Genomic DNA, 124400 nt, shown 5'->3' on the forward strand with positions numbered 1-124400 from the left:
TGAAGACTTGTTTTATAGGGGTATAATAATCACACTCTGAATTTTGGGGTCAAAACAATATGGTTTGACCCGTTTCGGCTAGTTTATGTAAACTAGTTACATAAGCCGAACCGTGTGCGCAAAAGGTGTAACGGGTAACCGTAAAAGTCCTACACTGTTTTCCTAAGTTAATATACTTTAAAGAGGTTGTGGTATCAATAGGATACCTTCCATAATGCCCGTAACGAGTTTAAGTTCATATTATGCCCCGTAGGGGTATTTCGGTCTTTTTAAAGATTTTAAAAGAGGTTTCTGAGTTCTACCGGAAATCTGAGTTTCCCGGACAGTTTATAAAGTCTAAAATACTTTATTTATTATTTAAAATCAGTAGCAACTGGAATCGGGTCAAAAGACCTTGTAGAACTCAAGTTATGGCCGAAAAGGGTATATTCGGTAATTACCGAACCGATGCCATAACCGCAGGTTATGAGCAGGTTAAAAATAATTAAAAATCTTTAAAAATCCCAAAATATTATTTTACATCAGTGAGTAAAAGGTTTGGTGTCGAAATCTGGGTTTAGATAGGCGTTATGCTAATTGCGCTATTAAATTACTAAAGTTTCCGTAATTTGCGCTATTTAGCATAATTCCTATCCTGGACCTTGAATTGACGTGAAATTTTAGGGACATGCTTAGAAATCAGTAACTAAGGTTATGATTCTTTCACATGTCCGAATTTCTCGTTTTAAATTAAAAAGGGCGTTACGGTCAACTTTTAAGCATTTAACGGAAATGTGTAAAAGACTCGGACAAACAACGAACCGGCCACAGAGGGTTATACCATCATGTAACCTGGTCCTTAGAGAGTCCTAAGGCATATCTAAATCGAACTTTAACGGGTCAGAACTGAAGTCAAAGCAAAAGTCAAAGCTTTTGCGACTTTCGGCTCCGAACCGGGTCAAAACAGTAAATGGTCGGATCAAACAAGCTTAGACTAGTTAATATACTTATTATCATGTTCTATGAGTGTTTAAACAGGTTACATATCATCTACATTACCGATTATGCAAGAAATCGCAAAATAGCATTTCTGTTGACTTTTTCTAAGCACATTTGACTCGACATTTGGACTAGTTAGAGTGGGAATCAGAGGGTGCCCTTTTAGGGGTTTAAAGCCCACATGATTACCAACATATAACTATCTTTGATTCGACAAACCACTGGACCATTTGTGATTTATCGCAAAGTCAATCGTTAATTACGACGATTGACTTTTAAGCTAAACTAAGCAAAAACTAAGCCACAAAAGGGTAGACACACTTACAGAAGCTTGGTGCACGACTAAGGATGTTAGAGGAGTGCTTTGAAGCTCCAGAAGTGAATTAGAATGCAGGTTTGAGGTGTGATTCAATTGTGTGCAATGTAGTGCCTTTTATAGTGAAAAATTAGGCTCAAGATCCTTACAACTCACCCTACAAGGGATCATGGATGTTCAGCAGGTGGCCCTGGGTGCTAGGGGTCATGTAGAGGGTGCCCATGCTTCATTAATTGCCTCAATGATCGTTCACAAGCTCAAACAGCAAGTCTGTCCAAAGTTTCTGCATCTGGGGTCCTTACGCGGCCCGCATTAGGATTCAGGCTACATGCACGCGGGCCGCCTGAATCTTCATGTCAGGAAACGTATCCACAGGTGGCTCGCGGCCCGCATTAATTTGCTTGTTTCACTCAGGCGGGCCGCCTGAGGCCTGAATTTCAAGATTTTCAAATCTTTTGTAATGATTAACTTGACCTTTCGGTTTCGAAGGGGTAACTTTGCGATTTGGCCCTCGATTATTTACAATTAAGGGCCTCGTGACTTTTACCAGCATTGTTAAGTCCCCGGTTAGTTTAATTACTATCCGAAAAGCCTTAACTTTTATTGTTGACGCTTCTAACCCCTCTCGTACGAATTTGATCATAACTTTCTCGTTTTAAAACGGAACTTCGCGAAATTTATATAGTATATTCTAGTGAGTGTATTTTACTGTTACAAAGCCTCGGGTTCGTCAAAGGGTCACTCAGAGGTATAAATTAAACATGTTGACACAATTAACCCCTGTAGCTTGTGATCTCTCACTTTCTCCCACGTTTCGCTCCGTACGATCCAGGATTTATTCGTTTGAAGGTACGAGCATCATTTAGGGTTACTATACAGTATATTTACCCTTCGTTGACATTTATAACCCTCGAATTTACATACTTTCAAGGTTTGTCAACTTTAGTCCTTTATTTAATATTTAATGCCACGTGTAAACTCATGATACGTGTTAACACATTATTGGACACAAAATTTCGAGGTGTTACAATTCCACCTTTGACTGGTGATAACTTTGCTGAATGGAAGGATGCCCTCATGCTTACACTAGGATTGCTAGATTTCGATTATGCTCTTAGAGAGAATAAGCCAGCGGACCTTACCACTCAAAGTACTGCTGCTAAGCAGATAATTCTTGAAAAATGGACTAGGTGTAACCGCATGTCTCTCATGTTCATGAAGCAATCCATTCACAATGCAATTAGAGGCACTATTCCTGATTCTGAGGATGCTAAAACTTACCTGGCTTCTGTGGAGGCTCAATTCAAAGGAACATCAAAAGCACACGCTAGCACTCTTATCCTCAAGCTGGTGACGACTAAGTATGATGGGAGGAGCGGCATTCGCGAACACATCATGATGATGCATGACATGGCCAATAAGCTGAAAGGGCTAGAGATGGAAATCAGTGATGGTTTTCTTGTTCACTTCATCATCCCTTCGCTTCCTTCGTCCTATGAAGCATTCAAGATCAATTACAACAATCAGAAGGACAAATGGACGATGAGTGAGCTGGTCGCTATGTGCGTACAGGAGGAAGAGCGTATGAAGATGGATCGCACCATTGATGTTGCTAACTTCACCACCTCCAACTCTAAGAAGAGGAAGAACAATCATCATAGAAAGGATGCTTCCAAAGTCCAAAAGCCAAATCCTAATACAAGTGCACCTTCCAGCTCTAAGAGCTCCTTAGGCAAACCCTATTGCAAGTTCTGTAAGAAAACAGGACATAAGTAAAAGGAATGCCCTGACTTCAAGGAGTGGCTGGCTAAGAAAGGTAACGATTTTTTCATGATACTTGAGTCCTTTAATTTAAATGTTCCTGCTAATTCTTGGTGGTTTGATTCTGGTTCTATGGTTCATGTAACTAACTCTACTCAGGGATTCCTTTCAATCCGGAAGCTGGGAAGAAACCAAAGAACACTTAAAGTTGGGGATGATCGGGAATTAGAAGTGAAGGCCATAGGAACATTACAATTATTTTTGAAAACTGGTTTATGTATTAAACTTTATGATACCTTATATGTTCCTGAGGTAACTCGGAGCCTTGTATCAGGACCAAAGTTAGACATGGACGGTTTTTTGTTTCCCATAGTCATCGCAAACTCTCTATTCTCTATGATTCCGTTGTTTATGGTACTGGCATTCTGGATGGTGGTCTCTAAAGATTAGAACTAGATGATAATTTTTCCAAATATTTGTTGTCATATAATATTAATGAATCACTCACAAAGATGGAAAAGAAACGAGACTTAGAGACTTCATCCATGTTGTGGCATCAACTTTTAGGCCACATCTCAAGAGAACGATTAAATCGTCTCGTAAAGGATGAAGTCTTACCTCATCTCGATTTCACTGATTTTGGAACATGTGTCAAATGTCTTAAAGGCAAAATGACATTAGCGAATAAGAAAGGTGCCACTAGGAGCTCTAATTTATTAGAACTCATTCGTACTAACATTAGTGGTCCCTACCAAATCGCTGGCATAACAGGACATACTTCATTTATCGCTTTCATTGATGATTATTCTCGTTACATGTACTTGTATCTTATTAAGGAAAAGTCTGAATCTCTTACAACTTTTAAAGATTATAAAGCTGAAGTTGAAAAGCAATTAGATCGTTAGATTAAAGTTGTGAGATCAGATAGAGGCGGCGAATATTATGGAAGACATACTGATGTGGGTTAAGCTCCTGGTCCATTTTATGAGTTTTGTAAGGGCCAGGGGATTGTAAACCAATACACCATGCCTGGTACACCTCAGCAGAACAGTGTCGCTGAACGAAGAAATCGTACCCTTATGAACATGGTGCGCAGTATGTTAGCCAACACTAATTTACCATTATTCCTCTGGACTGAAGCGTTAAAAGCAGCTGTTCATATACTCAATAAAGTTCCTTCTAAGTCTGTCCCTAAAACTCCTTATGAACTTTGGACAGGAAGGAAACCGAGTCTTAAATATATGAAAGTATGGGGCTGCATTGCTGAAGCAAAACTCTATAATCCTTTCCTAAGGAAACTTGACCCTAAAACAGTTACCTGTTTCTTTATTACGTATCCTGATCATTCGAAGGGTTATCGCTTCTATTGTCTCTCCCATGTCACCCGTATTGTTGAAACCAAGCGTGCTGCGTTCCTGGAGGATTTCAAGGTCAGTGGGAGCAGTACAACCCTTACGAAGAATTGCAAGAAGTACAAGACGCGGGAGGGAGAGACTCGTCGCTTACCATTACTCCGTTTACTCCTCTTGTACCCAATGCAACAACTGCACCTGAAGCCACTGCACAAACTCCATCTCCATAATCAGAACCAATTATACCTCATAACGAAGGCACATCAAACGCTCAAAACCAAGACAACGCTGAACCCGATAATCAACTCAGGAGGTCATCTAGGCAAAGAAGGCCTACTAATTGGGATGATTATGTTACCTACCTGACTGAAATGGATGCTGGAAAGCTCAATGATCCTACCTCTTGTAATGAAGCCATTAGCAGTGATCAGTCTTCTGAATGGAATAAAACAATGATTGATGAGCTTGAATCCATGAAGAAAAATGACGTTTGGGATTTGGTAGAATTACCCAACGGTGTCAAACCTGTAGGATGTAAATGGGTGTTCAAAACAAAACTGGATCCGAATGGGAACGTTGAATGCTATAAAGCGAGATTGGTTGCAAAGGGCTACACGCAGAAAGAGGGAATTGACTATCAAGAGACGTTTTCACCTGTCTCTCGTAAAGATTCATTAAGGATCGTTATGGCCCTAGTAGCTCATTTTGATTTGGAGTTGCATCAGATGGACGTCAAAACTGCTTTCCTTAACGGAGACTTAGACGAAGATGTTTACATGAAACAACCCGAAGGCTTTAAACCTGAAGGTCAGGAGCATTTAGACTGTAAGTTAAAGAAATCCATTTATGGGTTAAAACAAGCATCACGTCAATGGTACCTTAAGTTTGATGTAGTCATGAAGAGACGATGTTTTATGAAGAATCAAGTGGATCAATGCACCTACCTCAAGATGAGTGGGAGTAACTTTACTATACTTGTCCTTTATGTAGACGATATTCTATTGGCAAGTAATAGTTTAGACATGTTGCATGAGTCGAAGCGGTTACTCTCGCATAACTTCGACATGAAGGATCTTGGAGATGCTTCTTACGTCATTGGCATCGAAATTCACCAAGATAGACATAAAGGGATCTTAGGATTGTCTCAAAAGACTTACATAGATCGTATCCTTACAGGTTACAACATGCAACAGTGCAAACCCTCAGTCGCTCCAGTAGTTAAGGGAGATGTTTTCGGTTCATTCCAGTGTCCGACAACAGAGGTTAAAAAGGAGCAAATGAGCCAGATACCTTACGCGTCAGTAGTCGGGAGCCTGATGTATGCTCAAGTCTGTACTCGCCCAGATATCGCTTATATTGCTGGAATGCTAGGCCGTTATCAGACTAATCCTGGTCTAGATCACTGGAAAGCAGCTAAGAAGGTCCTTAGATATCTGCAAGGGACGAAAGACTATAAACTGACTTATAGAAGAAGTGATCACTTAGAAGTGGTAGGTTATTCTGATTCTGACTTTGCCAAATGCAAAGATGAAAAGAAATCCACTTCGGGCTACATGTGACAACTGTAAAAAATCCAGGTATCCGTACAATTTAATTAACCATGATTAGGGCTTAATGACTGTGCTGAATCACAAATGATTGCTTTCTGATTACTGTATCATACTTACATGTGCATCACATTTCATACTGTCACATCATTTTTACACACAAACTTTAGTGACATAAACGATGCACAAAGCACAGCTAGCACAGTTAGCGGATAACTCAGAAAAATGCTGACGATGTCAGTACATAGACAAACAGTGTTTTGAGACCCCGTGTGGGCCAGGGACAAGGTACTACACTAGTATAGTGTGTAGGAAAGTGAGGATCACAAAACTGCTTCACTAGGTGATAGTTTAAGTGCCGGAAAGTGCCTAAAACTCACTTAAAGTGCTGAATTCAGCATTTTTCAGCAAAATTCAGCATTTTAACAAGCTAGTAATATGCAAAAATTTGACTAAATGGTCCTGAATGCTTTCCTAAGTGTCGGGAATTAAAAGTGTCACAAAAAGGTACTTAAAGATCACTAAACGGAATAGTTTGACACTTTAACAAACCAGTATCTAACCAAACAACCGGACACTACCCAAAACACCAAAATCATACTAGAAGCATTGTTTTAATGTTTCTGAGCTAGTTATGATCCCCGGACACCCTAACACACTATATATCATATAGTACACATGAACACTAACTAATACACTTAAGATCTAACCATCTAATCTAACTATCCATCACAAACCAAACCAAGACCCCCCCCCCCCATGGTGGACGGTCACCTAAGTAGCCCCACCTTTGATCTTGTGAGATCTTACTTTATCTCCTTAATCTCCTAAGATTTGATTAAGATTATGTATGTACTATTACAAACACAAGACCCATTGGACAAAACAATTAGATGGTTATAAGAAGTCATGATCCTCTCATTCTCACACACACTACACATACCAACTCACCTCCTCTCCCTCTCTTGGTTTCGGCCGAGATCAAGCACCACCACCACCATCATTTCCATCTCAATCCCATCCATTCCAAGACCATCCTAAGGTGTAAGAAGGTGTTTAAGGAAGTGTGGAGTTTGTGGATCTTGAAGGACCTCATCCAATTGCTTTTATCCAACACTTTTATCATCATCAACTTCTTGTGTTCTTCCCTAGCCTTGTGCTAGTAGTAAGGCCCCCATAACCCTTTGTTACTTCATATTTTGATGATTAAAAAATGTTATGCATTGATAATCATGATGAACACTAAAGAACATAATCATGAAACTTTAAACATAAGCTTATTAACATATGAATACATGTTGATTAGTGTTTGTTTGCTTCTTGATGATTGATGATTTGTGTTAGTGATGTTAGACATCATAAGAAACCTACTAGATTGTGATTAAACACATGATCTAGTAAGTTAAGGTGATGATCTTGTGAAAGACCAAGATCATCATGCTTTATGTTTTCATAAACTTGAAAAATGAAAATGATTTTGTCAATGATGTAGTATGTAACATGTTTACTAGACATAAACTTGAATGATTTCAAAAATAGTTTTCCAAAAAAAAAAAAATCAAGTTAAATCACAAGATTTACATGAACATTGTTTATAAAGAAACTAACCATGTTTCTATTGGTAAAACAAGTATAAGAATACATTGTTTACAAGAAAAATTCAAGAGAATGATTTTTGGAAAAATCATCTAGTAAGTTGTAAACACCTAAATCTACCAAGAATGAGATTTTTAAAGAAGTAAACACACTTTAAAGGGTAACTAAACCTACTAAACACACTACCAAGTTACTACAAGTTTTTATGAAAGTTCAAGTTCATGATTATTATGTAAATAGCAATATTTTGGCACTTGGTAAGTATAAGTTGTTTAAGATTGATTGTCGGTTGTTTGTGATGGTTTTGAAAAGAAAACGATATGCTTTGATAGCATGGACACCTCCATTTTTAGGAGAAACTATGACAAAATTTTCTAAAAATACAAACACTTAGAAAATATTTTCTAGACAAATATATACAAGTATGTTTAAACTATGGTTTTCAATATAAACTTTGACATAAAAAATTGTTACAAAAATACAAGTATTGGAGGTTGGTTTTTATAAATAAAAATGGATAAATATGTATTTATTATATATATTTACATTAAAGACACATTGTGTGTGATTATTTGTATACTTTGTGTATTAGTTATATTATTTTAGGATTTAAAGTAATATAACTTAACAAAATACCAAGAAATTACAATCCGAAATAATAACAAAAATCACAAGGAATAAATATATATAAGTTACACGCTTAATATTGTGAAACCGAACGCAAGAACGTAACTTACAAATATTCAGGAAAATACCGTTATAAATATATTTTTGGTAAATATTATTTTGGATACAAGAAATGAAAATATGATTTTTGTAAATATTACAAAAGTAATATTGTATTTTCGACAAAGAGAAAATATATTATTTTTGGAAGTAAGAATATATTTTCTTGAATATTTGGAAAATCTATGATTTTTGGGAAAAATATATATATTTTCTCGAAATACATTATTTTTTTGACAAAATAAGTTTATATATACGTATTTTCTAAAGTAAGACTTGAAAATATACTATTTTGGAACTACAAATACAAGAATACAAATATGCATGTATGAAATACCCCCATCCTTGGGAAGGAAATACGAAAATAAATACTTGAGAAGTATTAGTACAAAATATTGTTTAAACAATTATTCCAAAATTAAAAAGTTAAAATAATTATTATTTTAACAAGTAATTATAACTTGGAATAATATTAGGGACATAAAAGAAACGTAACTCAAAAACGTAAATACTAAGGCAAGGCACGACCCGTTCGTCTAATAGACCCTAGTACATTGTAGGGAGTCGTGTTTGCTGAGGAGATTTGGGTTACGAGCACAGAAGACGCAAAACAGTGAGTTCATGTCCCCCTTTTCTTTTAACTGTTTTCAGTTTTACAACTTCGGGGGTGAAATACATGTTACAATTATTTACAAACGTTTTATACATGGTATGGTTAGCTAAGGAGGGTTACTGCTTGATCATGTGAAAGGTGGGTACAACACTTAAGGCCATTAATACTCGTCGTAGGACCGAGGGACATGAGTGATAGATCTATTTGGGTGTAGCGAGCCCACACCCATGAGGACCAGGGTGGCCCATGCGGTGACTATGTCCACATACTAATGCCGTGGCAAAATTCCGCTAGGTTTGAGTTTTCCTGCACCATTTCACACATACCATTGGCCTTGCAAACCATTGGTGATCTGTTATTGATGTACACAAAATGCAACATATAAATTACATCAATTGTGGCATAAAACTAACACTTTTTTAGTACTAATATTGGAAAAGTGTGCTTTTGTCTTTCTTTTGTATTTTCAGGATTAAATGAGCTCGAATAAACAAAAGAAGCAAAAAGGCAGCTAAATCTAACATAAATACAAGAAAAGGAACAAACGTGGCATGCCCGACCTCCCGACAGCATCTTCCCAAGCAAAACAAGAAGACAGAAGACTGAACACGCCCCGTGCTCAGTGAGCACGGGGGCATGCCCAAGTGTCAGCAGAAAAGACAAAGTTGTAGAAGCTTCCATCGCCCACCACGGGGCTGTGCTCAGCGGACACGGGGCCGTGGTCAACTATAAGATTCGCGGAATCCAGGCAAATCTTGATAGTACAGATATGCTTCTGCACACGGGGTCGTGCTCAGCGGACACGGGGGTGTGGTCAACTAATGCAGACAAACTGCATTTAATGAAGAAAGAGAGAAGGATGGATACGTGGTCGTGCCCAATGGACACGGGGCCGTACCCGAGCTTCTGTTCAGCCTATAAATAGGAGTGCTTGGAGCTCTTGCAACTCATCCCTTGGCACACCACCTCTCTCACACTTCACCCACCACCCACCACCATCACAACACCATCATCCACCACCATCATCCATTGTCCATCATAGAGTGTGTGAGTCGTCTCGGGATCCAAGATTGATCGTAAGAGTTCTTGACAATCAAAGGCCATGTTTGCCTAAGTCTCTTACATCACTTGGTGAAGACAAGTGTTTAGTGTAATACTTTTTATTTTTAATCTTTTGCACTTTTTAATTGGTTATGTATTAATGACTTTAATAACTAGTTTCTTATGTTGAAGGTGATTCTTCCTTATCGTTTGTCCGTGGTGTCTTGGCATTATTTTACTATCTATATAAAATAAAAGATTTTCACCATTCATATCTCCATGGTCTATATGGAGGTATGTTGGCTACCTGGTCGGGGGTTAAGGGAACGGTTTGGTAAGAGTCTTGCCATTGTTCATTGTATAGATCCTGCAAAGGAACTGGGTCAAATTTAGTAGGACCTCCTTTAATACCCAACGGTATTGGATGGCGGGGGTCCAACTCTTTGACCTCCTCATAAGTTAAACTACTATTAAAACTTTAACCTGGCTACTTAGGACTGTATCCTTGCTGACTCAGACTACTTAGCCGAGGGTAACATCGCCTTCAAAAGAGGGGCCTACCACATTATGCATTAATAACTTAATTAATTATCTTTCAATAATCCAACCCTTTAGGATTGTATCCTTGCTGACTCAAACTACTGGGTTGAGGGAAACGTCACCTTCAAAAGAGTGGCCTACTACAATAACTAAGATAATCTCTTAAACAAGTGCAAAAGTGCGAAAATAATCAAAGGTTACACTACACACGAGTCGGATCCAAGTGATTCATCTTGTCTATCTGTTTTATTTTTATTTTTATTTTCAGCATTTTAGTTAGTTTTATTTTTCTAGTTTAAAACCTTTTTCTAACATTTTGATTTGATTAGACGTTGAGGATAAACCAGTACTAAAAGCTCTTGTGTCCTTGGACGACCTCGGTATCTTACCAACACTATACTACGTCCACGATGGGTGCACTTGCCCATATGTGTGTTTAGTGTTAGTGAATATCGTGTTTATAAATTTAAAACTTGGCTAAAAAGTGTAAAAAGGGCTTAAAATATACACCTAAAACATATACACACTGACACGCATCAGTTATTCCTTATTGCTACATACCAGGGACATACATACATACAGACATACTTTAAAGGTTTATTCATACACAAACACATGAAATCGCTCAACTTTTGTTGATGTTTTCAAATTACATGTATTTCAGGGAATTAAGTGAATCTGGCAGGTGTTTGCATGTTCAAGCTGCGTCATAAATAAAAGATGTCATCCAAGTCTTTAGGGTTTAGGAGATGTATCTTACTCCTAGACGAGATACATGCCCTAAGCTCGGGTTTGTTTAAGATATTTTGTCAAGTCTTTGTGAACTCATTAAAACATGTTGTGGTTTGTAATCTTAAATTTGGTGTCAACGTTTCAGACAATTATGTTGTGTTATTTTCTAACTTAATTTATGGATGAACATCTTATGGTTTTTATCATATAGCGTTGTTATGATTGAATGCTATGGAATTAAGAAAGTCACACCAATAACCACGCTTCCGCAAAAGTCAGGGTGTGACAGCTTGGTATCAGAGCTTCGATCGTAGCGAACTAGGATTCCTTCTCGAGTCTAGACTACGATCATTAGGGCTCTCACGAAAATGTTTTCAAACATGTTTACATTGCATACACAAAACGTCCAGATCCAGGGAAACAAACATTTTTACAAATAAAGGGCACGAAACACATTTCAAGGTTATGTTTATGGTTCAGTCTAAGAGACTGGGGAAATTGAGTCTAAGAGACTGGGGAAGTTTAGTCTGAGAGACTGGGTAGTTCAGTCTGAGAAACTGGGGAGGTTTAGTCTAAGAGACTAGGTAGTTCAGTCTGAGAGGCTGGGTGGGATAGTCTGGGAAGACTAGGATGAATACATGCTTACATTGTTACTGCCTACATGCTTATTTGATGATTGTTGATATATGTGCATATGTTGTGATTGTTTGTTACAGACACCATGTCCTCATCTGAGAGTGAGCTGTCAGATACTATAGACCCTATGGCCATAGTTTCGGATGATTGTCCCAGACCCTGAGGTCTTCACATCTGACACTGAGAGTAGCGATGATGATGACTTTCAGCCTTTTGCTTTGCCGGATTTTGGCGATGATATACCGCTAGCTGATGGTTTTCCTGACGAGGATCTACTTCTTGTTCCGATCCCCGCTCCTCTCCCTCTTGCTGCATTTTCCTCTCGAGGATCTGCCTCTTGATGCCATGTCTGACGATGATATCGATCTTTTTATTGAGGGCCTCCCTAAAGGTGCCTAGGGTGATGGAGCTCCAGTCGATGATGTCGTTGTTGTTCCGCTTGTCGAGATTCCGATCATTGAGATTTCATCTGACCATTCTGGTCCCGATTCATTTGAGTCTGTGTCATCTACTACTTTGCACGCACTATTATTGCAGCGTTATCCCACTGATTTTGATTCTGACATAGCTATGTCTGCCGCACCTGTTCAGGACTTCGAGTTTGATGATGAGTTTGATCCTGACATTGATCCTGAGCATGAGGTCGATTTCGTCCCTGATGATCAGCTTTTTGATGTACCCGCTGATCTTGAGGTGGCTCCAGCCGACCCTGAGCCTATGATTGCACCTGAGCCTATACCTGCTCACGATCCTCTGCCTGAGCATGACCCTGTACCCGTTGACATTCCAGTTGTTGCACCACCTTTACTTGACCCGATCCCTGCACCTGTTGACCATGCTCCTTTTGCAGACCAGATTGACCCCAGATATGCACTCACCTGCAATGGGTGGATAGAGGACGATGATGACTTGCCTCCTTTCGTTAGGCCTGTTACTCCCCCACCTACACCCACCCATGCACCTGTTGATATCGCCCCGTTTCATCGACATGTGTATGACACACACCGCACCGATCTGCCGATCACATTCTTACAGGATATCCCTCCACCCCGTCCAGGGGAAGGTCCATCGAGTCAGCAGCCCAGTCATATTCCTCCTGTGTCAGCAGCTTTTCCCTTCATGCCACAGTTTACACATGCTGCTCCTTCTGCTTCTGCACCATCGGGCGAGCCACTTATTTGGTTTCCGCCCAACACGATTCCTGTTTCTGATCCATATCATCCTTCACATTACATTGGTTACACGAGAAATGATCTGCTTTTGTCGCTACAGCTCCAGCAGGAGTTGTTATGCCGTAGAGTCATGGAGTTAGAGGGGATTCCACGTCCTCCACCTTTTCCTTGTCAGTCACCGTTCGCGACTCCACCCGCTCCTCTTCTGCCATACCCAGATTTTGACGTTCGTTTTCTTACTATGGAGTAGCAGATTAGTTATCTGTTGCGTACCATTCATGCTCTTGAGGAGGAGTTAGCACACGTGCGCAGTTTATTGTTCGTTCCTCCACCTCCTCCTCCTCCACCACCAGCATAACAGTTTTTGGTTTTATGCAGGTAGCATACTTTTGATGAGAATGTAGCTATTGAGCCCAGATTGCACAGCCTTTTTGAAGACCACTTTTCGACTTTAAACTGTTGTAGAACATGTAAAACTGTATTTGTGGTCATTGATATATGAAAGCTCAATCGCAACATTCTCATTACATACATTGTTAAATTACTTGTTTACGTTATGATTGGGATGTTATGTGTTTACTTGCGTTGATAGACATTATTACGTGTGCATGCCATGTACTTACTATACTTATTATGAGCTAACCGACGCAATCTTCTTATAGAAGATGCCTCGGCGAAGAGAAACTCGATTGCCTATGACAGAGGCTGAGTTACAAGAACATATTTCATGAGCGACAGCACAGCACAACACGAGGCCCTGCGCTCTGAACATAGCGGGGGTGCTTCTGGAAACAACCCACCTCATGGTAATGTTTAAGTCTCTAAAGACACATTACGTTACATTTGGATATTCCATGTGCGTTCGCTAATGCTTGCTGTGAATGATATTGCTTGTACAGGCTGTACCTATAAGCAGTTCTTAGACTGTAAGCCTCTGAATTTCGACGGCACCGGGGGTGCTGTAGCCTTTGTCAGATGGACGGAGAAGACTGATTCTGTGCTAAGAATGAGCAAATGTGCGCCAGAATACCAGGTCACCTACATCTCGGGACTGTTTCTAGATGGAGCGTTATCTTGGTGGAATCTCCAAGTTCAGACCTTGGGAGAAGAAGCTGCATATGCCATGTCATGGGATGAAATGAAGGAACTCATGCGAAAGAAGTACTGCTCAAGGGCCAAAATTCAAAAGTTGGAAACTGAATTCTGGAACCTCAAGATGGATGGTCCGAAGATTGCTGAATATGTGCAGAGATTTCACGACTTGTCTCGCGTCATTCCTTATATGGTTGATCCTGAATTCAAGCGCATTGAACGTTTTATTTGGGGATTGGCACCCCAAATCATGAGTATGGTGACAACATCGTAGCCTGCCACAATCACCGAGGCTATTGATCTAAGTGTGGCACTAACTGAAGAGACGATCAGGTTGAACAAGTTTTCGATATCTGACCAAAAGAAGACGGAGACTCACGTTGAGTCATCCAGTGAAAACAAAAGGAAGTTCTCAAACTTCAAGAAAGGCACCAGCAGTGCTAACAAAAAAAAGGAAGTAAACCCACCAGCTGAGGTCAAAACTGGTGCTGAAAACAAAGGGAAAGGGTATATGGGCACTCTGCCCAAATGTGATGTGTGCCAGGACCATCATGCCGGCCAGTGCAGAGTTAGGAAATGTGAGTCTTGTGGGAAGGTTGGCCATTCGAAGGAGACATGTTAGGTTGGTACTGGTCGTGATGGTCAAAAAGGTTATAGTAATGGAAACCATAACCGTGGTGGTAATGGGTATGGAAACCACCCTCAAGGAGGAAATGGCGGTAATGGTAATCGTGGTAATTTTGGGAATCAAGCCGGTAATGGAAACTGTGGAGCAAACAAAAATCAAGGTGGTAACGAAAATGGTAATGGTCGGGGACCAGGTTGTTTAACTGTGGAGATGAGGGGCATTTCAAGCGAGAATGTCCAAAGCTCAATCAAGCTCAAGGAAGGGTTTTCAACATCGGAGCTAGGGAAGCTCGCCAGGATCCGAACATAGTTACTGGTACGTTCCCTATTAACCAACGCTTTGCATCTGTACTATTTGATATTGGTGCCGATTATAGTTTTGTATCCCTAGAATTTAAGAATATGCTTGGGTTAGTAGCTAGTAAGCTAGATATTCCGTACTCGATATAACTAGCTAATGGGAAGCTAGTAGAAGCGAATGAAGTCATTAGAGGTTGCGTGATAGAATTGGGAGAGCACGAGTTTTCGCTTGATCTTCTGCCCGTTGAGTTGGGAAGCTTTGACGTGGTAGTTGGAATGGATTGGTTGTCAAGCAACCAAGCAGAGATCGTATGTCACGAGAAGATCATTCGCATTCCGATGGCGAATGGAGAGACAATTGTGGTGCATTGAGAAAAGCGCGATACGACTCTAAGGATCATCAGTTGTTTGAAGGCTCGAAGATGTCTACAGAAAGGATGTTTTGCATTCCTGGCACACGTAGTGGACAAGGAAGCCGTTGAGCCAAAATTGGAAGATATCCCAGTTGTTAGGGAATATCCTGAAGTCTTCCCCGAAGACTTGCCAGGATTGCCGCCGCAGCGACAAGTCGAATTCCATATTGACTTAGTTCCAGGCGTTGCGCCTGTAGCTAAGGCACCATATCGACTTGCACCTTCAGAAATGCAGGAGTTGTCGACACAACTTCAGAAGCTTTTGGACAAGGGATTTATCAGACCAAGCTTCTCGCCTTGGGGAGCTCCAGTGCTGTTTGTTAAGAAGAAGGACGGTAGTTTCCGCATGTGTATCGACTACCGAGAGCTGAACAAGTTGACCATTAAGAATCGGTATCCTTTGCCAAGGATTGATGACCTGTTCGATCAACTACAAGGTTCGAGTGTTTACTCCAAGATCGATCTTCGATCAGGATATCACCAGTTGAGAATTCAAGAGGAGAGTGTTCCGAAGACTGCCTTCAGAACTCGATATGGACATTACGAGTTCCTGGTTATGCCGTTTGGTTTGACCAACGCGCCAGCAGTATTTATGGATTTGATGAACAGAGTCTGCAAGCCATATCTCGATAAATTTGTGATTGTGTTTATCGACGATATTTTGATTTATTCGAAGACGAAGGAAGAACATGAGCAACATCTAAGAGCTATTTTAGAGCTGCTTAAGAAAGAGAAATTATACGCGAAGTTTGACGTGATGTCGTGGGTCACGCAAATTTAATCCCTAAACAACTGTAGTTAGCGGTAGTAGGGTATCGAACTCAGGGAGTATGTGGAAAATGTGTTGACTGTATAGCTTTGTATTTAAACTAGAATTAAACTAACTTGCAGAAAATTAAAACTCAAGATTGTGGGTTGTTGTTTTAGAAAACTAAATTAAGAACTAATTCAAATCAAAGTAGGTTGTAAACAATTAGGAGAGAACAATGATCACCCTAGGTTTCAGTTTCTTTAAACAATTGTGTGCAATTTCACTAGAAAGAGTTACATAGACATAACTCGTGTATGTGTGATTGAAGTGATAAAAGGGAACAAAGTACTCGGATTAGATAATGCGAGGTTGTTTCCCGATGACCTATTAACCAATAACCAACCCTAACCCTTCCCGTGATATCTCGGTTGCCAACGGCACCAAGAACGTACGATCAAGACTAGAAATTGTGATATAGATTAACGCACTACAAACAATCAAACATACACCATGACATTCAAGCAACGCAAGATATCATTCTAGAAATGCAGAAATTAACACACAAAAGTCTTAGAAACATTCACCTAGGATGATCACCGAAGAGTTTAGCCGGACATGGCTCGGTGAATCATCATCAACATCAATCTAATGTTCATACAAATTAAAAACACAAACCGAATGTTTGGAAATGTTCACAAAGCAAGCTCCCGCTCCAAAATCGCCCCCAAAGTGTCTAAGAACTGTCAATGATGAGAATAATCCAAAAGACACACCAAAAACGAGTATATTGTGGCAGTTACACTTTTCACGTTCAGGCTCCACCGTAAATTACGGCTCCACCGTAATTTACGGTGGACATCAAATTGTTACGGTGAGGTGAGACTGAGTTACGGTGCAACATAAATGAGAAAATGGGCCACCGTAAATTACGGTAGTACCGTAATTTACGGTACCAAGCTGCCTTCACTTCTTTGTTTTGTCTTGTGTTCTTCTCTCGACCCGTTTTCACCAAAGCATCCATAAGCTGCCTTTTATCCATCTCTTATCTCCTAATTTGCACCTGAAACATAAGCATCGTAGTTATCTAATTCAAGATAATTACACGGCTAAATGGAGGATTATTTCATGTTTTAACACACTTAAGGGTTGTCCAAAGGACCACCCGTCACATCCCCACACTTAACCGTTGCTTGTCCCAAGCAACTCATCAACATAGTTCCGAAACAAGTGATCAAATCAAGCCAAACAAATCCTGCAATTTCTTTACCAACCCCTTTTTAATGCCCAAGCAATACACCCCTCACAAATTCTCTCCTCTCGGCTACAAGTGGAAACTAGCAAAGATAAGCTAGACACACACTAGGCAAACGGGTGGTTGCGCAATCATAAGCTTGTACCTGAATCAACTATCCTCCTATAACGGGTCAAACATGAATGCAAATCAAAGGGGCTTAAAGGTTGTAACGTGGCTAGGTGTATGGGTAAGAAATGGAATATATATGAGTAGCGAAAATTCGACCCGGTCTTTTTATTACAAACATCAAAAACCAACTAACAAATACGCATTACTATATACAAGACAAAGAAACCTTCTCTTTTTTTTTTCTTTTTCGTTGCTTTTCCTTTTTTTTTTTCTGCTTTTTTTTTTTCAAGGCATCATACAATAACACACTAAACAAACTACTTCAAACTCACAAAACTACTAATTCTATCACTAATACTACAAGACCGGGTCAAATTTGGGTGAATTTTCAAGTAAGTAGCTAGGGGAAGCAAACGATAAGCTTTTAAGGCACAAAATGGGCAACTAAATGACCAAACCCCCGCCCCTCTCACTACCATGCTCATATGTATAACTTATGAGGTCCAACCCCCCAAATCCCACACTCACTCACACCAACGACGAGGCTACCTAATGCCCTTATCCTTTCTACATTCATGTCTAACTAAGGATTCAAATCGCATTCAAGCACAAGTTCTAACGCACCCCCACCCGTAGCCACTCTCATCAAAGATTATTTATATACACGTGTGGCTACAACTCTTACCAAGAATGAAAAGGGTAATAAGGGTTGCCGGTGTATTGACTTGGGGATAAATTGGGGAGACAAGATTTCACATTGTTTTGCTCGGCTTAAAATTTTTTCAAAAATCTTCAAAAAATTCCCCCCATCCCCACACTTGGGATACATTGTCCCCAATGTATGGCTTGGGAGGTTTTGATCACTACTTCAATCAACATCCGCAAAAAGCTTTTATCTCAAATCCCAAATTTCTTTTTGTATTTTTTTATTTTATATTTTTTTTTATGTTTTTCATTTTAAACACAACACCACCAACCAACCAAACCCAATAATCAATCATATGATCAATCACCACCCATCCTCCCACCATAATCAACATAAACCAACAAATATATACAAACTATACAAGAGAGAGAATACCACCTGATCAATAATAACGCGGTCCTGGGGGCCCAAAGATGGACGACATCATATCGTTCCATTCTCCAAACCCGAACGAGCCGCTACTGCTTCCCTCTTGTTGTTGTTGTCCCTCTTGCTGACATGGATCGAGCCACTGGGAATGGTGGAGCTGTGGGGTCGCATACGAAACGCTGCCATCATATGGTGGCAATGAGGCATAATCCACATGTTGTGGATCCTCAACCACCGGCCTCCCAGCATGCCAGTCCGCATGCATCCGCCTCATCTGATCATCGTGATATCGGTTATTCATTTCCACCTCCTGCGAATATGCGTGGGTCCGGTGCCATGATTCATTGCGGTCGAAGCTATGTTTAAGCGCCCGCTCAATACTAGCGCTATTCCGCGTGCCTTGATCAAATAACGACCTCTCCGGACCCGACCAAGTATCAAAGATGGCCGCCGGCGGGCGTTGGCTCTCGATCACCTCCTGCATTGAACCACTATAAGCCCACCCCGGTTCATATGGTTGCTGCGCATAGTCGTAAAATGTGCCACCATGACCACCATGAAAAGCCCCAAAACCAACATTTGCACCACCCGGTGGCTCGTCTGCGTAATCATCATCCCCACTTGGAATTAACTCTTCATCGCTTTCAGGTTCATCCGGTTCTCCCGGTAACAACTCCCTTGCACCTAATTTCAACGCCCTCCACCGTTGACCCGCCGATTTCAGCTTGTGATAACGTTCAGACGAAGTGTATGTCCAAACGTTTCCCAACCTATCCAAAGTAAAAGGCAAGTGCCTTTTCGTTAAACCGCGGTCTTCAGATGTGAGTGCCTTCTGCTGTTTCATTAAGCCCGTTATGATGCGACAGTACGGGACAATGTCTCTCCCGTATTTGTTCCGGCATATCCACAAATGGTGCATAATCAGGTAGCGTATTGGAAAGCGTGGGGAGCCATGCATCAATGAATACAGAACAGGTATCTCTGGAAACCTCACCTGCTCTTTATCCCCTCTCCTTGGGATGACATAAAGTAAACAGATCGTATGCAAGAGCTTGGCTTCTATCTTCAGATTTTTTCGGTATAACACGCCACCATACCTACCGGGCAAAAACAAATCCGCCAACATACTGTTCCATGTCACGTGCTTCTCGGGTTTGAGCAATAAATCATCAAGCGTGGGAATCATGTACTCCCTAGTTGGAAGGCTATCATATTTTCCCAACTTCTTCAACGTATCGAATGACATTTCAACTGGTACCCCATGTACCATCCCGACCAACTTCATTTGTGATGGCCTGTGGAAGTTGTGACATTTAAGCGTTGCCATCCACTCCTGAATCTCAGTCAAAAACAAATTGCTCTTATCCTTATCCCAACACTTGAGTGCTCTTTCCCAACCCAAAGCACGGAACTTGTCATACACCCCGAACTGGCCCAACTGAGGCTCATCAACCTCTCTTTCACAGATGAATGCGGCTGCTTTATTCTTTAACTTGTTCATGCAGTCGTTATACAGGGTTGGTTGCCAGATTTCGGGTTGATCATCCAACGACCCCGAATTCCACACCGGTTTATCACTTGGGTCTAACTGCATCTCTTCTTCTTCCTCGCTTTCGCTAACCCTACCCAGATATTGCCTCTTCTTCGAGGGCTGCTCCTTTTCCTTGCCCTTGCCTCTTGATGAGGATGAACTTGACCCCGGCTTTTCCTTTGTCTTTGCCATTTCCTACACACATGAAGAAACAACAAAACAACACAAAAATTAACATTCTCTTCACAAATCATCCCCACACTTGCTTATTGCCATGGTTGTAGATGTTAGTGAACCCAAAGTGTATCAAGGATTTTTCAAAAATTGGGCATGGTGTCTCTACAATGTAGAACATCCCAAAAGTTCACTACTTTAACCATAATTCCTACATCTACAACCATCAACCATGTTCAATAACAATTCCATACTCATATCCTAGCAACAAGCAAGTGGGCAAGAACATATAACCTAAATCACCTTGTTTTTCACAATGCATCTCCATAATATAGTAAAATAAGTGTTCATACCTTGTTTCAAGATGAGAGGATGCTTGTGAAACTAAAAATCCCAAAACCCCCAAATTATCTCAACCTAGGGTTTCAAACTTCGACCCCAAAACCGCGTTTTCTCTGGAATTCCTCCTCACAATCACGAAGCTTGGGAAAAATTAGTCGATTTAGACCAAAATCTCACTTGATTTGGACAAAGATCGAGGGTTTTATGAAGAAAAGAAGGTGGAAGAAGAAGAAGGAGGATGTGGGTTCTTGGAGAAGAAGAAGTTGGTGGAAAGTGAAGAATGAATGAGTGGTTAGGGGTTAATGCACGTGAAAGCCTGTTTGTTTTCGTTTTTTATTGTTTTTTTTTTATATGTACAACGGAACCGAACCGACAGAAACCATTTCATCGCGTACCGTAATTTACGGTCTCACCGTAAATTACGGTGAGACCTGGATGTCAAATGTGTACCGTAAACCAGGAGAGAGATACCGTAAAACCCAAAACATTTCAGTCTTCACCGTAAATTACGGTAATACCGTAATTTACGGTAATCTCTCAACTTCAATTCTCACCGTAATCCAGTAGGTTTGTACCATAAAACTCCACATTTCTTTAACAACCACCGTAAATTACGGCTCCACCGTAATTTACGGTGGACACTGGGCATCTACATTTTTCTAAAACGTGAGGTTTGTGTGACCAAAATTTTTTAGATTTTTTAAATTTTTCGATTTTTTTTTTTTATTATTATTATTTCAAAAACTTAGAAAAATCACCCTACCCCCTCAAAAATCCCGTGTTGTCCTCAACACGATGTAAGAGCAATTCGCAACCCGAACTTCCCCACACTTGTTTCGAACACGGACTTCGAAGAGCTATGGCAATTGTACAAAAATGCAAAACAAAACAAAATGAAACTACTATGTACACTACCACCAAACCTGGGCCTCTTAAGGTTGTTCCTCCTCGACCGGGCGTAAGATGTAGCCCGCTTTGTCAAGCTCCAAATTATTGATGTCATTTCCTTCCAAGTACGGCTTCAAGCGGTGACCGTTCACCGTTTGTTGCTTCAACGTTTGCTCATCTTGGATGTCCACATCACCAAATCGCCCAACTCTTCGAATAACATACGGACCCATCCATTTACTTTTAAGCTTGCCCGCAAACATTTTCAACCGTGAGTTGTACAACCAAACCTTCTGACCCACTTCGAACGTTTTCTTGCGTAACTTCGCATCATGTACTTTCTTTAGCTTATCCTTATAAGCCGATGCGCATTCGTACGCCTCATCTCGAATTTCTTCTATCTCACTCAATTGCAATTTCCGCAACTTACCCGCCTCGTCGTAATCCGCATTAACTGTCTTGATCGCCCAATGCGCCCGATGCGCCAACTCCATAGGCAAATGACAACCCTTACCATACACCATCCGGTAAGGTGTTGTGCCAATCGGAGTCTTGTAGGCCGTACGGTACGCCCACAAAGCATCATCCAACTTGCTCGACCAATCCTTTCGGTCCGTTCTTACCGTTTTCATGAGGATCTCCTTGATTTGCCGATTGGACACTTCGACTTGTCCACTCGTTTGCGGATGGTAAGGTGTTGCGACTCGATGATTCACGCTATACCTCTTCAACAATTTTCCGAAGTTAAAGTTTTTGAAATGTGAACCACCATCGCTTATAATGACCCGCGGAATTCCGAAGCGCGAGAAGATGTTAGATTGAACAAATTTACAAACAACCGAATGGTCGTTTGTGCGCGTTGCAATAGCCTCAATCCACTTCGAGACATAATCCACCGCCACAAGAATATAAAGCAAGCCATTCGAATTTGGAAACGGACCCATAAAATCTATTCCCCATACATCAAATATCTCTACAACCAAGATTGGTTGTAGTGGCATCTCATCCCTCTTCGATATGCTACCCATCTTTTGGCAGTTTACACAATTCCGGGCGAACTTAATTGCATCCTTGAAAATAGTGGGCCAATAAAACCCACAAGATAGTACCCGATAACCCGTTTTATGTCCACTAAAATGACCCCCGCAAGCGGACGAATGGGCGTGCGTTAAAATTTCCAACACTTCCGTCTCGGGCACACACCTCCGAATAACTTGATCCGGTCCGATCTTGAAGAGATCCGGCTCATCCCAAATATATTGCCTCACTTGGACCATGAATTGTTGACGACGCTTTTTGGTCCAATGGGTCGGAATGGCACCCGTGGCTAAGTAGTTAACATAGTGAGCGTACCACGGGGCAACAAAAGTGGACACGGCTAACAGTTGCTCGTCGGGGAAACTTTCGTTGATTTCACTTACATCATCGGTCCCCTCTACCGGAATCCTAGACAAATGATCCGCGACTACATTCTCGCTTCCTTTCTTGTCTCGGATCTCTAGATCAAATTCTTGCAACAATAAAACCCACCGAATCAAACGCGGCTTCGCATCCTTTTTCTCCATTAAATACCGAACCGCACTATGATCGGAATAAACTACTACCTTGCTTCCCCAAATATACGAGCGAAACTTATCCAAAGCGTACACCACCGCTAGTAATTCCTTCTCGGTTGTGGTGTAGTTAAGTTGCGCTTCGGATAAAGTTTTGCTTGCATAGTAGATAACCACCGGCTTCTTGTCAACCCGTTGACCCAAAACTGCACCAATAGTGGTATCGCTGGCATCACACATTATCTCGAACGGTTTTGACCAATCAGGTGGTTGCAAGATAGGCGCCTTGACCAAATGTTCCTTCAAAACAGTAAACGCTTGCATACATTCATTAGTAAAGTCAAACGGGACATCTTTTAATAACAAATTGCATAAGGGTTTGGTGATAACACTAAAACCCTTAATGAAACGTCGATAAAAACCCGCGTGTCCCAAGAATGACCGTACACCCTTAACATTTTTAGGAGGTGGCAATGATGAAATTACCCGTATCTTTGCCTTATCCACCTCCATCCCCCTTTCCGAAATCACGTGTCCCAACACAATGCCCTCTTGCACCATGAAGTGACTTTTCTCCCAACTTAGCACCAAATTTTTCTCAACGCACCTTTTTAAAACCTTTTGCAATTCGTTGAGACAAGCATCAAAAGTGGTGCCAAAAATGGAAAAATCATCCATGAACACTTCGAGCGACTCTCCAACCATGTCCGAGAAAATACTCATCATACATCGTTGAAAAGTTGCCGGAGCATTACACAACCCAAACGGCATTCGCCTAAAGGCAAAAGTGCCGTATGGGCATGTGAAGGTGGTCTTGTGTTGGTCATCCGGGTGTATGGCAATTTGATTATAACCCGAATACCCATCTAAGAAGCAATAATATTTTTGACCCGACAATTTTTCAATAATTTGGTCAATAAAAGGTAGCGGGAAATGGTCCTTAGAAGTGGCGGCATTCAGTTTTCGGTAGTCAATACACACCCGCCATCCGGTAACCGGTCGGGTGGCAATTTGTTCACCACTTTCGTCCTTGACTACTTGAATGCCGGCCTTCTTAGGCACAACTTGGGTGGGACTCACCCAAGCACTATCCGAAATCGGATAGATGATTCCCGCATCCAACCATTTAATTACCTCCTTTTTTACTACCTCCCTTAGGTTCGGGTTCAACCGCCTTTGAGCTTCTCGTGTCGGTTTGGCATCTTCGGTTGTGATAATTTTGTGCATGACAATAGATGGACTAATTCCTTTAAGATCGGCAATCGTCCATCCAATAGCACCCTTGTTTGCTTTTAACACCTCCATCAAGGCTTGCTCTTGTGCCACTTCCAAATTAGAGGCAATAATGACCGGCAAAGTGTCATTATCCCCTAAAAATACATACTTCAAGTGGCCGGGCAAGTCCTTGAGCTCTAACTTTGGTGGTTCCTCCAACGATGGTTTTGTACCCGAATCGATTTCCACCGGTAGACCCTCGAATTGATGGGTCCATGGTGGTCTACCTTCTTTCATCGCCATAACATCTTGTGCCTCCTCTTCAACCCGTAGTGCATAAGCATGTACCTGTTCAGAAAAGTCACACAGGCAGATATCCAAACCATCCTCCTCATACTCATGCGGGTTGCATCCATCTACTATGTCTGCCATAAAACACTCATCAACACCGTTAGCATTAGAATTGTTAGTGAAAACATTCAAACGCATTTTTCGATTTCCGAATGCCATATCAACCGTACCAAATCTACAATCGATAATAGCATGTGCGGTGCTTAAAAATGGCCGACCCAAAATTATGTTTTGTTGTTGTTTAGGGTCCGCCGATGAGTAGTCCAAAACCAAAAAGTCCACCGGGTAGTAAAACTCATCAATTTTAACAATAACATTTTGAACCATACCCCGGGGCAACTTATGAGACAAATCGGCCAAAACAACCGTCGTCTCCACCCGTGCTAATGGACCAAAGTCATATTGGTCGTATAATCCCCCCGGTAAAATGCTAACTCCGACTCCAAGATCTAGCAACGCCTTAGCCATTTGAAAATTACCAACTTGTACATTAATCAATGGCGTGCCTGGATCTTGGAGCTTAGGAGGAAGCTCCCCATTCAACACCGCACTCACTTGCCCGGTCAAATCTACCCGCTTAGGCACTTTTTTCTTGTTTTGCCTCTTTTGTGTGCATAATTCTTTTAAAAATTTTGCATAAGCGGGAACTTGTTTTATTGCATCAAGGAGTGGGAGATTTATTTTAACTTGTTTGAACATATCCCACATTTCCTCTTTTTGAGGACCCCTTGACACAATAAAACTTTTCTTTCCCGGGTCAAGTAAAGCCGATGGGAATGGCACTTGACTCGGTTCACCCTCAATCTTTTCACTTTCATTCTTTTCACTTTCATTCTTTTCACTTTCACCCAACCCCGGTTTTTTAATAGTTATTTCTTTTGGTTTAACCGGTGAAGGTTCATCATCACTTTCCATTCCCGTGATGTCCTCAACCACCCCCTCGACCAATTCGGGTGACAAATTGGCCTTAAACTCTTTACCACTTCTTAACACACTAACATGGTTAATATTAACATTACCTCGTGACGAACCATGTGAAGGGTTTACCTTTGTGTCGCTTGGAAGTTGACCCTTACCTTTCTTCAATTCCGCCACCTCGGTCGCTAATTGACCCATTTGGGTTGTTAGTGAATGGATGCTTTTATCGCGAACCTCATCTTTTTGCATTCTCACTTCATCAAGTTGATTCCGCTTTTGCATCTCCAATTGCATGCTTTTAAGCATCTCCATCACCTCATTTCCACCCGAAGATCCCCCTTGATCTTGACCCGTTTGGTATTGTTTTTGATACCCTTGGTTATTTCCGCCCCGGTACCCACCTTGGTTATTATAAGATGGCCGTGAACCAAAATTACCTTGGCTACCTTGAAAATTTGGGTTCGCTTGATTTGACGGGTTCCCATATCTAAAATTCGGGTGATTCCTCAACCCGGGGTGGTAGGTATTAGAATTCATGTTGTTGTAGTTCCTACCACCTCCTCCTTGGCCTTGACCTTGGACTGCGTGAACTTCCTCATATTGCCCTTCCAACATTCCTTGGCAATTTTCAGCCGCGTGACCTATTTCATTACACAAAGCACACACATCATAAATTTGATTAGTAGTTTGAACATTACCTTCATCTATGGCATGCACTTGTGGTCGGTTAGTTGTCGGTCGGGCTCTCCTCGAAGCTTGGGCTTTCCTTTTTGATGTAGTTGCCATACTCTCCAAAAACTCCCAATCTGCATTCTCATAATTCGTTCCAAATGTCCCTCCGGTGATAGACATTAAATCCCGTGCATCTTCGGCACTTAACCCCTCATGAAAAGCGTTCATTAACCCCCATAACTCAATCCCATGATGAGGGCAGTTTTTAATCATCATGTTAAAACGCTCAAACGCCTCATGGAACATCTCACCGTGTTGTTGTTGAAAGCTTCTCAACCCCTTCCGCGCATCATTAGTCTTTTGGGCGGTGTAGAATTCATCCAAAAAGGTTTGTTGCATCTCCCCCCATGTATAAATTGATGCTGAAGGTAATGTATAGAACCATTTCTTAGCTTTCTCTTCCAACGAAAATTGGAACAACACTAATTTGATGTCGTCAGCTGAAAACCCTTGACTCCCAAGAGTATTGCATATAGAGTCATAAGCCTCCAAATGGAAATAAGGTTCTTCATTTGCCAACCCCTTATATTTTGGTAAACTTTGTAGCGAGTTGGTTCTTACTTCGAATGTGCGCCCTTGGTCATTATGAGGAATGACTACCGGTGAAGGGTTTTGTGTGATTACCGGCCGAAAATGTGCTTCTATGCCCCTCACATTTTCTCTAAGATGTCTTCGTGGCACACCATACCTACCTCTCGGAATAATCGGCCCATTCGGTCTTGGTACTTGCCCTTGTGGTGCGATCGGTTGTTGAAACTGTTGTGGTCGCATCGGTGGGCGCTGAGGCGGTCTTTGAAATGGTTGTTGGTGTACATGTTGTGGTCGGACCTGTTGTAATGGAATCGGTTGTGGCATTGGTGGCCCTTGTGGTCTTGGCCGAATATGTTGTGGTATAAGTTGTTGATGTTGCATTCCACCAACACTCGCCATCCCTTGCGATTGACTCTGAACGTACCCAAAATCTCCTTGATCACCATAATCTCCATAACCGTACCCATCATCTTCATACCCCTCAAAGTCTTCGAATCCCTCATCATAACCACCCCCTTGAATTCCTGAAGTTTGCCCAAATGGAATGGTCGAATACTGAAAACCCGACTGTTGTTGTTGTGGTCTAAAAGATGAAGTAGTATGCACAACAGTTGAATTGGGTGCAATTGTGAAGGTAGAAGATGATTGACCCGTAGTTGGGGGAAAGAAGTGAGATAATGGTGGGATTGTGGTGGATGGATCGTAAGTGATGGTAGGCTCATTTTGAGTGGTGATTGGTTGAGTGGAATTGGTTGGTGTAAATCCAACAGTGGTATTAGGTAATGTAGTGTTTGGTGATGGTTGGGTGGAAGTAGGTATAAAGGATGAGGTTGTTTGACTGGTTGTAAGTGGAATCTGAGAATCAGCCATGATGTTTCTCGGTGTAATGGGTGAAGTGGGTGAACCAATGATTTTGTTTTCTCTCACTAAAACTCGGTTTTGTCGTAACGTTCTTTCAATTTCCGGATCAAACGATAGCGGTGATGACCTGTGAGAGCCTCTAGTATGCATACACCTGAAGTACCTGCACACTAAACACAACCAGCGTAAACCTGAAAATAACAAACAAAACTATTAAACTAACACACGTTGCGCACTACTCCCCGGCAACGGCGCCAAAATTTGACGTGATGTCGTGGGTCACGCAAATTTAATCCCTAAACAACTGTAGTTAGCGGTAGTAGGGTATCGAACTCAGGGAGTATGTGGAAAATGTGTTGACTGTATAGCTTTGTATTTAAACTAGAATTAAACTAACTTGCAGAAAATTAAAACTCAAGATTGTGGGTTGTTGTTTTAGAAAACTAAATTAAGAACTAATTCAAATCAAAGTAGGTTGTAAACAATTAGGAGAGAACAATGATCACCCTAGGTTTCAGTTTCTTTAAACAATTGTGTGCAATTTCACTAGAAAGAGTTACATAGACATAACTCGTGTATGTGTGATTGAAGTGATAAAAGGGAACAAAGTACTCGGATTAGATAATGCGAGGTTGTTTCCCGATGACCTATTAACCAATAACCAACCCTAACCCTTCCCGTGATATCTCGGTTGCCAACGGCACCAAGAACGTACGATCAAGACTAGAAATTGTGATATAGATTAACGCACTACAAACAATCAAACATACACCATGACATTCAAGCAACGCAAGATATCATTCTAGAAATGCAGAAATTAACACACAAAAGTCTTAGAAACATTCACCTAGGATGATCACCGAAGAGTTTAGCCGGACATGGCTCGGTGAATCATCATCAACATCAATCTAATGTTCATACAAATTAAAAACACAAACCGAATGTTTGGAAATGTTCACAAAGCAAGCTCCCGCTCCAAAATCGCCCCCAAAGTGTCTAAGAACTGTCAATGATGAGAATAATCCAAAAGACACACCAAAAACGAGTATATTGTGGCAGTTACACTTTTCACGTTCAGGCTCCACCGTAAATTACGGCTCCACCGTAATTTACGGTGGACATCAAATTGTTACGGTGAGGTGAGACTGAGTTACGGTGCAACATAAATGAGAAAATGGGCCACCGTAAATTACGGTAGTACCGTAATTTACGGTACCAAGCTGCCTTCACTTCTTTGTTTTGTCTTGTGTTCTTCTCTCGACCCGTTTTCACCAAAGCATCCATAAGCTGCCTTTTATCCATCTCTTATCTCCTAATTTGCACCTGAAACATAAGCATCGTAGTTATCTAATTCAAGATAATTACACGGCTAAATGGAGGATTATTTCATGTTTTAACACACTTAAGGGTTGTCCAAAGGACCACCCGTCAAAGTTCTCGAAGTGCGAGTTCTGGTTGCGCGAGGTCCAGTTCCTTGGTCACATGGTAAACAAAGATGGAATTCATGTGGATCCCACAAAGATCGAGGCGATCAAGAATTAGGAGACTCCGAAGACGCCAACCGAGATCCGTCAGTTCCTAGGTTTGGCTGGTTATTACCGCAGATTCATTGAGGATTTTTCGAAAATCGCTCAACCTTTGACCTCCCTCACTCAAAAGGACAAGAAGTACGAATGGGGAGATAAGTAAGAAGAAGCTTTTCAGTTGTTGAAGAACAAGCTTTGCGATGCACCAATCTTATCCCTACCCGAAGGCACTGATGACTTTGTGGTATATTGCGACGCCTCGCGTCAAGGTTTAGGCTGCGTGCTGATGCAGCGACAGAAGGTAATAGCCTATGCTTCGCGCTAATTAAAGGTTCACGAGAAAAATTACACCACGCATGATTTGGAATTAGGCGCGGTGGTGTTTGCACTGAAGATCTGGCGACATTACTTGTATGGTACCCGCTGTACGATCTTTACAGATCACAAGAGTTTACAGCATATATTCCATCAGAAAGAGCTTAATATGAGACAGCACCGATGGGTGGAGCTGTTGAACGATTATGATTGCGAGATCAAGTATCACCCAGGAAAGGCGAATGTGGTAGCAGACGCCTTGAGTCGGAAGGAAAGGATTAAGCCCATAAGGGTTAAGGCTTTGGAAATGATCATTCAGACAGACCTCTCATTGCGCATTCGTGCTGCGCAGAGAGAAGCTCTCAAAAAGGAGAACCTCATGAATGAATATCTCCGTGGGATGGAGAAACAGTTAGTACCCAACCAGGAAGGAACATTGTGTTTCATGGGAAGAATTTGGGTACCCCTCTTTGGTGGTCTCAGAGAAGTAATTTTCGATGAAGCTCACAAGTCACGGTACTCGATCCATCCAGGATCGGATAAGATGTACCAAGATTTAAAGGATTTCTACTGGTGGCCGAGATTGAAAGGTGATGTTGCAACGTATGTTGGCAAATGTTTGACTTGTGCCAAGGTAAAGGCCGAATATCAGAAGCCTTCAGGTCTTCTGCAACAACCCGAAATACCCATGTGGAAATGGGAGCAGATTTCAATGGACTTTATAATGAAATTACCAAAGACACCCAGAGGTCATGATACGATTTCGGTAATCGTAGACTGCCTGATGAAATCTGCACAATTTTTGCCAATCAAGGAGAAAGATAACACTGGTAAGCTGGCCGAGCTGTACCTCAGAGAGATAGTCGTACGACATGGAGTGCCTCTCTCGATTATCTCCGATAGAGATGGAAGATTTGTGTCAAGGATTTGGCAATCCTTTCAAGAAGCCTTTGGTTCTCAGTTAAATCTGAGTACTGCTTTTCACCCACAGACAAACGGCCAGAGCGAACGAACGACTCAAACGTTGGAAGATATGTTACGAGCTTGCGTAATGGATTTGGGTGGCAGTTGGGACACACACCTACCTTTGGTAGAGTTCTCATACAACAATAGTTACCATGCAAGCATTCAAGCTGCACCGTTTGAAGCTCTCTAGGGACGCAAGTGTCGATCACCGTTATGCTGGGCAGATGCGGGTGATAGACAGCTTGTTGGTCCCGAATTGTTTCAAGAGATGACAAATAAGATTATTCAGATCCGAGAGCGTATCAAGGCGGCTCGTGATCGACAAAAGAGCTACGCGGGCCAAAGGAGGAAACCTTTGGAGTTTCAAGTAGGAGATATGGTTTTGTTAAAGGTTTCACCCTGGAAGGGTGTAGCACGCTTTGGGAAGCGTGGGAAGTTGAACCCGAGATACATTAGACCGTTCAAAATCCTGGAAAGGATTGGTCTTGTAGCTTACAAGTTGGATCTACCCGCAGAACTGAATGGAGTTCATGATACATTTCATGTATCTAATCTGAAAAAAGAGTCCAACTCAAGAAACAGTTGCCATTCCTGCCGATGAAGTTCACATTGACGACACACTCCACTTTACCGAAGAACCTGTTGAGGTTACTGATTGGAAGGTTAACAAGACACGCAGGAGTAGTGTTAAACTCGTCAAGGTTCGTTGGAATGCGCGTCACGACCCAGAGATTACTTGGGAGCGTGAGAATCGCATGAAAGCAAAATACCCACATTTGTTCCCCAACTCCCCTGCAGCTAGTAGCAGAGCCTAAAATTTCGGGACGAAATTTTCTTAACAGGGGGAGAATGTGACAACTGTCAAAAATCCAGGTATCCGTGCAATTTAATTAACCATGATTAGTGCTTAATGACTGTGCTGAATTACAAATGATTGCTTTCTTATTACTGTATCATACTTACATGTGCATCACATTTCATACTGTCACATCATTTTTACACACAAACTTTAGTGACATAAACGATGCACAAAGCACAGCTAGCACAGTTAGCGGATAACTCAGAAAAATGCTGACGATGTCAGTACATAGACAAACAGTGTTTTGAGACCCCGTATGGGCCAGGGACAAGGTACTACACTAGTATAGTGTGTAGGAAAGTAAGGATCACAAAACTGCTTCACTAGGTGATAGTTTAAGTGCCGGAAAGTGCCTAAAACTCACTTAAAGTGCTGAATTCAGCATTTTTCAGCAAAATTCACCATTTTAACAAGCTAGTAATATGCAAAAATTTGACTAAATGGTCCTGAATGCTTTCCTAAGTGTCGGGAATTAAAAGTGTCACAAAAGGGTACTTAAAGATCACTAAACGGAATAGTTTGACACTTTAACGAACCAGTATCTAACCAAACAACCGGACACTACCCAAAACACCAAAATCATACTAGAAGCATTGTTTTAATGTTTCTGAGCTAGTTATGATCCCCGAACACCCTAACACACTATATATCATATAATACACATGAACACTAACTAATACACTTAAGATCTAACCATCTAATCTAACTATCCATCACAAACCAAACCAAGACACCCCCCCCTATGGTGGACGGTCACCTAAGTAGCCCCACCTTTGATCTTGTGAGATCTTACTTGATCTCCTTAATCTCCTAAGATTTGATTAAGATTATGTATGTACCATTACACACACAAGACCCATTGGACAAAACAATTTGATGGTTATAAGAAGTCATGATCCTCTCATTCTCACACCCACTACACACACCAACTCACCTCCTCTACCTCTCTTGGTTTCGGCCGAGATCAAGCACCACCACCACCATCATTTCCATCTCAATCCCATCCATTCCAAGACCATCCTAAGGTGTAAAAAGATGTTTAGTACAAAATATTGTTAAACAATTATTCCAAAATTAAAAAAAAAGTTAAAATAATTATTATTTTAACAAGTAATTATAACTTGGAATAATATTAGGGACATAAAAGAAACGTAACTCAAAAACGTAAATACTAAGGCAAGGCACGACCCGTTCGTCTAATAGACCCTAGTACATTGTAGGGAGTCGTGTTTGCTGAAGAGATTTGGGTTACGAGCACAGAAGACGCAAAACAGTGAGTTCATGTCCCCCTTTTCTTTCAACTGTTTTCAGTTTTACAACTTCGGGGGTGAAAACATGTTACAATTATTTACAAACGTTTTATACATGGTATGGTTAGCTAAGGAGGGTTACTGCTTGATCATGTGAAAGGTGGGTACAACACTTAAGGCCATTAATACTCGTCGTAGGACCGAGGGACATGAGTGATAGATCTATTTGGGTGTAGCGAGCCCACACCCATGAGGACCAGGGTGGCCCATGCGGTGACTATGTCCACATACTAATGCCGTGGCAAAATTCCGCTAGGTTTGAGTTTTCCTGCACCATTTCACACATACCATTGGCCTTGCAAACCATTGGTGATCTGTTATTCCTTATTGCTATATACCAGGGACATACATACATACAAACATACTTTAAAGGTTTATTCGTACACAAACACATGAACTCGCTCAACTTTTGTTGATGTTTTCAAATTACATGTATTTCAGGGAACTAAGTGGATCTGGCAGGTGTTTGCATGTTCAAGCTGCGTCATAAATAAAAGATGCCATCCAAGTCTTTAGGGTTTAGGAGATGCATCTTACTCCTAGACGAGATACATGGTCCTAAGCTCGGGTTTATTTAAGATATTTTGTCGAGTCTTTGTGAACTCATTAAAACATGTTGTGGTTTGTAATCTTAAATTTGGTGTCGACGTTTCAGACAATTATGTTGTGTTATTTTCTAACTTAATTTATGGATGAACATCTTATGGTTTTTATCATATAGCGTTGTTATGATTGAATGCTACGGTATTAAGAAAGTCACACTAATAACCACGCTTCCGCAAAAGTCAGGGTGTATTTTTGCATTTTTTGGTTGGGCGTATAAATTAAAATGCCGTATTTTGAAAATGATTCAACTTCAACCAATAATAAATTTCCAACTCATTTATTTTTTTTATTTATTTTTGTAACAAATTTCCAATAACAAACTTTGAGCACTACACCCCTTTCTAACAAACGTCACTTTGCTGACTAGCGACCACGTGTCGCTTCATGTCCAAAGGTGGGACATTTGTTTCACTCACCACTACACATGGTCTAAGGATAGAGGTCACTCGCCTTAAAACAATAAGTTATAGTTTTTTTCATCGTCGTTTATGGTTTACTTTACAATTTGTTCCGGACCCCATAACCAACAAAAATGAAAAAAAGAAAGAAATCAAAGACTTCATATCCATTTTTTTTTAAAGAATTGGTTTTATAAGATAGTGAATACTCTTGATCCTATCGTATTATACTTGGAGGGTAAAGTTATTTTACAAAGGCTTCTAACTGTAAGAAGTGTAAGAAGGATTTATAGAGTGACAAGTGTCTAATAACCTAAAATTAAACCCACTTCGGGGGTGGGGATTTAGGTTTTAGGTGGTGGTGGATGTTTAAGGTTTTTTTTTTTTTTTTTGTGTAGTGGGTTTTTTTAGGTTATTGGACACTTGTCACTTTATAAATCCTTTTTACATTTCTTACAATTAGGATCCTTTGTATTTGATCCTAATCCTATACTTGGATATATAGATAACGTTTATAGATAGTGAATACATATCTTTTTGATATTAACATTCTAAATAAGTTTTATAAGTGTCATTTATATTACAAACTTACTTAAAACACAAAGTCGGTGGCATAGGCCACCGACATGCATGTGATATTTCCTTTTTTCACCCCTAATTTAAGTAAAATACATTTTGACCCCTTTCTTTTAGTTTTGTTAAATTGCGTTTTGAGTCCATTTCGACATTTCCTCTTTTTACTCATACTTTGAGTAAAATACATTTTGGCCCCTTGCTTTTAGTTTTTTGACCACATTTTTGTTTTATAGCTAGTCTCTTCTGTTTCATATATACTAGGATTTTGTCCGTCGCGCGTTGCGGCAACGCGCGACGGGTGGAAACATATAATAAGACAAAACACGATTCGTAAAACGCAGTGCGTAAAAGACAATTACAAAAAAAAAAAAGTGTAAATCACAAAGGTAGACACAAAGTGTACAACACAATGCCAAAGACATTTCGAAAAACACAATGCATTGGCATTTGCAAAAGTAGGAGTTGTAGTTTAGGGGTTACAATTGCAAATTTTTTAAAGTTTGGCGGGTGTAAAAATGGAGTAATAGTGCAAAGGGTAAAAAAGCAAAGTCTACAAGTATAGGGGTGGTGGCGGAACGTGTAAAAGATGAGGGGTGTTGGTGGAAATGTAAAAGAAGAGGGTTGGTGTCGTAATTGTGTAAGAGCTAATGGGGTGATGGTGGAAAACCAAAGTAGAGGGTTGGTGCTGGCAAAGTTTGAAAGGTGAGGTTGAGGTTTTGGAAATCCAAAGTAGAAGGTTTAGGGACTAAATTTGTCATTTTATGAAACTTTGAAGATACCAAAGTCAAGGGGCTAAAATTGCAACATCGTGAAAGTACGGGGGCAGGGAGGCAAAGCCGGTGGGAAACCCGCGCGCGTTGTGGCGCAAGTACATTGCAAACATCGAATAGATTAGTCGAAGCGTTATCTAATGTGTTAAACATATGAAAACGCACATTTTGACGTATCCAATTTAACTCAATAACATTGTAGCTGGATAAAAATGTAAAATGTATCGTATTTATATGTGACCCGACTCATACATAGGAAACGTACAAAAAGCATAAAATGTGTATCAAGGGAAAACTAACACGTGTAATCAAAAAGTGATATTCATATCAACGGAAAAAATTATACTCTTAGCGTGTTGCGGTAGGGTCGAAACGTAGAATTGGAAACGTACATAAAACAATAAAAAAACAAAATATATTTAACCTGACTTGTTCCCCAAAAAAGTTCACATCGAAACGTATACCAACTCGAATTTATACCGACACATAAATTTTAATATTCATAATACAACCCGCGGGCGATGCGTCGTAGGCACTTCGCAAACAGATTCGTCCAAGCGCTATGTCATGCGCAAACCATATGAAAGTGCATGTCTTGACGTATTCAGTTCAACTCAATGTATGGTTGAATCCAAACGTTTAGTTTTAAAAAAAAAATTAGCGAATGAAAATAATTAAAGAAAGCAATAAGTTAAAAATGTATATTATATATGGTACAACGATAAAGTTGAAACATTATAAACTTTTAAGATTAAACCTCAATGGTCTAATATTGCAATGTAATTGAAGTTTAACTTGGAAAGGAAATGGACTCAAAACACAATTTAACAAAACTAAAAGTAAAGGGACAAAATGTATTTTACATCTTCTTCAACCTCACTTCAACACACACTCTCTTCTTCATTGTTCAAAGTGTTAGAGATTCTCTTCTTCATTCTTTTTCTCTGTGACTAGATTGCATTCAACATGGTAAGTGTCTTAATTCTCTTAATTAATACACATGATTAGTGAATTTAACATATTTTGCCTAAGTAATTCTTTCATCAATGTATGTATATCAATGTGTGTCTATATTCTACAAACACATGCAGTGGCGGAGCTTGACCAAAAGTTTCGAGGGGGCGTAAAGTGGTAGGACCCAAATTTTTTTCCTATCGTTATGTTTCGGGTCGGGTCGGCTATCGATTCAGGTCAAGTCAAATAATAATAGTTCCAAATAAAACTAAAAGATTTCATTCATTCAAAGGACCCGTTCTTAAACATAAAAATTTGTGATTAAGGTTATTGTGTGGTGGGTAACCTAGGGTTAAACAAATAAGAGTTAAAATATATTTACAAAACTACATATCACTTATATACAAAGTGGTAACAAACTTTACTTTAATTTATATATTGTATAAATATTTAGGAAAAAATAATTGAGGGGAGGCGATCCTATATAATTTTTATAATTTTCGGACGAAAAACCGGAACATATACACTTCTAACCGAAATATTGGGGTAGGCGGGTGCACCCCCGGGCACCAACAAACCTTCGCCCCTGAACAAATGTATTTTTTCTTTTGGTTAAAGGGGACGGCACCCCAGTTAAATTTGATTGATACGACCTCCCCAATCCCCCCCCCCCAAGCATTGTGAGATTTTAAGTGGTCTAACTCGGATCGTTTGTCAATAGTTTGTATGCTACGACCTTCCCAATCACCCCCCAAGCATTGTGTGATTTTAAGTGGTCTAACTTGGACCGTTTGTCGGATATTTTCGGATACTTTGGATATTTTCGGATATTCGGATATCCGAAAAAAAAATTTAAAATCACTATCTGAATCCGAAAAATCGGATATCTGAATTTCGGATATCCGAATTTTTGGATATTTCGGATTCTGATATCGGATAATTCGGATCGGATTTTCGGATACGGATAGTTTTGAACACCCCTAACTTTAAATTTTGGTATATTTCTTGTATGATATTGGTTTTGGTATATTTCTTGTATGATATTGGTACGGTACCGACAGGGTTGGTCTAGAGAGGTCGGGGTGGGCGACAGCTCAAGGCTCAAATCTCATTATCTTTTGATTTAGTTGAGTTTTGTTTTTCTTATTGCATTAATTGCCTAATTTTATCAAGTTATATTAAATGTAAATAGGAATTAGTGTCTAGTTTTTCCAAGTTTACATCTTTCCATTTAGATAATTCCTACATTTAGTTTACAAATGATTATTTAGATTAATTCTTAAATTATTGTTTAATAATTAAATAAATTTTTGTTGAAAGAGGCTTGCCATGACATGTAGGTGATTCTCATAAGTTTTTAATTCATTTTCATATATTTTAAACATTTGTATATATTCTTTTAAAAGTTTGTATTTTAGGGGCTTGTATCTTCTATTTGCTCAGGGCCCGCAAATTTCGTAGATTTTCGGAGACGGCTCTGGGTACCAATCTCATTCATAATTGTCTAAAATATGGATCTCATATGTTCGTTTTTTTTTTTTTTTCAACACCACCATTATACATTGTAGCCTCATTTGTTCACGATTTCGGTAATCCTTGATTTCTAAACAGGATAGAACCTAATTAGGGTTTACGTTTTTCCAACAACTACCACCCAATGACTATTGTAAATATTTGAAGCGCTTAGAGAACCAAGCATTTAATCATAACGCATGCAACGAATATATGTGATATTAAAAAGCTTAGGGATTTTTTTTTGAAAAGTGAACATAAAAACGAAATAGGGATGAGCTCGGTACCGTCCGGTACTGAAAGAACCGGTACCGAAAATCCTTAAAAGTGGGTACGGGCACCGAATATACCCGGTTTGGTATGGTACGGTACCAGTATGGTTCGGTACCGGTATTTGAGGGTAAAAACCGGTAAATACCGGTACCGTACCACGAAGCATGCTATATACCTCTCCTCTTCTTAAATTATTTCATTTTACACATGTTTCATTTCACAAATTCTAATATATTGAAATGAAATATTATATTAACTTTCAAAAATTTTGAATATAATTACAAATAAGAGAACAAGATACCATTGGTGTAAACAACTGTCGGTAATCCGTTGGTAAATTCTATGGGCAATTCAATCGTGGATAAAGGCTTTACAAACGGAACAACGATACCGACTGGATATAATCACTGGACCACTGATGGCCATATCAATGATGGATTAGCGACGGAACGTGGAATGTTAACGGAGAAATTGCCGACAACTTCGTTTTGGGTTTTTGTATGATCCTTGGCATTTACATATAAACAATAAGGGAACAAAAAGTATCAACAATAATCAACAATAATCAACAATCAAATTCAAGGATCAATCCTATGAACAAAAATGAACCAAATATAATCTTGATAATTGTAATAAAAAAAGGTGAAATTGTTCTACTTCATTCATCCATTGTTGATTGAATAAGTATAGGAACAAACTTACAACTTTTATGTATAGTATGCAACATGTCTATAAATTCATCCTATCTAAATCCCAAATATTCATATTATTTTTACTGGTTTTCTGTCTTTAACCCCCTTGAAGGTCGCCTGTCCAGATAAAATACAACAACTGTCGTTTTACCTGATCCCATTGGTTAGCAGGGTATCGGTTTACTTCTCAGGGTGAAAAAGAAATTTAAAAAAAAAAATCAAATATTTGTTGCAAGTGGAATACACATAAATCAAACTCTCAATGATATATGCAACTTTTACAAGATTGAAGTTCCAGCATGATTATGGTGCAAAAGATTATGTGCCATTGTGTCTCTAGCCTTGCTAGCAAACTCAGACCTCAATGCAACTTCAGGAACCACCATTTCAACATCATCATCATCCACAACCTCATTAACCAAATCGGGTTCGACCGGTTCATCCCTAAGTTCACATATATTATGCAAAACACAACACGCGCCGAGAACAACTGGCAAATCTTGAAGCTTCATTTCGGTTCTTTTCTGCAAACAAGACCACCTTCCTTTCAATCTCGAAAATGCATCTTTAGAAACCTTCAAAATCTCATCAATCTTTTCGTTAAACGCGTGTTGAGTCCACGTTAAATGCGGTTGTGTGTACGGCACCAACACCCAATCCGTCAACGGGTACCCAGACCCGCCCACGATCCACACGCCTTTCAACAGCCCACTGTCTGCGCGTTGAGAAAGAGCGGATTTTTCCAACACTTGGTCATCCGGCATTGACCCGGGCCACCCGATACACACGTCCGTAAACACCCCGTTCGCGTTAACAACGCCTTGGATAGTTACGGAATAACATGTCTTTTGCTTTTTGTCCGTCAGGCGTTTGTTGAAATACGCTGCGACGTTAACTTTTGGAGCGATGATTGGTATGTGAGTTGTGTGCATTGATCCAACAACGTTGGGTATACCCGAAAGTGTTTGGAATTCGTCGCTGATTACGCTCATTGACTCGTGATTTGGCCATTGGAGATACTTGGGCATCAAGACATCTTTTATAGCAGAACAAACTTCAAGAACAAGTTTGTGACATGTGGAGATTCCCAATCCAAATTTCTTTGAAACAAGTCTTAAAGATTCACCAGTGGCTAATCTGTATATACAAACAGCAACTCTTTGTTTTACAGGGACTGCATCTCTCAACATAGTGTTCTCTTTAGCGACAGAAGCATTAAGCTCGTCGCAAATCGTGTCGAATGTTTGTTTCCCCATTTGAAATGCTTTTCTAAACTCATCATCTGGACAATCTGCACTGTTGTATTTATCCCACCAATCTTTTGATCTGTCCTTCACCCACAACCGTCTTTGCGGCCCATCGCCGCCTTTCTCCGCCGTTTCGCCACCGCTACTGGTTGCAAGATTCAAATCATAGCCTAAAGCATCCGCCTTTCTCTTTCTTTGTTGCATAAGCTTGCTGCTATTGGTGATATTGGTGTTGTTAGGTGTTATTTCTTTCATTCCATCCAATTCTTTAATCAACAATCTGCTATAAAAGTAAAGATTTTGGAATGTTATAAAATGCAGTTCAAGTGTTTGATGAAATGACTAAAAGAGATGTGAACACAAATAGACGCATTGACTTGTTGTAGTTGCTGTTAATAATGATCTATTTCATTCTATACGATTCTAAAACCAACAACCTGCTAAAGAAGTACAAGTTTCGGAAAGTTAAAGAATGCAGTACAAGTGTTTGACAAAATGCCTGAGACAACAGATGTGAACAGAACAAGAAAAATGGCGGATGTTTGATACTTGATTGACCAATAGAACATGTGAAATTGTGAAAGAAACAAGACCCATATGAGGATTTGATGAAGATAATATAAAAAAATGTTGAAATATGAAATTGAAAAAGGGATTAAAGAGAGATGTGGGGGACAAATACGGTGTGAATGCGGTTTTGTGAGTCGTTTTTTAAGAGAGGGAAAGTTCCAGGAAAGTAGTACAGGTTTGTTGCGTGGGTCGGTGACCTTTTGAAAGATGAAAGATGACTGGTTGGCACTTAAGGATTGGTGACAATTTTTATAAAATTTACTTTATCATAAGTTTGCTTTGTCTTCTTTTTGATTATTGTAACACTAAACACATGTCAAATAAGAAGTGTAGACATTAAGTAAGCAAGTAGATTAAGGTATTAAGTGTAGACACTAAGTAAGTAAGTAGATTCAGGCATTTAATATCTTAAAATTGTTACCTAAGTTGTAAGATTAGCATCAAGTTATTTTTATCTGAGTTAATTGCATAGTTAGTCCTAGTGGTTTGTACAAAGTAATATATTTAGGTACTAATAGTTTAAAATCATCTTTTAAGATATTAACTTTTCATTTTGTAACGTTTGAATGTATTAACATTATTTGTATGTTTAAAATCACATTCTATTAGTATCTAAATATGTTATTTTGTGCAAACCACAGGGACTAACTATGTTAATACCCTAGAAGTTAATATCTCCAAACGTTACAAAATCAAAGGTTAATACCCTAGAATGTGATTTTAAACTATTAGTGCCTAAGTATGTTATTTTGTGCAAACTATGGGGACTAACTATGTAATTAAATCTTTTTATCTCCTGAACTTCGTATGTTTTAGAAACTCTGCAAGAAGTAACTATGTTTAAAAACATTTAATACGAACTTAGATTATTTGGTGTAGAAGGGCTTGAAGAAGGGGTATGAGGCGACACATGGCAACCACGTTAGCAAGGAGGCGTTTTAAAAAAAGCACGGGGTGAAAGAGGCTTGAGGGGGGCACTTAAAAAATAGATAAATACACAATTAAAATCTAAAGAACCAATCAAAACAAAACCAAACAGCAACAACCAACCAGACACCCCCCCCCCCGGCGCACACCATTGAAGATTTCCACGCCATTAGCCCCACGGCACCCACAGTGTGGTGTGCCAGCGTGGAGGGGGCTTTCACGTCAATTTCAAGCCCCACATTGTATGGTCGGTGTTAGTGATTTTTTATGCGTGTTTCTTTGAAATAAGTTTTTTGCTTAATTTTTTTAGCATTTGGAAGTTTGCAAGATAGAGGAAAATTGGCTTAACATAATCTGGCGAGATTCGGGATTATTTAGTAAGACATGAAAATATTTTAGTAAAGAGTGAATTGCAAGTTTTGTCCTTTATCTTTAGGCCATTTTGCAAGTTTTGTCCTTTATGTTTAAATTTGACGAGTTTTGTCCTTTATGTTTGAAAATCAAGCACGTTTTATCCTTTGGGGCAAAACGTGCTTGATTTTTAAGGACAAAACGTGCTTGATTTTTTAAACATAAAGGACAAAACGTGCTTCATTTTTAAACATAAAGGACAAAACGTGCTTGATTTTTAAGGCCCAAAGGGTAAAACGTGCTTGATTTTCAAACATAAACGACAAAACTCGTCAAATTTAAACATAAAGGACAAAACTTGCAAAATGGCCTAAAGATAAAGGACAAAACTTGCAATTCACTCTTTAGTAAAAAACATAAAAGAGTTCGTGGGTTTGAATAAACTATGATTATCTCCTTTGAAAAGTTTATATTTGATTAACCTTTTTTAAGAAGAAATTATACTTTTTCTTCCATAGTTTTTCAACATATATTTAGTTGCGTGTTTTATAATTTGATCTTGCATTATATTGATTTGTTCTTTGAGCGACCACCTAAAAAGTATTACGGTTTGACTTTAGAAAGTGATTAAAAAGTCAAAGAATGCGATAGCGCCTCCTTTAGATACTAAACCACCTTTATCCATACTTTTATTCATACTAGCATAAGTTGATTTGTTTCAATATTTTTTTTTTTTTTTTTTGAAAATTAAACTTTATTAAACAACCTCCGACCCAAACGGGCAAAAGGCCAAACAAACAACAGCACCCCCGACCCAAACAGGCAAAGGGCAAGGAAATTACAACATATACAACGGGTATTTACACCATTTTGTCCAACTAATATAATTACAAGAAGATCTATTTTTTAACCAAGCGAAACATTTAGACTTTATTTCCCCTCTGATCTCTTGCAGGCTACATCTTTTTTGTTTAAAAACCACCTCGTTTTTTTCTTTCCATATCCACCAACAAACAATCAAGGCCAGCCCGTAAATGATCTTCTCTTCCTTCTTACACCGCTTACTCAACTTGTGGATTTCTAAAAATGTCTTTAAACTCAAAAAGATAAAGCGGAGTAATGTTACACCAAACACTGAAAGTCGACCACACCCTCAAAGCAACCGAGCATGCAGTGAACAAATGCTCAACCGATTCCTCAACCTCGTCACAAAAAGGGCACATTACCGATGGTATGTCCACATCTCTTCTTTTTAAGTCTAATCTAGTAGGAAGCCTATCCAGATTGCCCCTCCAATTCATAATGTTGCACTTAATGGGAACCCACTTGCACCAAACAAAATTTGGAGGGTGCCTACTACCTCTATCATTGATCATAGCCGCTTTGACCTCCTTCACCGAGAAACCGTTCTGACTATCATCCTTCCAAAACCAAACATCCTTACCGTTGGAAATTCTCACACCATTGAGCACCTCACAGCATTCCTTCCATTCCTTAAGTTCCTCTTCTGATTCAGGCTGTCAGTGCCAATTGAAAGGGCCATTTCCACTCCTAGATTCCATTCTCTCTACGACCCTGCATGATTTAAACATCTCCAAACCAAATAAATGGGGCCACCTTTCCAAGAAGGGAAGGTCACCCGCCCACTTGTCAATCCAGAACTGAATGTCAACTCCATTCCCCACTTTACCCATGATATGATTATTTACGCCCTTCCCGTGTATTTTTATTTTCGAGATCAATTTCACAATGTTTTTCCAACGCCCCGCCATACTTTCCTTAAGCAGAAGGAAGTTCCTTTGGTTATATTTACTATGGCACGCGTCCACCAGTTTACACCAAAGATTAAGATTTTCAGCCCTATATCTCCATCCCCATTTAACGAGGAGGGCCTCATTGACCTCTTTAAGCCTGCTAATACCCAACCCACCTTTTGCCTTCGGCCAAGTAACCCCGTCCCACGATACCCAGTTCATTTTAGAATTGTTACCATTTCCGGCCCATAAGAATTTTCTCATCTTGGCTTCAAGAGACTTTAAAACCCCAGCAGGGGCCTTATATAAAGAGAAATAATAAATAGGCAGGCTTTCCAACACATAATTTATTAACGTAAGCCTCCCCTGTCGATAACGTTTTAGCTTTCCACATAGACAATCTTTTATCAAAAATCTCGATAATAGGATTTCAATTGTTAATTCTGTTCATATTCGACCCCACCGTAATACCCAAATATTTAAGCAGAACAAAGTCCGATTTGCACCCAATCACTTTAGCCATATCAGAAACTGCCTCATTATCCACACCCAACCCGTATATGTTTGATTTTTTAAGATTAATTTTTAAGCCTGAGCATAAGTAGAAAATTCTCAAACATCTAGCCACATTCTTAACGGCATCCCTATCCCATTCCCCTATCACAAGAGCGTCATCAGCATAAAAGAGGTGGGAAATTATCGGACCATTATTGGGAGTTTAAATACCTTTGAAGAGACCTTCCGTCCTAGCTTTGCCCAGAATGCTAGACAGAGCTTCCATCACCAAGAGGAACAGAAACGGGGACAGAGGGTCGCCCTGTCTAACACCTTTGTAACAGTTGAATTCAAAAGTGGGGGACCCATTAACCAGAACCGCGGATCTGGCCGAAGCTAGGATCCCTTTGATCCATTTACACCATAAATCTGAAAAACCCATTTGTCCCATGATGTCCAGAAGAAAACTCCAACTGATGTTATCGTAAGCCTTTTCGAAATCAATTTTTAATAAAAAAGCCTTTTTATTATATTTTTTCATCCAAGCTATGAGCTCATTCAAAATTAACGGACTATCCAGAATATACATCCCCTTAAGAAAAGTTGTTTGATTTTCCGAAATAATAGTCCCAATCACCAATTTGAGGCGGTTAGCCAAAATTTTAGAAATCGTTTTGCTTATCACCCCAATCAAATTTATAGGTCTGTATTCTTTCATACCCACCGGGTCTTTGTTTTTCGGAATGAAAGTTATGAATGAAGAACTGCATCCCGTCGCTATAGTACCTTTGCTGTAAAAAGAAGCTAACAAGTTATAGAAATCAAGTTCAAATACATTCCAATACCTTTTGATGAATTTAAAGTTAAAACCATCCGGCCCAGGGGCTTTGTCCGAACCACACTCGAACACCGCTCGTTTAATCTCCTCTTTGTTAAAAGGACACGTCAAAAAAACCGCATCCGCTTCCGACAGGCACCTTACGTTCTGACCAATGAGTTTTGGTCTATCATCTTTTCCTCAAAGGCCCTTTTGAAGAAGCGCATAATCTCTTTTTTTATCATAGAAGGTTTAGTGGTCCATACATCATTAATCATAAGGCCCGGAATATTATTGTGTACCCTTCTACTCTTAATCTATCCATGAAAGAACAAGAATTCTCGTTGCCATCCAAATCCCATCTAGCTCTAGATCTTTGTTTGATGTCTTTCAATTTGTATCCTTCAAGTTCCTTTAGATCTTTAAGGCATTCCATTCCGGTCCACTCCTCCTCTTCTGTTAGCACTCTGCTTTCCGACACCTCTTCCAAATATTATAACTCTTCCTTAAGAGTCAACTCCGTACCCTCTTCCTTAGTTAAGACCTCTTTTTTCCATATTTTTATCGCCTCCCAATCTTCTTTAATTTTTGGGACAACACCTCGTTAGAATCCCCAACTCCGTTAAAACTAGAAATCGCCATAAGCACCACCTCATCGAAATCCTTTCTTTCCAACCAAGAGTTGAAAAATCTTAACGGTTTAGGACCGAAATTTTTATCCGAGCAAGTCAACACAAGAGGGCAATGATCCGAAAACATTTTCGGCATCGCCCTAAGGCAAGCCAATGGCCACCTCATAAAAAACTCTTGGCAAACCAGAACTCTATCAATTTTGCTAAGTTTATTATCATTTTCTTTTTGGTACGTAAATTTTCTACCTTTCATCTCATATTCTCTTAACCCATTTTTCGAAATAAAATCATTAAAAATTGAAGCACATTTTTTTATTAAAAATAGAATTCCTTCATTCCTCCTGAAAACGCACCGCATTAAAATCACCCAATAAAACCCACCAGCCCGGGTGACTACTCATCACCCCCCCCCCTAATATCATCCCAGAGGGCCCTTTTTTGAGGGACTTTATGAGGAGCATACACATTCACAATATAATAGCTTGATTGCTACCTTTTAAGTCCCCATAGTTAATAAAAAGTTAGGATGTTTGAGAGAATCGTGTACCTTGATGATGCTAGGATCCCACATGCTCACCACCCCTCCCGATCTGCCAACCGCCGTAACGTGATCCATCTCGAAATTGCCAGCTCCCCAAAATTTCTCGAACTCTATCTCAGACACGTCACTGAACTGAATCTCTTGTAAAGCGATGAAGTCAATACCATTCTCCCGTTTCAAATTTTTTATCTATCCCGCTTTATTATTTTTCCCATCTCCTAAACCTCTAATATTTATCGAGATAAAATTCATATTTCTCCTTTTTGAAAACCTTCATTCCAAATTGCTTCTTTAATTAAAGGCTCATGATTCTGGAGATCAACTCCTAATTTGCTCCCCACGACGGACGTGATACTTATCTTTAAATCAATGTTATCCACTTCCTCCACGTTTGGCTGTAAGTTTAAATCGTTTACCACCTTCTCCAAATTATCCTTTCCTAATCCGCTTGTTTCTTCTTGGTTGCTCTCCTCACCTGTAACTTTTTCCAAATTGATTTCTACGTTTTGTTCCTGATCTGCCGTGTTGGTACTATCCTCTTGAATTCCGATTATCTCGTTCAAGTCAAAAGGATCATTAGGTCTAATAAACTCTTCAACCTTCTCCACAATATTAATTTTATTTCTAGATTTTGGCTTCCTGTTAATCTTTTTACCTTTTCCAAGCCCAAAATCATTTAGGTTAACCAAGAACTCACATTTGTTAAAACAATTCACCTTGACACTGTCAGCCTTGTCTTTATTCACCCTATGAAGCAAGTTTGACTCCTGCAATACATTATCATTCCTAGAACTTTTCGATGCTGCCTCAAATCCCAATTGGCTATCATTCATTGTGAAATACCCATTACCTAATTCTTGGGAACCCTCTACAGTATATATTGAACCGATCGCCTTCACTACGACTTTCCAATTCTTCCGTCGGCAACATATCTCCGACGCCGGCGTCACCACTAAAAATCGAACCGCTAGCCATACCGTTAATTATGTTTACCGTTTCGCACCGATCATCTTCTCCGAGTTCTCCTATGCCGGCCTTCCAGCTCATCCTACCGTTGTTTCAATATGTATCTAATGAAAGTATATAACCTATGAGCTCTTAGGCTGGAGGGTGTGGGGGTGCCACCCAATCCAGATGGGCATCTTTAGCGCCCCACGGCGCTATCGGACCACACCCCCGACGCTATGTCGGGGCGTCATACAACCTTCGCCTGATAACGGGGTGGAAACGCGTTGAACGAGGAAGAATGGTCAAAATGACCGTTGTCAAACGGTCCATTATTAAAAAAAAAGCTTTTCTATTTTATTATATATATTAACCTATCCTAAACTAGAAAACTCATCAATCACAACCAAAACACACACCAATCACAACTAAAACACACACCAATCACAACTAAAAAATGTCTTCTTCGAGCTCCTCATTCGACGGTGTTCTTGACGATATGGTTATCGCCATGACGCAGGAGGCGATTAATTATTTTCGAGAAGAAGCCGAATCCTCTGCATCGCGTACCAGACAACCGCCTATTGAACGGAATCAGTTAGCTGCTCATGAACGTCTAGTGCAAGATTATTTTTGTGAAACTCCTTTGTAAGATGTTGTTCAGTTTAAGCGTAGGTTTCGTATGAGCCGACGACTATTCGTTAAAATTTTCAATGATCTTGCGGGCGAATCCCCTTTTTTCACGCAAAGGTTTCTCTGGACTACAAAAGTATACAGCAGCAATTAGGCAACTAGCATACGGCACATCGAGTGATGCGTGGGATGAGTATTTAAGGATGTCGTCAAAAATGTGTCGTGAGTCTCTTGAAAATTTTTGTGAAGGTAATTTTTATTAACACTAGTATTTATTATTTTTATTTACGTCGTTATTATTTTTTAATGAACAATAATTTATTAGGTGTAATCTCTCTGTATGGGAGACGATATTTGAGGATGCCAACCGCACCCGACGTTCCACTTCTATACGAGGCCCATCAGCGCTTACATGGGTTTCCTGGAATGTTGGGAAGTCTTGATTGCATTAACTGGGAATGGGGGGCATGTCCAACCGCTTGGAAAGGGCAACATCATCGTGGTGACCACAAGGGTCCTACCCTAATATTACAAGCGGTCGTTTCGCAAGATTTATGGATTTGGCATGCGTACTTTGGCATGGTTGGTACGAACAATGACATTGCAGTTTTAATGTCCTCGAATCTATTCGACGATGTCATAGACGGTGTTACACCAGATACTTCATTCTATGCAAACGATGTGCAGTATAAGTATGGCTACTATCTCACAGACGGTATTTATCTCGAATGGGCGACGTTGGTAAAAAGTCTTTCGTGTCCAAATGACGAAAAAAGATTGTATTTCAAGAAAAAACAAGAGTCAGCAAGAAAAGATATCGAGCGGGCTTTCGGTGTGTTAAAGAAAAGATGGTCTATTATCGCCCAGCCGTCGAGGATACTTGAAAAAAGTAAAATGAGAAACGTCATGTATACGTATATCATTTTGCATAACATGATATTGGAGGACTCGGGTAGAGCGTTTTGTGGAGAAAGCTATGATGAAAGTATCCAACCGACGAACCCAATACTAACATACGCTGAGAAAGAAGATATCCGAGCGAAGATACGGGCTAGGCACACACACCATAACCTTCGAGCCGATCTGACAGAGCACCTATGGTTTTATCGTGAACAAGGAGGAGTCGACACAGACGACGAGTAGTGTTTCTATTTTTTTAATGAAATTATGTAGTGTTTTTATTTTTTTTAATGAAATTATGTAGTGTTTTTATTTTTTTTAATGAAATTATGTTTTGTTTTTATTTTATAGTTAAAAAAATAGTTAAATATAAAAATAATTAGGTAATCATGGCATGGGACTCCATCCACACCCTGCAATTTAAAGGGGGGCATGATAAAGACTCTGTGTTGACATGGCGCTGACGTGAAGCTTAAGTGGACTGATAAAGCCCCATGGGGGCTCCAACCACACCCCATAGCCTTATAAGACTACGTGTAGTTTCTTGACGCCCACTATCAAGTCACCCACCAAGGGCATTAAACACCATGCCGGGTTGTTAAAATGGGCCGCGAAAGAGGAGGGCATGAGGGGGGTATAACGGGAGTAAAGGGTTAGAGTAATGGGGTCCACCAAGTTTTCACCAATCACAAGCAAACGCACTTTATTTTTTTTTTCTTTTATTTAATACACAAGTTAAACTACAAACGTTTGAGGGTTTCCTTAGTTAAAGCACTCAAAAGTGTATAATCCAAGGAGACGTGACAATAACTTTTACACTTTATAATTAAAGACATTAACCGGCTATTACGAGGGAAATGTTAACTACATTCATTTATGGTAAAAGTCACATATTTTGAAAAGGTTTTTAAACGAATATGATATTTTCTTTTAATCAAAACTTATAACATAATATACACCTCTATTTTATTTATTTATTTATTAATTATTATTATTATTATTATTATTTTTATTTTATTTATTTATTTATTTTTTGGGTGGGGGGGGGGGGGGAGGGTCAATAAAATGAAATATGAAGTTTGGCAGACGTTTAGCAAAATCATATTTATAAAGTAAGAGGGCGATAGTTGTTTTAACATTTTAGTATATTTTAGAAATGAATCAATATCTGATTCGTTATTTATTTATATTTCCGTTTTGTATACATATATCTTCTTTTGGGAAACCTAGTGATAATATGATTTTTAATGACTTTGGGTTTGCGTTCCATAAGATCTTCAGAACTATGGAAAATGTGTTTAAAATATAGCTAAGCTGAATGGAGTGTGGATTTTGTTGAGTTTGAAAGGAGGAAATATATATAAAAGTTGTCTCACGTAGCTAGGGAAATAAACTTTGGAGCAGGGAAGATAATGAGACGAGTTTGGTAATTCCATCGCCATACCCATATATAAAATCCGGCTCAAACTCCATTGGGTTTTCGTTGGGTATATCTGCAGGTTCCAGGTAAAGCGTTAGTGTCTTAAAATTACCGTTGCGTGTACCCAACCCAAAACCCATTGAGAATCTATTTGGTAAATATTAAACAATTACATTTTGCATAATCACTTTATAAATGCCTCAAATAAGTGAATAACTATAATGTATATCAAGGAAAGAGTAAATTCAGTTTTGAGTCCCTGTTCTTTAATGGTTTTAGCTGCATGAGTCTAAAATTACAATTTTTAACCCTCTAAGCACCTAGTTGGTAATTCTCTAATCCTTTGAGTCCAAATTTATAACGGCGTTAACCAAGATAGTTAAGTACATGGGTATTTCGGTCATCTTACACCTATGTAGAACCCTTTAATGCATAGATTATATGGAACAAGTCTTTAGTGCATAAAAGTTTTAATATTATATATAATATAATATAATATAATATACACACACAAACATCTCACACACATCTCCACTTTCTCTTTCTCATCTAGACCATCACACCACCACCGCCACACCTCAGTCACTACTGCACAACAATCACTCCACCATCGCCCTTGTACTTGGACCATCAACCTCCACCACCACCACAACCACCCCATCACCTCTCCACTACCACTCCTCCACCATTGCCCCTTCACCGTTAACCTCTGCCGCCACCATTGCCACAATCCCACCCACCTCCTCTCCATCTCTCTCTTCAAATCCCCGCTCAACTCTACCTCCACCACTCCATAACCATCACCGCTGCACAATCGAATGAACAAACAACAAACCCCTGCCACCATCTCAAATTTGCACCATCTCTCCCCACTCTCTCTACCTTTCTTTTAGATCGGTAATGTTGGGTTTAGGGTATTTGAGTGGTACAATGGTGAAAGTTGGTGCCTACGGTGATGGTTGTGGCTGTTGTCGGCGACGGTGCTGGGTATGACTGACAAGGGTGATGATGGTGGTTGCTGATGATGTTGCGGTGGTTACAGAGGAGGTTGATGGTGGTTTGTGAATGTCACGACTTGGGCATCGAGAGAGTGAGAGTGAGAGAGTGAGTGAGAGAGAGAGAGAGAGAGAGAGAGAAAGAGATAGTGTGAGAGAGAGAAAGATAGAGAGAAAGAGAGAGAGGGGATGAGCTTGGTTTACAAAAGGAGATGAAGGGCGGAGGATTAAAGTGGTGTATTTTGTTTTATTAAATTAATTAATGTATTTTGGTCATTTGACAAGAGTTAACAGAATAATTCTAACGGAGTAAAAAAATGGACTCAAATGGTTACAAATTTGCCAACTAGGTACTCAGGAGGTTAAAAATTTTAATTTTAAACTCAAATACTTAAAGCCATCAAAACACAAAGACTCAAAAGAAATACTTAATGTATATAAAAGAATACCCAAATACATAGATCACAACAACAATGTATACTAATTTTCTTACGATTGTTAGCAAAAGATTAAAATCTAGATATAAAATGATTACCCCAAAAGATTACACCAAAAAGCGTATGCTTTGGTTGATGATTCAATTGCCTTGATAATAAAAAAGGATTTACCTATCATATATACATATTTAAGAAAACATTTCGAGTATATAATAAAGTACATGGGTATACCATATCCAGTAATCAGATATATCAACAAATCTCAAACCCGTTCCAAACTCACCAAAAAATAAGAGATAAAGATATACCCGGTCTCATACATGATTACCTTTACCTGGCCCCACACCCATGCCAAATCTTCCTCGTTTACCCATTAGGTTCTGGTTCAATTCTCATCCCTACATAATTGTAAGGACCTGCGAAAATTGTCCCACAACGCTCCATAAGTAGAAACCCGGACCCCTAAAACCCTAATCCTTATAAAAAACCAAGAAATTCAATTTTTCTGGTCGCTCGCGGGCCGCGCAAGCCTTAAGCTAAGCTTACGCGGGGCGCGACAGCTTGTGGATGATCCAGATAACGATTAGGGCCACGTGTCAGACACGTGGCAAGCCTACGCGTGACACGCTAGCCCCAGTCGTAGTTAGGGTGGCCCTCGCGGGCCGCGTAAGACTCCCTTAAGGTTTACGCGGGCCGCGAGAGACTCAAAATTCTGCTATAAATAGGACGTGGATGGGCATTTCGTTTGTGCTCGTGAAAATCATCAAAATCACTATCTTTCTGCTTAGAATTTACGTTCGAAGTAGGGAAACGCTGCTACGATTACAGGGTATTAACTCGATCACTGCTACGATACAATGTCCGATCGATTGAAACCGATCCGATGGATGTTTAAGTGTTGCCCGAATTCGGGCTATACTTTGTCATTCGTCGTGAGGGTTTTGATTTCGTGAGTTTATCGTAAATGTTGTATTAAGTTACTGACCTAGTTTCGTGTGCATTGTTATTTAACTAGGTTACGAGGCTAAATCAGTAGGCAAAGTTTTGTCCAACTAAACTTGCAATGTGTGTCATTCTCTTTTATCAAAAGTATTTTACAATACCTCAAATTATTTTCAAGATATATTTTACAGGGGGTAAGTCTTTGTTATCTTAAATTACTTGCAGTAAGTGGGGTATTGTGCACATTACTACTGTTTTCTCACTTTTAGGTGGACGAACCTAAACAGTGATAATCATCACTATTGGGTGAAAGGACCCAATGGTGGTATGACCATAGTCACCAGGGTGTGACACTAGACCAGATAATTATAAGATAGTAGCAACTGTAATCGCTCTTAGTCCTGTAAATTATAACGTGTCATTTTGTGCAAATTGAATGACTCGCCAGTATTTCCCCGCTGATCAAAATCTTTTTAAACATGTTTCAGGTGATTTACTGTGAACTAGGAAAAAGTGCCGCGTAGCACTACCAGCTTGAAGAATGTGGCTCAATAAATAAATAAATATGTTTTTGTAAACAGGGAATTTCCCCGAGAAATTCCTTATTGTAAATTATGGGGTTTGTCCCAAAATGTAAAATAAAATAAATGAGCAATTTCAGCTTAAATGATCATGTTAAAATTTCCGCTGCCAAAATAAACACAAATACCACGGGTTTCTGTCCTGCGGCACCTGAAACGGGTAAAACCGGGTAGGGGGCCGTGACAATAATACATATAAAAGTTGGTAAAATATTGATACCGAACAAAAATACTGATCCCAAAAACGTCAAAAAGTGAGTACCAAATTAATACAAAAAATGATTCGATACAGTAAAACCAGTACCGGTTCAATAAGTTCGATTTAAGTATTTGATACCATTTGCTCATCGTTGCTTACCACCAAACACCAAACTATTATGCACGTTCCCGCCAAGAAGAAGCCCCAAAACCTTGTTGCCGACGAAGATGATACTCTCGCAACAATTTTCAGGTGAAATTACATCCACATTTCGTTAATTGTTTGCTTCTGGTGTTTAGTTTGCAGTTTTGTAACCTCTATGAAGATGATACTCTCGCTTACAATTTGATAATTTTAGTTGAGGTTGACTTTTTATATGCATGTTAAGATGTGTTTGACTTTTGAGAGTGATAATGTGATTGTTGGTATTTTATTTTATAGGAATAATGGAATTTAATAATCCCAACTTTCACCAATTGGCCGGCAACGGATCCAACTTCAAAAATAGCCATTGGCGGTCCCAACTTTTGACATTTTGTAAAATATTGGACCCTTGCTAACACCGTCCAAGGGATGTTAGTGGTGACCGCCAGTGGTCCACTGTTTGAAGTTGGACCACCCTCTCCTCCTCTCCCAGCAAGGGTCCAATGTTTTACAAAATATCAAAAGTTTGGACCGCCAGTAGCTATTTTTGAAGTTGGATCCGTTGTCGGGCAAATGATGAAAGTTGGGATTATTAAATTCCATTATTCCTATTTTATATGATCGATTAGTATCAGATGTACATATTTTGCAATGATAATTGCAAGAAGAGATAGTTAATTATGAGTTCGAAATTGCTTTGAATTCATGAAGTGAGGAGGGGATTTAGACTTAATCGACTTTTGGACTGAAGTGAACTACTGTATCTTCAGTCTCTTAACTTGTTCTTTTATATTAAACGCACATTAAAAGATAAAAATGTTTTTTTTCTTAATATTTATTCATATCCAAATACGGTATTTATTACTGACACCATCACCACCACCCACCAATCACCGTCACCATTGTAGTCGCCCCCTCCACCGACACCTCAGCCACCGTCACCACAGCCATCTACCAATAGTCATCACTGTGGTTGTCACCACCACTGCCACCACCTCTACATATGTACCACTATTGGTCAATGATGACATGACCATTGTCACCACCACAACCATCACTAGCACTTCTGTCACCATCAGGATCGCCATAACTTCAAAACAACCCTTTTTAACCTGTGTCCATTTTGGTTAAAACTCGTTTTGACATGAACTAAACTGATAAGTTTTAGAATGACCTGTTTTAACATGAACCTACTATATTAATGCTAGCTTACTCATATGGTGTTGTCTGTAACGCTTGTGTCATGATTACTCAAATGTGAAAAACGAAACACTAAATGAATTATTATTAAAAGAAGATATTTTATTTGATCTGAAGTATTTTAAATGCTGGGTGGTGTGATAGAGGTACCCCTCCCCCTTTCCAAGCCTTTAACGCCCCACCCTGAGGGCATCAAAGACGTTTCAAAAGGTGCTCCCATGAATAGAATGACAGACGTGAAAGGGAAAGAGAGGCACTGTGGACCCCATGTGTCAGCCCATAGGCCAATCAACACACTCCATCTGGAGTTAAAAGGGAGCGGGCGGCCAAAGGGCACCACCCAGCCTAAGACCATACGGTATGGGCGTGGAACTGTGGAAGCCCCTCCACTTCAGGAACACCACCCCGCGTATGGCGTGGAGGGCGGCGTTGTAGGTGGGGCTTGAGGATTTCCACCGGCGTAGGGTTAAATGTGTGAGTGAGGTGGAGGCTCTTGATTGGCAGGTGTAGTTTAGGTTTGTTTTGATTGATTGATGTTTTTTTTTTTATTTTTTTTTTCACGCCACTTTCTCACCTCGTACTTTTTTCTCCACACCACTATGCTGACATGGTTGCCACGTGTCGCTCCATGCCTCTCTTCAAGCTCCTTCAAGCCCCTCCATACATGTGGTCTAGTTACATGAAAGTTTGGGTGTAACTTTTGGTTCTCCGGTGCCTCTTAGGAATATATTTTATATCAAATATTAAATATTATTGTTGTTCAAAAAAAAAGTTATATATTTACTATCTAGAAATAAAAAAAAAACTTTATCGTTATGTATTGCAAGTTTTGTACTTAACAAAAGATTAATTGTGTAGAGAGAAAGGAATCGGAAAAAGAAGAATTATGTATCACTCAATTCCTCAATTTGCAAAAAGAAAAAAAGAGACTAAACCTAAAGCCATCATCTTGGTTGTTGATTTTGGAATCTCTATTTTTTTTTTTCAGGAAGACGAATTTATAAACTTTCTTTCATTTAAATAAACAATGTATATGAAAAACACGATATTAAACATATGATCTCAATCTCTTTTCAAAAAAAACATATGATCTCAACTCCTCAAAACAAGTTTAAAACTTAATTGGCTACACTTCTTATACTTCAATTAAAAATTTTAATAATTCAATCGTCAATACTTCAAATTTAGAATTTGAAAACAAATTAATTCTTGTTAATCATCATTTAATTTAATTCAATAAATATTTCCAATTAGACTATAGGGTGTGTACAAAACCCGTTACGGTGTGGGCTGATGTGGAAACAACCCCCACCCAATCGGCACGAACACAACGACAAGGATACATCGTTAAAAATGTTGGCCGTTGAAATTTGAACAGTGAACTTATAATAAAAAATAAATAAATTCTAATATAAATAACCCAGCTCAAATCAAATTTCTTTCAAACACTTCTCAACATTTCATCTATTTAAACACAACTCATTTTATAGAAATGGATACCCCAAATTCACCATCTCCGTCATCAACAAAAACGAGCTTGTAGCAACTATTGGTTTAAAAAAGAAGTCAGTGACGAAGAAAAATGTGAAATTAATTGGCAAATACGTAACCGCAAAACACATAATAATCTTCGGACGGATTTGGTTGAACATCCCGTCACATTTCGCGCCAACTATCTACACTAGTTATTTTTAAAATATTAGTAGTTCTTATTTAGTAATGTGATTTTAATTATTAATATATTTTTTGTTAATATTCTTATTTGTAAAAATATAAAAAAAAATAAAATAAAAAATACGTGACTGTGAAAATGGTACCAGGTCCGTGTCTAATATTCGGTTTAACCGGTATAATTAGTAAATAAGTTTTAAAGTGAAAGGTATATAAAGGGAGGTTGATCACGACTTCCTGAATTCTTACTCTTCCCATATATCTTAAACAAACTACAACAATCCATGCACATGGAACAACAACTCTTTTTCACAACCATCTTCATCCTCACCGGAATAACAGCAACTGCCGACGACCTCACAACTTCACTATGCAACACCTGCACCCCCATATGTTCATCTCCACCGTCCACCACCACCCCAACACTATCTTCACCTGCCGTCACACTCAAACCACCACAATCTCCTTCTTCTCCACCTGCCACCGTGTCAAAGCCACCGCCATCTCCAACTCCGGCCCACCACACTCCACCTCCACCCCGGTTTTACTACTTTGACTCGCCGGAATCTTTGGCTCCGCCGGCGGTGACATCATATCCACCGCCGGCTTACATCACATTGGGGGGTGGTGGTGGTGGTGGCGGCCCACCGTCTCCGAGGCTTGTGTATTTTCCAGCGACACCGGCAGGGGCGGTTGGTGGGTCCATCGGACAAAATGGTGGTGGTGGTGGCGACGGCGGCGATGGTGGTGGTGGTGGGTCCATTGGACAAAATGGTTTTCAGTATCCATACTATATGTATGATTCAAAGGGTGCTTCTTGTTGTTCTCATGTAGAGGTTTTGTGGGTTTTAATGTTGTTGGTTTGTTTGTCTTACATGGTACACTTGATCTAGTTATCATGTATGTTTTGGTAATTTGGAGAAAAAAAGGTTAAGAGTATTTGATTTTTGTTGTTAAAGGGAAAAGAGGATTAAATCATTTGTGGGTGATATAAGTTGGTATATTGTGAGTATAAGTGATAGAACAAATATTTGTTGTGTTATGAAATATTTTTTTTCCCTTTTAATTATATAAATTAGTTGAAGCTATAAGTTGATTTTGCTTGTGATTTTATATAAACTAGAATTGGGACTCGCGCGTTGCGGCAACCATCGCTTACATAGGTGATGCTACATGTAAAACTTTTCTCGGTTGTCTTGTATCCTAGGTAGAGGAATGTAACCGTCTGAAGAACATATGTAATACGTGCCTTGTCGGCATCAGAGGCTTTGTTGTCACGGATGACACTTCTTGAATTCATCATCAGTTGCATTGACGCGATGATTTTTTGATTTTAACCGGGATAACCGCCTTTGCGCCATAGATCTGGTCAAGGACGGTCTCGCCAGTGCTTATTTTCGGTGCGACGCGATGAGGCCATCGGTCACCTGTTCATCTGATCCTCTGGATCTTCTTTGTTTTCTTGTGCACGTTCTTCAAGAGGTGCTCCGACTTGCCACTCTTCAGAGTTTTCTCGATTTCTATAACAACCCTAAAATAAACCGACATCATCCTAAATATTTTTCGACACCCTAAAATATATTAATTAAAAACAAGAAAAATGTGGTCCTCGCGGGGCGCGTAGCCTTTGGCTACTGCCTACGCGGGCCGCGACAGCATAGGATTAGGGCGACACCCGGTACCGCCACGTGTCGGGTCACGTGTGGAGTCTACGGTCCGAATCAGCAACCCTAGGGCCTACCCTAAGGAGCCTCGCGGGCCGCGAAGGCCTTGGCCTGAGTTTACGCGGGGCGCGACGAACCCAAAGATCAGCCCTATAAATTGCACGCATCGGGCCTTCAGTCAGCTCGTTCATTTCTCGACTTTCTCTCTCAAATTTCTTATAGTAGGCACTATACTCGGGTATAATATTTCTGCTCCGTTGTAAGTATCATAACCCCTGTATACGTATTAGATATGCTGCCAGATTGATCTAGGGTTCCGTAACGACTGTCGTGGTTCTGCCCGACGTAGTCGTTGGAATGCCGTCTCGGTGAGGGTATTACTAATGTTAAAATGGGTTATTATACTAACACGTGTGCATTTTTGTAAATTATAGATAATTCCCAGGAAACCCTTACAAAAAACCTAAGACGACAATGTGAGTAATCTCCTTTTTGTAAACCTTTTTGTAAACAGTTTTTACAAAACCTTAAATATTTTCCAATGCAATTTAGCAGTGATTGAGTCTTTGCAATTCTACAATTACTACTGGTATGTTAGGGTTTTGTATACAAAATGTGGAACACGTTACCATTGGACAAAGAGTTAGTCAATGTGTAATATGACCCACCAGTCAGGATTGACAGTACTAAATGAGTAATTGGGTAGATGTAAACATTGTAATCGCTCTCAATACTGTTTCAATTAACAAAACTTTTCTTGATTAAACCGGGATTCACTCACCAGTATTTCATACTGACAAAATATTTTTTTTAAACGCGTTTCAGGTAACACAATGTGAAAGCCAACTAGAAGCCAGCTGGACAACACTGAAGGCTTGGAAAAGTGGCTATAAAAGTTACCTAAATAAAGAAGGCGTTTTATTTTAATAAAATGGGATTTATCCCTATAAATCAGTTTGTAATAAAAACTTGGGTTTTATCACAATATGTTTATTTATATAAAAGATGGTGTTTTACTCTGATAAAATATTTCCTAACTACGGTCCTGATGTTATTTCCGTTGTCAAATAAATAAACATCGATACCACCAACACTGTTGTTTGCGGCCGCTCGTTCCCGGGACAGATAGGGGGCGGGGGTTGCGACAATTTCCATGCGCAGGTGGATGCAATCATCGGTCAAGTGTCCGGTATCTTTGTGGAACTCAGAGAACAAACTAGGGTCTTGCCTTTCTTGTTGCGCATTGTTGGTGGATCCTTGAGATCCAACTTCTCCGTGTTAAGAACCTCTTGGGGTGTCTTAGTCAACGGAGTCCATTGTCTCTCTTGATCTCACCCTTGCTTGCCTTCGTGTACCCTATCTTGTCAATCGTAGCTCAGGCACCTTCACTATCAGTGGCAGAGCTTGACCAAAAGTTTCGAGGAGCGTAAAGTGATGGGACCCAAATGTTTTTTCCTATCGCTATGTTTCGGGTCGGGTTAGGTTGTCTATTCGATTCAAGTCGGGTCAAATAATAATAGTTCCAAATAAAACAAAGTGTATATTTACCAAACTACCCATCATTTATATACAAAGTTTATAAATATTTAGGATATACAATTTAGGAAAAATAATCGGGGTGATCCTATATAATTTTAATTTTTTTGGACAAAAAATCGGAACTTATACACTTCTAACTGAAACATTGGGGTGGGCGGGTGCACCCCTGGGCACCCACTATACTTCGCCAGTGTTCACTATGGTGGTGTCTTTCACCGTCATTGTACGACTGGTTTGCCCTCCAGTCGGAGTGTCTCTTCCTTTTGTCGCGTTTGCTGGATTCGCGCGAATAGTCTTTCGAGTATTGGTCTATTGAGTAGTGGTCTTTCAAGTAACGAACAGACATTAACCCAGTTAAACTTTCTTCTGTTTGTGCGACAATTTTTGCCGCTTCGATCAACTTGTCCCACACTTTTGGCATGCCATCTCTTCCAGTGATAGTCCTGATGTAACACCTCGGAAATTTACGTCCTATAATGTGTTGACACGTGTCATATGTTTAAAACGTGTGAAAGAATATTATAGAAGGACTAAAGTTGACAAACATGGAAAGTATGTGAATATACGTACTCTAAGTGTCAACTGTGAATAAATATAATGTACATTAACCCTACATAATGCTTATGCCATCAAACGAATAAATCATTGATCATACGAAGCTAAAAGTGAGAGATTACAAACTACAGGGGTTAAATGTGTCAACATGTTTAAAGTTATACCTCTGAGTGACCTTTTAACAAACCCGAAGCTTTGTAAAAGTAAATTATGCTCACTACAATGCACGATTCAAATTTCATAAAGTTTCGTTATCGTATGAGAAAGTTATGATCAAATTCGTATGCGAGGGGTTAAAAGCGTCAACGTCGAAAGTTATGACTTTTCGGGCAACAATAAAGTTAACCGAGGTCTTAACAAAGTGGGTATATATCTTGAAGCCCTTATGTGTTAAATTTGAGGGTTCATATTGCAAGAAATAAGTTGGTTGACCTTTCGGAAGGACCAGGAGCCAAGCTTACAATTAATGCAAATATGGAATCAGATCAGAAGAACCCACGCGGGCCGCTTTAGGCCTTACGCGGGCCGCCTGGCCCGCCCAGATGCAGAAAAATGTGGCAGTTGCCTTTTCAGCCTTCTAAACGTCAATTGATACCCTCAAACACTTCCAAGAGGCCCCTAAACAACCCCTAAACACTAGGGACACATGTTGGAAGGTTGTGGTCAGTTGGTAGACTTGTGTGTCAAAGATTTGTGGTGAAATTTTCACTAGAAAAGGACCATGAACTTGCAACAAGTCTTCACACCTTCATCTACATTTGTGGAGCACTTCTAAAGCTCAAGCTTCCTCCCAAGTGATCCCTGGTCGTTCATAGGACCCTTGTAAGTTTGCCTAACCCTTCCTAATTGAGCTTTAGCTTAGTTTTAGCTTAAAAGTCAAACCGTCGTAATTAACGGTCGACTTTAAGATTAATCACAAATGGTCCAGTGATTAGTCGAATCGAAAGTAGTTATAAGTTGGTATTTATGTGGGTAATAAACCCTTAAGAGGGTTCCCCCTAATCACCACTCTAACTAGGTCGAATGTCGGGTCAAAGTTGTTTGTAAAAAGTCAACAGAAGCTAGATTTACGATTTAACGCATAAGTAACAATGTAGAAGGCGTATAACCTATTTTGCCACTCATATAGCTTGGTAATAAGTTAAAGAACTGATCTAAGCTTGTTGGTCCGACAATTTATCGTTTAGACCCGGTTCGGAACCAAAAGTCGCAAAGCCTTGACTTTTGCTTTGACTTCAGTTCTGACCCGTTTTGGTATGATTTAGAAATACCTTAAAGCTTTAATTGGACCAGGTTACATGCTAGTATAACCCTCTGAGATTATACACTATGGTTCATTAGTTAACCAATTACTATGCATGATTCCGTTAATTGCTCATATGTTGACCATTATGCCCTTATTGCCTTAAAACGTGATTTTTGGAAATGTAAAAGAGTAGAAACTTTAATTACTGATATATAAACGTGTACACAAAGTTTGACATCAGTTTGAATTGTAGATTAAGAGTTATGCTCATTATCGCAAATGGATGCTTTATGTTAATAAAAAGGCGTAATTAGCGTATAGCCTACTTAAACATACTTTTTGATATCAAATCTCTTACCCACTGATGTAATATATTATTTTGGGAATTTTAAAGATTTTTAATTAATTTTAGGCTGAGTATAACTCATAGTCGTAGGCTTAATCCGGTACTTGTCGGTTTTGCCCTTACGGGCCATAAAATGAGTTTTACATATCAAAACGACTCCAAACCTTTTGCTACTGATCACACATGTTAAATAAATTATTTTAAACCTTCTGGAAATATAAAAATATCAGATTTAAGTATCAAACCTGGAAATGGCTTTAATCGCCTTTTTAAGCGTTTTAACGCATAGTATGTACTATAAGTATTTTAAACATACAAGGGTTGATACCTACTGATATTTGAGGCGAAGTATAATATTTTAACAGTAATCAAAGGTTGTTAAACTCAGACCTCAGTTTTGAGCTTTTCGGCTTATGTGAAATTACCAAAATACCCCTAAGGGGCATAGTTTGGTTATAATTAATAAATTTCACATATGCACTTTATCCTACTGTTATAACTCATTAATTTGAGTATGTTTACTGATTACTTCAGACCTGTAACTCAGTTAAACACTTAAACCTTTTTACAACCTTTAAAATGACCAAACTACCCCTACGAGGCATAGTTGTGTTTAAACTCGTTCCAGGCATAATGAAAGACATCTTACTGATGTCACAACATATTTGAGGCATAATTAACTTAGGAAACCTGTATATAGCTCTCATGAATACCCGACACGCTTATTACGCGTACGGTTCGGTTTATGTAACAAGTTTACATAAATTAGCCGAAACGGGTCAAACCTTAACAGTTTTATCTCAAAATCCAGAATGTGTATGAAATTCCCATATTAAACAAGTCTCTGAACTTGTCGGGTCTAAATCACATTCTATCCGTTCTTCGCTTAAATAGTGCGTATGAACCGTATCCTTGAAACTAACCGGTCTAAGCTTAAGCTTAACTAAAGACCCGTTAGGATTCTAATAGGTTATTATAAACCTCCATTCCAGATTAGGAGCCCAGTAAAAGCTATCTGTACTTGCTGATTTGATATACGGCTGGGATTGAATTTATATTTAGCTCAGGTAAATACTTTTAACTTTTTTCCCTATACGGGCTTGGGTTACGGTATATAGCATACCGCTTGATCGAGCATCAAATCTCCATCGTTGAATGGGTAGTTGAATAATTTGATCGGCTCGTTTAAACAGTCTTGTTTACTTAAAGTCTTTGGGGGGTTAATGACCATGTCTCGGATATCCTTGGCAGCATTTTACGAAATGGCACGACCTTGACATCCGAGTGTAGGCGTACACTCGGCATTATGTCTATAATTTTAAAGGTATAGCCGTTGGTTACCCGCTACGGTTTATGCTATGTGGTGTGTCTATTGATCTTTAACCCGGACTTGATCCGGGCTACTGAACGCACAAGTAACATGTAATTCGTTCACAAGATTATAATATTAAATAATTCTCCCAAGTTAAAAAGATTAATTTTGCCTCTGTGCATTTTAATCAAATGATAAAAGATATTTTGTGCCACGTGCATCCAAATAAATTTTCAGTCATTTTCAAAATGAGTCGGTTAATTGTATTTACCAGTTGAAGAGGTATGGTCCCAATTCCCTGCCTACATGGCAGGGACCACACCACTTTTATGCACACAAAGCATCCATGTCAGCGAAGCAATCCAGAAGCTTCCAGAAACTTCTGGAATGATTCACAGCTGGCACCAAAGATGCTCTATCCGACATAAAGGACAACACGTGTCACCACTCGCAGAATGCCACATAGGCCTGCGACAAATCAGGGAGCAGGGCTGACGGTACCAGTACGAGGTGTCCAGCGAAGACGAATGTAAGAACGCCACGTGTACCACTACACTTGCCATGACAGAGCAGACCAAGAGGATATTCCTCTTGGTCGGACAGCTGGCGCACACCCACAGCTGGCACGGCTGCTCCTTCCTTCTTCACCCTCCGGCTATAAATAGGACCCTTCATCGTTCAGGTTCAGGATCTTTTTACACTCCTTAGTCACTCTATACACACACTGTTTATTTCCTCTCAGAATAGTACTTATTCTCACGCCGGAGCCTGGTTAAGAGGGAAAACCCCCTGCTCCCCTCTTAACGAGACTAACGGTGTTTACTGTTTTGCAGATCTTGAGCCACCGATACGAGTAGAAGAAGAGGTTGAACCCCATAAGTGAAACAACCCTATTGATTATCCTTGTGTTAATCAGCGTTTCAACATTGGCGCCATCCGTGGGAAAAGAAAATACAGGGGAAGGAGATAACCGCCTCCTATTTATACCCATCGCATTTAATGCGATAGGTAGTGGAACGGCAGAGCACAGAAAAAGCATCCAATAGATGACTAACACGTCAGAAGAGAGAGAAGACGTCGGCTCTTTTCTCGGGAAACATGGACGACAAAGACCGCCTGACGTGACAGAAAGTCACTGAAAAGGCAACTGTTCATCTCCGAAAAGACAGGGACATCAGACAGTCATACCAAACACTTCCCCATGACCACCAAGCTTCCACCAGAAGGAAACATCAAGACGCCAAAAAACCCATGCGCCATGCGTCCATTTGGCTCACTTTTTTCAAAGGGCCAAAACCCATGCGCGATGCGTCCATTTGGCTCACTTTTTTCAAGGGGCCAAAACCCATGCGCGATGCGTTCATTTGGCTCACTTTTTTCAAAGGGCCAAAACCCATGCACCATGCGTCCATTTGGCTCACCTTTTTCAAAGGGCCAAAACCCATGTGCCATGCGTCCATTTGGCTCACCTATTTTCAAAGGGCCAAAACCCATGCGCGATGCGTCCATTTGGCTCACTTTTTTCAAAGGACCAAAACCCATGCGCCATGCGTCCATTTGGCTCACCTTTTCCAAAGGGCCAAAACCCATGCGCCATGCGTCCATTTGGCTCACTTTTTTCAAAGGACCAAAACCCATGCGTCCATTTGGCTCACCTTTTCCAAAGGGCCAAAACCCATGCGCCATGCGTCCATTTGGCTCACCTTTTTCAAAGGGCCAAAACCCATGCGCCATGCGTCCATTTGGCTCACCTTTTTTCAAAGGGCCAAAACCCATGCGCGATGCGTCCATTTGGCTCACTTTTTTCAAAGGGCCAAAACCCATGCGCCATGCGTCCATTTGGCTCACTTTTTTCAAAGGACCAAAACCCATGCGCCATGCGTCCATTTGGATCACTTTTTTCAAAGGACCAAAACCCATGCGCCATGCGTCCATTTGGCTCACCTTTTCCAAAGGGCCAAAACCCATGCGCCATGCGTCCATTTGGCTCACCTTTTCCAAAGGGCCAAAACCCATGCGCCATGCGTCCATTTGGCTCACCTTTTTCAAAGGGCCAAAACCCATGCGCCATGCGTCCATTTGGCTCACCTTTTCTCAAAGAGCCAAAACCCATGCGCGATGCGTCCATTTGGCTCACTTTTTTCAAAGGGCCAAAACCCATGCGCCATGCGTCCATTTGGCTCACTTTTTTTAAAGGACCAAAACCCATGCGCCATGCGTCCATTTGGCTCACCTTTTTCAAAAAGGCCAAAATCCACATGCACTGCGCCCATTTTGGTCCACTTTATATGTACCAAAGTCTACGCGATGCATAGAAATCACAAATCTCATAAGTCCAGAATCCCTCCTAGACGATCAACTCAACTAGAAGGCACACTGGACTGGGGGGACTTGAAGAGGTATGGTCCCAATTCCCTGCCTACATGGCAGGGACCACACCACTTTTATGCACACAAAGCATCCATGTCAGCGAAGCAATCCAGAAGCTTCCAGAAACTTCTTGAATGATTCACAGCTGGCACCAAAGATGCTCTATCCGACATAAAGGACAACACGTGTCACCACTCGCAGAATGCCACATAGGCCTGCGACAAATCAGGGAGTAGGGCTGACGGTACCAGTACGAGGTGTCCAGCGAGGGCGAATGTAAGAACGCCACGTGTACCACTACGCTTGCCATGACAGAGCAGACCAAGAGGATATTCCTCTTGGTCGGACAGCTGGCGCACACCCACAGCTGGCACGGCTGCTCCTTCCTTCTTCACCCTCCGGCTATAAATAGGACCCTTCATCGTTCAGGTTCAGGATCTTTTTACTCTCCTTACTCACTCTATACACACACTGTTTATTTCCTCTCAGAACAGTACTTATTCTCACGCCGGAGCCTGGTTAAGAGGGAAAACCCCCTTCTCCCCTCTTAACGAGATTAACGGTGTTTACTGTTTTGCAGATCTTGAGCCACCGATACGAGTAGAAGAAGAGGTTGAACCCCACAAGTGAAACAACCCTATTGATTATCCTTGTGTTAATCAGCGTTTCAACACCAGTGTAAACTGACGTATTTCCCAAAAAGGCTAAATGCAGGTACTATACGTAATTGGCTGGATATTTCTCCTTAGCATCAATAGAAGTCTCGCAAGCTTAAGATGCCTAAAAGTCTGTTGAACTATTGCTTCCATTTTATGTTTGATCCTTCTGTGGATAAACTTCCGAATATTGTGACAATTGATATTACAATAATAAATTCGGTTGTATTATATTTTCAATTGCTTCCGCTGTGCATTCATATATTGTGTGGTTTGACTATATTGTTGCCAACTACGTCACGGTAATCCCCCACCGGGCCCACCGGTGAGACACGTGGAAATCGGGGTGTGACACTTGAGTAGACTATCACAGCATATGACCTTCTTAAAGTGGGCGCGCATGAGGTGTTCGCTGATCCCACCAATCTCCAAACACTCTGTTGAAGCGAGTGATTGTTTATTTTTCTACTTGCATTCACTCGTTCATGCCAACCCTAACAGTTGAACTATTCTTTCATTTACTAAAACACTATGGTGTTTGTTTTTTCATAGGCAAAATGTTTGCAGTCTTCGGACCACATCTGCAGACATCTGTAGCATAAGAGGTGGACCAAACCTCTGCAGTCTGTAAGAAGAAGACTGTTTGTTTTTTAACTTCTGCAAACTGCTGAAATAACACCAAACAACATAAAAGGCTTCATAAACTGAAAATTAACATAAATATTCAGAAAAAACAAACAATATAAATTATGAAAACTAACACCAAAATTTAGAAAAACCACATTATAAATTTATTATAAATTTGAAAATTAACATCAAAATTCAGAAAAAAAACTAACAAGCACTAGTAAAGAGTTGATTTTACACTTATTCAAACCTCAAACACATTCAATTTCTCTACAATCACTCCCATCGTTTTGCCTTCTTTTTAGGCGATTAATAATAATATTCTTTAAACCCTTCTTCAATTCCATTTATACACATGTAAAAATGGAGCCAGATATCTTAAATCCTTTTTCAAGATACAGAGTTAACCGTACCATCATCACAAAACAGCAATCAAATAACAATTTATCCAAAATGGTAACCATTTCTGTCACTGATCGTGATGCAACCGATTCTTCAAGTGATGAAGATTGTTACATGGGTCACCGGAAAATATAGTCACAAAATGTTGTAGCGAGAAGAAAAAATAGAGTCGCCGGAAAATAGAACCGGTGGTGGGTGACCAGAAGTTTAGGGGGTGAGGCGGCGACAACGGGGGCGGTGGGCGGCGAAGACTCGCGATCCGCGGCGAGGGGTTATGGTGTGGTTGGGGACATATGATACCGTGGAGGACGGCGGAGGTGGTGGGAGGAGGAGGAGAGTGGTGGAGGAGAGGTGCTAGGGTTTTGTTATGTATGTGTGTTTTGTGACAAGAGGTTTGAAGTGTTTAGAAGTGAGGGGTCCACATCTATTTCGGGAAGATGATACACATACCTTTTTAAATGAAATCTCTTCTGAAAAACAAACAATATGCAAAACAAAAGGTCTGCGCGTGGTCTGCGTCGCGCATACAAAAGAGGTCAGAAAGCTCTTCTTGGAAAAAACAAACAAAACCTAACACAAACATATTTAATTCAAATAATTAGGTTACACAACATAGTTAAATTCAAACAATCTTGTAACACGATCAGACTCATTATCAAATGATTAAATCTAAAGTTAATTACATAGTTGGTCCCTGTGATTTTCACAAAGTAACATCTTAACGTATTAAAAGTTTAAAGTAACTTAATGGGGTATTAACTTTTCAATTTGTAATACACTTACATGTGGGTATTTTCGTCAATAACAACTTAACCTAAAAATTAACTACGCTTTTTACATCAGTTTCTTCAGTTTTCTCTGTGCTCCCCCAAATGTAAAAGCCTAGTTCCTGGTAACAAAAGCGTAATTGCAATTTATTTGAATAAAAGATGAAACGACCAAAGAAATCTGATATCGGAGAAATAAGATGAATGTTTGAAGAAATCGATTTCCAGAACTAATGTTTGATCTACTTTATGCCGGAAAAAGGCAACAACAAATCTCAACCCACATACCCCCATCGCCACCGTAAAGATCTCCACCGCCTCACCTCAACCATAACGATCCAACACCCACTTTCTCTTTCTCTCTGTATAACCTTTCTCTCTTCAACTTGCCAACAGTCGTTGTCATCATTGTAGTGGTGCGTGTGGCGGTGAAACCGACTGTGTTTTGGGGCATAGTTTTTGGATGAAGTTTTTGTCGACGGGGAATTTGTCGACGAAGAAAGCTTTCAACTGTGAAATTGATGGCAAATTTGATGAAGATATGACCCCAAACTCCAAAAGAGTCAAAAACTTTTTTACTTTTTAGAAGTATTTTCTCATTAAAATATACACCATTGTACCATCACGACAGGCCCCTTCAAAATTTGAGTATGTGATTGCCCTGTTAAATATGAACTTATCATATTATTTAGTGGAAAAGTTTATAAATGTCAACAATGAGGAATGTATACAAGAACACATATATAGCGACAAACGGTGACTAAAGATTTTATTAGAAAATTATAACCAACCCGAAAAGACCACCAAACCCTAGAAGTACTCATATGATTATGAGTTCTTCAACAATACAGATAATCGACTGATACATGATCAGTAGATGTTAACAAACATACAACGAATCAAGATGAAATAAAACAAACCAGGCGTTACTTAATCTGGAAACCTAAAACGATTCGGCAATGATCAAAGACGGGCGAGTATTTGAAGACTGATCAAAAGACATATACAAGAAAGATGATGATCATCTGATGTAGTGCGGCCTCGATGTCAATGTTAAAGGTTAAAAAACCCTAGAACACTTCTGGAACGAACATGATAAACTCTCTCACTTTAGAGTCTCTTTATATAGCGGTCCGGCTTTGACCCGTCTGCACATTTTGACCCGCCTTTAATCTAGCCCCTTAAAGCCCAACAACAAAGATTAGCCCAATTTCTTTATTTTTGTAAACCCATGCCATTTGTACATAACTCCAGCAACCCAAAGAGCATACAAAATAAAGAGCATATAATATTAATATCATTAATATGTTTGGTATAAAACTGGAACTAATATAGCATATTTTTAACACCCCTCCTCAGTTGTATTACCAAACACATCAAACAAACTCACGTTTTTACATACCTGGACATGTTGATTAACAAACCTTTTGTGAACATCCATCATAGTTATGCTTGTTAAGTCATTTAGAAAGTGTCAAAAACATTAGAAGATGATAAACAAAAAAAACCTTAGATATACAAACACTTCCATGTACTCTAGAAATAACAATTGTTGCAACTAGTATAACCACACCAACTATCATTCCAACTCATTTTGCATAGTCCTTTCAAATCCACAGTAGCAACAATTGGTGTACCATTTTATCCAACTAAAGAAAGAAGAGAGGATGCAATTCCTGTGAGAAGGTGATTATAGCACAACAATAAAGCATGTGCTAAGTGTTAAGTATGAATACACCAATTTGTTGGCAATCACAAACCAGCTACAAAACACCACTAGTAACCAGATCCAGCCTCTACCAAATAAACGCTTGCATATTACTAATACAATACAACAATTTAGACATTCCAACCAACAACACTAAATCCATTTTTCAGTTTGTATTAATTTAAGTTTAACCTGTAGAAGCACTTCACATTTAAGGAGCTTATATCTCAGAACGTTTTACATCTAAGTATATTTCAATTTGAAGTTTCAACAAGATTAGAAGTGTAAACAAATTTCTCGAAGAATAAAGCAATTAATTGTAATTCTTCTGTTCTTCAAACAACAGCTTCACTTAAAACAAGATTTAACGCTCATTGAAGTATACTAATAACTCCCAAAATTTCAAACAATTATACTAAATAGCACTTCATATGAGTTATTGATCAACAAAATAATAACTCGGTTATATTAACTTTTCACCACCAAAGGCACAAAACATTAAAGATTTAACAAGCTCTATATATCTTCTACCAATCAGACCAAAAACACGACGATCTGAACCCGTACACACAACTCAAACCCACAAGATCTACATGGCAACATAGACCGCACAAGGAACCCTATATCTACAAGAACTCTGGAGAGTTCTAGAGAGAGAAAAACCAGAGAAACAAACAGGGTTGTAACACATATTCGAGAATAATCTTCACAACATTACTGGTTAAGACACATGAACCACACGGTTCGACTAACCAAATAAGAAGATTTTAGACAATACAAAGAACAGGTAGAAACCAACACTACGATCTAATCGGGACGAGACTCAACAACACGAAGAATCTACAAACTACCCTAGACCAGCATGGAAGAAAAGAAACATCACCTAGACCAATGAACTAATATCACTACGATCGGCAATGAACAACAAAACACCTCACTATGGTCGGACTCAAAACATGAAAACCCCAAGACCAGTGAGATAAAGGCAAACACTGATGAAGAATACATCTTCAAGAAAGCATAACCTTTACAAGAAACACAATCACACAACGATTCCAATAACCAAAGGAATACATGACTGTCACAAAAGCCACACATATGATCACAACGAAAAGCCACACAACTTTAAGGCAAACAACATGTCACAAGACATATAAGTCTAACAACAGACTGAAAAAGACTTAACCACACCAGAACTAACAGATTTCCTAACTAAGAAAACCCTAGATCTACGATGCATAACACACACATTTTGAAAGTGGATATAAATCGTTGATTTGAATGCATGAAGTAACTGGAACCTTTTGTTATAATGGATTTCTATCCACAACAACAAAAAATTTGTTAATAAAAAACTTTTGAGACAACACAAATCAACTCTAACACACTTAGACCAACAACACGATGATCTACAAATCTAATCACTACGAACTAACAGATTCAATCTCAACAAACTCAAGATCGTAACAAACCCTAGAACAATGAAAAGATATTTTTTAGAGAAATTCGAAAGTGTTGAACTGAACATACAAAGAGTTTTAAACATGTCAAAGCTATGGTATGTTTACACGATCAAACAAAAATGAATAGTAAATAAGATCATATTTGATCAAAGCAATCCAAAACACTCAACAAATTACACAGCTCACACTTTCATCAACACGACAGTCTATTCTCACACATCATTCGAACTAACAGGAAAACGAATTAATATATGTTCAAACCCTAGATCGATATGAGAAAATGATTGCAAGACTTTGAACAGTGCAAATAATAACCTTGAACAGTGCAAGACTTTAATCACATTATTATTAACATATGTGAAACAACCATCACAACTAAAGAAACAACAAGAGACAGTAAGAAACACAAGACTTGTGAGGAACTTAAAGTCTATTTTGAGTTGATTAAAAACTATTTACAAGTTTACAATAAAATGTCATCAGACTACTTGTAAAGAACATAAAACTAGTTTGAATCAAGCAAAAAACTTTTACAATCTCACAACAATAATGAACCACACTCAGAAACATTTCTAATGAGGCAAAAGTCACATCACTTTTAGAAAAGAGGAAAGACCAGATTCAAGAAACAAATCTTAAAATAATACGACTTTCACAAAACTTTAAGATACAACCAAACAAATTCTGATTAAACACAAAACACACTATTTGCAACCAGAAAAGAATACATCTCACAAGACAAAACACACTCGGCTGTAGCACTTTACAAAATCTCTACGGAACAGATCATCATGATCTGATATGAAAACCTAAACGATCTAACAGTTTTTTATGTACATAAAATCCTAGATATAGACTTTCTCCAGAGACTTTAAAACACACAATGAAAGTGTAAAGAGATCTGACCTAATCAATGGCAGGTACTCATTAATATGACGAGAATAATACCAGACCAATAAACACAATTAGTTGGTCAATACAAAAACACAGTCCTAATTAAACTGAATAAAAACAAGACATGAACTGATTAGCGAGAGAATAAACAACCAAACAAAAACCACATTTTAAAAATACCTAAGCAATAATTTTGGTTGAACACATATTTACTTTGGATACAAACATGAAGTTATTCTTAGAGACTAACAATAAAAAAAATAGAACAATTTTCCATTTAATCAAATTTGTTTTTTATATAAAGCATTAATTAGAACTATAAAACTGATACAAACCCTAGATGTGAGGATGATCCCTCATAGCTAGCAGACAACCAGCTAATACACACAAACAATAATAACTAAATTACTTATCAAAAATCATGGATAAGACTGTATGTACATAAGAATGCAACACGTTGTTTTTTTACCAATTCCGGTCCCCCTAACCTGGTCCAGAATATACCTACTCATGTAACAACAAAATATAGAGTTAAGGTAGAAGGACTTACAAAGTACTTCGCAGCCAAAGAACAGTTAAAAAACCTTAGAGAGAATTCAGCGACAGAAGATAAGAAACTGCATCAGAACCTCGACGCAAGGCCATATGCAAAGAATCAACCATGCAGCAACAGGATGAGTAAAGCATCAAAAACCAGTGGACCACCACACTCAGCACAGATTATCTTCCATCATAGTCAACAAACCTCGAGAATCAAAGAACAAAAAGAGTAGCCATATCAAGAACCCCAAATCACGAACTGGACACTACCCTGACTCTCGAATAAGGGTTTATCTACACAGAAACCCTAGCTTCCAATTGAGTATTCGACCAAGAACGATCGTTAAATTCCTATAACTTTCTCAAATAGGATTTCAAACACTAGAGGACTAAAAATAACAACACTTATCTAATCGTTATACCACAGAACCCTAGAATTGAAAATCGATGGAATCTAACCAAAAACTAGTAATCGACAGAAGATAACAGAGCCATAAGCTCTGATACCATGTCAACAATTAGGAATGTATACAAGAATGCAGATATAGCGACAAAACGGTGACTAAAGATTTTATTAGAAAATTATAACCAACTCGAAAAGACCACCAAACCCTAGAAGTACTCATATGATTATGAGTTCTTCAACAATACAGATAATCGACTGATACATGATCAGTAGATGTTAACAAACATACAACGAATCAAGATGAAATAAAACAAACCAGGCGTTAATTAATATGGAAACCTAAAACGATTCGGCAATGATCAAAGACAGGCGAGTATTTGAAGACTGATCAAAAGACATATACAAGAAAGATGATGATCATCTGATGTAGTGCGGCCTCGATGTCGATGTTAAAGGTTAAAAAACCCTAGAACACTTCTGGAACGAACATGATAAACTCTCTCACTTTAGAGTCTCTTTATATAGCAGTCCGGCTTTGACCCGTCTGCACATTTTGACCCGCCTTTAATCTAGCCCCTTAAAGCCCAACAACAAAGATTAGCCCAATTTCTTTATTTTTGTAAGCCCATGCCATTTGTACATAACTCCAGCAACCCAAAGAGCATATAAAATAAAGAGCATATAATATTAATATCATTAATATGTTTGGTATAAAACTGGAACTAATATAGCATATTTTTAACAATAAACAACCAATAGAAAACAAATTTGTAGACCAAGAGACCCAACAACACTAATTGGTTTGCACCTATGGTCCATGAAACACCAAAACTTGTAGGGATGGTCGATGGTGGCTGCAAACGGCAGAGGGGGAATAAGAAAATGAGTGGGGTGGTAAAGAAGAAATGGTATTGGGGGCGGGGCCCACATTTGTCTTTTAGTTTTGAGTTAATTACTGTTTTCGTCCCTGTGGTTTGTAAAAAATCACTATTTCAGTCCATTAGTTTAAAAATTGCGATTTCAGTCCCTGTGGTTTCACTTTCGTAACCATTTCAGTCCACCTCGTAACCATTTCAGTCCCCTGTACTTAACAGAATAATGGATTGAAATGATTATGAAAGTGAAACCACAGGGAATGAAATAGTTACGAAAGTGAAACCACAGGGACTGAAATCGCCAATTTTAAACTAATGAACTGAAATAGTGATTTTTGACAAACCACAAGGACGAAAAGAGTAATTAACTCTTTAGTTTTTATGTTAGAGATGTTATTTGACGAAAATACCCTCGTGTTTTGTTCACATGAGGGTGTCAGTGTTTATATTTAATAGATTGTTAATGTTAAGGCTATCTCCATCCACAACCTTCTCCAACCCAACCTTATAATAAAAAACTAATTTCTCTCTCTTCCACCTACACAACCCAACCCAACCTACCTCAAACTTCTACTCATATTCACAACCCAGCCTTATAACATTTTTTTTACTAAATTTATATTTTTATGCTTATTAATTATCCATAAATGTGTTAAAAATAATTACAATTAATATTTTCATTTGAAACCGATTTGTTTTAAAAGCAAAATAAATAACAAAAATATAAGAAATCTTTTAATAAAAAAACACATACATTCATCAAACATAGTTATTAAAATTATCGAAAAAAATCTAACGAACCAATAAGATCAGTACATGTGGAAAACAAAGATATATGCATTTTTTACAAAAAAAAAATAATGAAAAAAATATATTTTTTTCAGGGAACTCAGTTTTTGATAAAATTTATATTGTTGTGTTCACAAAAAAAGTTAAACAACACTGTGTTTTTAGATTTTTTTTAATAATTAAATATTAAAAAGTTATTAAAGAAAATCATGTTTTAGCTAGAATTAATTGTTTATAAAACAAAAATGAGAAACATAATATTAAAAGAACCACTCGATAGCCAACATGTGGCATTTTTAAAATAATAAAAAAGTCATCAACCAAAGTTGACACACCAACTTGGTCGTGAATTTTATATGATTTTTTATTTTATTTTTTACTTTTTGACCAACCAACCAAGGTTTTGGTCACCAATGGTTGTAGCCTAATACTCCATCGTGTTACAAATTGAAAAGTTAATACCCAATTAAGTTATTTTAAACACCTTAATATGTTATTTTGTACAAATCATAGGAAATAATTGTACCATTAACTCTTAAACCTAGTAGTAAAAAAATAACACAAATTGTCAACATGTGAATATAAAAACTTAAAAGAATCCATACAAAAAATTTAAAAACTTAAGGGATATTACATGTCAACACTCCAAAGTTAAAAGGAAACACTTCGAACACATTGAGAAATTTCGTACCGTACTATATCAGTACCGTACCGATAACATATTATACTGGTATTGACCGAGCATATACGGTATGCTATTTGGTTTTGAATATAGCTCAATTATGGTATTTGTACTATGCAGTAGGGTAGTAGGGTACTGGTTAGGGATTTTAAATTGTTCAATACCATAATGCTATTGTATCATACCGATATCGACCGAACATACACCATACATTATTCAGTTTTATGTTTAGCTCAATTTCACTATCTGTACAATGCCGTAGGGCTACCCAACTATGAATTTTTCAAGGTACCGACCATACAGGTACTAACCAAACATTTACAATACGATATTCGGTTTTAATTTTAGCAAAGCAAAATTTTGATTTCAGTACTATACACTGGCGAATTGGCAATAAGCATACCGGATATATTAGGTACCGGTACTCATTTCCCAATTTTTCAGTACCGGTATTTACAACTAAAACACCAGTAAATACTATACGGAACCGGTATATCCTTTTCCCGTTTCCGTGCCAGTACTTTACTTTTTCGATACTATACACAGAAGACAGTCCTATTCCTGCTTCAACTCGGATCCAGATCAACAAACATGGAGATCGGAAATCCAACCGCCGACGAGTCATCGTCGGCAACAATGGCGGAACTGCTACCGTTAGCCTCCGTTTCGCAACAACCGTACGTCTCCGAACTCCTTTCCTTCACTCTCGATCGCCTGCACAAGGAACCGGAGCTTCTCCGCGTCGATGCTGAGAGAATTCGACGGCAGATGCAAGAGGTTGCTGTCAATAACTACCGCTCGTTCATTTCCGCCGCTGATGCTTTGGTTTCGATTCGACATGAAGTCTCAAGCATCGATAAACACCTGGAATCGTTGGTAAATCGTTGTTTCTGGTTATAAGGACTTTGTTTTGATGTGGATTTGATGTTATTAGCTGCTAGGGTTGAGATTTGCACATATGTAGCCAATTAGATACATAGGTTTGTATATGTATCTTAGAAAACGTGATGGTAGTAAAATTAGAAAACTAACAGGAGTTGATTAGTATCACAATTATTACTTAGAAGAGGCCTGGACATTTGTTGATCACTTGATTGATAAATCTCTGATTGTTGCAGTTCGTAGCTACATGTTCACCGTATAATCTTAAACTAGTTTAAGAAAATGCTTCCCAAATTTTTCGTATGGACAAGCTCAGCAACGTAGGTCGATTTCCTAGTTCATTCTTCATATTCAATAAATTATATGTGTTAATAATAGTACTTGATGCTTTAAGCAATTAACGATTTGGCTTCTGAGTTCTGAATAGGAGAATTTCTTGCATATCATTGGTTTGAGTTTTGGTAGTTCTAGTATCGTGTCGTAGGGTTTTGATATGATGATTACTGTTCTGAGACTGTTGCAGAAGTATTACATGATTAGTGATAGTGTGATCCCTGTGGATTCTACTGGGAAAGAAAGTAATTTGATAATGAGGTTAAGTGTTTCCCTCTAGGAAGATATGCTAAAGGATAAATCAGCACATTAGATGCTTTTTGCTAGGCCAAGATACGATATTGCTTCCCGTACTTGCGTTGTAGCCTGTGATGGACCCACGATCATCCATGCAACACGCCCATTCAACATCACAATAACCCTCAATATCATCTTCCATGCTTACAGTAAACAACATAGACCGCCAAGATAGTGATAAGAGTTTTGGTCCCCGAGCCGTCCCCTACGCGTTTCCGTCCCCGAGCCGTCCCTGAGACGGGTACTCGATGCAATATGCCGTCCCCGTGCTTCATAGATGTACTCTTTTTTGTTTTCGTTTGGGTTTGAACTTCATAAAAGTGTCACATCATGCGATAAAATTGGTCATTTTACAGAGTTTTAGTCGATAGGCACTTAGAAATTGAATAAAAGTCTTTCTAGCCATTTGTGAGGCACAACTTTTGCTTGCTTGTAGTACAATACAGGAAAACACGATTGTTTGGTGATAGCTATTATATCTGCTTTCGTACTTTATCCGTCATTGAAGCGTTGTTGAAGTTAAACCGTGAAACTATAAATTCTTTTGCAGATTGCAGAGGTCCCAAAGCTAACATCAGGCTGCTCTGAGTTCATCGAATCTGCAGAACAAATTTTGGAGAAGAGAAAGATGAACCAAACACTGCTGGCCAATCATAGTACTTTGCTCGACTTACTTGAAATTCCTCAACTTATGGACACGTAAGTTTTTGACCTATTAATAGAGAACACATACTAAGATTCTAAGTAATGGTTACTGTTCTTAAGGCCCAAAGTTTCCAGTGTTATAAATCAAGTATATGGATTCACATTTTTTGTAGTATATAATGTACATATAATTGCATAGTTGTGTTGTTCTGAATTTGAATTCTTTATAGATGTGTAAGGAATGGAAATTACGATGAAGCTTTAGACTTGGAAGCATTTGTCAGCAAACTGTCTACAATGCATCCAAAGTAAGTTTTTCTATTCTTTATCTCTTTACAAAATCATCTTCGTAGCTTTTAAGTTTTAACCTAATATCATTAGCTTAATGAGTTCCAAATTTATTAGTTACCACTCTTATTTTCTGCTTGCCTATTATGTGTCCATAAGATTACCAGTCATTCAAGCACTTGCTGCAGAAGTTCAAGAGATTACCAAGTCTTTGCTCTCACAGCTTCTCCAAAAACTAAGATCAAATATTCAGGTAAGTTCGTAGCAACACAATAAAATTTGCTTCTACTTTGATTGATTCTTTAATGCTAGAAAGTAAATAATAATGACTATGATAATATTGATGGTAATAATTATTATGTACCATTGTTAGTATTATCATTATTATAAAATAACTGTAATTGATGAAAAGGTAAGTTGTTTAGGATCATGTTTTTCTTTTACAAAATCCCAGCCTTTATGTGTAGGGATGAGCTCGGTACCGTATTGGTTCGAATATACCTATCCCGAAAGTCGCTAAAACTGGGTACCGGTATCGAAAATGCTTGGTACGATACCGGACCAAAAGTAGCTATCCCGAAAACGCCAAAAAATGGGTAAAGAATTGGTACTGAAATTCGATCGGTACATTCGGTCGTCGGTACGGGTGTTTTTCGGTACTAGTAACGAAATGTTCATCCCTATTTATGTTTATGCAGTTTTCTAGAGGTGACAAGATGGCTGTTTGTGCTAATTAGGTAACGGGTCAAAACGGGATCAGGGTGAAACGGGCCAGGTTGTGTTGATCCACAAAACATTCTTTCATCCATCTTTTTAATTTTTCCTATGAATAAATAATGGTATAGTTATGATTACAGAAACAATATTTGTCCAATAATAATAATTATTATAATTATTTGAGTGAAACAATTTAGGAGGTTGTCCACACTAATAGTAGACGTTGGACGACTTTTAATGCATTTGGTTCATTTCCTTTTAGCTGAATTATTTGATTGACCCGTTTAAGCTAAAACACAAGTATACAACCTAGATGGCTAGATCAACCTGTTCCTGAAAGGTCTCTTACTCTGTCTTGCAGTTACCAGAATGCCTTCGCATTATTGGATATCTACGAAGAATAGGAGTATATAGTGAGTACGAAATGCGCCTACAGGTATCCATATTGTATTCAACTATTTGGCATCATTTTGAAGCAATTCTTTACTTTCAAACCTAACTAAATACCTGCTAATGGCATCCTTCTTGATGGCGGGCAGTTCCTAAGATGCAGAGAATCATGGTTATCTGGAATTCTTGACGACCTAGATCAGAGAAACGCGTATGAATACTTAAAAGGGATGGTAAACTGTCACCGGATGCATCTCTTTGATGTTGTTAACCAATACCGCGCCATATTTGCTGATGATACATCGGGAAGTGAAGAGAATTATGACGGTGGACTTCTTTTCAGCTGGGCCATGCATCAGATATCCTCTCACCTTAAAACTCTCAAAGTTATGCTCCCGAAGATTACTGAAGGCGGATCATTGTCTAATATATTGGATCAGTGCATGGTATGCTTTACACTTGTATTTTAGAGTAAAATGCCATTTTCGTCTCGGAGGTTTGGCCAATTTTGCGACTTTAGTCCAAAGGTTTGTTTTTCCGCATCTGGATCCAAAAGGTTTGAAATGTTGTCATTTTCATCCGCGTCGTTAACTCCATCCATTTTTCTCTGTTAAGTTAGGGGTATTTTCGTCTTTTTACCTACTTGTTTTTGTTTACTGTTTAGAAAGGATATTTTGAATACTTGTACATTAGAGCATTCACATTCGATCTTCCATATTTATGTGAGTGCATTCTCTATAATTTATGGAGTGGTTGTGAGTGGAGGAGAGAGAAAATGTTACTGTTCATTAGTAAATTTGGAGGGATATTGTTCGCCCTCTATAATTTTTTAATATTTATTGAAAGTGGTTGTGAGTGGATGATAGAGAAAAGGTATTGATAAAAGTAAAAAAAAATTATTTAACTGAAAAGGAGAGAAAAGGTAGTGATTTTTAATGTAATTATATAGATGGAGTAGAGAATAGATTGTGAATGCTTGTATATAAAGTGAAAAAGATCGAATTGCCCTTTAAATTAACAAAAAAGGACATAAATACCCCTGACTTAATGGAGAAAAATGCACGGAGTTAACGAGCCGGATGAAAATGGCAAGATTTCAAGAAAAACCAAACCTTGGACGAAAGTCGCAAAACCAGCCAAACCTCAGGGACGAAGATGGTATTTTACTCTTTAATTTAAACATCATAATATTGCTTTTTAATCTAATATCGATCCTCTTTTTGCTTCACAGTATTGTGCCATGGGGCTCGGTTGGGTTGGATTGGATTTTCGTGGCTTGCTTCCACCTCTATTTGAAGAGTAAGTTACTTCTAAAAAAATTGTTTCCGTTCATGGATCACAAAATGCACAACTTTGACTTTTATCATTTGACCAGGGCTGTCTTAAACCTATTCTCAAAGAATATGAATACAGCAGTGGAGAATTTTCAGGTGGAAATATTTCACTGGCCGTAATAAGTTTATTACGACATATATTCATCATAAACATGTTTTTTTTTCTTTATTGATTACAGTTGGTTTTGGATTCTCATCGATGGGTTCCATTACCGGCAGTCGGTTTCTCATCCAATAGCTTTGGTGAAGAAGGCCAGGAGGATGTTACACCACCTCCTAATTTAATGGAGCATCCGCCTCTTGCTGTTTTCGTTAACGGTAAGTTGTAAATAACTTTTTTATTCTTTTCTTATGATGGGATTCCGCTTATTAGTCGGTAACGTGTGTAACTGTAACCAGGTGTATCTGCTGCAATGAACGAACTCCGGCCTTGTGCTCCGATCAGTTTAAAACATATACTTGCTCAAGAATTAGTGAAGGGGCTCCGCACGGTTTCTGATTCGTTATTGAGATACAATACGACCAGGGTGCTTAGGGAGAACGAGTCGGTTCTTTTCTTGTCTATGTGTCGAGCATTTGTAGAGGTAAATGAATACTTCTATTGTTTTGAGAAGAGTAAAATGCTATTTTCGACCCTGAGGTTTGGCCAGTTTTACGACTTGAGTGCAAAGGTTTGTTTTTCCGCATCCGGATTCAAAAGGTTTGAAATCTTGCTATTTTCATCCGGCTTATTAACTCCATCCATTTTTCTCCGTTAAGTCAGGGGTATTTCTGTTTTTTTGGTTCATTTATAGGGCAATTTGGTCTTTTCAGGGGTATTGGTCTTTTTTATACAAAGTGAAAAAGATCGAATTGCTCTTTAAGTTAACAAAAAAGACGGAAATACCCTTTACTTAACGGAGAAAAAATGGATGGAGTTAACGAGCCGGATGAAAATGACAAGATTTCAAACCTTTTGGATCCAGATTCGGAAATACAAACCTTTGGACTAAAGTCGCAAAAACAAGCCAAACCTCAAGGACGAAAATGGCATTTTACTCTTTTGAGAATTATCTGACCTGGTGTGTATTCATGAAATGGTAAATGGGTTGGTTGATGCACAGGTGGCATATCCACATTGTGCTACATGCTTTGGACGGTGTTACACTGGAGGATCTTCGCTTATCACAGATGGCAATCACGTGTTTGAGGGACTTAATCGTCTTTTGACAACGTCTTCCTCGAGACAGTTACCAAAAAGAGTTCAAAGTGCTGAAACAAAAGAGAATGGCGATTCACCTGCCGTTGAAAATGGAGTAGTAGTTGCAGATGTTAACGAAGCTGAGAATAAGAACGTGGTTGAGGAAGATAATGTGAACAACACGAGTTCAGAAATCCAAAATGAAGAACAAACCGTAAATCCAAAATCTTAAATCCCCTCCAAATTGTTATGGTTTGTATAATGAACGAAATTTAAGCATCACAAATGAGCGAAAAAATGGGTATGGCTATGTTATCTTTGTTTTTTTTTCTCTATATATATACACACACATTTAAAGTGAGTTCTTTTAGGAGGATCTAAGATATGAAGTATATGTATGTATCAAAAGATAGATTTTCCCGGGTTTCGCTTTGTATTCCGGCTTTGAGGACATGGATATAAAGATTATGTATGATTTCAAAACTAGCATATAAAGTAGTCAACTAATTTCACTCTCTTTGAATAAGAAAGACGGCTTCTATAGTAGCTCTCAATGGTGGCTAGCATACCCAAGTTGATCATAGAACAACAAATAGCAAGTAAGGCTGGTCAGGAACTGTACCCGTTCTGGTTAGTGAGCAAAATGCACTGGGTTATTCAATTGGAAGGAGATTCATAGTATCAATTGGCTTTGATTGCTTGCCAGTTATTCGATCGAACAATGCTAGATATGATTACTTGATTGTTGAACTTGTTTGTAATGAACATCAATGTGTTTTTCATCATTGTGTGTTTGTGTGTATTGTTTGTTGGTCAATATTCTCACTGCCTATTAGCCTAAGTCAGTTTAGACTATTTGTTAATTATTATTATTGTCTAGGGTATTAAAGTGTAAATAGTTGTTCTTTATATTTGGATGTAATCCTTCTTATTTTCAAGTTTCAATAATACGATACCAATTCTGATTTCCTTACCTGCGTCCGTACAATCGTCACAAAATTGAATTCCGGTCTACTCCTTGTGTTTTCCTAGGTTACAGTCCTACTCACCATGGTTATCGGTGGTTATCGTTGCCTTGATCCTTCCACTGATCGGATCTACATTGCTCGGCATGTTCGCTTCAACAAACATGTTTTTCCCTATCAGCCTTCACCAACACCACCACCACCCTCTACCCCTCCTTACATCTCTATTTTTCCCGACCCACCACCTGGCTTTCCACCCGAACCACCACAATCACCAACCCACCCATCACCACCTCCTCAATCTCCTCCACAATCTCCACCTCCATCACCTACTCGGGCCGCTAATACCAACATACCATCACCCCCATACACTGCCACCACCTCCACATCTCCTCCCATTGAACCCACTAGCTTTACCGTTGCTAACACGTCTTTCGAATGGCGCCAAGCAATGGCCAAAGAGCTATCTGCGCTTCATAGGAATGGCACGTGGATACTTGTGTCCCCTGTTTCCAATGCTAATGTTAATGTTGTTGATTGTAAATGGATTTACAGGCACAAAGCCTGACTCGTGGCAAAAGGATTCAATCAACAGCATGGCGTGGACTATCATGAGACCTTTAGTCCGGTCATTAAGCCTGCCACTATTTGTATTGTCCTATCTCTAGCTGTCAGCAACAAATGGCCTCTCCGACAGTTAGACATTCAAACAGCCTTTCTCCATGGAGATCTTGAGGAAACGATGTATATGCGCCAACCTCCATGCTTTATTGATCAAACCAAACCTGATCACATCCGCTTGTTGTACAAGTCATTGTATGGCCTCAAACAGGCTCCTCGTGCCTAGTTCACAAAGTTGTCTACTGCACTTCATCAGTTGGGATTTTATGGGTCCAAAACAGATCCCTCACTTTTTATATGGAACTCCTCGAGCTGCCTTGTCTATCTTCTAGTTTATGTGGATGACATTATCATCACCGGCAATAACTCCACTGTTGTTGCATCAATCATTCAGCAACTCAACTCTCTTATTGCACTTAAGGATATGGGTCAATTACATTATTTTTGGGGGGTCGAAGTTGTTCACAAAGGTTCTGACTTGGTTCTTTCCCAAAGGAAATATGTTTGTGAGATATTACATCGTGCTGGTCTTGCCGATTACAAGGCGATATCAACTCCCTTGAGCACCTCTCATGTGTTGTTACCCAATGATAGTCCCTTACTCGATGATCCCTCTCGCTACAGGCAGACAGTCGGAGCTCTTCAGTACGCTACGCTTTCTCGCCCAGACATTGCATTTACAGTTAATAAAGTCTGTCAGTTCATGCACGCTCCTACTAAGAACCACTGGGCCGGTGTCAAGCGCATCCTACGTTATCTTAAGGGCACCATCGATTTGGGATTATGGATTCGATATAATACGGGCTATCACCTTCAAGCTTTTTCGGACTCTAATTGGAACTCCAATCTTCATGCATTCTCGGACTCTGACTGGGCTGGTTGTCCAGTCGATCGTCGATCCATGGGGAGATTTGCTATCTATTTAGGCTCGAATCTCATTTCTTGGTATGCTCGCAAACAAAAAAATGTATCTCGATCCTCTACAGAGTCCAAGTACAAGGCTATTGCAGACACTGTTGCTGAATTGATTTGGTTGAAGTCCTTGCTTTGGGAACTTGGATTGGATAGCATGGCACCTACACTTTGGTGTGATAATCTTGGTGCTACATACCTCACGGCTAATCCAATATTTCGCGCTCGTACCAAGCATGTTGAAGTTGACTACCACTTTGTTCGTGAACAAGTAACTCAAGGAAAGTTAAATGTCAAGTTCATCTCTACTGACGATCAAATCACTGATATCTTTACAAAGCCCTTGTCATCCCAGAAGTTTGAGTTTTTGTGTTCCAAGTTGCAGATTGCTAACCGCCCTGAACTTACGGGGGAATATTAGCCTAAGTCAGTTTACACAATTTGTTAATTAGTATTATTGTCTAGGGTATTAAAGTGTAAATAGTTGTTCTTTATATTTGGATGTAATCCTTCATTATTTTCAAGTTTCAATAATACGATACCAATTCTGATTCTGCCGTACGAATTTAATTTAATAAATTAGAAAAGAGTTTTTTGTTATAGGCTTATAGTTTGGTGATTGCCAATAAAAAAGATTGAAAAGCTAAGCCAAACATGGCCGAAGGAGTATCATTTTCTTTGTTCGGTATGTTTTCTTTCAACTTTGTACGAATTTGATTTAATTTATAAAATGGATTATCAAAATCTTTCCCACACCAGAAGTGAGATCCCTTTGTGATGTTAGATGGTTAGAGTTTTCTTGTTGAAATTCTCGTAAAATAAAATATGATTCTAAACCCTTCCCAACATGCGACTTAAATCTATACTATATAATAAAAGAAACCACTTTTGGGACACTTGTCATCATACTAGACCATCTCTTATAGATAATTATTATTTTAATTTAATCTCTTATAGATAATTATTATTTTTAGTTTAATATTATTTAGGTTAATATCTTATATTATAGATAATCCTTCTACTAAATATTATTAGTTTAATATCTTATAGATAATTATTATTTAGTTTTTTTTATAACAAAATTAATGTGCTAAATGTATGTTTACAACTTGGGTGCGTTATTTTATTTTGTGTCACATATTTGTTACAAATACATTAAGAGACGTGTTTCTCTTAAAGTTATTAATTATTAATAGAATACCTTTCTTTTATTATTTTATAATAACCTCGTGTATTACACAGGTTAAGTAAATAAAAAATCAAATAATTAATAACTAAGATTTACAATTAAAAAATGATATTTTTAAGACGCGTTTCTGATATCCAAAAAAATTTTGTGTCATGTATGAACAAAACGTGTGATGTCAAGTTTACAAATATGAAAGCATTTGAACCATCGATTAGAAGACCACCTAATATTATTTATCGTTTATACATTTACAGAGTTTTAAATAAAGGGTTAAATTTATTGAGACTTCGTTAACAAATTTTGTAACAACAGAATAATCTATTTTTATCACGAAAACCCAACTTTGTATTAATATGTTAAATATTTTTATTTTCACTATACAAAATTACATTTACTCGACGCATGTATTACATGAGGTTTTTTAGATATAACTTTTTATTATTTGATATATAAAATTAGATTTATTGAATTCGTACAATATACGGGGTTTTTTAAGGATATATATTTTTTTATTATTTAGTACAGAAAATTACACTTATTCAAACCGTGTAATGCACATATTTATAAAGATGTAATTTTTTTATTATTTGGTAAACAATATTACATTTATTCAACCCGTGTAATACACGTGGTTTTAAAGATATAACTTTTTATTTGGTATATAAAACTACATTTATTCAACCCGTACAATATGGTTCGTATAGATATAACTTTTTATTATTTAATATAAAAATCATATTTATTCAACCCGTGCAATAAATGAGATTTTTAAAGATATATTGTTTTATTATTTAGTATATAAAATTTATTTATTCAACCCGTGTAATACACGGGGTTATAACCTAGTATATCTATAAACCTAAGTATAGTTTGATCAAAATTTCAAAATTGCGAGAAATCTAAGGGTGGAAGGTATGGTCAATCATCCTAGGGTGTTTGAGTGAAATCCTACCCAATAATATTATGCCATGTCAACTCCCCATTCCACTCCTCATTTTACACTCAATCAGGAGGTATGGTTAATCACCCTAGGGTGTTTGAGTTATATATTTTTTTGATTGGTTCCTCTCTCCTCTCTCTCTCCTCCATCACTCTTCAATCAATTCGGTGACTATACACCGATTTTGCTCACCTCTCTCCAACTCACCGATCATGTTCATCAACCGGGTATAGTCACCGATCAGTGAGTGTGAATCACCGATCCACTCCCCGCACTCTATACTCTCTACCCTAACCAACGTTACTAAGTCAAAGTCAACCTGATTTCGTGATGGGTCAAGGATATTGCATTGCGGAATCAACATTGGACGATAAGTGGATTGACACACTAATCACATAAAATATATGGTATTCACAATGTAGACATGACTATAAACAAGATGCATTATCCATGGTGCACTAAAACTAAAAATTGTCTCAACTTGTCCATTATAAATAACACAAGACGTTCTACAAGACACCTCACTAAACTTGAAATGATAAGTTAGAAACACTAGAAAAAAAAAAAGAACTAGAGTAATGATATTCGATTATAAATAATGGACGTAAAATATATGCTCGATTAATCCCTAGGTTTATTAAAAAAAAAACAACTGTCATCAGTGTCGGACTCATAAATTATTTTGTTGGAGGTGCGGATAAGATGTTCAACCATATTTCAAGGGGTGCGGTCGGGTTTTTTACCTAAATTATACACTAATTTTTTTTAAGGGGTGCGGCTGCCCACCTTGACCAAAGAGTGGGTCCGCCAATGAGTGTCACTTGTGTAAAGTTTATAAAGGAAATACTTCATTCGACGTAATTAGCTTAGGGGCTGTTTGGTAGCCTCTTAATGACCATTCAGATGCTACCTCTTAATGGTTTAAAACCTCTGAATGAATAAGAGGTAACCTCAAGTCTGAATGGTTAAGAGGTAACATCTGAATGGTAAATCATCACATGTCACATTCTTCTACCTTCTCATTAGTAAAATTTTTAATGCCTCCATTAAGAGGTAGCCTCTTAATGACCATTCAGAGGCTGCCAAACAGCCCCTTAATCTCTAAGATTCAATAAAGTATCGTAAATTTCTTTCTACACTCAATAGCATGTATGGAGGTCAACAACGAGCATGGTAGCGAAAAACACACTAGTATTTCAATCACCAAACTATGAAGTACATATAAACACACACACATCGTTGGACCCTTCACTCAAGTTTGTTGGGGAATTTTGTAAACACGGATAATCAGAGAGACTTGTGATTACTCTCAAATCAAGTTATTTCGGTGGTTCTCTCGAATAGTTCAATTGGATACAACTCTGATTGAGAAATCGAACAACAATATGTGTTTTTATAAATTCATAAGGGGTATTGGATTTTAATAATCCCAAGTTTCACTGATTGGCCGGTAATAATCCCAACTTCAAAAATTGCCTACAACAGTCCCAACTTGTAAGATTTTGGCCACCAATGATCCTTGTCTAATTGGGTTATAACCCAGTTAGTTTTTTGAAGTTTTGAGCGGCGGAGAAGGTCACTAGAGGTTGGAGATGACAAGTGGTGGTCTCCTTTGGTGGTTTCAGGGTAAAGAAGGTCGTCGGAATAAGTTGCAGGTCACCGGAGTTGCGTAGATGGTGGAAATTTTAAACTTTTGAGAAGCGGAAAAGATTACAGGAGGTCGGAGATGATTGGTGGTGGTCTCGTTTGGTGGTTTCAGGGGTAAAACGGGTCGCCGGAATAAGTTGCAGGTCACCAGCCCAACAAGGTTATAACCCAGTTAGACAAGGATCATTGGTGGCCAAAATCTTACAAGTTGGGACTGTTGTAGGCAATTTTTGAAGTTGGGATTATTACCGGCCAATTAGTGAAACTTGGGATTATTAAAATCCAATACCCCAATTCATAATGAACCAAAGAATGAGACCAAAGAAAAAATACGAATTTTGGGGATAATTTGCAGGCAACTTGTTTGATGTGTATACAAAGATAAGATAGTGAATATCAACAACAGAAAATAAAAAAGAATGATGGAACAAACATAAAGGTTTTGGAACATATATAAATATGGTGAGGGAAATGGCCAATGACAGAAAGAGAAACATTATTCTTGTTGTAGCATCTTTAATAATATGATATTATCAATTATTTCTTGTGGGAAAGCTGAAAAAATCAATATATATATATTCTATAGAACACATATATACGTATTTGCTGTTTGACCAAACAACTAAACGTATGTTCGATCTTTACTCTAGAACAAGATGATGTAGTAGATCCAAATTTTGTGGTGAAGAATATGGAATCAAATGGTTATAATGTAAGCACTCTCCTCATTCCCACTCTTCAAAAGGTCATATTCATATTTTAGAAAGGAGATTAGTTTAGAAGATCATACTGCCAATGATCTCTAGATCAAGTGGTGGAGGGCTTGCATTTCTCTTGAAAGATGCAGGTTCGACTCCCACTTGGTGCAGAGTGAGGCACTGGTGGGCAATGATAAGAGACCCAGGGAAACCTGGGTTGGATCCTTGAGCCAAACGGGTTTTACCGGTAATTTCACTGTCGTGCCTACGGGCGGGTGGGTTACCGGATTTTCCCCGGAATTGGTGGTGGACTCGGGTTACTCTCGGAGTACTCCGTTTGTCCAGTGGGTGCCCCGAGAGTGCTCGGGATTGAGTTTGTTGGCCGTTCAAAAAAAAGTTTAGAAGATCATATTATCTACTAAGTAAAATATATGAAAGCTTAAATTCTTTTGACATATGACATCTTGGAATAACAAATTCTTTGGATGGTTGATGGATCAGCATAATTAATCACGCATTTAACAGTTAAAATGAAATAATTGTTTAACATAACCATCTGATTCCATATGCTTCACCACATAGTTCATTAAATTCATAGCAATCTTTAATTTGCTTGAGAAAATTAACCACCAACATATTGTTTAACTTTTCGTTGGTTTTGGACTTTTGGTCCACTTCTCCTTTTTCAGACTCAATATAACTTTGATACACCTTCTTGTTTTCTTATTTGCAAATGGTTAAAGCGAAGCTCAATTGGGTGATGAAGGAGATACTTTATTGTGATCGTCAAATTTGGTATAAGGTAATGGAATGAACAAATGAACGAAATAAATCATAAACATTAATTGCATGGTTTTTTTTGGTTACCATATATGAATGAAATGAATAAAACATCAAAGGTTATAGTTACCAACTATTATGGGTTGTTTGGTAGCCTCTTAATGACCATTCAGATGCTACCTCTTAATTTCGTTCATTTGATGTTTTATTCATTTCATTTATATATGGCCCTCTGTTATGACCCTCTAGTTATTGATGTACACTAACGAATAAAAAAAACCCTTTGTTATGACCCTCTAGTTAAAATTATTTGGTTCTACCACTAGAATTGGATGCGCGTAGATGCTCTTATGGTTCATAAGAGCCAAAACTAGGGGCATCATACGTGGTGGTTTAGGGTTTAAAGCAGGTTTCCACCCAAACAACTTCCAAATAGCGGAAATATGGTTTGTAATAGCTAAAATTTAAGAAAAAAAGCTTCAATTTCAGTCCCACAACTTGCATCTTTGCATAATTAGCAACATTTGGTCCCTTAACTTTCAAAATTAATTTGAAGTTTTGGACACATTTCGAGAAGGAGAAGGTAGATGAAAAACACGACGTGTCACGATTTGTATAAAACTTAATATAAACTAACTTTTTGGAAAGAAAAAGTTTGAAATTGTCCGAACTTTAAAAGAAACCTTTTTAACCCGTTCAACTGATCTGTTACCCTACTCATTTAGTTTCTTATTGTTTAAAAACACCCTAGTTTTTTTTACTATTTTGAACAACACCTTACCACAACATCATTGCCCTTGGGGACTAAAAACACCCAAGTTAATGATTAGTTACAAATTTTCTTGTAAAGCTAATCGAATCGGACGGTTAACACACTTAGTACCAGCTATCATGGGAAGAAGAGATGAAAAAAGTACGTGGTAGAGATTATAAGACCATCCGTTATGCTCACATGAATATGTGAATGAAAAGTGTCGCTTACTAGCTAGGTGACATCTTAGCATCATGTAAGCAATAGCAGTATCCACACTCACCGCTGAAAGGAGTGTAATTGTGTATTGTAAACTAGTTTAAGAACCCGCGAACTTCGCGGGTGGACTAACACACAAATATATAACTTAACATTGTTTAAATAATCCTTTGAAATAAATAAATGTTCAAGTACTAATGAAATTAGTAAACTACAATGAACTTAAAAAAGGAAGTGATGCAAAAATCACAGGTTATTAAAAACTTCTTTATACACCACACTTGATGTATTATTTGTAGGTTTCTCGTCTTTGTCGATGTTTAAATAGAATTTGGAAATGAACGAAATGGTCCATATGCCTACCAGAATACAATGTGAAGGAGATAGTCAGATGCATATGCATACCTGAGTATAGGCATTGCTTCCATGCTAGTTGTAAGTGGCTAAAGTTGAACTGAACACGCCCAGTTTGTAGGAATACATCTTCTCCACCTCGTGTTAATATAATAATACTTAGTGAGCTTTATCCAACGATAATACAAAACAAAGAAAACAACACAATTATCATGATCGTTTAAATCCAACTATGTGGTAGTAACAAATACTTTTGCTTATGTATGTTGACTATATACAGTTCATTAAATTTATTTATAATTTATAAAAAAATAAAAAGCAAAATCACGAAATTGACCATTTATAAATAAGACCAGATTTATTAGTATGATTCGTTTTTAACTTTTATTTGCTATCCAAAATATTATATTACCACAAGTAAAAGCTCCCTTAGCAAGCTGCTAACAGGAGACCAAACAAAAAAAAAAGAAAAAAAAATTACACAGAAGCAAACAAATAAAAAACATATTACATAAGAATCAAGTCTTCAAACTTGTTCCAGAAGGCCTGCCATTTTAAACATCTTTGTCATCCACCAACACGAGTGTTCTTTGATCTCGTCACCACTGTGATAGCCGATAAAACTCTCCCATTGAAAACCTTGTCATCCCATCACCGCCAAACCTTCTACACGGTCACTAAAAAAACCCGGATAAATGACATGTGTCTTCTTGACAACCATGTGTTTACTAAGAATATAGTGCAACATATGAGAGACTGACTCAAAAGTGTCCAGGATTGAGATCTTGACACAAACACAAACATGCCACCAAAGCATCTTTGAAAAACTGCACGCAACAAGGAGATAATCCGCAGTCTCAGCATGAATGCTGCACAATGGGCACGACCCGTCCCCGAAAGCGACGTTTCTGGAAGCTAGAGTCGTAGCAGTCATATATAGTAACCTTAAACATTTCACACAAAATAGTCCATGTGTTCTTTTCACGTTTATCAGTTATAACCTTAAAAGTCAGCAAGCAGACATATACTAACGTCTAATCTAATCAGGTGGCTAAACAAACATCATAGTCTAACATTTTCCACGTATTTAGAACCATCATTCCAATAACTACATAGATTTGAAACAAACTTATCAAAACCAAAACATCCTAGTTTTCACAGGTCAACGTCATTACCAACAAATGTACAAAACATCCATTCATGGTCCATAACTAACTGGCTTAGCCTCTAGTACAAAAATAATATGTCATTTCACTTACTCAACGGTGTAATCGGGCCGATGTTCGGGTTGCCTTCTGATGCGTGTCAGTGTGTATATGTTTTAGATATATATTTAAGCCCCTTTTTACACTTTTAGCCAAGTTTTAAATTTATAAAACACGATATTTACTAACACTAAACACACATATGGGCAAGTGCACCCATCGTGGACGTAGTATAGTGTTGGTAAGATACCGAGGTCGTCCAAGGACACAAGAGCTTTTAGTACCGGTTTATCCTCAACGTCTAATCAAATCAAAAAGTGAGAAAAATGTTTTAAACTAAGAAAAATAAAAACTAACTAAATGCTGAAAAATAAAATAAAATAAAACACTACTACAAAAAAGAAAGCTTTTAAAACGGTGATTTTGGTCTTTTAAAACAGTTGTACACCGTTTTAAATGTTTCGTTTTAAAAGGTATGTCACCGTTGTAAAAGAGTTTCATGAACGTTGTAAAAGAAGCAAGAACAGTTTCGAAAAATTCATTTACAACGGTTGTAAAAAAGCAAAACCGTTTTAAAAGAGTTTCAAAAATAATTTATATCATCTATAATTAAATAAAAAGATTCAATTACAATGGTTCTCTGATGATCAAATACAACGGCCTACTAATCAAAAGGTTCAATTACAACGGTTCTCAGATGATCAAATACAACGGACTACTTTTCAATTACAATTTATTTTTTTAATAATATTGATCAAATACAACAGACTACATTATAAGAGTTTTCAAAAACTAATTTATTTTTTTAATAATAATGATCAAATACAACAGACTGCTTAATACAACGGTGTTCTTGATCATTACCATTTTCTATTCAATTGAATACTAAAAAAGGTATAGTCAACATATAATCAACATACAAATATACAATGAGTAGCAACCATAACCTCCATATTTGATTGAAAACGTTTGGATTACAAATATAAATATGTCAACTTTATTGTTTCTACAAAACAAAACAAAACAAAAGTCATAGTTCATGTTCTATTTTGTACTTAATCATGCAACATCAAACTTTGTAGTCCAAGAACATCCTCATCTACAAAACCAGCAACCTACCTGTAAATGATGCATAAGAATCGTTATTACAACAAAATTAAGCTTACATAAAATATTACATGGTTTCTGAAATATCCTTATGCATTTAGTGCGGTACATGAATTGCATTATCACATCTTGTCAAATGTTGTCAAACAAATAGTATGCAGAAGAATTGATTGCATAGTGCAGTTCATTGAATGAAACAAAAAAAATGAATATAAATTAAGATCATGGCCCAAAGCAAAGCAAAGCAAAATGGAATTTCAAGACCTTTTCTTTAATTTCATTGTTAATGATATAAATTAAGTCAAGACCGGTCTTTCTAAAAGACATTAGCAAGATTAACAACATATATTTTTATATCAAAAAAGATAAAGCAAATCTAACGATATAACTTCATCAACCGGAAAGCAAAGCAATCAAAATCAGCAAAAGAAAATATGGCAAAAAGTATCAAAAAAGCTTACATACCATATCAAATAGATACACAGTTAGCATAAATTATTTGGATTTCTCTGCTTAGAATACATAAACCTTAATATCAAGACTAGTTAACTACAAGGATCTTAACTATTGTATCCAAGATTGCTAGTTACTAAGAATGAGATGAAGCATCTACCATAAGGGTCTTACTTAATATGAAGACTTAAGTCTTAAAAAAACATGACTGAAGTTACCTGTAAGAACAAAAACATGATCACTCGGACTCGAACATTTCCAAGCCTTGTTCCCTTTCCATGGTTATCATAAAGTTCTTTAATGTATCTTCTACAAACCGGTCAATTTGTTGTTTAGTGAGGGGCTCTTCCGAATGGAGAATCTAAAACATATAATTAGAACAAACTTAGTTTACAATTATATATATATATATATATATATATATATATATAAAACATGTATATAAAATATACTCACAATTTTTTCTTGGCAACTAATCACAATATCATGCATGGCCTTCATGACATAATATCCGCATTCCCAGTCGCCCTTTTGTTGAGGGCACTAAAAACATTGAATTAACAACTAATTTTTAAGACACACAATTATACAAATACAACGAGAAAAGGAAAAGAAACACTTACATTAACCATTTGCCATATAATGCTCTCTCCCGTAGCTTTTTCAAATAATTCAGTAATGATGTAACTCTTGGGAGTCTTTCCTTTTTTCTTTGAGTCGATGATGTATCCGTAGAATTTATGATTTTTGGGATTGTGAAAAATCACACTTAATGACCAGTGACCCCTGCATAAATGAATATTTTGAAAACAAATAGTTTTTATATTAAAAATGAAATAAAAAAACATTGTAAATAGCAAAAATATTTATAATACCCGGCTAGATGTGGTGCCATAAAAAATTGTCTTTCATTGTGATGATCCATGACTTCTTTAATATGATCGATGACAAATTCTTCATACAAATCACAAATATCAAATTCCATTATACGGGGATTGAAATATGCAGTTTTATTAAGACCTTTAGAACCTCCATGTGAATATAAGTACCTAAAATTAACAAAAAAAGAAAAGAAATAAGATATGGTCAATAACATTCCATTATTTAAAAAAAATGTTACAAAAGAACATTAAAAAGAATAGTCGAACTTACATGGAATACCAATGTAAAACACCAAGTTCCAATAAACCGTTGACACATAATGTCATCATCTCCTCTACTTCAACAATCTCAATAAAATCATCCTTGTACATACCACTATGTGAAGTGAACTTTATTGAGATCGTTTCGGTAGATAAAGCCGCCAACTGTTCCGCAAAACCATATATTTTTTTAGGCCTTGACTTTGCCTTTTTCAAAATTGCAGCTATTCTAATCACCTTTGGATCAGGAACACCGCCAGTTGCTTTAGGATCAGACACAACCTTAAAAGCTTTAGGAACAACCTTGGCCTCAGAAGCTTTTGGATCAGAAAAAACCTTAGAATATTTAGGATCAGAAACATGCTTTGTAGCTTTAGGACCAGGTAAAGTCTCAAGAGCCTTAAGATCAGAAACAATCTTGGAAGCTTTGGGATCCAAAATATCATCGGTATCAGTCGGTTGTATCGTAATCGAGTTAGTCAACTACATTAACAAATAACATTATGAAACCATTTATTATACCAGTTGATAATAAGTGAATGAATATATATTATAAAATAAAGTAATTACCAAATCCATAAATCTTGTGCCAGAGTTTAGTTCATCTTGAAATGCCATTAGTCCATCATCAACCTACATTGACAAAAAAAATTATATGATATAAATTGGAGAAGCCTTACTTTCGACTCATCGCGTACGTGTGACCAAGATAGAGAGTGAGAAACATCAAAGAGGTGAGATATAGATTTGAGAGAGAGAGAGAGACGCAGAGTAATGTAGAGAAAGAATGGTGGGCTACGAAGTCAGATCGTTGACTGTTGTGGTACGCTTCGACATACCACAAGAGCTAATGGATAGAATTTAGGAGCTAATGCCTATGTTGGTTTTCCTTTTGTTGTAAAACTGTGGTGGTTCCTACCGAACACCGCCTCATTGCGGTGGGTTCTAATTCAAGTTTTATTTCAAATAATTACAGAATGAAATAAAAACACTTACCAATGCTGGCATATAATACTCAGATTGTTGGGCCAATTGCTGATGTTTGGCAATGGATTGTCGCGGAGAAACAGTATTTAAAAGCTGTGTATTATCAAAAAAGTTAATATAACAATAAATAAAATAATATACAGTTATAGTTTATATTAAATATACCTTAATTGCTTTTCTAGGCCACTGAATAAATTTTCTATGTGTACTTCCCATATCAATTACGTCATCTTCAATCATTGTGTGTGGCGGGACAGGATAACCTTTAAAGTCCTGGTTTACATCATCTACACGGACTTTCACATAGTCGTCGTGTATCGGCCTTTTATCTAAAATCCTATCAGATGTAGGATAAACCTGTCCATGTCCTAAGATCATATTCGGGAAGGAGTCATCGAATGGCCATAGAAGATCACAAGTACTGATTGACTGCAAACACATAACATTTATAGTAAACATATGCTTATTTAAAAAAATAATTAGACTTTGCAATATAGTACCTTGATTTCTGGTAGTTGAATAATAGAGCTTGCTTGAGCCGCCGAAGTAACATGATACTGATCTTTTTGTATAGCGTGAATCTTTTCTCTTACTATTTGTGCCCCCTTAGACTTCTTTTTTTTCTTTTTGGAATGCAAGGTAATTGTAGCACCAAGACGCCCTCCGTGCTGATGTCCCTTACCGATCACTTCAGTAACCACATCATTTCCATGTTTATCATATGTACCATCTTTCTTCTTCTCCATCTCTTTATCATACTATTAGAATAATATATTAACAGAAAAGAAATTGACTAACATAATAATAATAATAAATAATTATATAAGATGAATTTACATATTTACCATGTCATGAAGTGTTCCAGTCAATTCACCACTTGAAAATAGGTGTGCTGGAAGTTCATATAACTTTGTGACAGAATTGTAGCACGCTCTGCTAATAGCATATTGTTTAATATCTTCACCTTCCAAGTGATGTAGGTGTGGGTAGCTTTCTAAAAGTTGATTCCATCTATCTTCCTCAAACTTCTGTAAACCAACAAATCCCATTCGACCTACATGGGGACGATCAGTATTCTTTGCTACACTCTTCTTTGCTTTTTGACTTGTGTCCTTCATATAATATATAAAACCCGTTATGACTAATTAGTAATTACAAAATATAATGATAATAATAATAACAATAATAATAGTAATAATAATAATAATAACAACAACAATTAATTAAGTAAAGAATACCTTAAAAGCTTTGGATTTTACTTTTAAAACAAAATCATCCCAATGACTTCTGTCCATAAAAGCATACATTTCAAAAGGAGATTTATCTTTGCGAGCGTAACCATTTGTAAGTGTACATCGGAAGTTTCTCATTGAGTCCTTTCCTTGTTGAATAACTGTCTCTTTTGCGTTATCGTTAGGTATCTTCCATGTTTCCTACGTATTTAAAACAAAGTTGATAATAGAAAGTAATAAATATAAAATTAAAAATTTTAAAAACAGCAATACCTTAATGTACTCCCATACATCAACGTACTTCTGTTCGTCTATGTCTTTAACTAGTTTATAATAAGGAATCCTTGTCCTAAATTCTAAACAAGCGAATGAGATAAACTTCGATGCATTTGCTCCAATTGCTAAACCCGCCTCATTGAATTCAATTGTTTGGTTATTTGGATCAAGAAACATCTTCTTGCATTTGGCAGCTCCCCTTTTCTTTTTGTCAGACATTTTTACGGTGGATTGCTAAAAAACACACTGAATTAATATACTAATTGTAAGTATCATATAATCAAATGTTGGATATTTCAATAGTGAAAGCTGCAATAACACAAATCCCCATATTGGAACAGATCACAAGATTAATCAAGAAAAAAAAGTAGCACTTTTGTGATAACAGAAAAAATGTGGGCCATGGGATCAAGTAAATTACATAAACACACATAACTATCACTTTCACTTTGAAGAAGTTTTCATGTGCAGAACACACCTATTGAAATTCTATACTTGGTGTTTTCATTTGAGACGTAAGCTTGAGCTGCTGCCCTTTTAGTTTTTCTCCTATAGTTAAATTTAATGATAAACTAATATTAATTTAATTTAATAATATATTATTTATTATAAGGATCCACAAATTATACTATCATTCAACCAACGATTTAAAATAGGTCTCGACACTATAATATAAAGATCAAAAAGGAATAAAAACTGGAGCATCCACAATTATATTTACTAACCTTCTAAAGTGCCAGATCACAAAAACAACTGAAATTTCATTTAACTTATTGGTATATATGAATGTGAATAAGTTGTTGATAACATAACCCTAGCTAAAAGAAATAGAAAGTACGAGAAAAAAATAAATATATAAGGATGAAGAGTAGACCTGGCAAACGGGTCGGGTCGGGTCAAAACGGGTTCGGGTCAAAACGGGTCAATTATAAAAAAGGGTTGTTTTGGTTCGGGTTGAAACGGGTCCTGGTCAGAACGGGTCCGGGTTCGGGTCAGAACGGGTTTCGGTTCGGGTCTTTTTTTTTAAATGGCCATCGATTGAAAATAGATAAACTGTACTTGAAAACCATTCTTTTGATGCTGCTAGGTCTTGACAAACTGCTCGGAAAATGTCCATTGCTTTGCTGATCATTCTTCCTACACCCAGCGAGACGCAAGACGTTGGAGAAAAAAATAGAACAAAACCGAAAAGGAGAAATCAAACATCATCAGGTCTTCGAACATTCCACGTTTTATCATCAATTGTTATTTTTGATCAATAAAAGCTCTCCCAGATGTATTGATTTAGGGTCGTTCGGTGATGATGGCCGAGGTAGTCTAGACTAATTAAGGAAAATGAAGTGTATATCAAATGTATAGTTAGATCAGAACATTTAAATCATAATAAAGTCATTAAAAATCATTTAATCTTCCAAGTTGAGATAAAGAATCAAAAAGCACAAGTGGATCAAGGTTCCTACGGCCTAACAATTGATTTCAAGAATCATAGGCAAATGTAAAATTTCTAACTTATGTAACTCGAACAGGTAGTCAAAACAAAACGCAAGCTAACTCCGAATCTTATTCGATTAACCAATAAACTTCTAAAAGAATTCATATAAATGACCACTTATTATAATTATTGCTAAAATTTATAGTATCTGACAAAATAAGCTGATTCTAGCTAGCATCAGTAGCATACAATGCAGGCAATCAGGCACATAATGTGTCATGTATCTATAACCCCACGGAAACAGGCAATCATGCACACGATGCATCATGTATTTATAACCATAAAAACAGGCAACACGTGCTAATAACATTGAGAAGCATATCATTGGAAAGTACTGTGAGATAAAGGTCGGTCTGGTTGAAGCATTTCATCGAGCAGGTGGCATGTATTTTCAAACCTTTCACTTTAAGGCTGAAGACTAGAAACATATGGAACATACATATGACCCCGAATACACGTAACTGATGTTTGAATGAATAAATTAAATAAAAAGCCTTTAATAATCACTGTGGTCTGAATCATTGTGTAAAATTAACAAATGCAACACTCAAATGACTTTCTTATCTGGTAGTAATCAACAGAGCAATTTCAAACTATGCATTTCAGCAGGTGTTTGACTATAAGTGATCATGTAACACTATTGAACACCAATTTGAGACCCACAATATAAGAGAAACTAAATGGCCACTTGTAATTTATAAAACTCCAGTATATCACGAACCATGACATATTTAGCAAAAAAAAAAAAAAAAAACCATTGATGTCTAAAATTTTCAAATTCTTTTTTTTTTCTTTTGTAAATCCAGATGTGGGTTGTATTTACCCAATCTGTTGGCCTTACAAAATTTTAGTTAGCCAAACCCAACTCCCAAAATCAACAAAAACTACAAACCCTAAAACACAAGATCCAATCCAATCATGTGAAGATAAAAGAATAAACCTTGATTGTTGACACAGTTCAACCTTTGAGCTTCAATATATTATGATTACCTCGATTGAACACAGATTAGGATAACTGCGGTTTTTTGTGGCGACGAAAAGAATTGCTTGGTGAAAAGGCGGGGAAGAATTTTAGGGGAAGGGAAAAGGCGGGGAAGAAGTTTTCATGTGCAGAACGTGGGCTTGGACTGATGCCCTGTAGTTTTTCCCATAGACTTTTATCTTTTTTTTCTTGGTTTTTAATAACTCCTGGAAAAAAAGGAATCGGTTGTTAATGAACTTGCTTTATAATTATAAATATACTAATAAATAAAACTATAGATATATCAACCTTAATTATTTAACATATATTCCATCGTCATGGTCAGATCGTAAGTATGTGGTGCCTTCAGTTGAAGAGTTGTTTATTGATTGAATGCCGACAGAAAATGGTGGTTGCTCGTCAAACTGGTTGTATTCTTCCTCGTCGTCAACATTATCAACACCAAGAATACGTCGTTTACCTTGCAATACTATGTGATATCTTGGTTTGCTCAGGTCATTGACATAAAAAACTTGTGTGGCTTGATTTGCGAGAATGAATGGTTCTGATTTATACGCATCCGTTGTAAGGTCGACAAGAGTAAAACCATATTCGTCAACTTTAACACCTGTACTATTCTTGACCCACTTACATTTGAACAAAGGTATAATGATATCATCATATATTAACTCCCAAATTTCTTCTATGACACCGTAATAAGAGTCTATGGCGATTCTTCTATCATGGTTCTCTCTATCGAATTCTGTAGTTGAGGCTATCAATGTAACTCCGCTATTTTGCGTTGCACTTTTGTCATCTTGCTTTTTAGTGTGAAATGTATACCCGTTAATATCATACACTTGGTATGATTTTACTCTAAAATCAGGCCCCTTCCCTAACTTCTCCACGGTTTTATCAGCATTCGGTTGACCGCAAGTTTCTGCCACCTTGTTCTTCATCCATTCAGAAAACTGCTCGTTATGTTTCGTTTTATACCATTTCTCTGTCTTGTTCAAATGTGACAACCGTAATATTTCCATGTGTTCCTCAATATACGAAGCAAAGCATGTCATATGTTGTAGAACAACAAAATGTGCAAGTTCTAGATTCTCATATCCTGGAGTTATTAGTTGCTCTCCAGCTACTCCTAAACCTGTAAGTCGACCCGAATGACGAGTTTTAGGAACACCAATACTTTTGACACCTTCCAAATAACCTGTGAATAAAAAAATTATTATATTGTAAATTGTATTTAACAAAACTATTATATATTATTATAATATATTATAAATGCTATGAGGTAATTACCTGTACAGAACCCAGCCGCCTCTGCAGAAATATATCCTTCAACAATACTGCCCTCAGGTCGATTATAATTTCTTACAAAACCTTTTAAGTAACCCATATATCTTTCAAAAGGGTACATGTATCGCAGGAATACAGGACCACAAGCCTTAATCTCTTGTACGATATGAGATACTAGGTGAACCATTATATCAAAAAAGGATGGTGGAAAATACATCTCTAGTTCACAAAGGGTAATGATAATATCCTTTTGCCATCCATCCAAGACTTCGGCATCAATAACCTTTGAGTGAATGTTGTTAAAAAACAAACAAAGCTTTGTAATTGTATGTCGGATGTTCTCTGGCAACAATCCACGAATTGCAATTGGGATCATATGTGTCATTAAAACATGACAGTCATGAGACTTCATTCCAAGCAGTTTACAGTCTTTCATTGACACCAAGCTTTTAATGTTTGCAGAATAGCTAGATGGGACCTTAATAGCGTGCAAACATTCACAAAACTTTATTTTTTCTGAATTAGACATAGTATAACATGCAGGTGGCAGATAGATACGATTGCCTCTCTCAATAGGGGCAAGCTCTTTACGTATCCCCATTTCTTCCATGTCCTTACGGACGTTAATACCATCTTTAGTTTTTCCGGGAATGTTTAATAATAATCCCAACAAGCTATCACATACATTTTTTTCAATATGCATAACGTCTAGGCAATGTCGAACTTCCAAACATTTCCAGTAAGGTAAATCCCAAAAAATTGACCTCTTTTTCCAAATGCTTGTTTTCTCAGCACCATTTCTTTTTCCCTTCGCAGCACGATTTCTTTTTCTCTTCTCAGCACGATTTTTTTTTCCGTTCTTAGCACGATTTCTTTTTCCCAACACGGTATTTATATCTTTAACTCGTGAATATGCATCAAAATCTCTCCTAACCCTTCCAAGCTCTATCGTTCCATCAAACTCTTTCGTTTGTCTTCGATAACGATGATTATTCGGAAGAAATCGTCGATGTCCCATATATACTGTTTTTTTGCAATTGTTTAACCATATTGAACGTGTTTCGTCTTCACATATAGGACAAACTCGTTTACCTTTCGTGCTATACCCTGACAAATTGCCGTATGCAGGAAAATCACTTATAGTGCAAAAAATCATGGCTCTCAGCGTAAAGTTCTCCTTTTTATAAGCATCATAAACGTTTACACCGGTACTCCATAGTGTTTTCATTTCATCAATCAAAGGAGATAAATAAACATCAATATCATTACCAGGTTGTTTTGGACCCTGAATTAACAATGACATCATTATGTATTTTCGTTTCATGCATAACCATGGCGGAAGATTGTAGATGCATAGAAGAACTGGCCAAGTACTACGACAACTACTCATGGTTCTAAAAGGATTCATCCCGTCTGAACTAAGACCAAATCGTATATTTCTAATCTCTTCACCAAAATCTGGAAATTTATAATCAATATTTCTCCACTGGGGTGAATCCGCCACATGTCTTAACTTTCCATCATTTTTACGCTCATCAGAATGCCAACGCAATAATTTTGATTCTTTAGCGTTAGCAAATAAACGTTTTAGTCTTGGTACGATAGGAAAATACCACAATAATTTAGCTGGTGGTCCATTTTTTGTCACATCATCATCATATTCATCACTTTCCTTTTCCCGCTTGTACCTCGATGCCAAACATCTAACACATGTATGACTTTTTTCAAACTCATTTATATATAATATGCAATCATTCGGACACGCATGTATTCTTTTAACTTCTAATCCCATTGGACACGTCATTTTTTTAGCTTGGTATAAGGATACCGGTAATTCATTGTCTTTGGGAAGCATGTCATGCAAGAGCACCAATAGACTTGTAAAACTCTTATCGCTCCATCCGTAGTTCGCCTTTAAATTTAACAGTTTTAACACAGCATCAAGTTTATAAAACTTCTCACAACCGGGATATAACGGTTTTTCCGAATCAGCAAATATTTGTTGTAGTTTTTCTTGATCATCGTCACCAATATTAGTTTCCAAGTCGTCGAGCATGTCCTTTAAATTATCATTATTATCATTTAAATTGTCATTATCATCATTTACATTGTCATCATCACTAATGTACGGTTCACTGTTCTCATCATTGTTACCGACAGAACTAGTCGATGTTGTGCTACGATTAGCAAGTGACTCCCCATGTTTTGACCAACAAGTATAATTATACATGAAACCATTTTTAATCAAATGATTTTGGATTTCTTTTATTTCCTTCAATTTGATAAAATTTTTGCATTCCATACAAGGACACGGAATTGATTCATTTCCTTTTTTCACACGATCATCTTCAGCAATCTTAAGAAAACTTGTCACACCGCTCAAATATGTTGGGTGAAGACGCCCAATTTTGTACATCCAATAATTACGATCCATCTAGTATTTTTTAAATAAAGAAAAAAAAGACATAAGTGCACATACTTGATGTGAATGATTGAACCTAAATAATGATGTATATCGATCTAAGTATTAACCATTTTATTTGAATAATGATGTACCAAAGTATATATAAATTATCTAAAAGAGTTATAGAAAAGAAATAAGTTACCTGAACTATATTATTTGTTGGAGAAGATGAGTTTGGTGTATCAAACTCGATGAAGATGATTTGATGATGATTGCCAAACTTGACTCTCAGTTTTTAGTGTTGTAATCACTTGATTGATGATTGCTATCCCCAACTTTAATGCTCTGATCAAATGTTTTTAAACATTACTTAATATTAAATATCAAAATATGATGATTGAGATTACCTGAATTTAGTACTAAATAATCAAAGTATAATGATTGAGATTACCTGAATTTAATTTGCTGGATCACTAGTATAACTCAAGCGATCATTAATTTCTTTGAAGGCCTTAGTGACGACGATGGCAACTATAAGGTAAAACGGTCCAAATTTGAAAACGTTTTAAATAGACTTGATAAAATAGTTTTAAAATATACATAAATTAAAATAACACCAAATAAAACGGTCCAAATTTGAAACGTTTTAAATAGACTTGATAAAATAATTTTAAAATATACATAATTAAAATAACACCAAATAAATCGAGATATCTAAACCGTTTTATTTGATAAAATCATTTTAAAATATACATAACTTTAAAATAACACCAAATAATTTAGAATAACACCAAATGATATCTAAACCGTTTTATTTGAGAATGATTTAAGAAAGATACGTAATTTTAAAATAATATCAAATAAATCGGTGATATCTTATACCTTTTTATTTGAGAATAATTTAGCAGGGGTTATTTTGTTTTCCTTTTAACCGTTTTTTTAACAACCAACAAATCAATCCCGAGTATTCTCAGGACACCCCCTAGACAAACAGAGTACTCCGAGAGTAACCCGATGATTGATATTAATTCTCAATTTAACTTTAATGCCTGATTACATATAAATTTGAGTTATTTAAAAATAGAAAATATGAGAAAAGGATGAATATATAAAGATGAAGAGCTATTTAAAATGTTTCAAATTTCAAACAGTTTTAAATAAGCATGTTAAAATAAATTTAATATATATATATAATTTTTTATTAGAAATATTTGAGTTACAAATATAAATGTCAACAAAACACAAGTCATAATTCACTAAATGTCAACAAAACACAAGTCATAATTCACTGATATTCATCCAAACTAAACTGCTTTGTCCTGAATCCTGCAACATCAAACTTCAGTAGGATTTGAGCTTGTAAACAACCTCTAACTTAGTCGAAGAAGATCCACATCTAAAAACCGGCAACCTGGTAACCTAGCAACCTACCTGTAAATGATGCATAAAAATAGTTATTACAACAAAATCAAGTCTAAATAATATATTACATGATTTTTGAAAGATCCTTTTGCATTTACACTCTGTTCCCGAGACTCATTTAACAGGGGGAGGGGAGGGAAAAGAGATGAAAATATGAAAAATCATGTTCCCGAGTTTCATTTAACAGGGGGAGGGGAGAGAAAAGGGAAGAAAATAGGACCAAATATGACCATATATTCATCCTCCCAAATTGAAGAGATTAGGAGAGAAAATTTTTCTTCCCCTCCCCTCCCGTCACCTCCCACTGTTAAATGACTCGGAACATAGTGTTAGTGTGGTACATGAATTGCATTACAACAAATATTTGTCAAAGATCTAGTATGCAGAAGAATTCCATCATTACTTGTGTACCCTACTACCCTTGTTACAATGTACAATATCCAGCAAAACAGGCAAGATAGCAAGTCAAAACTGGTCTTTTTTAAAAGACAATAGCAAGATTAACAACACAAAATTTTTCATCAAAAAAGAACAAGCGCATCTAATCATATAAAGTCATCAACGGGAAAGCTAAGCAATCAAAATCGACAAAGGAAAATATAACAAGAAATGATCATGACTACAAGGATCTTGACTATTGTATCCAAGATTGCTAGTTACTAAGAATAAGATGCAGTATCTACCATAAGGGTCTTAATATGAAGACTTAAAAGAAACATGACTCAAGTTACCTGTAAAAACAAAAACGTGATCACTGATACGGGAACATTTCCATGTCTCATTCTCTTCCCAAAGTTATCATAAAGTTCTTCAATGTATCTTCTACAAAATTGTCAATTTGTTGTTTAGTGAGGGGCTCTTTGCTATGGAGAATCTATAAAAGATAAGCAGATAAAATTCAGATTATAATCATATATATATATATATATATAAAATTGTCAATTTGTTGTTTAGGGAGCGGTTAACATACAAAAGGCCTTATCGTACTAAATGCTAATGTGAACACAACCTAAAATAGCTAAAAAAAGCTAACACCCCCCCCCCCCCAAAGCTAAATGCTAAAAACTAAAACACCCAAAAAACCTAAACCCCCCCCCCCCCCCACCCCAAGCTAAAATGCTAAAAACTAAACCCCCAAAAAACCTAAAAAAATCTAAAAAAATTCTAAAAAATCACAAAAAATAAAAAAAAATCTAAATTTTTTTTAATATTTTTTATGCTCAAATCGCTACTTTTAGTGGCCAAAAAAAATATATTTTTTTGGCTTCGAAAAGTAGCGATTTTTATATAAAAAATATTAAAAAAAAAATTGTGCGATTTTTAGCTATTTTTAGGCATTTTTGGTTGTGTTCACATTGGTTCTCGCGATTCTCGCAATAAGAGGTGGTTCTCGCATGATCTTCCCCATATATATATATATATATATATATAGGGTAGGGATCCTAAGAGAAGTCCACCCTATTTGAGAAACTTGAGAAGTATTCTGGACCACACATTTTTCTAAGCTTTTCGTAATATACATATATGTATAGTTTAAAATTGAGTATATACATATATGTATAATGAATTATACACATATGTATATAGTTAATTTTAACTACTATACATATGTGTATATTACGAAAAGCTTAGAGAAAATGTGTGGTCCAGAATGCTTCTCAAGTTTCTCAATTAGCCTACTACTTCTCACATGATCCTTATCCTATATATATATATATATATATATATATATATATATATATATGTATATATGTATGTATTTATAAAAGTATATAAAATACATATAAAATATACTTACAATTTTTTCTTGGCAACTAATCACAATATCATACATGGCCTTCATGACATAATATCCACATTCCCAGCCACCCTTTTGTTGAGGGCACTAAACACATTGAATAACAATTAAATGCTTAACATACTAAATTATAGAAATACAATGAGAAAGAGAAAAAAACTTACATTAACCATTTGCCATATAATGTTCTCTCCCGTAGCCTTTTCAAATAATTTAGTAATGATGTAACTCTCAGGACTCTTTCCTTTTTTCTTGGAGTCAATAATGTATCCGTAGAACTTGAGATTGCTGGGATTGTGAAAAATCACACTTAACGACCAATGACCCCTGCATAAATGAATGTTTTGGAAACAATTAATGTTTTAGTATTAAAAAAGGAAATAAATAAACAAAGTGTAAACATCAAAAATAATTATAATACCAGGCTAGATGCGGTGCCATAAAATAGTGCCTTTCTTTATGATGATCCATCACATCTTTAATATGATCGATGACAAAGTTTTCATACTTATCGCAGACATCAAAATGGATCATTCGTGGATTAAAATATGCAGTTTTATCACGACCTTTAAATCCCCCATATGCATATAAATACCTAAAATTAAAAAAAAAAAGGAATTAAGATACGGTCAGTAACACTTGCTTATTTATAAAAAAAATGTTACAAAAAAACATTAAAAAAATTATTGAACTTACATGGAATACCAATGCAAAACACTTAGTTCCAATAAACCATTGACACATAACGTCATCGTCTCCTCTATTTCAACATCCTCTGTAAAATCATCCTTGTACATCCCACTGGGGGAAGTGACTTTTACTGAGATCTTTTTGGTAGATAAAGTCGCCAACTGTTCCGCAAAACCATATATTTTTTTAGGCCTTGACTCTGCCATTTTCAAAATTGCAGCTATTCTCACAACCTTAGGATCGGAAACATCATCAGTTGCTTTAGGATCGGACTCAGCCTTGGAAGCTTTTAAATTAGGAACAACCTTGGAAGCTTTAGGATCAGAGACATGATCTGTAGATTTAGGACAAGGCAAAGTCTCACGAGCCTTAGGATCAGAAACAGACTTAGAAGCTTTAGGATCAGAGACATGCTCTGTAGATTTAGAACAAGGCAAAGTCTCACGAGCCTTAGGATTAGAAACAAACTTAGAAGCTTTAGGATCCGAGACATGCTCAGTATGAGTTGGTTGTATCAGAATTGAGTTAGTCAACTACATTAACAAATGACACTATCAAACAATTTATTATTCCAACTTATTATAAGTGAATAAATATAGATTATAGAGTAAAGTGATTACCAAATCCACAAATCCCGTGCCAATGTTTAGCTCTTCTTGAAATGTCACTAGTCCTTCATCATACTACATTGACAAAAAAAATTATAATTTTAGTTTAAACGAATTATAATTTGAAATAAAAAACACCTACCGGTGCGGGCGTATAATACTCAGATTGTTGGGCCGGTTGCTGATGTTGGGCAATGGATTTTCGTGGAGTAATAGTATTTAGAAGCTGTACATTATCAAAAAAAATATATATGTAACAATAAACAAAGTAATATATGGTTATTGTTTATATTAAATATACCTTGATTGCTTTTCTAGGCCACTGAATAAATTTTCTATGTGTACTGCCCATATTAATTACTTCATTTTCAATCATTGTGTGTGGCGGGACAGGATAACCTTTATATTCCTGGTTTACATCATCTACATGGACTTGCACATAGTCGTCATGTATCGGCCTTTTATCTAAAATCCTAACAGAAGTAGGATAAACCTGTCCATGTCCTAATATCATATCCGGGAAGGAGTCATCGAATGGCCATAGAAGATCACAAGTACTTATCGACTGCAAACACATAAAATTTTTCGTAAACATAATCTTATTTAAAAATAATAATACTTTACAATATAGTACCTTAATTTTTGGTAGTCGAATAATCGAGCTCGCTTGAGCCGCTGCAGCAACACGATCTTGATCTTTTTGTATAGCGCCAATCTCTTTTCTTACTATTTGTGCCCCCTTAGACTTCTTTTTTTTCTTTCTCGAATGCAAGTTAATTGTAACTACATCATTTCCATGTTTATCATGTGTACCATCTTTCTTCTTCTCTATCTCTTTATAATACTATTGTAAAATTTATTGGCATAAAAGAAATTGATTAACATAATAAAATAATAATTATATAAGATGAATTTACATATTTACCATGTCGTGAAGTGTTCCTGTCAATTCACCATTTGAAAATAGGTGTGCTGGAAGTTCATATAACTTTGTGACAGAATTGTAGCACGCTCTGCTAATAGCATATCGTTGTATATCTTCACCTTCCAAGTTATGTAGGTGTAGGTGGCTTTCTAAAAGTTGATTCCATCTATCTTCCTCAAACTTCTGTAAACCAACAAATCCCATTCGACCTACATGGGGACGATCAGTGTTCTTTGCTACACTCCTCTTTGCTTTTTGACTTGTTTTCTTCATGTAATATATAAAACCAGTTATGACTTATTACAAAATATAATAATAATAATAATAATAATAATAATAATAATAATAATAATAATAATAATAATAATAATAATAATAATAATGATAATAATAATAGCAACAACAATTAATTAAGTAAAGAATACCTTAAAAGCTTTGGATTTTACTTTTAAAACAAAATCAACCCAATGACTTCTGTCCATAAAAGCATACATTTCAAAAGGAGATTTATCTTTTCGAGCGTAACCATTTGTAAGTGTACATCGGAAGTTTCTCATTGAGTCCTTTCCTTGTTGAATAACTGTCTCTTTTGCGTTATCGTTAGGTATCTTCCATGTTTCCTACGTATTCAAAACAAAGTTGATCATAGAAAGTAATAAATATAAAATTAAAAATTTTAAAAACAGCAATACCTTAATGTACTCCCATACATCAAAATACTTCTGTTCATCTATGTCTTTAACTAGTTTATAATAAGGAATCCTTGTCCTAAACTCTAAACAAGCGAATGAGATAAACTTCGATGCATTTGCTCCAATTGCTAAACCCGCCTCATTGAATTGAACTGTTTGGTTATTTGGATCAAGAAACATCTTCTTGCATTTGGCAGCTCCCCTTTTCTTTTTGTCAGACATTTTTACGGTGGATTGCTAAAAAACACAATGAATTAATATACTAATTGTAATTATTGTATAATCAAATGTTGGATATTTCAATAGTGAAAGCTGCAATAACACAAATCCCCATATTGGAGAACATATTATAGTGAACAAATCACAAGATTAATCAAGAAAACAAAAAAAAAGTAGCACTTTTGTGATAACAGAAACAATGTGGGCCATGGGATCAAGTAATATACATAAACACACATAACTATCACTTTCACTTTGAATAAGTTTTCATGTGCAGAACACACCTATTGAAATTCTATAGTCGGTGTTTTCATTTGAGACGTAAGCTTGGGCTGCTGCGCTTTTAGTTTTTCTCCTATAGTTAAATTTAATGATAAACTAATATTAATTTAATTTAATAATATATTATTTATTATAAGGATCCACAAATTATACTATCATTCAACCAACGATTTAACATAGGTCTCGACACTATAACATAAAGACCAAAAAGGAATACAAAAATTAAAAAAAGAAAAAACTGGAGCATCCACAATTATATTTACTAACCTTCTAATGTGCCAGATCACAAAAACAACTGAAACTTTCGTTTAACTTTTTGGTATATATGAATGTGAATAAGTTGTTGATAACATCACCCTAACTAAAAGAAATAGAAAATACGAGAAAAAAAAATAAATATACAAGGATGAGTAGACCTGACAAACGGGTCGGGTCGGGTCATGGGTCAAAACAGGTTCGGGTCAAAACGGGTCAATTATAAAAAAAGGGTTGTTTTGGTTCGGGTTGAAACGGGTCCGGGTCGGAACGGGTCCGGTTCAGACGGGTTTTGGGTCGGGTCTTTTTTTAAAGAATGGCCATCGATTGAAAATAGATAAACTGCACTTGAAAACCATTTTTTTCATGCTGCTGGGTCTTGGATCATTTCTAGGCTGCAAGTTTATGGCCGCTAAGAACTGGCCGCATCAGATACTCATTGGTCCTGCAATGTTGGGTGTTATACTGTTAAAGGTGCCGAGTTCTATGTCTGGGTTGGCTGTCTTATAAAAACCTTTTTTTGGTCTATTACTCAGGTGCAAGGGATCAGTCATCCTTTATTAAAGGGAAAGACATTTTCGGATATCTCCAGAAGATTGCTTGATTTGTAAGTTCCTTGAGCTTTGAGGTCTGTTTCTGTTGTCGTTTGAATGCATCTTGTTTTCTTCAATTTTCGATCGCTGGATCAGATCAGATCAGATCCTACATTTGAATTTGATAAACTCATGGATCTTGACCTAACTGGCTCTTTTTCCTTCCTAGGGTTATGCATAATATTCATGTTCCATTTGCTATTTTCAAAGTAAAACTGCAAACTCCAGATATTGTAACAAGTTTATTTTGTAACAAAAGGACGACTAATAAAATTCAGATCAGTAGGTTTGGGCTGTAAAAAAGTGTTGTAATTTGCTAACAGCCAAGGTTATGCTATTGTGTTTGGGCCTGAATGTGCGACCCAGCTGTAGATCCGGGACTGGGATTTAAAAGGCAAAGGTCTGCTGCTGCTATTCGAGCTGTCTTGGGCTCTTGGGAAGTGGTATATTCACAACTCACAAGACATGGACCTGCGAGAGCTGGAAACATCATGTTTGGAGAATATATCGAAGCATGCATCGATGGTGAAGTGTTATAATGTAGAAATTTATTAATATCTACAGGGGTAAAATGGTAAAAACGGCTGATTGTATTACGAAGACCTGCAGAGTCAACTGGCTAGGCCGCAATACTGTCTGTGTATATATTCAGGTTCTCTTATTCCGGGTCTGTGGTTTCCGTGCTTCATTTCCGAGTTTGGCTCCCATTATTTGGCTCCGGCTTTGCTGTATTACTCCTGGTGTCTCCGAGTATGATTATCGGGTTTGTTATTCTCGGATGTATCACTCCTGGGTTTGCTGGTTTGCTACTAGTCTTTCTAAGTTGGGCTTCCGGGTTTGTAAGCACCGGGTTTGGGCTGATAAAATTCATCGTAACATACAGATGGCCAGGGATGTTCTGATGTGGTTGGGCCCTGGTTATGTGTTTCAGTTGAAGGCCCAAGGTCGGGACGTAAAAGCCCAACCTTGTTTTATTGCTGTTGTTCAAGCTGAAGTAGGGCTGTAAACGAGCCGAGCCGAACCGAACCAGGGTGGGCTCAGGCTCGGCTCATTTAAAAATCGAATCGAGCCGAGCCGGCTCGTTTTTCTTAACGAGCTGGAAAGTTGGGCTCGGGCTCGGCTCGTCAAAAGCTTGAACCAGCACGCAGCTCGTCGATCTGGCTCTTTTGTTTAAAAAAAGTTTATATTTTTGTATTTTTTACACATAATGGTATACATAAAACCAAAAAACTATAAATAAAACATTATTTAGGCTAATAGAATATTAATTTTGGGCAAACTATATATAAAACGAACAAGAAAAGATTCTATGTTACTTCCCTTAATATTTTTTTTTTTAAATCAGTATTACTAATTAAGAATATAGCTTAACAATCTATTTCTTTTGATAAAAAAATAACCATGTTACTATTAAACAATTTCTTAAATGTATTAGAATATACACGCACACACACATATAATTGGAGTTTTAATTTAAACGAGCCAAACGAACGAGCCAACGAGCCTAATAACGAGCGAGCCACGAATCGAACCTACCTTGGCTCGGGCTCGGCTCGTTTACAAACCGAGCCAAGCCGAGCCAGCTTGTTTAAAACCGAGCTAACTTCGAACTGAGCTTTTTTCGAACTTTTTTCGAGCGAACTTCGAGCGAGTCTCGAGTCACGAGCTTTTTGAACGGCCCTAACAAAGGCCCAATCCAGTGGGCTAAAGATCATTATAAAAACCGTGGAGGCCCACATCTGGTTTCTCGCGAGAGGTAATGGACGCGGATTACTAAAGGCGCTAAATCCTTGGTCAGCTATTCGTGGTTGTCTCGTTTTGGGAGGGGCTCGTTGGGAAACTAGTAAAATCTATAACTTTTGTAACTCGAACAGGTGGTCAAAAACAAAACAAAACGCAAGCTAACTCCGAATCTTATTCGATTAACCAATAAACTTCTAAAATAATTCATATAAATGACCACTTCTTATAGTTATTGCTAAAATTTACAGTATCTGACAAAATAAGCTGATTCTAGCTAGCATCAGTAGCATACAAAGCAGGCAATCAGGCACATAATGTGTCATGAATCTATAACCCCACAGAAACAGGCAATCATGCACACCATGCATCATGTATTATAACCACAAAAACAAGCGATTATGCACACGAGGCATCATGTATTATAACAAAAACAAGCAATTATGCACACGATGCATCATGTATTTATAACCACAAAAACAGGCAACACAGAATAACCTTGAGAAGCATATCATTGGAAAGTACTGTGAGATTAAAGGTCAGTTTGGTTGAAGCATTTCATCGAGCAGGTGGTGTGCATTTTCAAACCTTTCACTTTAAGGCAACATAGCAGGAAATTGCAATGAACAAAAACTACAAAATTTTAATTAGCCACACCCAACTCCCAAAATCAACAAAAACTACAAACCCTAAAACACAAGATCCAATCCAAGCATGTGAAGATAAAAGAATAAACCTTGATTGTTGACACAGTTTAACCTTTGAGCTTCAATATATAATGATTACCTCGATTGAACACGGATTAGGATAAAGAGAACGGCTTGATGAAAAGGCGGGGAAGAATTTCAGGGGAAGTGAAAAGGCGGGGAAGATGTTTTCATGTGTAGAACACACGGATTGAAGTATCAAAAAAAAACGTAGTTTATATAAGTCGGTCAAAACCAGGGTTTTATTTGAGAATTTCAAGGATGTTCTAATTTATCAAAAACAACAATTCACTTGTAATTCCTTAGAACCGTTTTATTTAAGTATAAAAAAAAAAAACGTTTATACTTGAATCGTTTTAAATAAATATTTGATCCTTTAATTCTTAATCAAATAAAACGGCTTTTCATATGCCTTTTCTAAAAGGAATACTTTTTAAAACAATGAATTGTCTTTTACAACAGTTTTTTAAAATCGTTTTAAATGAACTCTATTTAACCGTTTTAAAAGAGGTTTTTTGTAGTAGTGAAAACAGATAGACAAGATGAATCACTTGGATCCGACACGTGTATTATTATAACCTTTGATTATTTTCGCACTTTTGCACTTGTTTAAGAGATTATCTTAGTTATTGTAGTAGGCCCCTCTTTTGAAGGCGACGTTACCCTCAACCCAGTAGTTTGAGTCAGCAAGGATACAATCCTAAAGGGTCGGATTATTGAAAGATAATGAATTAAGTTATTAATGCAAATTGTGGTAGGCCCCGCTTTTGGCGGTGACGTTACCCTCGGCTAAGTAGTCTGAGTCAGCAGGGATACAGTCCTAAATAGCCGGGTTATAGTATTAATAGTAGTTAACTTATGAGGGGGTCAAAGAGTTTGGATCCCCGCCATCCAATACCTATGGGTATTGAAGGAGATCCTACTAAATTTGACCCAGGTCCCAAGCAGGACCTCTAATCGCTGAACAAGGGCAAGACCCTTACCAAACCGTTCCCTTAACCCCCGACCAGGTAGCCAACATACCTCCATATAGACCGTGGAGATATGAATGGTGAAAATCTTTTATTTTATATAGACAGTAAAATAACGCCAAGACACCACGGACAAACGATAAGGAAAGATCACCTTCAACATAAGTAACTAGTTATTAAATTCATTAATACAAAACCAAATAAAAAGTGCAAAAGATTAAAAATAAAAAGTATTATACTAAACACTTGTCTTCACCAAGTGATGTAAGAGACTTAGGCAAACATGGCCTTGATTGTCAAGAACTCTTACTATCAATCTTGGATCCCGAGACGACTCACACACTCTACGATGGACAATGGATGATGGTGGTGGATGATGGTGTTATGGTGGTGGTGGGTGGTGGGTGGTGGATGAAGTGTGAGAGAGGTGGTGTGCCAAGGGATGAGAGAGAATGAAACCAAGCTCCTCTATTTATAGGCTGAACAGAAGGCTGGACACGGCCCCGTGTCCGCTGGACACGCCCCCGTGCCCGTCTAACATTCTCTCTCTTCATTAATTGTAATTCGCAATTACAATTAATGCGCCTGCTGTACTTTCACCACGCCCCCGTGCCCGCTGGACACGGCCCCGTGGTGGGCAATGGAAGCTTCTACTGGTTTGTCTTTTCTGCTGCTTCCTGGGCACGCCCCCGTGTTCGCTGGACACAGGGCGTGTTCAGACTCTGTTTTCTCTTCTTTGCCTTGGGAGGTACCGTTGAGGGTCCGGGCAGTCTACTTTTGTTCCTTTTCTTGTATTTATGCTAGAATTAGTTGTCTTTTTTGCTTCTTTTGTGATTTTGAGCTCATTTCATCCTGAAAATACAAAAGGAAGACAAAAACACTCTTTTCCAACATTAGTACTTAAAAAGGGTTAGTTTTATGCCTTAATTGATGTGATTTATATGTTGCATTTTACACACATCAAATACCCCCACACTTGAACTTTTGCTTGTCCTCAAGCAAAACTCTTTAAATGTGGCTTACACTCCCAAATGGAATAGGTAGAAGAGAAGTTTTTAGCTTGTCCTAGAGTGTCGGGAATCCAAGGTCTTTGTAAGTTTTATTTTTATTTATTTACAATCCTATTCGTTATGATTTATTTTGAACGTTTCATAAGATAAATTACTTATTTGGGCATAGCATGCCTTATTAAAATTCCATTTATATACAAGTTCACATACCTCACGGGAGATCACTCAACACTCGGCCGAAGGTGTATATTTTTAGTGAATCACTCGAGAGCGGCATGGAACTTACGCCTTCCATAGGCTTGCCAAGCAATCAATCCTCCTCCTTTTTAACTTTTTTACCTTTGTAAATATCAAGAGGACTTTTAGGTGAAGGGTTAGGCTTGGGTTAAAGGTGGGTGGTTGGGTTAGTGGTTAGTAAAAAGGGCGAAAATCGTAAAAAGCTTCGGTTTTCGTGAAATATCTTGTTTTTAGTGATTTTTTTTATTTTGAAGTATTTCTCCAAACAAGCTTTTATATAGCTTTTGTTTGTTTTTGACTTCATCATCATTTTTTTTTCATCACATAAAAAGGCGAGTTTACGAAAAACCGAGCTTGTTACTAAAATAAAGGGTGAAAAATAAAAAGGTTTTTGGTGGGTGAAAAGGGTTTTTGGGGTAATGAAATGAAAGGTTTAGGCTCAAAGGGGCTATCTAGGGGGATTTTGGGTAGGTGAAAAAAAATGAAAAATAATGGTTTTGAAAGAAAAATTGGTTAGTCCTAATGCCTCCATCATTTACTTACTTGGGTTTAAGTTGGTAAGGACCGGGAATGTATCGTCGTGGCAAGTTCTAGATTTGTAAGAACCAAGCGGCTATTCACACAAGAAACGAAAAATGAGCATTTAGTCTAAATGTGTATATTTTTATGCTCAATAAAGGCTCAAAACTCACTTTTGTGGGAATGGGTTTTTAATGTGATCAAGTATATATAATCGAATTTTTAACTAGACTTGTTATGCCATTTCATAATTTTCTTATGTTGGTTCTTTGTTATCACGACGCTATCGGTTGTAAATTTGTAAAAATATAACCTTTTTAGAACTTGTTATTCCCAACTTAAACTAAGACAAGTAAATAATTAGAAAAATGAAAAAGTTTTTGAAAAAATTTGGGGTGTTTAGCGGTTCCAATAGAGTTTTGTGTAAGGCTTGTATTTAGGATTTGCAAAATTCAAGGTTTTAGCATCCCCCCCCACACTTAAATTACACATTGTCCTCAATGTGTCCAAAAATAATGTTTTTGGTTGATTAGAATGTGTAAAAGCATGTTAAAAAGCAAAGATTTATGTTACTGGCAGTCTGGACACGGCCCCGTGTCCATTGGACACGACCCCGTGGCGAACTGCCAGTAATGAAAACTTACAGAAGATGAACACGGGGGCGTGTCGGCTGGACACGGCCTCGTGTCTGGCAAAAATTTGCAGGTCAGTAACCAAACAGCAGGTCTGGGAGATGAACACGGGGGCGTGCCGGCTGGACACGTCCCCGTGTGGACAGTCTGTGAGCCTGAAAAACAGGTTTTGTCTCCCGGTTTCTCCATTTCGGGGCTGCAAGTGCTAATGTTTAGCACTCTAACCCTTGCATTGCACCTGTTTAATCACTCAATACCATCCAAACAAGCATAAACCATCCTAAATTACCATTGTCAAGTATCATCCAAGCATAAAGTAAAAATAAAAACAAAGATAAAAAGTAGTTAGGGAAAGTAAATTGTTCGACAAATGGCACGCAGGCCATGAATTGTTTGATAGAGAGAAGGGCACTTAAACCTGTGGGCTTATCACCAACCAGCCCCTTGTTCCTTCAAGCCTCCTACTCCATGTCTTCATCTCTATCATCACCTCCGCCCCCATGCCTCGCCATGTACTCCCGGATGCTACCGATATCATCTTGTATATCGTTAACGTTGCGCTCGATAGCTCCAACCCGGTGGTATGTGTTGTTGGCGAGATTGTAGGTGTTCCTGGTGCACATAAGGTTTTCCTGCAAAAGATCATGTAAACTTTGAAAGTTAGGAAAACCGCCTCCTTAAGAGGAGGATTGACCCGGATCGCCTTGGAGTGGGTACTGAAAATGGGGAGGTGGTGCATGAAGAACTAGAGCCTCCTGCGGGTTCCATGCATAGCCTTGCGTCCTTTGAAAGCTCACCGTCCCGTCCTCCGCTTCATAAAGCAAGTTCATGGCTCGGCAAATGTGGTAATCGACCCGTCCTGACCATGGACTCCTTTCAAAGGACCTTGGGATATTCGTGAAATGCTTGAAAAGACGGTACACCCATCCTCCGAAGAAGATCGGCGTAGGAGCATGAGCAAGGCGGTTTAGGTGCATGTTTCGCAGTAGGAGGTATGGAACATCGAGAGGCTTCTGGTTGTGGATGCAGTGAAGGACCACCAAATCTTTCAACCCAACAACGCCACTACTGTCGTGGCGTTGGTTCAGCGAGTACGAGAGGAGCCTGTGGATGTAGCGGTATAGCGGGTCCCTCAGTTTGGTGATTTTGGTGCTGCTCGGGTTGTAGATTCCTTCACCTATTTGAGCCCATGCGGCTTGACGTTCAGTTGCATCCAAGTCTCGTAATCCCCCAGTATTCTCTTCATTCCCCGCTTCCTCTTCACTATATAGCCCTATGATAGCTCCAAGCTATGCCATGGAGGTTGTGAACGTGGTCCCTCCACATCGGAATGTGACCGCCTCATGGTCAAACGGGTCACATCTCGAGTTGAAAATGAAGGTGCTGTAGAACTCCATCGTGCATTGATGCACCGACCGAAGTCGGGTGGTCAATGCGACAGCCAGTGGACCCCTCACAATGTTGTTGAAGCGGTCAAGTTGATTCACCATGGTCAGCAAGTCGGTACACGCCCGCCTAGGGTATTCTTCCGGTCTTGTTTGTAGAACCTCGTACCGTGCCCTAGCGTCCAGTTCACTTGCGTTAAACCTCGTGAATTTCGACATCTGAAAAGAATACATCAAAAGTTAGTACGAAACAAGGAAAATCGGAGTGAAACTGCAAACAGTGGGCTGGACACGGCCCCGTGTCCAGGCGTCTTTAACCCAAAAATTCTATTTTTCGTCCCGGTTTCGAAAACCTGAAAATTTTTAGCCCAATAGTAGCGGTTTCCCCCGAAAATTAAACCCTAAGTGTCGTTTTTCCCAAAACAAACCGTTTACCCTTTGAATTTCGTATTTTTCGGTTCAAGAACAAGGGTTTGTTGTTTTTAGTTGGAAATCTAACAAATCTATCAACAATTCATGTCTATTTACTAACTACTATACTAATCTAAACTACTACTAACACATTTCATCAAAAATTTTGAGTTCGATCCGGATGAACATGAAGAACCCTAGATTTTTCCCCAATTTTTGATGTTTTAACTACATGCAAGTAACTAATCTAACTACTAAAGAGGATAGAATCATACCTTGACGTTGTTAGATTCGGTGGTGACGTTGAAAAACTGCAGAAAATCGCCTCAAACCAGAGCGTTTTCGGCTATACGGGGCGTGTGGAATGGAGTAACTGATAGGAAAAGAGGGTTTTATCCCGACAGTTGCCTCGACACGGCCCCATGTCCAGCGGACACAGCCCCGTGTCGAGCAAAGTTTTGAATTTTTTTTTTAGTGCTCGTGTGCATGCCCCTTATTTCCGAAAATGGTTAGAAGACTTACCGGTTTTTAAACGTACACTTACCTGTAACATGTCGGGTATGAGTTTTATTCGTTAACCGTTTGAAGTGAGATCTCCTCTTCCTCATCCTCAATGGATCCTCGGTAGAGTTTCAGCCGTTGGCCATTGACTTTAAATGGTGTCCCATTTCGAGTTTTAATTTCTACTGCACCGTGTGGAAAAACATGGGTGACGGAAAAAAGGTCCTGACCACCTTGATTTCGATGTCGAATTCTTGGAGGAGTAGAATCCATCTGATCAAACGGGGTTTTGCGTCTTGCTTTTTGAAGAGGTACCTGATGGTTGCATGGTCTGTATAGACTACTGTTTTAGAAAGAACAAGATAAGAACGAAATTTATCAAAAGCAAATACCACTGCTAGTAATTCTTTTTCTGTAGTTGTATAATTTTCTTGTGCATCATTAAGAGTTTTACTAGCATAATAAATTGGGTGGAAATGCTTTTCTTTTCTTTGTCCCAAGACTGCTCCAACAGCAAAGTCACTTGCATCGCACATGATTTCGAAAGGAAATTTCCAATCTGGCGCTATCATGATAGGTGCATTGACTAGCATTTCCTTGAGGGTTAGAAATGCTTGATTGCATTCCTTGTCAAAGATGAAGGGTGCATCTTTTTCAAGTAATTTTGTTAGAGGCCTTGAGATTTTTGAAAAGTCCTTGATAAATCTTCTATAAAATCCGGCATGTCCTAGGAAACTTCTGATTGCTCGTACGGAGGATGGAGGAGGTAATCGAGAAATAGTTTCTATTTTTGCTCGATCAACTTCCATTCCTCCGCTTGAGATTTTGTGACCGAGTACTATTCCCTCTGTTACCATGAAATGGCATTTTTCCCAGTTAAGGGCGAGGTTAGTTTCCTCACATCGGGATAGCATTCGTTCAAGATTATCGAGGCATTGGTCATATGAGTCTCCAAAGATGGAAAAATCATCCATGAAGACTTACATTGTCTTTTCGATCATATCATGGAAAATGGCGACCATACAACGTTGGAATGTTGCAGGCGCATTACATAGACCGAATGGCATGCGTCGATATGCGAAAGTTCCGTAGGGACATGTGAAAGTTGTTTTCTCTTGGTCTTCTGGTGCTATCGGTATCTGAAAGTAACCTGAAAAACCATCTAAGAAACAATAAAATTTATGACCGGATAATCTTTCTAACATTTGATCAATGAAGGGTAAAGGAAAGTGGTATTTCCTTGTTGCTTCATTTAATCGTCTATAATCTATGCAAACTCTCCATCCTGTGATGGTTCTTGTTGGTATTAATTCATTTTTCTCGTTAGTTATTACCGTCATACCTCCTTTCTTTGGAACTACTTGAACGGGACTTACCCACGGGCTATCGGAGATAGGGTAGATTAGTCCGGCGTCGAGTAGTTTGATGACTTCATTCTTAACCACTTCTTGAACATTGGGGTTCACTCTTCGTTGTGGTTGAATTACCGTTTTGTAGTCATCATTCATTAAGATTTTGTGCGTGCACATGGAAGGGCTTATTCCTTTAATATCTACAAGCTTCCAAGCGATCGCGTTTTTGTGTTTTTTAAGTAGGCTAATTAATTTTTATTTTTCTTCGTTACGTAATTTAGACGAAATAATTACAGGTAAACTACCATCTTTGCCTAGGAAAGCATATTCCAAACCTTTAGGAAGTTCTTTGAGCTCAATGGGTGGGTCTTCAGAAGACATCTTATTTTGTGGCTCATCTAGATTAAGAATCTTAAAGGTTTGTTCTATGGCTTTCTCTTCTTCGACAAAGTGGTCTTCTTCATTGGTCGTATCGGGTGGTTCAGCTTCATCTTCAATTAGGGGGTCATTGTTGCCAAAAGGATATTTCATTGAACGCTCAAGATCTATGCTCCTTTTGAATGCCCCTAACTGAAGAGGTAGATTGTTGAATTTCCGGTTTTTCAAAGCTTTATGAGTTTGTACAAAAGGTTTTCCCAAGACTAAGGGGGCGTCATCAAGGATGACGAAGTCGGTTGGGATCACCAATTGATTTGTTTGAACCAAAACATCTTCAACTACACCGATTGATTTCATTACTTTTCGATCGGATAGAAAAATGGGAATTTGAAGCGGAGTAAAATCACTAACACTTAATTTTTCAAAAATATAGTTAGGCATTATGTTAACACAAAGATCTTTATCAATGGTGATATTACTAATAAATGAATTTTGAAAGAAACATGGAACCGGTGTAATGTTAATTTCAAAAGGATCTTCTTTTATTAGCGAAGTTTGATCATTAGTTAACTTAACACTTACTAAGTCTTTGATTTTAGCATTAGTGTTTAACTCTTTTAAAAACTTGGCATGAGGGGTTACTAAACAATGATTTTCGAAAGTAGGTGATAAGAGAATAATTTCCTCAAAATTAGACTCTTCTTGAACTTTAACATTATCGGACTCACCTTTTTCGTTGTTTAACTCATGTGTCGGTTTTTCACTTTCTTGTTCTTCCATTTTTACACTTTCAACTACCTCTGCGTTATTATTCTTTTTTAATTCTTCTCTTGCGCGGGATTCCTCTTCCCTTGCGCGAGATTCTTTTATATAACGTTTGATAGTTTTAAGTTGTTCTAATATCCTATTGGTTACTTCGGTGAGAGAAAAAGAATTTGGATCCTCAAAGCTTGAATCCGGTTGTTCGATCCTTGGCTCCTCATAATTCTCATATGAAGTAGATGGTTCACACCATTGTTCTTCATTATAAGTATATGATGGATAAGGGTCGAAACTTTGTTCTTCATAATACTCATATGAGGTGGGTTGTTCACGCCATGGTTCCTCATAATAAGAGTATGAAGGTGGTGGCTCATATCTTGAGTCTTCAAAGTATGAGTATGAAGGCTCATACCTTGGTTCATCAAAATATGAGTATGAGGGAGGAGGTTCATACCTTTGGTCTTCATAGGATGTGTATGAAGTTGATGGCTCGTACCTGGGCTCCTCATAGTAGTTGTATGAATTGGATGGTTGATATGAAGTATTATATTGTACCGAGCGTGCGTTACGACAATTAGTGCAATAATTACCTCTATAATCATCCTCATCATAGGTGTAGTTGTAACCTCTTGAGTATTGATCCATAAGAATCACTCAACAGACCACAACTGAGTCTCGGGACCAGAAAACAAAAATAAGACGGAAACAGAAGCTGGACACGGCCCAGTGTTGAGTGAACACGGCCCCGTGTTCAGGGTCTGTATCTGGGCGTTTTAATTAAAGTTACTGGTCACGTTGGACACGGGGCGTGTTCAGTGAGCACGGCCCCGTGTTCAGACTCTGTATCTGGGTATTTAACTAAAAATATGTAGCACGGGGGCGTGTTCAGCGAGCACGGCCCCGTGTTCAGGCTACTATAAATGCAAAACTAAACTAAAATGCAGAAAAATGCGCGCGTTTTGAAAAGGTTTTGAAAAACTGATTAGGCCGTCGATTTTAAGCTTTCTTAAAATCCTTATGTCCCCGGCAGCGGCGCCAAAAACTTGATGCGTGTCAGTGTGTATATGTTTTAGATATATATTTAAGCCCCTTTTTACACTTTTAGCCAAGTTTTAAATTTATAAAACACGATATTTACTAACACTAAACACACATATGGGCAAGTGCACCCATCGTGGACGTAGTATAGTGTTGGTAAGATACCGAGGTCGTCCAAGGACACAAGAGCTTTTAGTACCGGTTTATCCTCAACATCTAATCAAATCAAAAAGTGAGAAAAATGTTTTAAACTAAGAAAAATAAAAACTAACTAAATGCTGAAAAATAAAATAAAATAAAAACAGATAGACAAGATGAATCACTTGGATCCGACACGTGTATTATTATAACCTTTGATTATTTTCGCACTTTTGCACTTGTTTAAGAGATTATCTTAGTTATTGTAGTAGGCCCCTCCTTTGAAGGCGACGTTACCCTCAACCCAGTAGTTTGAGTCAGCAAGGATACTGATGCGTGCTAGCGTGTATATAATTTAGATGTATAATTAAGCCCTTTTTACACTTTTAGCCAAGTTTTAAATTTATAAAACACGATATTTACTAACACTAAACACACATATGGGCAAGTGCACCCCTATCGTGGACGTAGTATAGTGTTGGTAAGATACCGAGGTCGTCCAAGGACACAAGAGCTTTTAATACCGGTTTATCCTCAACGTCTAACGAAATCAAAAAGTTAGAAAAATGTTTTAAACTAAGAAAAATAAAAACTAACTAAATGCTGAAAATAAAATAAAAATAAAAACAGATAGACAAGATGAATCACTTGGATCCGACACGTGTATTAGTATAACCTTTGATTATTTTCGCACTTTTGCACTTGTTTAAGAGATTATCTTAGTTATTGTAGTAGGCCCCTCTTTTGAAGGCGACGTTACCCTCAACCCAGTAGTTTGAGTCAGCAAGGATACAATCCTAAAGGGTCGGATTATTGAAAGATAATGAATTAAGTTATTAATGCAAATTGTGGTAGGCCCCGCTTTTGGCGGTGACGTTACCCTCGGCTAAGTAGTCTGAGTCAGCAGGAATACAGTCCTAAATAGCCGGGTTATAGTATTAATAGTAGTTAGCTTATGAGGGGGTCAAAGAGTTTGGATCCCCGCCATCCAATACCTATGGGCATTGAAGGAGACCCTACTAAATTTGACCCAGGTCCCAAGCAGGACCTCTAAACGCTGAACAAGGGCAAGACCCTTACCAAACCGTTCCTTTAACCCCCGACCAGGTAGCCAACATACCTCCATATAGACCGTGGAGATATGAATGGTGAAAATCTTTTATTTTATATAGACAGTAAAATAACGCCAAGACACCACGGACAAACGATAAGGAAAGATCACCTTCAACATAAGTAACTAGTTATTAAAGTCATTAATACAAAACCAAATAAAAAGTGCAAAAGATTAAAAATAAAAAGTATTATACTAAACACTTGTCTTCACCAAGTGATGTAAGAGACTTAGGCAAACATGGCCTTGATTGTCAAGAACTCTTACGATCAATCTTGGATCCCGAGACGACTCACACACTCTACGATGGACAATGGATGATGGTGGTGGATGATGGTGTTATGGTGGTGGTGGGTGGTGGATGAAGTGTGAGAGAGGTGGTGTGCCAAGGGATGAGAGAGAATGAAACCAAGCTCCTCTATTTATAGGCTGGACAGAACGCTGGACACGGCCCCGTGTCCGCTGGACACGGCCCCGTGCCCGTCTGACACTCTCTCTCTTCATTAATTGTAATTGCGAATTACAATTAATGCGCCTGCTGTACTTTCAACACGCCCCCGTGCCCGCTGGGCACGGCCCCGTGGTGAGCAATGGAAGCTTCTACTGGTTTGTCTTTTCTGCTGCTTCCTGGGCACGCCCCCGTGTTCGCTGGACACGGGGCGTGTTCAGACTCTGTTCTCTTCTCTTTGTCTTGGGAGGTGCCGTTGAGGGTCCGGGCAGTCCACTTTTGTTCCTTTTCTTGTATTTATGGTAGAATTAGTGGTCTTTTTGCTTCTTTTGTGATTTTGAGCTCATTTCATCCTGAAAATACAAAAGGAAGACAAAAACACTCTTTTTCCAACATTAGTACTTAAAAAGGGTTAGTTTTATGCCTTAATTGATGTGTTTTATATGTTGCATTTTACACACATCAAATACCCCCACACTTGAACTTTTGCTTGTCCTCAAGCAAAACTCTTTTAATGTGGCTTACACTCCCAAATGGAATAGGTAGAAGAGAAGTTTTTTTAACTTGTCCTAGAGTGTCGGGAATCCAAGGTTTGTATAGGTTTTATTTTTATTTATTTACAATTTTATTCGTCATGATTTATTTTGAACTTTTCATAAGATAAACTACTTATTTGGGCATAACATGCCTTATTAAAATTCCATTTATATACAAGTTCACATACCTCACGGGAGATCACTCAATCACTCGGCCGAAGGTGTATATTTAAGTGAATCGCTCGAGAGCGGCACGGACTTACATTTTCCATAGGCTTGCCAAGCGATCAATCCTCCTTTTTAACTTTTTACCTTTGTAAATATCAAGAGGACTTTTGGGGTGAAGGCTTGGGTTTAAAGGTGGGTGGTTGGTTAGTGGTTAGTAAAAAGGGCGAAAATCGTAACAAGTGTCGGTTTTTGTAAAATACCTTATTTTTGGTGACATTTATTTTTGAAGTATTTCTCCAAACAAGCTTTTGTAGCTTATGTTTGTTTTTGACTTCATTATTCATCAAATATATTATTTACTTTTTTTTTCGTCACATAAAGGGTATGTTTGTGAAAAACCGAGCTTGTTACTAAATAAAAGTGAAAAAATGAAAAAGGTT

The 124400-nt window shown here is 37.9% G+C and overlaps 10 protein-coding genes, 1 long non-coding RNA gene and 1 other non-coding gene across 16 annotated transcripts; 4 read left to right on the forward strand and 8 right to left on the reverse strand.

Annotated features, from left to right (window-relative positions):
* Positions 1-18469: 18469 nt before the first annotated feature.
* LOC110894076 lies at positions 18470-20956 on the reverse strand. Its single transcript, XM_022141253.2, has 2 exons — positions 20690-20956; positions 18470-20357 (listed from the first exon to the last, which is right to left on the reverse strand). Exon 2 carries the CDS (start codon positions 20352-20354, stop codon positions 18645-18647), a length of 1710 nt encoding a protein of 569 aa, XP_021996945.1. The 5' UTR covers positions 20355-20357; positions 20690-20956; the 3' UTR covers positions 18470-18644.
* A 654-nt stretch (positions 20957-21610) lies between these two features.
* On the reverse strand, positions 21611-22090 carry LOC110892403. The gene has a single exon (XM_022139569.1). It carries the CDS (start codon positions 22088-22090, stop codon positions 21611-21613), a length of 480 nt encoding a protein of 159 aa, XP_021995261.1.
* Positions 22091-26519: 4429 nt separating this feature from the next.
* Positions 26520-26625, forward strand: LOC118485259. Its single transcript, XR_004875564.1, has one exon. It is a non-coding gene; the product is annotated as a small nucleolar RNA R71 (small nucleolar RNA).
* Positions 26626-38425: 11800 nt separating this feature from the next.
* Positions 38426-40463, reverse strand: LOC110894075 (protein ALP1-like). The gene is made up of 2 exons (XM_022141252.2): positions 40213-40463; positions 38426-40014 (listed from the first exon to the last, which is right to left on the reverse strand). The coding sequence occupies exons 1-2, from the start codon at positions 40326-40328 to the stop codon at positions 38763-38765; spliced, it is 1368 nt and encodes a 455-aa protein (XP_021996944.1). The 5' UTR covers positions 40329-40463; the 3' UTR covers positions 38426-38762.
* A 2177-nt stretch (positions 40464-42640) lies between these two features.
* LOC118484992 lies at positions 42641-45081 on the reverse strand. The gene is made up of 5 exons (XM_035981179.1): positions 44948-45081; positions 44060-44619; positions 43848-43990; positions 43409-43633; positions 42641-43096 (listed from the first exon to the last, which is right to left on the reverse strand). Exons 1-5 carry the CDS (start codon positions 45079-45081, stop codon positions 42641-42643), a joined length of 1518 nt encoding a protein of 505 aa, XP_035837072.1.
* A 2395-nt stretch (positions 45082-47476) lies between these two features.
* Positions 47477-48539, forward strand: LOC110892425 (protein ALP1-like). The gene is made up of 2 exons (XM_022139588.2): positions 47477-47645; positions 47722-48539. Exons 1-2 carry the CDS (start codon positions 47477-47479, stop codon positions 48537-48539), a joined length of 987 nt encoding a protein of 328 aa, XP_021995280.2.
* A 7636-nt stretch (positions 48540-56175) lies between these two features.
* LOC110892424 (classical arabinogalactan protein 9-like) lies at positions 56176-56859 on the forward strand. The gene is made up of 3 exons (XM_022139587.1): positions 56176-56577; positions 56695-56763; positions 56845-56859. Exons 1-3 carry the CDS (start codon positions 56176-56178, stop codon positions 56857-56859), a joined length of 486 nt encoding a protein of 161 aa, XP_021995279.1.
* Positions 56860-67492: 10633 nt separating this feature from the next.
* Positions 67493-72879, reverse strand: LOC110894074. The gene is made up of 2 exons (XR_002566090.2): positions 71985-72879; positions 67493-68549 (listed from the first exon to the last, which is right to left on the reverse strand). It is a non-coding gene; the product is annotated as an uncharacterized LOC110894074 (long non-coding RNA).
* Positions 72880-75230: 2351 nt separating this feature from the next.
* Positions 75231-81309, forward strand: LOC110894073 (conserved oligomeric Golgi complex subunit 8). The gene is made up of 11 exons (XM_022141251.2): positions 75231-75602; positions 76789-76937; positions 77114-77191; positions 77331-77424; positions 78250-78324; positions 78428-78724; positions 79510-79577; positions 79654-79708; positions 79792-79930; positions 80012-80196; positions 80716-81309. The coding sequence occupies exons 1-11, from the start codon at positions 75318-75320 to the stop codon at positions 81022-81024; spliced, it is 1734 nt and encodes a 577-aa protein (XP_021996943.1). The 5' UTR covers positions 75231-75317; the 3' UTR covers positions 81025-81309.
* A 10694-nt stretch (positions 81310-92003) lies between these two features.
* LOC110894071 lies at positions 92004-98910 on the reverse strand. Of its 4 annotated transcripts, none has more exons than XM_022141248.2 (14): positions 98753-98910; positions 96268-96504; positions 96001-96195; positions 95608-95874; positions 95263-95520; positions 94928-95191; positions 94772-94855; positions 94346-94408; positions 93786-94258; positions 93509-93682; positions 93257-93419; positions 93090-93176; positions 92852-92994; positions 92004-92192 (listed from the first exon to the last, which is right to left on the reverse strand). In XM_022141248.2, exons 2-13 carry the CDS (start codon positions 96487-96489, stop codon positions 92872-92874), a joined length of 2373 nt encoding a protein of 790 aa, XP_021996940.1. In that variant the 5' UTR covers positions 96490-96504; positions 98753-98910; the 3' UTR covers positions 92004-92192; positions 92852-92871. The 4 variants fall into 4 exon arrangements, with proteins under 4 accessions (XP_021996940.1, XP_021996937.1, XP_021996939.1 ...); XM_022141245.2 differs by having other exon boundaries at positions 98703-98909; XM_022141247.2 differs by having other exon boundaries at positions 96268-96516; positions 98703-98909.
* Positions 98911-99037: 127 nt separating this feature from the next.
* On the reverse strand, positions 99038-102462 carry LOC118484993. The gene is made up of 2 exons (XM_035981180.1): positions 100032-102462; positions 99038-99939 (listed from the first exon to the last, which is right to left on the reverse strand). The coding sequence occupies exons 1-2, from the start codon at positions 102460-102462 to the stop codon at positions 99038-99040; spliced, it is 3333 nt and encodes a 1110-aa protein (XP_035837073.1).
* A 1128-nt stretch (positions 102463-103590) lies between these two features.
* LOC110882006 lies at positions 103591-112689 on the reverse strand. Of its 2 annotated transcripts, none has more exons than XR_004874469.1 (14): positions 112443-112689; positions 108568-108804; positions 108301-108495; positions 107876-108142; positions 107585-107794; positions 107252-107515; positions 107093-107176; positions 106963-107025; positions 106349-106875; positions 106074-106247; positions 105817-105979; positions 105653-105739; positions 104586-104676; positions 103591-103863 (listed from the first exon to the last, which is right to left on the reverse strand). XR_004874469.1 is itself a non-coding variant. In XM_022130118.2 (14 exons), the coding sequence occupies exons 2-13, from the start codon at positions 108787-108789 to the stop codon at positions 104633-104635; spliced, it is 2352 nt and encodes a 783-aa protein (XP_021985810.1). In that variant the 5' UTR covers positions 108790-108804; positions 112443-112689; the 3' UTR covers positions 103591-103863; positions 104586-104632. The 2 variants fall into 2 exon arrangements, 1 of the variants encoding a protein (XP_021985810.1); XM_022130118.2 differs by having other exon boundaries at positions 104586-104728.
* Positions 112690-124400: the final 11711 nt, after the last annotated feature.

Source organism: Helianthus annuus, chromosome 12 (assembly GCF_002127325.2).
Source record: "Helianthus annuus cultivar XRQ/B chromosome 12, HanXRQr2.0-SUNRISE, whole genome shotgun sequence".
Lineage (NCBI taxonomy): Eukaryota > Viridiplantae > Streptophyta > Magnoliopsida > Asterales > Asteraceae > Helianthus > Helianthus annuus.

Coding starts and splice junctions, on each gene's coding strand:
- LOC118484993 (XM_035981180.1), bottom strand. CDS start 102,462: ATGGATCGTAATTATTGGATGTACAAAATTGGGCGTCTTCACCCAACA. Junction 99,940..100,031: donor GGCGGCTGGGTTCTGTACAG/GTAATTACCTCA, acceptor TTTTATTCACAG/GTTATTTGGAAGGTGTCAAA.
- LOC110892425 (XM_022139588.2), top strand. CDS start 47,477: ATGATCTTGCGGGCGAATCCCCTTTTTTCACGCAAAGGTTTCTCTGGA. Junction 47,646..47,721: donor TCTTGAAAATTTTTGTGAAG/GTAATTTTTATT, acceptor ATAATTTATTAG/GTGTAATCTCTCTGTATGGG.
- LOC110894075 (XM_022141252.2), bottom strand. CDS start 40,328: ATGGGTCTTGTTTCTTTCACAATTTCACATGTTCTATTGGTCAATCAA. Junction 40,015..40,212: donor AGGCATTTTGTCAAACACTT/GTACTGCATTCT, acceptor TTACTTTTATAG/CAGATTGTTGATTAAAGAAT.
- LOC110894073 (XM_022141251.2), top strand. CDS start 75,318: ATGGAGATCGGAAATCCAACCGCCGACGAGTCATCGTCGGCAACAATG. Junction 76,938..77,113: donor ATTCCTCAACTTATGGACAC/GTAAGTTTTTGA, acceptor AATTCTTTATAG/ATGTGTAAGGAATGGAAATT. Junction 79,578..79,653: donor CTTCCACCTCTATTTGAAGA/GTAAGTTACTTC, acceptor TCATTTGACCAG/GGCTGTCTTAAACCTATTCT.
- LOC110894076 (XM_022141253.2), bottom strand. CDS start 20,354: ATGGCAAAGACAAAGGAAAAGCCGGGGTCAAGTTCATCCTCATCAAGA.
- LOC110892424 (XM_022139587.1), top strand. CDS start 56,176: ATGGAACAACAACTCTTTTTCACAACCATCTTCATCCTCACCGGAATA. Junction 56,578..56,694: donor CAGCGACACCGGCAGGGGCG/GTTGGTGGGTCC, acceptor TATGATTCAAAG/GGTGCTTCTTGTTGTTCTCA.
- LOC118484992 (XM_035981179.1), bottom strand. CDS start 45,081: ATGGAATGCCTTAAAGATCTAAAGGAACTTGAAGGATACAAATTGAAA. Junction 43,991..44,059: donor GACGGAAGGTCTCTTCAAAG/GTATTTAAACTC, acceptor CTCTTGTGATAG/GGGAATGGGATAGGGATGCC. Junction 43,097..43,408: donor TTAATCTTTGGTGTAAACTG/GTGGACGCGTGC, acceptor TGGCACTGACAG/CCTGAATCAGAAGAGGAACT.
- LOC110882006 (XM_022130118.2), bottom strand. CDS start 108,789: ATGTCTGACAAAAAGAAAAGGGGAGCTGCCAAATGCAAGAAGATGTTT. Junction 107,177..107,251: donor GGCCTAGAAAAGCAATCAAG/GTATATTTAATA, acceptor GATAATGTACAG/CTTCTAAATACTATTACTCC. Junction 106,876..106,962: donor GCACGGGATTTGTGGATTTG/GTAATCACTTTA, acceptor TTGTTAATGTAG/TTGACTAACTCAATTCTGAT.
- LOC110892403 (XM_022139569.1), bottom strand. CDS start 22,090: ATGGTGTATGGTAAGGGTTGTCATTTGCCTATGGAGTTGGCGCATCGG.
- LOC110894071 (XM_022141248.2), bottom strand. CDS start 96,489: ATGTCTGACAAAAAGAAAAGGGGAGCTGCCAAATGCAAGAAGATGTTT. Junction 95,192..95,262: donor TTCAACTACCAGAAATCAAG/GTACTATATTGC, acceptor ATGTGTTTGCAG/TCAATCAGTACTTGTGATCT. Junction 94,259..94,345: donor GCACAAGATTTATGGATTTG/GTAATTACTTTA, acceptor TTGTTAATGTAG/TTGACTAACTCGATTACGAT.